This window comes from Lethenteron reissneri, chromosome 21 (genome assembly GCF_015708825.2).
Source record: "Lethenteron reissneri isolate LAM-NWPU_2019-01 chromosome 21, ASM1570882v1, whole genome shotgun sequence".
NCBI lineage: Eukaryota > Metazoa > Chordata > Hyperoartia > Petromyzontiformes > Petromyzontidae > Lethenteron > Lethenteron reissneri.
Window position 1 is genome coordinate 14048579 of NC_083799.1, and position 130794 is coordinate 14179372.

Sequence of the window (130794 nt, forward strand, 5' to 3'; positions counted from 1 at the left end):
TGTTTTGAAAATGAACAAAATAAACAACTTGACACATTCGTCAATAACAAAGAGAGGGCCAGAGGTATCGATCTCAGGCCTCCCTATGTGCTCTAAGAAAGGGTTATTGCCCGAAACGTCACCTAATGTATTATATATTTTTTTTCTTTTTAAGGCCACGGTGTCATTGAGAAATGTGCTGAATTTTTTTGTTGCCGTGTGTGCACCACCGCCGACGCAGCTGCGTCAACAAAAAACCTAGCGAAACGACATTTGAAGAACCCGCCGTTGGAGAAGAACTTTCCACGTTGTTGCCGTGATGCTGCCCAGCCTTAAACAGCGGCCACTGCAAGTCAGAGGTCGCAACCGGGTACCCAATACCCGTACCATACCCGATACCCGGCTACCCGTACCCGGCCAGGTACGGGTACCCGTTTGCGACCCTGGTGCGGCCGGGTACGGGTACAGGTAAGGAATCAAAACCCGTTTGCGACCTCTGCTGCAAGTGACAACCGCGCAAGTCTCGGTAGGACATACTTAACCCACACTTGTCTTTAGCCTCCCCCCCCCCCGCCCCACAAGCTACACTTAAATGCGTTCAAAAGTCTATCCTTGTCCAGACAAGCACCGTATGCAGGTGATGGCCTTTAATCGTCGACGCCAGCTGAATATTGGCGGCCAGCGCCCGGCTGTGGGGTTCGTTTGGCCGCGCGCTGTGAAATGACTCGCCTGGTGGTGTCCCAATCCATCTGATGTCGTTCCACGCGGTGCCCCTCCACCCCAATCCGCCCACAGCTGCTGGGCGAGGCAGCAGCAGCAGCAGCAGGAGGATCAGGAGCGACATTCCCCCAGCTCCCCGACTCTCCCCCGAGGCAGCGGTGGCGAGCGTACGGACGGCGTAACGAGATTTTCAGGCATTTGTTTTCGCCCGACCTGAAGGTGTTTTCTCGCACAGTGCTCGTCACAAGGTCTCCTTATCTGTGCGCCGCTCCGAACAGTTTGCTGCGTTTGGAACTTCGAGTGTCGATGCGCTGTAATGCTGCACCACTACGCGATGCAGTCCCTTATTCATTTGCTCGGTAGGGGTGTGCATCGTTATATTCTTAGGTTATTTGGCAAACGGCTTTGTCAAAATTACTTAATACGGTAGAATGTTGTTTTACGGCTTTTTGCTGGTCAGTGTTGTGTGTAATTACCATGTGTGTGTGTGTGTGTTATTATTAGCATACAGTTACTTCAATGTATTCTACCCTAGCTACGTACGATATGTGAGCAAAGTGGGCGAGCGATGTTATTGGACTTTTAAATAAGGGTTTATACCATGCAATTTGTTTAACAGCAATATGTACACGTGTTATTATGCCGATCCGTGATGAAACACCCATGTTTCTGATGCGTAGGGTAAGTAGGGTTTTTTTCTCTCTCCAAACTCCAATCCTCGCGACCCACCATCAAGCGCTACCAGTACTCGTGCGTGTGTGCCTGTTTACCTCCCCTTCCCATCCAACTACAAATTAACTCGTTCCACATTGCACGTGTCCGATGTGATTCGCCCATGGGGCCATTCCTCCAGTAAGCCTGCAAATTCCGCCGCTTTGCGGACCACTCAGGCTGATGATTAATGAACCCTTTTCAGGTGTGCATATTAACATTAACATGTTGTCTTCTTCTTCTTATTCGTGTTAATGTGATTTTTTAGGAGGCAACATAACTCCATAAATGTGACGAAGACGTTTAATATAATTTAAGAGCGGCCATACGTATTTCATGAAAGAAAGGGGGGGGGGGGAAACCCGCCTTCGTCGTTAAAAAAAATAAAAATCGTTCGCGACGTTTCGGGCGATTGCCCTTCCCACACAGCAGGGAAGTCATTTCCTTCAGAGCAATCCACCGGTGGACGGGATTGCCGATGTCGTGCAGTGCTAGGCGCTGACGCGGCGGTGCCTGACAGGCTCCTCTGTTGTGCGTGCGTGGCGAGGTCGCGACACGAACGTGGGCCAGTGATGTTTGTCGGTGTGGGGGTTGTTAGGTGGATTATGACCACGATGCGAATGTGAGCTGTTGCGTGAAGTCGCCTGATCGACACGGCGACACGTTAACGTTCTTCTGCGAAACAAATAATAAAAAATGCCATAATAGGGGTTTTTTGGGGGGGTTAGATCGCGTAAATATATAACTGTTAAACCCATCACCAACCGACACAGTCCACTAGTAAGAGTAAATGTTGTGGCTTGGCTCTCCAACACACCGGTGTTGCTGTACTAGTGACGAATTGGACACGTTCTGTTTACGTGACGAACCTTACCAGTTGGCTGTGTCGGGTGGTGGCGGATTTAACGACACATTTATATTTACGCGATCTAACCCCCCCCCAAAAAACACCTCTATTATGGATGATATTGGTTGCGAAAACCTACTAAGTGTTAAACCAATTTTTATTTTAAACCCTTCGGAGATGCGTTGGAGTCACAGCGGTGCCCAAGAAGCTTCGGCTTGGGAGTCTGGTGGGGCCAGCCCATCGTGCCGTTTTGCGGGGCCAGCCCCATGCATTCATGCAGCCCCATGCATTCATGCAGCCCCATGCATTCATGGGGATGCGTGAGCGGCACTCCAACATTACCTGGGGCGTCACGTCTGCCCACCGCATTCATGTTGACGCAAGCCAGTTACTTACCTTCTCGTGATTGGCAATGTAATTGCCCTGCGGAGAAACGAGAAATACACGGACGCAGTGCCCCTCAAATAAACGTGCAATTTTGTCGAATGCTTATGGCAGGAGGCAAACAAACAAAAAAGCACATGGGCAATTTTTTTTTCGTTTTATCTGCGGGTGCGCGCGTCTTGCGCAAACGCCGAATTCGGGTTGTGCCGGAATCACAATCGGGGTACCACTGCGTGATTTGCCGCGAGTAATTGGCACCAAGGCCGTAATTATAATCTATATATTGAGGAGGACACATCCCACCCAATATTCAAATATTATCAAAATGCCCCCCCCCCAATATATTGCTATAAAATAGATTTCTGTTGATATGATTGTGGTTAAACAAGAAAAGGTAAAAAAGAAAAAAACAGAGCAATGTAATACAATACACTATTAGACATAGTTGTAAAACATTAATAAAAAGTCCATCCCATGTGTTAGTGAATTGTTTTATATTTTAGGCAGGAAATGGCAGGAAATTATTTTCAAATTTAGAATTTTTTTCTGGGGGGGGGGGGACCCCCAGACCCCCTGGAAGATTTGGTCCCCCCCAATGTTGACTCCATGGCTACGGCCTTGATTTGCACGATTCAAAGCGAAGCCCCGCAACATGAAAACAACGCCGTTGGATGATCGCAAACCGACAACGCTTCTTCCCAACTCGCCCGCCACAATCGCGCAGAAACTCTACGGCGGCTTTCCGCTTGCGCGACGGCGGCGCTCACGGGTTTCGCGGCGTCCTCTTCCCCCGTCTCCGGAGAGCGAGGGGCTGTTCGGGGGTTGAAGAGGTTTAATGAGTAAAAGATGGGAGATCGAGGGGGGGGGGGTGATGGCACTTTTCATTTCCAACACCGGCCGAGCTTTAATGTCAACCCGCCTCGCCGCGAAATGAACTCGCAGACTTTCATTAGACGCGCACCGGCTCGGTGTGATTAACGTGTGCTCTCGCCGGATCGCCGATCCCAAGGTAAATTCCAGGGATGCGGTGGGGAAAAAAAATCGCACGCGCGCACGCGCGAGAGAGCCACGCAGACAAAATGGCATTTTAATTCGATTAGCGCATCGCACCGCGCCACGGTCTTGCTCGCCACGACATATGCGAAAAGCCGGCCGCTAAACGATTTGTAATTGCACCGGGTGGCGTCGGCATGGAAATGTATTTATTCTGAATATATATCTCCCGGCCGTTATCGAAGACGTGTTTTTTTTCCTTTTTAATGGTAAATGGCAACGGATTATTCCGTCCGAATCCGAGCGCGTGTGGCGGTGCTTGCAGCATGCAATCTTCGTTGGAATGCAATAATGGACGCAGAGGTGTCATTTGTCCACCTTTATAACGTCTGTACATCGTGTACACCATCATACATGTTCGTTCAAAAAAGCCAACCACAATTGTGTAAGTGCTCGGTTTCAATGACACTTTTCATCCCAAATCCGACATCAAACGAGCGATTTATATTTGAAGCACGTAATTTTTTTTTTCCGTTTGGGGATATTTGCACGCTGACTTTGCCGGCTCAAAATCTCGTTCGTACTCAATTTTTTATTTAGTGGGGGGGGGGGGGGGGGTCGTTTTGCCTGCTTGCGTTATTTTCTCCGGCAAAAAAGTTAAGTGGTGGGGACCGCTCGTGCAGCGGTGTAACGGTTGCGGGCGTTGTAATCTACCCTAACTTGTGCCCGGATCATATCGGGGGACGAGTAGGTGAGTGCCAGCGCTGCCCATGTTAAATCGAATGTATTTGACGGTGGTGGCAGATGTATTTCTTTGTGTCGAAAAAGCTGTGGCTAGAAAGCGTCCCACAGCCTCATCTTTGATCGTAAAAACCCATTCCGCAATATTTACTCTTCAGCTGCAAAACTCTTAATGGAAAGCATAATATCATCACAAAGTGCACGGACGGGTATAATGTTACTGCCGCTGAATAATGGAATCCACATTTTAGCCGCGGCACAGATATTCAGACAACTTCACACGGGAGAAACATAATAAGCGGACATCAATCAAAGGGTCCGTACATCTGCCGTGCGGTCAACAATCGCAAGCTCTTCGTTACGATGTTAAAAACGGCCGCGTCTTCGTGGCGACGTCTCAATCAGCGGCGATGTCGAAAATGAAGGCTGCTTTCGGTGCGAGTGGAAGAGGCATCGACACCACTGCACGTGGTAGAAGCACGTGGTAGGGGCACGTGGTAGAGGCACGTGATAGAAGCACGTGGTAGGGGCACGTGATAGGGGCACGTGGTAGACGCACGTGATAGATGCACGTGGTAGATGCACGTGATAGGGGCACGTGGTAGAGACACGTGGTAGAAGCAAGTGCCTGTCGCCCAGCGCCTGGGCTGTGCTTCGAGGACTGCGGTTCGCACTCAGGAGGCGTTGCGATTGCCGGCGAGGGGCTCCCTTTGTCTGTGGCCGTGACGGCAATCAAAACACATTGAGTTTCAATTCGCTCACTCGACGCCAGTGTTTGGTACGTATGTATGTTGAACTTCTTCTTGGTTCTTTCGGTAAAGTCACGTAGAAGGGAAGTAATAAAATAATAAAGATAAAACATAATAAAATAATTCTCACGACGTTTCGGCCACAACGCAAGCAGCCGTCCTCAGGTGAAGACCAGGTCTGTCGGGGAGACGCTGTCTTCCCGACACAATGATTTTATTATGTTTTATTTTAATTTTATTACTTTCCTTCTACGTGACTTTACCGAAAGAACCAAGAAGATGAATCCCTGCAGTCACGAAAGCTTTAAATCAAAATTTATGTTGAACTTCTTTCACACCGTACGTCGCCAATTCCGCTAATCGGAGGTGCGGGGGGAAGGACAACAAACTAAACATTTAAAGCGGTTCCAAAGAAGATCCGTTTTCAATCTCGATTTCAAAGCGCTCCAGTCGCTTCCTAATAATTGTCTTTCTCAAAGACGTCAACGATCGTTGCCTTCTGCCATTTACCTCTGTCCATGATATTGCTCAAGGACATTGTGTTAGATACTCTTCCCAGATGAATCCTGTCGCTCAAATTACTTGTGCGCGTAATTAACTCTCTTCCCCCCGCTTATTTTACCTGCAGTTTAGTTTAAAATTGCAATTATGTTATACAAGTGCCATTTATTTGAATTCAAGTTATTTGGTAATATCGATAGGACATACTAAAGCTCTATGTCCTTTCTGAAATATGTATACTACTTTCGGACAACGTAGTAATGTGATTCACAACTCGTTTCTTTGGGGTTATATCTGTAGGTACGATGCAAAAATGTGTGTAATGAACAATAACCCTCCACCACCCGACAAAACCAAACGAATCAAGTTGTCACGTGGGCAAACGTGGCAATTAGTTTTTTTTCTTCATCACAAAAACAGGAGGAATGTTGAAAAGCAAGCACAATGTTGGCAATGTTCGACGTCGAAGATAATATCCCACATCGTCCGGGGTGAACAGAATCTCAGCTGTCGTGCGAAACGCCGTGGTGTGTAATCTCCAGCGAAACGTAGTTCAAACTAAATTGTAAAAAAAAAAATGTGGCTTGCTTTTCAACGCTCGTCCGATTTTCGCTGACAAAACCAAATTCAATAGGCGTACTTGCCAATGACGTGACACCTTGATTTGATTGGCTCTGTCGGGTGGTGGAGGGTTATTGTAAAATAAAATACAATTTTTTTAATAAAAATTACGCTTTCCCTCCACGACGACCTTTAACCAAAAGAAACTCCATCGTGAATCATAACCTTTGGTCGTGAAAGTCGACACGTAAACATACGGCAACCACGTATGCATCCTTAATATGTTCTTGGATAAATATATTTAGCATGCTGCGAATAAGTCGAAACTGGCGACACGTGTTGTATTTTGTGCAACTGCGGACAGTTATAATTGGAATGTTATTATGAAAAACAATGAATTAGTCGCAAGTTAGCGATGCCAGGCATGACTGTGTAAGGGAAACAATGTCACGCTTGACAATGGCGAGTTGCTCCGCTTATTCGGACAAACACAAGGGCACGTCTTTCTTTATTGGAATAAGTCAATTACGCTACTGCTTGTATGTATGTTGCACTTCTTTCGCACCGTACGTAGCCAACCATGCTCATCGGAGATGCTTAAGGGGAACGTGGGGGGACAAACGGTTGATGTATTAACGACTTGCAAGAAAGTAACTCTCTTGTTTTTTTTGCAAAGGAGACGCGATGGTGCGACAACATGAACACCGTTTAGGGAGGGCATCGGTTGTGCTCGTGGCAGAGTGATGCATTGCAAACGTAAATTAAACGCAAATTAAATTCGCTCAAATACTAATGGCTATTTTGGTAAATACTTAATTGCATATTTACGTCTTAGAAAATATCATACTACATTTAATTGTATCCATTTATTTCTTCCAGAGCACTGTTTAGTATGTAGCTGTGCCACAATGATTTCTGACCCGGTTCGCTTTATTTTGCCACTAACTGTGCTCGCTTGGGTCATCGCCAGGTGGCTCAGCGGTAGGAGCGAGCGGCTCACAAGCGAAAGGTCGAGAGTTCAAATCTCGGTTGGGCGTTGACTCGGCCCATCATCCCTTCAGGGTCAATAAAATGAGGACCACTTTGGCGAGGAAATCGACACTGCTTGTTCTGTCGATAGACCAGGGGTCGGCAACCAAATATAACAAGAATTCGGTAAAACAAAAACAAAAAACGCACTATTTCAAGAGCCGCAATGCACTGTGAACACGAGACGGTGGTCCTTAATAAATAACGTCACGAAACAGTCCTTAAGGAGCCGCATGCGGCTCCGGAGTGGCAGGTTGCTGAGCTCTGCCCGTGGTGAACTGGACTTCCATGGTGAACTGGACTTCCACGGTGAACTGGACTTACTTCCATGGTGAACTGGACTTCCACGGTGAACTGGACTTCCACGGTGAACTGGACTTACTTCCATGGTGAACTGGACTTCCTTGGTGAACTGGACTTCCACGGTGAACTGGACTTCCACGGTGAACTGGACTTACTTCCACGGTGAACTGGACTTCCATGGTGAACTGGACTTCCACGGTGAACTGGACTTCCATGGTAAACTGGACTTCCATGGTGAACTGGACTTCCATGATGAACTGGACTTCACTGGTCAGGGGGGTCGGCAACCAAAATAACAAGAAGAGACCAATTCTTCTTTTCGAAATTCAAGAGCCACTCTGTGCAGTCCTTAAAAAAGCGACCGCACGCTGCCCGGCAGCCGCAGGTTGCTGGCCCTTGTGATGTGCTCGTCCCACCGTGGGAATGTTAAACTTCCACCTCCGGCTCAGGGCTGCACGGCGGGAAGACGAGGGCCACGTCGGTGCTCATTTGAGCTGCAGGAAATCGCGTTCACTTTGACTTGGGTCATCGCCAGACCAGGGCCACTCGTGCCAGGAGGAGACAGCTGTTACCCGAGGAGTGCACGTTCGAGTCTGGGTGGGCATTCCTTTTACCCATTGGCCCACACATCAGGAATACTGAGCAGGGCCAAAGCTATTATGAAGTTCTGCAGGGTTTATAATTGCAAGTTAGAAACCTGCTGGCTCCGTACCCTAACCGAGATTAATAAAAGAATGTTGATGTTATTCTTATTTTGCTCTTTGGCGACGCAATTGAAGGAGCGCTGCCTCTTTTGTTTACATTCATCTTCGGTAATTTATTACAATTACAATTTATATTCATTGCAAAAAAACGAAGGAATGTTTTTGTTCAGCGGGTGGGTGGTTGGGGGCTGCTTTTGATTGAAACGCGGTGTCTAGTTGCTCCCGACAGCACTTCTCTAAATGTCGGCGCGCTTAGGACGGAATAGCGTGCCAGTGGCAGGAGTCGGTTGTACAGTAACAGCGTAGGACTCGGGAAGGGTGGAATATGGCCCTGAAGATTTGTGGAAATGTGTTGAGATCTGCTCTGCGCTTGTCCCCCCTCCCTCCACCTGATGATCGTTCGTCTGCTGCGACAGATCTGCAAGGTCGGGTACGTTGTAGGCACCTTGCCGTGAATCTCGGATCGGAAGCCACTCTCGCCATACGCTGCCTTTGACTTAAGGGTTCTCGTACGTGTGTCGGCTTTCCCGAGCAATGTCACGATTTCGTAAGTACACTATGGGGACCTCATTTGCCAGTAAAAATATGATAATTGGTTCTTTACCCTTCTGCGGTCTATGCAAACATGACTCCTTGCAAAAAGGTGTCAGTTTTGTTGCCAGATAGAAGGGTAAAGAACCAATTATCAGATTTCGTAAGTAGTTCATCTTTTTCGGCATCAGATCGTGTACAGTTTAATAATAATAATAATGCCAATTAGAGCTGAAGACCAGGTCCACTCGCCCGAGCCGGAAGTGTTGGATTGATTTTGTCCCATTTTATAAATATATAAAAAATTGTACATTTTTGATTCCTTGACAATTTTGTCAATTTACTGGAACAAAGTTGTCAACGTTTTGTTTGCTTTTCAGCTTAACTGGTTGGTTGAAAGAAAAAAAGCAAAGCCCAATTGCGACATCTTCCCACGTGATAGCTTTGATTTGTTTGGCTTTGTCGGGTTTTTTGACGATTGCCGCTCTAATTGACACGATACCCACACACCCTTGACCCACAGAGAAACCAATTACCTTGACTCAATCAAAACTCCTACGTAATTACTACAACTAGATGAGAAACCTAGGAACTGTTTCAACCTGATAGACCACTTTTACAAAGTAACCTTAACTCTATGTATAGCACGCGTTAAGGATTTTTATTCCCCGTTCTATATGGTGGATGTAGTTTAATGAAATGCTTACCGCTTTAATATTTCTATATATATAACCCTGCAACGACTGTAAAATGTTTTAGAAGTACTGCGGTTATTAAATAAAATAATGAGAAACATAAATAGGAAAGTATTACATTTTCCTAGCCTAGACGTTGAAAATGAATCGGAGCTTTTGGGTTATGTGTGTGTGTGTGGGGCTGGGTTTTTTTAACGTACGAAATGAAAATGAAACTGCAGCCAATACCCCGAGTTTTTCTGCAGAATTTTTTGACGAGACTCTTCCCAGATGCATGTGACTGACTACAGCTTCATTAATGTGGTTACGATTTACAGATGTTACATTGCATTCGTTTGGAGGTGGTTTTACAACCGATCCCAGTATGAGCGTGCATGCGTGTGTGTGTGTGTGTGCATTCTCTACCATAAAAAACCTTAGTTTTTTGGTAGTCTGCTCGAGACGGCTCTTGATGCAATGAGATGCCAGGTGAATGTGATTCTGACGGTGGTGGGGGAGTGATTCACGTGGTGAAGTATATATTCTACCGAATCTCGTTCTTTTGTATCCTCCGTATCATGATTCACTGACGTAGTTTGCAATTGTAAAACAACGTATTTGGTGGTGGTGATGCTGCTGCTCCTGCTGAGTTGCTAGTGATGCAACTAACAAAGACATACTCAACACATTTGTCAATTACGCTGTGTGGCATCCAAAGGAAAAATATATCATAGGCGACGTTTCAAGCAATTGCCCTTTTTTCATGGGCTGCAGTCGTTTTTCAACAATAAAACTAAGTCCATAAATCGATAACAAACAGAAGAAAGCATTAAAAATTGCAGATGAGTAGATTATTACGAGTAAAAAAATATTATTGAAAGTAAATCAATGATCATGAATAAACCAAAATGTGCTGATGGTAAAATATGTATACATTTTACATTCCGTTAATCCCCGAATAGTGTTGTAAAACACGCGGATTGTCATACAGAGATCAGACGCACAGCAGTTGGATGGGAAGATGAAAACTTCATGAGCAAAAAATGGCAAACCCTCCCTTCCTGACAGTACAATTTAGTTTTTTTTTTCCACGAGCAATACCAGAATGTTTGTTCTGCATAGTTTCATATTCGTATGATTTACTCAAGTTCAATATGTGTGTTTTATATAATAACACAATAATAGTAAATCTACACCAGAATATTACATTTCAAGTCGTTTGTTTCTTAAAAGGCAGGCAAGACATAAAGAGAGAGAGAGAGCAGTGTTTGTGCTTTTACGTTGAACCTCTTTCACACCGTACGTAGCCAACCCTGCTAATCGGAAGGTGCTGGGGAAGGACAGCAAACTAAACACAAAGAACAGTTCTAAAGAAATGAGTTTTCAACCTAGCTTTAACAGTGCTCAGCTCCAGTGGCTTCCTAACATTGGAAGGAAAGAGTGTCGCAGACGGGACACAGAAGCGCATTCGTGAGCGCGCGATGGTTTCGCCAAAAGCCGCCGCCGCCGCTGCTGCTTCTGCTGCGAGGATCACCGGAGTTTGCATGACCCCGCACACCGTAATCCGCTGAGATCGATGTCCATGGACGCAGCCTGCCGAGTGATTGGATGCGACTTCACGAAATGTAATTGTCTCAAGTATAACAATAACGATGATGATAATTTAAACTTGTAAGGGATGCGCGGCACAGTATTCGCTCGCTGTCGTAGAAGGAGGACGGGACTCAGGGGGGGGGGGGGGGGCGAGGAAGCACCACAGACAGCAGGCACGCGATAAACCGGTCCCCACAATTGTCCAAGCTCTGCAGTCCTCGATATATTCAGGTGTTACCGCCCGATTAATGAGCGTTTAATTCATAACATGTAGCCTCAGTCCTGAGAGGATCAAAGCCATTGCAGTGCGTCGATGAAGGGCAGAGCTCCGGCGCTCAACAATAATAAAATAATAAAAATAAAATATAATAAAATTATTATGTTTTATTTTAATATAATAAAATTATTACGTTGTATTTTAATATAATAAAATAATAAAATCATAAAAATAAAACAATAATTTTATTATATTTAATTTTTATTATTTTATTATTTCCCTTCTACGTGACTTTACCGAAAGAACCAAGAAGATGAATCCCTGCAGTCACGAAAGCTTTAAATCGAAATAGCACACCTCGCCACCAAACAGATCCTGCAGCGGAGTCAAGCGCTCAACTTTGTGTACACTCTACCGTGAATGTATATGCACATATACAATGTACGCTGAGCATCATTGATCATCGTAATGATCGCATGATGGTGGTTTTCGGGGCAATGCGCTGTCAGTTTTTTTTCACGCGCTTTTATTAACTCACTTTGTCTGTTGTTGTCATATCCTCAAATCTTGTAACTCAATTTTAATCCACTTCCCAATGTGGTATCGACTGCAAACTTCGTGTGCTTATGTCTTACCGATGACAATATTATATTCTATCATAAAAAAAATAAAGAATATATTTTAAACAATCTTTTTACACGCTTTCTATTAACTCACTCTGTTGTTGTCATATCCTCAAATCTTGCAACTCAATTTAACCCACTTCCCAATATGGTATCAACTGCAAACTTGGTATACTTATGTCATACTCATGACAATACTATATTCTGTCATTAAAAATAAAATATATATTTTTAAACCATCGTTTTTATATGTTATGTTTCGCCTTGGCTCTAATTGTCCATGCTCAACTAACGTTGGCTGTAAATGACCACGGTCCATTACGTTATGGCAAGCCTCGGGGCCGCTTCCTAGAGTCGTGGAGTTTTGCCATTACGAGTACGGTACATTTAATTAAAGCGCGTTTTTAAAAAAGTCTTTTTAAATATTACTTATTTTGCTTGCGTTCAGTTTGCCTGCCCAGTGCCGCTCGCAGGCCGAGCTCAGGGACGAATTCCTTTACGGCTGGATGGAATTAGCAGCAAAACGTCGAACTACTCAAATTGTAAATGTTGTGGATTTACTCTCCAACACACCGGTGGGCTGTAGTAATAACTACTTGGCGTTTTGTTTACGTGACAAATCCCCTTATTAATTGTCTGTGTCGGTTGGTGGAGGGTTACGACGCATTTATACTTACTCGATCTAATAGAAAAAAAAACTTTATTATGGACGAATACCTAAACGGCGTCGTTATTTTAACAAACACAAATCGTGTTGATCGGGTGATTCATGGGAAACGTTTGCGTGGCCGACATCGTAACGCGCTTACCTTGATTAGAACTGAGACCGAACTCGCCTTGCACGCACACTCTGGCCAGCGAACGCGCTTGTATTATACCCTCAAGGGAAAAAAATCAACCTTCCAAACTACGAGGAGCGGCAGGCTGCCGAACATCTGGGGGGGGGGGGGTGGAGTGGGGGGCACCGCTGCATCCAGCATCAGGCCACCACGGGGGCATCACTTCGAGACCCCCCCCCCCCCACGTCTCCGTGTCGAAGTGGATCGCCGCCCAAAAAAAGAAAGTCAAAAGGAAACGAACCCCGACACTGCGGATTTCAACTTCCATCCGGGACCCGCGGCGTGCCCTCAACGCCCAAAAGAGGATTGGACTCTATTTAAAGCTTTCGTGACTGCAGGGATTCATCTTCTTGGTTCTTTCGGTAAAGTCACGTAGAATGGAAATAATAAAATAATGAAAATAAAACATAATAAAATAATTCTCACGACGTTTCGGCCACAACGCAAGCAGCCGTCCTCAGGTGAAGAACAGGTCTGTCAGACGCTGTCTTTCTGACAGACCTGTTCTTCCCTGAGGACGGCTGCTTGCGTTGTGACCGAAACGTCGTGGGAATTATTTTATTATGTTTTATTTTCATTATTTTATTATTTCCATTTTTAGTGACTTTACCGAAAGAACCAAGAAGAGGATTGGACTCCTTCGGCCACATCAAGAGTCGCCACTAGAACCTGATGGGCGTCATCCTTGAACCACCCCGAGGGACTGCGACGATGACGACGGAGATATCATTCTCCTCCGTTCATCATGGATGCATGTCGCAGGCTCGCTTGCATGGGCAATCTTCAAGGCACGGACCTAATTGGTGGTAAATTGTTGGGAGGTTTTTGTGTGTGTGAATAAGCAGGGCATTGAAGGGGTTTTTGTTTTTGTACGTGATGTACTCGTAAGGGCATTGTCCATTGCAGCAGCAAATAGACATGCCGCCGGTGCGGAACAGGAGGAGAGGGAGACGGGGGGAGAAGTGGGGGGAAGGGAGGGAGACGGGGGAGAGGTGGGAGCAGGGGAGGGAGACGAGGGGAGAGGTGGGGGGAGGGGAGGGAGACGCAGTTATGAGCTACCCGTCGGAGGCCGTTGGACTGCGAGAAGGGCTGCGTGCAGAACGAGAGTGAGCGAGAGAGTGAGCGTGAGCGAGAGGGGGGTTTACATAAAGCAAAGTAAAAAAAAATACGAAATGATGAACGAAGCAAAATGCCGACTACACCGAGCATCTTCTTGTTTCCACTGATCGTAAAAAAAAGACGGAGGGAGAGGTGGTAGGACGAGGGCATCGGACGTGACGAGAGAAGAGGCACAGCAAACTAAAACTATGAAGTTATGTTTTCATTTTAGCAGGTAAGGCCTTCTTCTGTAGCTGCTATATAACAACTTTTTTTCAAGAGCGACCTGTCCACAAATGATATCTCAACGAAGTGGCTTATCACGTGGACATTTTAAATAAAGATTCTGATTCTGATTTTAGCACCCACCTACTTAAAACGCGTGGTGTTGATTCTAAACGTGAAGTGAAAAACCGGAGGACCCGGAGAAAAATCCACGCGACCACGAGGAGAGAGAGAGAGAAAGCGACACTCGGACTCCAAATACAGGGTGTTTGAAATAATAGACCCAATTTCAAAGCAGTATATTTCACGATGGCAACATGTTACAATGACACAAAACGTTACAAACGGTTTAATGAGTTATCAAGTTTTACTAACCATTTTATAAATGCTCTACGTGCCCTCCACCTGCGATACGGACAGCATCGAGACGATAGTTGAATTCGTCCCAAACGCCTCTCTTCTCACGTTGTCCTCTGAGGTGCGTGGTCGCCCTGTGCTCTTCCCCTTACATAAACAGCCTGTTTCCTCAAATTATCAACTGGTATCAACGACGAACGCTCTTTGACATTGGCGGATCAATGCCAAAACGCCGTTGAAACGCACGCTGCACCGCGATTACGGATTCAGTCTTGCTGAACTGCAGGACGCAAAGCGCCTTGTGTTGTGGGCTAACCGTCTTGCGAATAACTGAGGCTAGGGGCTGTTTGTGCGCTGGGAAAGGCATCTCGCGGTAATCATTTGAAACTCTATTGCCCGACCTTTCAAATGGTAAGAGTTTCCTTCATGGGCGGTTCGTGGTTGCAGAGATATAGCAATTTCAAATCGGGTCCATCTGTTTTAAACACCCAGCAGCAGGCATCGGTCTGTGTCTTGGGAACGAACTCACGCACCTCGTGCATACCAGACCGAGGGAGTTGACATCTGGCAGCGATGGGGCTTGTGCCCTTCGAACACGCCCGCCGTGGCACCGGTTGCAATGAGAAGGTTTCAGAGGAACGACGGATCACTTGGCACAGGAACTTGGGGGGCACGTGGGTGACAAGCGAGAGCCACCTCTGCTGGTGGATATGCAAGATACTTGTAAATGTTTTACATCTCCCAAAGGAATCAGCAAATATGAATCGCTGAAACAAAAATGAAGTGCTAACTTGCTCGCGTCTGTGGTGAGTGGTGCTTGTCCGAACACGTGAACTCATACAAATTGCTTCGTCGTTTTTCTTCTTTTTAAACAATTAATTTGATCTCACCAAGGTGTGGCGGTTCCAGGATTTTTTGTCGTCGGAACGTCGCATTCGACTGGGCATGTCAAAGAGTGTCCCTGCCTGAAGTTGTGCATGAAACATACGGCGAAATAACACCAAGTTCTTCGTCGAGAGGTCTCCGTGTTGACACCGATAATCTGTCGGCGTATATCCGCAGTGTTCGTCAATTTTTTGCGACAACAGATCTCCGATATTTTCGCGCGTGACTCACCTGTTGACCTTTGCGGGGCATTGCGTTTCAATGCGCGGAGCGCACCCATAGATGGTGCTGGATTGCATTGCAACAACAATTGATTACTTTATCTGGAAACGCATTACCCCGTGAGTGGATAATTCAGCTACCTGAAATGGGCACGTGGAACGAAACGTCGGACACGAAGCGGAGAGGTGTACAGCAATAACGGCGAACCCTCACGCGGGGAGTGCGGCAACGATTTTTTTTTATTTTCGATGCACACTCGCGAAACGAAACATTGCAGTTTTAAAACGCTTTTCCAAACGACGCATGTTTTCGTGCGACGCGTTTTACAAATGACACCCGACTTTCTTGAATTATGGGGGAAGTTGAAATACACTTTACGTCCTTAAAAGTTCAAAATCCTGAAAAAAGTGCCGCGTGGAAACATGTGCCGAAGGCAGGTTAAAAAAAAGCGTGGAGATGCCGGGGATTGAACCCGGGGCCTCATACATGCAAAGCATGCGCTCTACCACTGAGCTACATCCCCTTGTGGGTACCGAGGGCGAGCGTTGCCCCACTTGAAGTACACTCACGCCCGAGTGTCTGTCGCAATACTGTTGGGTTAGGGCACATGGTGGTGGTGGTAGTTTATTATTTCGATTTAAAGCTTTCGTGACTGCAGGGATTCATCTTCTTGGTTCATTCGGTAAAGTCACGTAGAAGGGGAAAAATAAAATAAAATAATAAAAAAGAATTATTAAACATAACAAAATTAAAAAAAGTTGTATATTGTTTGATTGCTCGCCGTTGTAACGTTCTGACCCCGGTGACTCTACTGGACGCCTGTGCAAAAAGAGCTTTATAGCTAATGCGATTCCTCCAGAATAAATAAATATTCTGAATATTCATTAACATCTTCACAATTAAAGGCCCGTCCTTAAGTGACGTCACGCACCTGGGGGGGGGGGGGTGTCAGACATTTGTGACGATGTGTGACGAGGGGGGGGGGTGAGAAATGTGACGTCACATCAAAATGCGCAACTTTAAATAAATATAGACAACACGTTCTACCTAATTAAATTGACTTTTTAATAGATGTTTTCTCATACAACATCAGAGTGCAGCGCTACATTAAATACGCACTACAATGACAATCGTTGAAAGCGATTTGAAGCATGTTTCTTTTGGGGGGGGGGGCAGAGCTTTGTGACGTCATATTTGAGGGGGGGGGTCTGACTTTTGTGACGCCGTGTGACGATGGGGGGGGGGGTAAAAAATCGTCCAAAATCGTGTGACGTCATTTATGGACGGCCCCTAATCCTCTACCAGCCGACAAGACTTGTCACGTTTACAAAGACATAATTTGCCCGTGGCCAATGTACCGATCAAATTCTGACCCATCATGCCTCCTCCACCAGCGACTTAACTCCGTTCACGACTGAATTAAACATCAACGTACGACAGTGCTTCTACTCAAACGGCTGTGAGCTTCATCAAGTCACGAATTCGCAAATTTGCGTGAAAAGCATCCACCTTGACATCAGCGACCTCACAAAGCACGGCTCATTTCCGTGTGTTTGTATTAGCATTGCCATCGTGTGTTTTTTTTTTACGCTAATGCGCGTCTCACATATACACGCGCACTTCAATGCGCGATGCCGAACAAAGACGTTGCATTCATTCTTTGGTTCTTTCGGTAAAGTCACGTATAAAGATAAAATAATGAATTAAATTAAATACTAGCATACGACGTTTCGATTGCAACACAAGCAATCATCATCAGGTATAAATTAAATAGAAACACAAATCTAGTATACTTAGAAATGTAATGTAATACAACAGAGAGTCGGATAGCATAACAGTCAACACCCTATCTGGTTGATTACGTTCTTCCTGAGAATGCTAAATTTGAGAGAGAGATTAAACACAGAACCAGAAACATAGACAGACATATAAGCAGACAGATATCACAGAGATACATAGAGAGAGACAAACATAGGCACAAAGAGAAACTACGCCTCTGTGTCGAGGCCTTAAATAGAGAAAGGGGGGGCGGGGGCGGGGAGAGAGGGAGGGGTTAGAGAAATTAGCATGTGAATTCAGATGGACATTCCAGCCTCCGTTCGTGAACAATGCCATTACACGCGAAAATAGTGATGCAGTGTATTAATAGGGAAAATGTATTACGGAACAGAAATTATACGGAAAAACTCCATCCGTTTTCACATAAACTTTTCAACCAAAAACATTATAACAAACAGAAGGAGCTGATGTTGTCTGTGTAGAAAATATTATTAGCGAAAACCAAAAGTGTAAATACTAAACGACAGCGAATTTTGAGTCCTCTTGTTATTTGCACATTATAATAGAGGTGTTTTAGGTTAGATCGCGTAAATAAATAAATGTGTCGTTAAAACCCACCACCACCCGACACAGCCAACTAGTAAGGGTTGTCACGTAAACAGAACGTGGCCAATTCGTCACTGGTACAGCACACGTGTATAGTGTAGTGTATAGTAGTGTATAGTAGTGTATAGTGTAGTGTATAGTAGTGTATAGTGTAGTGTATAGTAGTGTATAGTGTAGTGTATAATGTCGTGTATAGTGTAGTGTATAGTATCGTGTATAGTGTCGTGTATAGTGTAGTGTATAGTGTAGTGTATAGTAGTGTATAGTGTAGTGTATAGTAGTGTATAGTGTCGTGTATAGTGTAGTGTATAGTGTAGTGTATAGTGTAGTGTATAGTGTAGTATACTAGTACAGCACGCCGGTGTGTTGGAGAGCCAAGCCACAACATTTACAATCTGAGTACGACGTTTCGCCAGTAATTACAACTAGCTTCATCAGGTGACAACCAGATTTGTGGAGAAGTCCATCTGTTTCGTTCCTTATGTAGAGGCGTAGATGTGGTGACCACGCTTCTGCGCTCTTGCGCAAATTGTGGGGGGGGGGGGGGGGGGTCGAACCCAAAAAACCTCTTATGGATGATATTGATCGCGAAAGCCTACGTGTTAAAAAAAAAACCCCATACCGTACTCCACACATTGTTAGAAGTTGACAGGTTCAGACGCTGACGAATGAGATGGGACGAACGCTGAAAACATCTTGGGTTTAAAAATTCCCTTTGTGAACTCTTAAGTTATACCACTCGACTTAAAACTTACTCGGATACTAAAGACAGAATAGACTTTTTCAAAGCGTTATGTATCCGTGCGTATAATTCGCTAAGCAATAATAAATTAGTCTCATTAATAATGACGGGTTTTTTTCCGTACAACTGTGAACTGGGAATTATACGCCAATAATAGTCAAATATCAAATGTACTGCCCATTCTCAATCCACTGCTGGATGAGAGCCTCTTCACACTCTGCTGGTCATTGGGGGAGGGTTCGTTTAGCCGTACTTCACCAGGAATGTATCAGACAGTATGTACTCTATATGGGGTGGAATGGTGGCACGGTGGTTAGCGCTCTGTTGCGCTGTGAGCCTGGCCACATGGGTTTGATTCCTGGCCACGGCAACCATCAGTGAGTGGGGGAGTAATATCTGAACCGGACTTTAGCTCTCTCCCACCACTGTACCTACATTTTATTACGATGATCAAATGATGCACAGTGTACATTGTATGCGCATATACATTTACAGTACAGTGTACACACAGCTGAGCGGTTAACTATGTTACAGAATCTGTTTAGTAGCGAGGTGTGGTATTGTTGAGTGCCTTTCATCTACATACGGCAATGGCTTTGATTCCCCCAGGACTGAGGCTACAGGTTCTTAATTAAACGCTCATTAATCAGGCGGTAACACCTCAATATATCGAGGACCGCAGAGCTTGGACTATTGTGGGCACCGGTTTTTCGCGTGGCTGCTCTATGTGGTTCTTCCTCGCCCCTCCTCTGCGTCCCGTCCTCCTTCTACGACAGCGAGCGAATACTGTGCCGCGCGCAGATGCAAGTTGAAATTATGATCATCATTATTGTTATACTTGAGACAATTACATTTCGTGAAGTCGCATCCAATCACTCGGCAGGCTGCGTCCATGAACATCGATCTCAGTAGATTACGGTGTGCAGGGTCACGCAAACTCCGCTCATCCTCGCAGCAGCAGCTGCTTTTGGCTGGCCATCGAACAAAGACGGTCACCGCATCGCACGCTCTCAGATGCGCTTCTGCGGCCGTCTGGAACGCTCTTCGTTCCGATATTAGGAAGCCGTTGGGGAACTGTGTACTTTTAAATCCAGACTAGCAACAAAATGTCCCGTAGATAGAATGATTGCTATATTTAATAAATATAAATGTTACTTATAACCAGGCGTACGCTGCTTGAGATTACATTTGTATCGCCCTTATCGAGAAGAGCCTCACTTCATCTCGAGGTTGTCTGTCAGGAGGTTCCTGCCACATTGGGATGTTTGGTCCAATGCCATTTAGAATTGGGCTCCCTTGTCGGAGGAGAACCCCCACCATGCATACCACAGAGGACAACACTCAAAGCTCCGCACGGATATAATCAAAGCAAACACCGTCTCTACCGCCATCTCTCAACTACCTCGCAGCCTCAAGCATACAACTCCCCCGTATTCCCAGACAATCTCCCATCCGAGTACTCTCCAACGCTGCGTATATTTGCGACTAGCTGTACTACCCGGCTTCGCCCGGGACTTGTATCCACCACGGCCGGCCGCCTTTGTCTCCCCAGTGGCGATGTTAATATGCTACAGCAGTTACTCGTTTGAGGCAGAGTCGACCTAGGGGAGGTTCAAATAATCGTCACCGGTGGTGGTCGTGAGCGGGAATGGAACTGGGTTCGCCGGGTTGGTAGCGCAGCGTAGCGTTAAGCACTACACCCACCGCTCCTCACACACCACACACGCACAGACACACACACAGACACACACACAGACACACGCAGACACACACAGACAGAGACACACACAGACACACAGACAGCACGCTAACCACTACACTACCGCTCCCCACACACCACACACGCACACACACAGACACACACACAGACACACACACACAGACACAGGCAGCACGCTAAGCACTACACTACCGCTCCCCACACACCACACACACAGACACACACAGACACACACACAGACACACACACACAGACACACAGACACAGGCAGCACGCTAAGCACAACACTACCGTTCCCCCTACACAACACACGCGCGCGCGTCCATAGGTACACATACACGCGCTTGCTGCAGACACACACGACTTTCAGGGTGCGTACGGCAGTAAACGACTGAAATAATAAAGCGGCAATGCTGCGCAAGGAACTCCTTAGACCTGCAACACATTTGTGTAATGCGAGCGTAAACACACAAACACATACAAACACATACACAATACACACACACATACATGCAAACACACAGACAGACACATAACACACATACATACACACACATACATACACAGAAACACATACACACACATACATAGACACACACATACATACACACAAACACATGCACACACGTACATACATACATACAGACACGCAGACATACACATAAAGACATAGAAAAAAACCCACATACATGCACACACACACACAAACACACACATACATACACACATACATACAGACACACAGGCATACACATAAACACATACACCTGACCCGGCTTCGCCCGGGACTTGGATCCACGATGCCCGGCCGCCTTTGTCTCCCCAGTGACGATGTTCACACACGACAGCAGTTACGCGTTTGAGGCTGAGTGGACCTAGGGGAGGGCCAGGTCCGTTTCAAATAATCGTCAGCGGTGGTGGGCGTGAGTTGGAATGGAACTGGGGTCGCTCAACCAGCTTAATGACTATTTGTACAAAGAACATATAAAGAATCGATTATAATAACCAGGCTACAGTCCACATTATAGACTGCCAGTACACGCAGTCAGCTTCATAAGCAGGCTAGAGTGTACATGATAGAGTGGCAGTACGCTCACCGAGCTTAATAAGCAGGCTACAGTCTACATGATAGACTGGCAGTACGCTGACCCAGCTTAATGACTATTTGTACAGTGAACATTTAAGTAATCGATGTTTGGCGCGTTGGGTTTAAAAGTAATATAAATAGCACACATTGTGGTGGGGGTGGAGTGAAGAGTAGGAAAAACTTTGATGAATTTACCTCAGAGTGGTGTGGTGGGTGTCGAGGCCTAGTAGCGTGCAGAGCCTCCGGCCTGGCCTAAATTGCCCACCCGGCAGAGGCAGGGTACGGGTGGCGTGCCTTCCCCCCCCCCCCCTAGCGCGCCAACAATACTGTGTAATGGCTGTTATTTAATTATTTACGGAGCCTATGAAAGTGGTGAAGGCGTGGCTAGCCGTTGGCAGGGGCAACCGCCGTCCAATGAAACTGCAGCCCTTGGCGAAGGCGTGGCTAGCCGTTGCCAAGTCCAATGAAAGCGGCGAAGGCGTCGCTATCCGTTGCCAGGGGCAACCGCCGTCCAATGAAAGTGCGTATGGTCCGAAATCCACACACACACACACAGACGGACAGACAGACATGCACGATTTTATATATATAGATAAAAAACTAATTTCTTTAGAACCGGTTTTTTTTGTTTAGTTTGTCGTCCTTGCCCCGCACCTCCGATTAGCGCGGTTGGTCACGTACGGTGCGAATGAAGTTCAACATACAGACACATGATGATGGTGGTGGTGAAGGTGACAGGGGCAGGCAGGCAGGTGGACGGGCGGGTGCTACGGCGTGGGTATCCACGAATGGTACCAGCCCCCCCCCCGCGTGACATCCCGAGGGCTTAAGCCCCGCGCTCGCTGCTGGCCTTTTTGCGCGCACGCACAACCCCGTCGTCTCGCCGAGGCTCCACGTACGGAACGCGCCTCCGATCAGCACGCTTTGGCCACGTGCGGTACGAAAGAAGTTCAAGGCACGTGCGCGCGTGCGTGCGTGCGCGCGTGCGACGCGCTGCGCCTCTCTCGCAGCCCCGTGGCTGCGCCGCCCAATTTTTATTTTTAGAAAATAAAAAATATTTTTTTTTAAATAAAATCCGCGACGACATCCGCGCCTACCGGTTGCCGCTACTGCTGCTGCTACTGCTGCTGCTACTGCTGCTGCTACTTCTACTGCTGCTACTGTTGTTACTGCTGCTTCTACTGCTGCTGCTGCTACTGCTGTTACTGCTGCTGCTACTGCTGCTACTGCTGCCCCTTCTGCTGCTGCCTTCGTGACGTGCGGCGAGGAGGCAAGATGCGCACCCGAGGCAGATTTCTCAGTGATTGCCTCACGCGTCTCACAGAGAGAGAGGAGGGGGACGGGAGAGCCGTCGCTCAGGTTAAACCTGAAATGTGCGCGCGTCCGTGGACGCACGCGCGCCCATACACACACACGTGCTGGTGATCATGGTGCTGTTGTTGTGTGTCTGTGTACGTGTTGTGGGTGTGTATTTATAGAATTTCGGCGCCGTGCAATTATTGCTTGAGTGCGTATACCTAGCCACGCCTGGTTTTTTTGTTTTGCTTTGTAAGGAACATGCTGGAAGTTAAAATGTAGCTCTTAATACTTAGGATTAGTGCTCGTGGTGCTATATGTTGCATTTCTTTAATGAGTTTTAATTCGTCTACAGTTACCGTAATGTATACGAGACGAATCTAAACTCTCAAATAATAAGTTGAGGTTGCCTTTCGCGAGGATATATAAATGCACGCTGTTTTCTGTACCCAAACTATTTCAGCAGCATTTGTTGAATGCTATAAGCATTTTTTTTTTAACATAAATAGACATTTACATTACGGTATGCACCAACAAAAGTGTAAAAGGAAGGCGAATTCATGATTCCTTCGACGTGTTCAGCCCTGACTCACTGCAGATCATGACATGAAAACATCATCGCTATATTGTTGGGTTTATTTTTTTTTACAGAAACCACTTAAAGAGAGTCTGGCATTGACAAAGAGCTCATTGTGCAGATTGTATCGGGGGCAACTACAGCGAGGCGACAACCATCTCACGGTCTCGTCGCCAGCGGTTCAGGGGGCTTCTTTTACCTCCACAGGTACATTCATTACGCCGGCATTCAAGGTAGCAGCAGTTGCAGCAGTAGCAGCAGCGGCAGCAGCAGCGGCGGCGTGGAAATGCCAAGGACGTTCCTTTTTGCATTTTGAGCCACGGGGCCGAGACGCTTTGTCCGGTTGTTACGTGCAGCGCGCGGTCAATGAAGCCGCTCCAATCGAGATGATGATGGTGGTGGTGGAAGTGCGTGTGGTGGAGGATGAACGTGGACACCGCATTGCACGACGGAGCCCCCGTGGAGTGATGGGGGCGGGGGGACAAAGACACAGAGGTAGAACGGCGCCAATGCCATCGGGCAAACATCGATTACCGTAAGAGCAAGCTCCCACCGCCCCCGCATTTTAATCATAATTATCCCGGCTCCACGCCCCTAGCGCAGAGACCCCCTTCTAACGAGCACTGATCGTGTGAGTGTGTGGGCGGGGAGGGGGTCTTGTGGTTAGCGCACCGTGTTACGAACCCCGGGGTGAACCGAGTTAAATTTCTGCTCACGGCCAACATAGGTGACGATTATCTGAATCGGTCCCGGGCGTGACCACCCTCCCCTCCCCTCCTAGGAGCGACTCAGCCTGAATTGAGTACCTGGTATGATGTGTATAAATAAACATCGCTACTGGGGGAGACAAAGGCGGCCGGCAGGTCGTGGTTTTAGCCACCAGAGGCACGTCCCATCCGTGTGCCGCGTTGGCCTTCATAGGTGCTCGCTTTAACTGCAGCACTTGCCCCAACAGTCCGCTAAAGGCTATACGGGGGCTCTTTATCCTTGTGGGTAGGGAACGAGGGGAGTCGTGGAGGGGTTGGCTGGGGTGCGGGCTATTCCGCCTCCCCTCCTGCCCCCCCCCCTCCCCACCCTTAACATATCAATGCATCTCTAATGTTTGCGCGGACATCGAGGTAACGAGGGTTCCCCCATCGCGGGCCACCGGGCATTGGGTAGCGCGCACGCCGCGTCGGCACGGGTGGCGGCGGAGGTGGTGCCGACCGATTGGGCCGGCCCCCAGTGGACGAGTGGGTGGATGGGATGGGTCGTGGGTGGGTGGTGGTGGGGTATTGTTGTGGGCGTGCATGTGCGCAGGGGGGGGGGCCGCGTGACGCCCGTGGCCCACGGGAACGCGGCTCGTTCATTGGCAGCGACGGAACGACGCTCCCGGTATATCAGCGGTGATCGCGCGCGGCAGGTACGGGCTCATTATTTACGATGTGTCGCGCGCGGGGATTCCGCGCCGTGGGATTTGGCGGCCGCGCGTGAAGGGAGGGACCCTTCCCTGTCGAAGTGTCTTTAAAGATCCGCGCTCGTAGCGAAGGTACGTTGGGTGACGCTGCGGTGTGGGCAGGAGGTGATAGATACCGCGCCTGGTTTTACGCAGGAGCGCGTGGGTTCGATCCCCGGACGCTGACCGATGCCTGTTTGTGAATGTGTGGAGTCTTTGGCGTGTTCTTTCTCGCCCCGTGCTTTGCGTGGATTGAACTCGGGGTTGCCTCCCTGTTTTTTTTCCTCCACGTTTAGAAACACGTGTTTAGATTATCTCTGCTTGCTGCTATAAAGCCCTCACGCGTGATGACATCTGTCATGTACATGATCTAACATCGCCTCTGAAAAAAGAGCTCATAGCTTCAGTGGGCTTTACCTAGCGAATTCAACAGTATTAGTTGTATACCTCTAAGGAAAACATATTTCAGCCTCATCAAGTATTCTTCTGACGTAGTTGCCGAGAGACAGATGTGACGTTCGGTCGAGGTTGGTCGATGATTGCGTCAGGAGGAGCCCTGTGTGACGATTCCTCCTCATTGCGTGGAATTACTTGTGCACGTTAACTTGTTGAAAGAATAAAATAAAACATTCAATTAAATAACAACGCTCTTCTAATTTTAAGAAAAGGTTATACCGCATTGTAGTAATATATTATTTCATGTTACGGAAGGGGTAGCCATCAAGCGTCCAATAGTTAAATCTTGACTTGAAGCTTTCGTGACTGCAGTACGTCATATTCTTTGGGTCTTTCGGTAAAGTCACGTAGATGGGTTCAAATAAAATAACAACAAACTACGACGTTTCAATCGCAACACAAGCGGTCGTCTGCAGGAAAAGGAGGGTTAGCTTCCAAAGGCAAACTATAATTGTTCAGCACAGATCCAAGTTTGTATATACGTGTATATATATTGATAGAGGCGAAACTTCTGAAATGCCTTTAATTGTAATCACCTTTGATTTTTTTATTTAAACGGTCACCAAGTTTCAAGCCGTGATGTGTTGGTTGATGCACGACTGGGTCCCATCCTCTCGGTGCGCAGCGATTTGGCCTGTGCATGGCCACGCTGTCACCTAAAACAGTGTCACACACAAAGACACAGATCCCCCGTATAGTCTTCACGGACTGTAGGGGCAGGTGCTGTTAGCGAGCAGCAACTACGAAGGCCGACACGGCACACGAAGGGGTGGGTAGCCAGCACCACGCCCGGCCGCCTTTGTCTCCCTGGTGGCGATGGTTACGACACACCGCGCCAGGTACCAATTTAAGGATGAGTCGACCTAGGGGAGGCCCAGGAACCGGTACAGGTTAATCGACCGAACTCGTAGCGCACAACGATTCGGCCTTCACGTCAAAACCTTACCTCCAACTGTTTAGATATCGGAAGTACCCATCGGAACCCCGGGACAACCCTCTGTGCGCAAGCAAGCGAGCACTGCCTGTGTGCACGCGAGGCAGGCTTACGCCGAGATTATACACATCATTAAGAATTGTTATTGTACTCGGGGAAACATCAGCAGGGCATTCGAAGCTGTGTAGAAGCAGAGGGAATCCACGCTGCCACGTGATTGCGCTTACGTGCATGACTGCTGCGTGGCTTGCCCTTGTAAGAGTTATCATTGATAAATCTTAGTCGTAGTATAAAACAAATTAACCCGTAAAAACAAAGTTTTTCACTATAAATCCTTTATATGCGTGGCATCGGTTTTATTTTATTATTAATTTTTGTTTTTCTTGAGTAGGAGTTTCATTTTTATCACATTGGTATTTTAAATTACATATGAAACATTTTTTTTCCTAAAAAGTGGAAAGTTTGGGCATTTTTTTTTCACGAAAATAAATTGTCACGCACAACGAGGTCTGTGTGCAAAATGTCAGCTCGATTGGATCACGGGATGTGGGTTAAAAAACGACCGAAAGATTTGCACGGTCGTAAGCGTGCAAGCAAGCAAGCAAATGAACTTGATATAAAGGATTTTAAAAAATACCAGCACTCTAGAGCCTTTGATTTAGCTGAAAGGGTTTTTTTGTTGTTGCAAGGTGTTGGATTGCCGGAACAATGCGGTGTTAACTTGTAATATTTTTTTTTAAGACGTGACCGTTATTGACCAACTCACGTGCCCTATATACGAACCCTCTGACAACACGAGATGTTGTTGATAAATCAATAACACCGTCGCCAGCATTGTGTGCGTGTCTCTCCGTCACTCACCCTCGGCCGTGTCGTTTTCTCAAAGAGCATCGGCGATCGCGGTATTCCTCCCGCAATGTGACTCTGTCCACGAAATATTCACTTACGAACGTCGCATCGGACGCTCCTCATCCTCCTCCTCCTCCCAGTTGGGTGCGATTCTTCAAAATCGCCGTGAAGTGCATTCGAAGCGCTGTCTCCGCCTAACTTCGTGCACCTCGCAGCAGCAGCAGGAGATTTTGGCCGTGGCCATCGAACAAAGGCGGCGGCCACCGCGTCGCACGGCGCTTGAAAACGCACTTTCGCGGCCGTCTGGAACGCTCTCCCTTCCGATATTAGGACGCCATTGGAGCTATGCACTTTCAAATGTAGATTGAAAACTCATTTCTTTACAACTGTGTTTTAGTGCTTAGTTTGTTGTCGTTTCCCCGCACCTCCGATTAGTACAGTTGGCTACGTACGGTGCGAAAGAAGTTCAACATACATGCGTATTATCCCCAGGCACAACATCCCATTCCGTCTCTTGTCTTTCTCATTACATCAGAGGTGTATACCGCATTTAAATGACGTGAATTCATTTAGATGCTATGTCTAGGTTAACATGATGTCGAAAGTATGCAAGTATATACAATATAAATTTGCTTAATTAGAACAAGAAAAACGCATCACCATAGTCAATTTAAACACTCTTTCATTACAATTATGCCGGTTATATTACAAATCCAAGCCGTCACTTCAAATTCATCTTACAAGCTAGATTACACGATGGATTTACATAAAGGAATATGCCAACAGCTATATCATTATAGACGTGTGGAATAAGTAATTATTATTTTTTTAAAGTTAGAGTATGAAAATACATTCATTAAAGTTACACAATTGCCACTAAATGTGTTTCGCAAATTGCAACCACAAATGCTCGTGATGCATCGTATTGGCTTTGGTGACACTGGGCTGTGCACTCAGCTAGGCCAGTATGTACGTTGAACTTCTATTGCATCGTACGTAGCCAACCGTGCTAGTCGAAGGTGCACAGAATACGCGTGCCCTCCGTACTCTCTACGTGACCACTAGACACCCGTGATTGGCCTCTATCTCAAACCTGTCCTTCGCCATATCTGCTCAGTTCAAGTCATTCTCCTTCAACAGTCAACATCTCTGGTAACATTTAGTCCTCTACGCCAAGGTGCAAAATCATACATCTGAAAGAAGTAATTTTTTTTGCAGTTAACACGAATATTCTACACGCATCGCCAAACACGTACGCGTGGGCTCGCGTGCGTGTGCGGCATTTGTGGTTGCGGCTTGCAAACGGCGAAACGCAGACCTTGTGCTGCTCCTTAGTCAATGCGTGCGAGTTACAGCCCCGCAAAGTCTTCTTGGTTCTTTCGGTAAAGTCACGTAGAATTTAAATAATAAAATAACGTGACTTTACCGAAATAACCAAGAAGATGTATCCCTGCAGTGAGAATTATTTTATTATGTTTTATTTTTATTATTTTATTATTTCCATTCTACGTGACTTTACCGAAAGAACCAAGAAGATGAATCCCTGCAGTGAGAATTATTTTATTATGTTTTATTTTTATTATTTTATTATTTCCATTCTACGTGACTTTACCGAAAGAACCAAGAAGATGAATCCCTGCAGTGAGAATTATTTTATTATGTTTTATTTTTCTTATTTTATTATTTCCATTCTACGTGACTTTACCGAAAGAACCAAGAAGATGAATCCCTGCAGTCACGAAAGCTTTAAATCGAAAAATAGCCCCGCGAAGCTCTGCTTGCTGTCACAAGCATCGCGCCGGGCTTATGAACCCTGGGATCGGAGTTCAACTCCCTGGTCCGCAGCTCACTTCCCCAACGCCCTTTTACCAACCAGCGCTCGCCAGCAGTGATGAAGTATGGCCTAGACATCTCTCACGACCGACGCAGCACAAGGGAGGCCTTCATCTAGCATTTACTTGACACTGTCTTTTGGTTGTTATTATTATCGACGATGATGATGATAATGAAATTAAATAACAAAAAATTGACGTATGCATTTTTCAACGAAACTTAACAAAAAACACGCAGATATTGCCGTAGAGAAGCGAGTCCAGATGACATCAGAAATACCAGCATCTCACGAGTTACATGCACGTGACACTAGTGCTGAAATCTGAGGTTCTTGCGGCTGCGCTGACTGGCTCTCCAAAGTGGATTCGGCTGAGACTGCGTTACGACCCCAACACCGCGTTGGGAAGCTGTGCAATTGTAATATCGTTTTAAAGCTTAAATACAGACCCACCTGACACAAAGATTCCCCCCGTGTAGCCTTAACAGACTGTAGGGGCAAGTGCTGTTAGCGAGCACCTATGAAGGCCGAAACGGTACACGAGGGAGTGGGTGGCCAGCACCACGCCCGACCGCTTTTGTCTCCCTATAGACGATGTTTACACACCGCACCAGGTACTCATTTGAGGCTGAGTCGACCTAGGGGAGGCCCAGGACCGGTTCAGATAATCGTCACTGGTGTTGGCCGTGCGCGGGAATCGAACCCTGGTCACCAGGTTCATAGTGCAGCGCGCTAACTGCTACACCACCACTCCCCACCGACACACACACACAGATGCAGGAATGTCGAAAAAACTGGGATGGAAGTGTCACCACAACCTTGTATGTTGAACTTCTTTCTTACCGTACGTAGCCAAACGTGCTAATCGGAGGTGCGTGGTTAAGGACAACAACACTAAACACAACACAAAAGCAGAGAATATGGTTGTTTCTTTATTAGATCGACTCGGCTTCTGCGTGCCAGTGAGTTTGAATGGATAATTATATGTTTACTATAATTACAGTGCATACTCAAACTAAATATAAATACATACTACATTGGCTTCAATATCGTGTCATAGTGTATTAAATATAGTGCCAAATATAGTTTGCTTCACGACATTGGCTCGACAAGAGTTTTTTCATATATATAAAAACAAAAACACATTATTTTGCACGTAAATTCTGTTTCGTTATTTTGTGGGGTTTTTTTTTAGTAAATTTTCACAAGGTATGGAAATTAGTCTGGGGACAGCCGTGGTGTTTAGTCTGAAAACTCCACTCAAACATTTCCGTTCGGAATCCTCGCAAAGGCTCTCAACGGACGAAATTTAAACGTCACAGGATGCAACCGGCTCCTGCAGAGTTATATTTAATAATTCACAGCAATTGGTTTTAATTTGAATATTGATCGCAAGTTACATTTATAATTAACGTATCCCCTGCATTGCATTGCAGAGTACAATTTGAAATGTGCGGTGTTTTTTTAACACGTACATTTTAGTTGTACGCAAATAATTTTTCCAAATTACTTTCGTAATTGGAACTTACTTAAAACAGACGTTCATTCATGTTCAATGAAACGAAGTGAAACAGATGATGAACACCCGTGTAAATTGTAGATTTGTATTTATTTAGAGCTAGAGGTTCAATGTCGTTTCGATCAAACCATCTTGATGCCTACTGATGTAGCATTCAGCTCCCACCACCGACGTAACAGATCGAGCGAAGATGGCAAACTACTTGCTGTGTTTTTCCATCTCTTAGCACGAAAAAACTAACCATCGTTATGGAAAGTATCAGCGGCAACAACAAACAAAAACGCAGACAATAATATTCCACCTTCCCATATCTGTCTCATCACGTACATTGTTTTTATGTTTTATTATTTTACGCATCCCATGCGCCACGTGGCTTTCGTTTCCCCAGCACCATTGGTCTTAATGCAAGCGAACTCTGGACTGGTTTCGGACATTAAGTGTCTCATCGGCCGGAATCTCGCTCGCTTGACGCCAATCCTGGTGAACCGCCAGATATTCATAGGCAAGGGATCCCTCTCTGTTAGACACGGGTCCTAGATCGACGCAGAACCACGTGTTGAATTGGAGATGTGGTGCGCCACTATTCCCGGGAGAATGCGAATCGCTAAAAAAAGCCACATTAATAGCGATTGAACAAAGCAATCAAATGTTTATGAAATAAATATTAGGCTACAGCGTTCGAATTGTCAGTCAACAACTTTTCATAGTGTGGAACCGTATAAAAAAAAAAACTCTTATATATACATATAATTTATTACAATGTTATATTAATTATATTGCTATATCATATGCTCTATGTATGCACATACATACTTTATGTGGAACGTCTTTCGCACCGTACGTATCCAACCGTGCTAATCGGAGGTGCGGGGGAATGGACAACAAACTAAACCACAAAACGCAAGGAGTAACTTCTTTAAAATGAGTTTTCGATCTAGATTTCAAAGTGCACAGCGCCAGAGTCTTGCTAGTATCTGAAGGAAGAGCATTCCCGACGGCCGCAGGAGCGCACTTGAAAGCTCCGCGCGATGCGCTGACCCTTTTTGTTTGACTGGCAAGCTTTAAATCGAAATTTAAGCTAAAAGCCGTTGCTGCGAAGATGACCGGAGTTCACGTGATGATTTACGGTCTTTGACGAGACTAGATAAAGTGCATCCGCAGCGTGTTTGAACGAGGAGACAAAGTGCGCGTCGGAATGTTTCTCGTGGGTCTGGAGCCATCTCGGTGATGGCGAGATGTTAATTACCTCGCCTGGTATGCAGGAGGTCGTGGGTTCAATTCAGACCCTGACGCCTGCTGCTGTATATTTGGAGAGTAGGCATGCTCTCCCCGTGATCGCGTGGATTTTTCTTTTCTTTTCCGGCTCCTCCCGGTTTTTGCCTCCACATTTAAAATCAACATCATGCGTTTAGAGTATTTGGCTGCTATAAATTGCCCCGCGATGATGAGTCACTTCGTTGAGCTGTCATTTGTGATGTCCAGCCCGCTTATGAAAAAGAGCTCTCTATAGCTCAGTGGGGCTTTACCTGCTAATTAAAAAAAAAATTGTCGCAATAAAAAATAGTTTTTTTTATTTAAACGACGCCCGGCGAAAGCTGTCCCGGGTACCAGAGCCCTCGAAATAGTGTCGCGTGGACACCCTCGGCTCTCTGTGGCCGGCTGCCAAGGTGACGCAGCGTGTTTGGCTCCGTAAACAATTGACCGAGAGCCTCGAGGAAAAAGGTGTACCGCCCAGGTGACGTCCGCGCGCGATATTAAAACACGGGCTCGTGGGGCAACCGACGCAAAAAAAAAACTTTGAAAAAATAACATTTGCCGCGCTCGAAGCTATTTTATTCTCGCGAACAATTTACGAATAGAGAGATCGGCCGGTTGGACCGTTGGTGACGGGGCCTGCGCGCTCTCCGAACGCGTCGCCGTTTCGTAGATAATGGTTTAAACGATCGGCAGTAAAGGTGCGTGCTTGCCTGTGCGTACCTGTGCGTTCATGTTGGGGGGGGGATAAGCACAGCCCATCAAGCAAACCACGCATCGTCGGCTCTTCCAGTTGGCGCTCATGCACCTACGGGGGCCGTTATGTAATCGTGATAAAGAATTTAGATCGGATATAAATCTAGAAATGGGATGTTACAACAGCAGTAATTGTCATATAAAGACCGCGATTGCCACCCCCCCCCCCCCCCCCAATGCATAGGAATGTGGAATTTCAATCACTGGCTCAGCACCACCAAAGTGCAAATTTACAAGCGAGCCATTCTTTGCTCAACGCTTGCTTGAGCGTCAGATTGAATACAAATTTCTTCAGAACTACTTTTTTTTGTTGCGTTTAGTTTGGTGTCCTTCCATCCGCACCTCCGATTAGCGCGGTTGGCTACGTACGGTGCGAAAAAAAAAGTTCAGCGCACACACGCGCGTGCGCGCGCGAGCAGGCACGCGCACGCTTCTCACGCTCCCGTGCGCCGTTCTCTCTTCTCTCCCCCCTTGCACAGACCTCCGAAGCACCGACCGACAAATGAGCGCAGCGGCGGCGGACGTGCTCAGATCGCCGAGCGGACGAGAGCCGAGCGCCGGACCGCTTCGCGACCCCCGGCCGCTGGACCTGAGTCCCCGACTCATGGACACTCCCGAGTTTGTGAGGCTCAACATGGAGCTGACGAACGCCGACGCGCCCGCGGGGGTCGTCCACTACGACGGCAAGGCGGGCGACTTCGCGTACCACCCCTACCACGGCGTGAAGGAGGAGCGGCCGATGGTGCACGGCTTCCTCACCCGCGACCTGAGCCCCATCGACTTCTACAAGCAGTCCCCTCCCTCCACGCCCGAGTCCATTGACTCGCTGCAGCCGTCGCTGTGGGACGAGCAGGGCGGCTCGCACGTCCAGTACAGCCTCACCAACCTCGCCAGCGTGGAGAGGAAGCCGGCGCCGCACACGATGGGCTTCAAGCAGCTGCCCGTGCCGTGCACCATCCCCTCCCCGCCGGGCATGAAGATCTACCTGCCACCCCATCCCGGCGACTCGGAATCGTTTTACAGGCAAGGGATGCCGGGGTACGGCTTCGCGAGGCCCATCGCGGCCGAAAGGCGCCCCCACTTCTTGACGAAATTCCCCATGCCGCCGGACTCTGACCACGGCCCGCCCCAGGCCGCCGGCCCCCTGCAAGACCCGGAGGCATCGCCCCCGGTCAAGAGGCGACTTCACCCCGGCATGGACGCCCTGCCGGTGGGACGGGCCATGCCGGGGTACCCGATGGCCCTGTCGCACTTGGAGCACACCCTCGGCAGGATGCGGCCACTCGCCGAATGTCCCTCCGCCGTGAAAATGGCAGGCTTCCACCCGAGCCCGGCTTCGCAGCGCCACTACGAGCCGGCCCACTACGCCGGGCCGTTCCACGACGGCGGAGACTTTGGTATCGAGCGGCAGCACCTGCTGCAGCAGCAGCAGCAGCATCAGCATCAGCATTTGCCAGATTCCTGCACTCCAGACTTTGGCAGAGGAGTCCCCCGGCTCGGCTCCTCTCGGTCGGCCATGCCGACGATGATGCCTCCGGTTGGCGAATCTCCGCCGGCGGCCGAGGGCATGTGCGCCGTGTGTGGAGACAACGCGGCGTGCCAGCACTACGGCGTGCGCACCTGCGAAGGCTGCAAGGGCTTCTTCAAGGTGAGCAGGCAACCTCCTCCTCCTACCACCCCGAGTTGGCACGACGAGGGCTGCAACAGCCGCGAGTGTCTCCTCCCCTAGCTGGGGTTGAGCCGCTCATCCTACGCGTCGCCAGCTGGTTGTGGAAATTTCGCATTCCGGGGGGAAGGGGGCAGGCTCTGTGCAGGACAGCCGTTGTTGATTTCCCATAAAGTGGCACGTATTTTTATCATTCCCCCAAGGGGTGAATGGCTGAGTTGACTCTGACCCGGTCTTCATGGTTGTAACAATTAACACAACCCCCCCACCCCTCCACCGCTCGTGAATTGATCAATTGTCACAATTCATGGTTCGTGATTGACTTCAAGAATCGATTCTCTTTTTGCCATTCCTGGTGAATGTAACGGCCTCCAGTGGCTACATGGGTCACGTGAACACATTACATACATCATATATTCCAATCGAGATATATTTAATAAAACACACAAATTGCAAAACGTGTAATTCGATTTATGTTATCGTAACCTGAAGCATGTAATGCGCCATTACACCCCTGATGGGATATGAACCCTTAATCTTGTGGTCGTTCGGCGAATTCTGTGACCACGGTGGCATCCAGCGTGACGGCTAGAGAGGGATTGTCACGAGATACAAATGCACCATCACTCTTTATAAATACAAACTGCAACCGCGATGCAGTCCTGCAAATGCCATCGGTGAATGTGGTGGTGGCTGTGGCGATGCGGCAGGCCGTTGGAACGTGTATCATTCGGTGCGTTCATTCTTTATTTCGAGTAGCATTTTAAGTGTAATCACTCGTTAGTGGAATTTGTCCAATATCCCAAATGTAGCACCAAGAAGGAGCATGGGCAGTTGTTGGTAGAGCCGGTTCCGGCTGTCTCCCCGCTCGTCTGTGATTTAGCGTGCCTTTGAAACGTGCGGCGCGTTATAGATTTGTAACTTTAACGTTGACGGCGGGATAAGGGTAAGCAACTTGAAATTTGGGAGAGAGAAAAAAATACGCGGCATTAAATAATTGGAGGCATTAAGAACAGGAGCTTTGCGATGAGTGGTGTGTATTTGCAGCGTGACAAGTAATCCACAACGTATTGGAGTGGCAAACATAGCTTATCGTTTCTAAGCCACGATGGCGAGATGTTAACTACCTCGCTTGGTATATACATATATATTTGGAGTTTGCGTGATTCTCTCCCCATGGTCGCGTGGATTTTTCTCCGGGTCCTGCGGTTGTTCCCTCTGCATTTAGAAACCTGCTGATTATTTGGCTGCTAATGACTCCTTGTAAAAGGGTGTCAGTTTTGTTGCCAGATAAAAGGGTAAAAACCAATTATCATATTTTGCTACTGGCAAATGAGGTTCCAATGGTGTATTTGGCTGCTGCTATACATTTCCACGTGATAATCCACTTCATTGGGCCATCATTTGCGATCACCAGGTCACTTCTTGAAAACGAGCCAGAGAGCTCAGTGGGCCTTACCTGGTGGTGGGTAGTAAAAAAAAATCAGCGGAAGGTTGGGACTCGTGCCAGATGAGTGGGACTCTATTGTCACAGACGGTGGTGGTCGGCTGTCCGTGCGCCTTGCGGCGGCGTCGGTCCGCAGTGGGCCACGGTGACCTCTCGACCCTTCCCCTCTTGCGTGCGCGATGTTGTGACTGCTCACAGAGGACGGTGCAGAAGGACGCCAAGTACGTGTGCCTGGCCAACAGGAACTGCCCCGTGGACAAGCGTCGGCGCAACCGCTGCCAGTACTGCCGCTACCAGAAGTGCCTCACCGTGGGCATGATCAAAGAAGGTGAGGGGGGAGGGACGCGGGCGGGGGCATCTGTTGCACTCCTGCGGCCGTCTGGAACGCTCTTCCTTACCATACTAGGAAGCCACCGGAGCTATGCACTTTTAAATGAAGATAGAAAACTGATTTCTTTAGAACTGCTCTGTGTTGCGTTTAGTTTGTTGTCATTGTCCCCCACCGCCGATTGGCAGAGTTGGCTACGTACGGTGCGAAAACAGTTCAACATACGTACTACACTACTATACACTACTCTATACACTAAACTATACATTATTAAACACTACACTACTATACACTACTCTATACACTCCACTATACATTACTATTCACTACACTACTATAAACTACACTATACACTACACTATACACTACACTGTACACTACACCACTTCTCGGTGGCCATTCGAAGGTAAATATCGATAGGGATCGGGCCGATGCCCAGGCGTTGGCCATTCTGCAGGGCCCATCGTCAGAGTCACGAATCTATTTTATATATTTATGAGAAATCAGCGTTGATGACAACGACAGGGAGGGAGTTGTACTCCTCCGCTGCACGTACACCGCTGCCAATGCAGCCCCGCAGGTTTATATTTTTCAGTTTAAATAGAAAAATATTATTGACGCGCGTTGAGCAGAGGTTGCCTCTCTCCGCGGATATTTAGATGTGACGTGAACTTTCTGCGCTGTTATTGTCGCTGTCGCTGTTGTCGTTGTTGTTGTGCGAATAACAATCGGGAGGCCCACCTGTGTGGGGATGCAGTGGTGCGCACGGACAACCTGAAGGGCAGGAGGGGCCGACTGCCCTCCAAGCCGAAGGGCCCGGCGCCGACGGCAGAGAAGGGCGCGCCGCGGCAGCCCCCCTACGACAGCTACCTGCAGGAGCTGGTGCAAGCGCACGTCGAGGTCTGGCCGGCCACTTCTCAGCTCGACTTCTCACAGGTGTGCGACTCGCCTTGCTGCTCCGTTTGTTTGTTTTCTCTCTTTCTCTTATCCCCCTCCTGTCCGCTTGCCTCCGCCCTCGCCCCGTTGCCGAACGTGCCCGCTCTCCTGTGCAGGCGTCTTAATGCTCAGAATAGAAGTTCAACAAATGCCGGCCAGAGAGTCGAGTTGTCGCGTGAACAAGCGTGCCGATTTATTCCTGCCTCGGAAACATCGCCGTGTTGGAGAGCGGTCTACAACATTTTAACCGTTTGGTGAGACGACTATCCGTTGTTATATATTCGTTCTCATTGTATAAAAAATAGTTTTTTTTATGTTCATATAAGTATTCATGTAATGGCACTTCTCAGTGGAATATTTGTGCCAGAGAAGCGCGCCACGTGTTGAAGCAAAAATAAAATTGACTTGGCTTCAGATGTACGTGCGTACAGTATGTTGAACCTCTTTCGCGCCGTACGCAGCCGGCCGTGCAAATCGGAGGTGCGGGGGAAGGCCAACAAACAAAAAGCACGAAAATCAGTTCGAGATGAATTGGTTTTCAAACTCGATTTAAAAGTACACGGCTCCAGTAGCTTCCTAATATCGAAAGTAAAATTGTGCGTGTGGATATCTCTCCAACACCACACGCGCCGGTGCTGCCAAAGCAGTCGTAAAAATTTGCCACGTTTGTTCGTCACGTGACAGCTCTGTTCATTGACCGTGTCGGGTGGAGGAGGGTGGACGACACACATTTCACTCTACACGATCTGACCCAGAAGTTAATCATGGATTGTAATGGTGGTTGTGAAATGCTGTGTGTTTACAATACCTTCCCCTGTTTTTAAAATATTTCTGTGTTGGAACACTCTCTTGAGATATGATGTGTTTGTGGATGGCTTTTACTCAGTGTAAGGTCACCCTGTGGCGTGATTAAACAAGGTTCACCCAGCTATTGATATTCTGTGAACTTGAAGTCGGTACCCGTGTTTGCATCCCTTGAACAAATGCTAACAGAAATGTATTTATCCATAAGGACCATTGTTTACCGCATTACATACTATCGCAGTTCAACGATCTCATCAATCCTGTTACCCACTTAATTTTGTTTGTTGCACCGGGATACCACTGCTTTATATAAATACAAAAATAGCTGTCTTGTACAATTCCTTCGCCGTGACTTGTGCTCGTGCAGAGGCTGCCCACGTTGCTCAACTTTGTGTTCTTCGCAAAGCTTTGGGGGCAGGCACATCGTGATCGGGCATCCGAGACGCAGACTGCACGGCACGTGCCGTGTCCTTGCCCTTACGTCAACGTTTGCGTAGAATGGTGGGAAGTGCCCTGGCGGTTTAGAAGCGCACGCACGTCTAAGGTTTCTGAGCCATTGTCTCCGCGATGTGTTTTTTTGTTGTTGTTCCAGGCCCGGGTCAATCTTACTAAATTAAAATGTTCACGTGCGCGGGCGGATCTCAATTGTCTCGGCTCGGTGATTGTTGTTTTTTTTTAAAGAGAAACATTCTGGGAATCGATCCCCGTGCTCGATTCAGATGTACCTGGCCCCGAAGAGCAGCAGCAAGAGAGCCGGGCTTTCTCGCAGTCGCTGACTTACGCAGACTGGACCGGCACTGGCAGAACCACCTTAAGAGGCTTCTCACTTCCCTGCCAAGGCTGTCGCTGCTCGTGGCAAAACATTGGCATAAATAAAAGATAAAGTATTCTTAGGTTTTTTCGGTAAAGTCACGTAGGTAAAAAAATTAAAATGAATAAAAGTAAAATAAAATAAAAATCACGACGTTTCGGAGGCAACACAAGCTTCCGTCTTCAGGTGGAACCGTCACAGCCACGACAGCCGTATCAAGTAAATGAGAGATTACAAGAGCTACCACTCCGTATATATAATGGTTGAAGAGGGGAAGGGCCAAGTATGGCACACTTTTTATTAATATGGTAAGGTGAGGCTTAAGAATAGACTTTACCGAAAAAACCTAAGAATATGAATCCTTGCAGTCACGAAAGCTTCAAATCTAAAAGATAAATTGTTAAATGGAAGCACGGATACATTTAGTCCAATTGAACCTTCAGAGCCTCGATTTTCTATCTGCATGAAACATTTGAGTAAATATCAAATCAAAAGAGCCGTGTGCTTTTTCTTTTGCACAGCACATGTGTTTTCCATTGAGGGTGTGAGAGTAAACAGGCTTGGTTCATGCGCTGGTGAAGCATGGCAGTTCACAAGAATATTTGCTCAGTAACTACCACAATTTAGCGATATTAGAAGCGCATTTCGCAATTTTTATGAAGCTGGCTGCGTGCTGCACCTTTTACGTATTGAAGAAGAGTCCAAGTGGATGCCGCATGAATGCACCCGTTGTGCAGTGTTCAATTCTCGTGAGAGCGAATCTGAGCGAAATGCTGAGGTCCTGGTCTCGCAGTACGACCAGTTTTGACTTGCTATCAACGGCCAACTGAATGACGAGCCAAGATTTAAATGCATGCCTTCCACCAACATAACTCCAAACGACTGCATTGGAAAGCCACGTAACAGTTTCAACATGGCCCGGTGCTCAATTCAACTTGTACCTCACAGGGACAGCTGCCACCGGGGGGGGGGTCCCTGGGGGGGGGGTCCCTGGGGGGGGGGCGTCACTTGCTGCAGTGCACATTGGGATGTGCTGCGTGGGAGGAGCGGTATGAACATTGAGTGGTGGTGGTGGTGATGATGGCGAGGAGAGCACGCCACTTCAGCTTGTTGTCCTTTCCCCCGCACCGCCGATGAGCACGGTTGGCTACGTACGGTGCGAAAGAAGTTCAACGTACACACATATACGTCGGGACTGGGGCACAGATACATGTCAGGCACATTGCATGGGCGACTCAACTTTTAGATAAAAGAGTGGGGGGGGGGGCGGAGGGGTGGGGTTACTAAATGAGTTTGCGTAGCGGCAACAGGATTAGTACACTATCCACAACCACTTAGTAAACATGCTGCATTAAGCAGTGATGGCGAGGGGAGCACACAATTTCAGCTTGACGATCAGCACGGTTGACCACGTGCTGTGCGAAAGGAGTTCGGCATCCAGCGTACAAACATCCAGGGGACTGCCTCTACACCAACACCTTGGGGGGGAGGTGCAGCACACAGGCCGCGTTGGACGAGGCCCTCCGCACGCCGCACAAGCACGGCAGTCGCGGGGTGGTGCCGCGGCGCTGATTTAACATCGCACGCCCGCGTTGGCGCGCCTCGGCTTGACGTGACCCCCCGCCCCCCCTCTCGCCCCGCAGATGAACCCGATGAGCGAGCGCTCCAAGGTGCCCCTGGACTCGGAGCACGTCCACCACTTCTACGAGCTGCTCTCGGGCTCCGTGCAGATTTCGCGAGACTGGGCCGCCCGCCTGCCCAGCTTCCAGGAGCTGCCCGGCTGCGACCGCGAGCTGCTGCTCAGCTCCTCCTACCTGGAGCTCTTCCTGCTCAGGCTCGCCTACAGGTAGGTCATCTCTGGCCTGCGCACCTGATGGCTCACTCACGGGCGAGACGACATCGCATTTCATCCATCTATTTAAGGCCGAAACGGGAGGAGGATTTCGCCACAACTCTGGCTGTCGCCTGATGATGCCGGTTGAAATTGCTGGCGAAACTTCGTACTCGAATTGTAAATGTTGTGGGTTTACTCTCCTACACACCGGTGTGCTGTACTGGTAACGAATTGGCATGTTTTGTTTACGTGACAAACCTCACTAATTGGCTATATTGGGTGGTGGCGGGTTTAGCGACACATTTATATTCATGCAATCTAACCCAAAAACCTCGATTAAGGTAGGTTATCGCCACGTGAAGGGAGGTCATCTCCACGCGCTGCACCTTACAGTTTATTTGTACGTGTGTTGATCTTCTCCCACCGTACGTAGCCAACAGTGCTAATCTCAAGTGCGGTGCTCTGTTTTCCCCCATTTTTTCCAAACTATCATCGCTAGATGTGGCCAAACATTCCAATGTATGACCCCTTCTAAGAAATAGTCTCAAGACTCAGCGAGGCCTTCTTGGATAAATAAATGCCACTACTATTAATATTACGTCGCCTCAGTATGATTTCCAGATGGCATTTGAACTCACTGTCTTCCGACTGTGAGTTGAGTGCACAACATATATCTACGTAATCAATATCCCGTACATGTTGACCCGTGGTACAAGGACTTCAGTGGCATCTATTACACGCAGCGCCAGGTCAGAGCAGCACTGATGGGGATTGCTCACCCAACTTAGTCCGTGAGCCCAGGCCAGACATTTCACTTGGCGGTACCACCTGCGGTGATGTCATTCAAGCGGGTTCCAATTTCTCTATTGTTGTCACCTCTGATTAGCGCGGTTGGCAACGTGCAGTGTGAAAGAAGTTCAACGTGCACACGTACAACAAGAGCGAATTACGCGATGACCATTTGAAATGAGTTGGCCATCAATGAATTGACTTGTATTGGCCGTGTAAATACATCAGTGCCGTTACAGTTTCGCTACCTTTTACTGCCACCATTCCTGCTCTGGCACCGCGGACTAATTAATGGTGGCTTCCCTTGGGGGTGGTTCGCGCAGGTCAAACCCGAAGGAGGAGCGCCTGGTGTTCTGCACGGGGTTGGCGCTGCACCTCAGCCAGTGCGTGCGCGTGTTTGGCGAGTGGCTCTACAGCATCCTGAGCTTCTCCGACACGCTGCAGGCGCTCGAGCCGGACATCGCCACCGTGGCCTGCCTGTCCGCGGCCGTCCTCTTCGGCGGTACGGTCTCTGAACGTCGCGCGGATGCCTCTGAAAAGGCGCGAACGGCACCGGCGGTGCGCTGGGCGTAATTCGGCCTAGTGTGTTGGTTTGTTTTTGTTTTTTTTGTGTTACCACCTCTACCGTACGCCTGTTTGCACGATACAGTGCTCCCGCCCTGGTGTTTGTTGTCCAAACCGGCACGCTTTGAATGCCGCCGCCACCCGTGTCACAACAATTCGCTGCGCGTGCGCGTGTGTAAAAATAATAATGCTAAATAATAATTTAAAAAACACAAACTCAAAATCCATTATTTGGATTTGTAAAGTTTAAAACGTCGCTCGTGTTTAATAGTAGCAATAGGACTCGAAATGCAATTGGGATTTACGACGTTTAAAACATCGCTCATGTGTAGCAAGAATAATATTAATAATAGGACTGTTAACCACAATATAAATGTGCATAGGGTCTGAATGTGACCATAGTGGGCTGTGGGTGGATGTATTTTGTAGGGAGAGAGGCAGCAATGCCACACCCTCGTGTGTGTACTACAGCTTGTCGCTGTGTAACACTTATACAATGAAGCCTGGTGATTGACAGGCGCATTAAACGCTATTGAGTGAAGGTTGGCCAAATGTTTCAACATAGGATTACAGAGCTTGGGCAATTGCTGCTGCTGCTGCTGGTTGCTGGCCGCCTTCCCGCATCGCCGCGGTCTCGCTCGGGATTTGTTTGTTGCAGGTGGTAGCGCGATGCTCGTCGGAAAGTCCTCGGCGATGCCGCTGCACGCAAATCAAACAATTCTTCTTCTTTCGATTTAAAGCTTTCGTGACTGCAGGGATTCATCTTTTTGGTTCTTTCGGTAAAGTCACGTAGAAGGGAAGTAATAAAATAAAACATAATAAAATAATTCTCACGACGTTTCGGCCACAACGCAAGCAGCCGTCCTCAGGTGAAGAGGACGGCTGCTTGCGTTGTGGCCGAAACGTCGTGAGAATTTTTTTTTATTTTTATTACTTCCCTTCTACGTGACTTTACCGAAAGAACCAAGAAGATGAATTCTTCTTCTTGTTGTAATTAATTGGCGAGGATGAAAGCACTCTAGACGTGAGCGGGTACCGCCCTTACAAAAATAATGAACACGCGACGAATTTGACGGCGTGTCTTTCCGGGACGAGGTTTAACAAGTTGCGGTGATGCTCGTGCGTGCAGAGCGACGTGGCCTGCGGCATCCCAAGCGGGTGGAGGAGCTGAGAAACAAGGTGCAGCGCATCCTGCGCGAGCACCTGGACTCGCTGGGAGCGAGGCCGGCCAAGGTGAGGCAACTCTTGAGTCAGCCCGGCCTCCTGCACTCGCTCAGCATGATGGGCCTGCAGCGCATCTTCTACCTCAAGATGGAAGACCTCGTGCAGACGCCCGACTTTGTGGATAACTTATTCAAGGATTCGCTACCTTTCTGAGTGTGCGTGCGTGCGTGCGTGCCTTAGCGCACGAATGTTTGTATTTTGTGTGTAGTGTGCCGGGTGTTTGTGCTTGGTGTGGAGTATGTGTGTGTGTTTGTTTGTTGAACTTCTTTTGCACCGTACGTGCTCATTGGAGGTGCGGGGGAAGGACAACAAACTAAACACAAAATTCAGTTCTAAAGAAATTAGTTTCCAGTCTAGATTCAAAAGTTGCTTAACTCCAGTGGCTTCGTAATATTGGAAGAGCGTTCCAGACGGCAGTTGCTGATTCAGTAGGTAAACGTGAGAATAAATGAACCTGTAGAGACAACTAACTAAAAAGTAGTACAATGTAGAAATGCCCCCTTTGCTCGTTTTTGTTGCATTAAATTTTGACTTTGGCTCCACGATGGAGGACTTTGGAACCACAATGAAGCGTGCGCAGCATATGTTTGTTTGGCTGTAAAAAAAATACATATATAAAATAAAATCCTGACACTGCGCTTGTGCCAGGGTCACAACCGTATTGGAAGAAAATCTCCCCGTTGCTGAATTACCAGATGGCTCCTTTGTGAAATCTTACGAGGATTAGGATCTCCCTGTTGCCGAGATGATGATGATGATGATCCTTATGGTGGGAAACAGCCGTGAGGCAATGCATGGCGCAAGAATGAATATGTCTGTAAATTATGGGTAGGTTGATATTATTATTATTGTTGTTGTTATTTTAAAAATATTTTTTTACGGAGCAGCACTTATAAATGCACTGGCGTCATCGCTGCAGCAGTGGGAAAATAGCCCCGGCATCAAAGCGTCCTCTTCCCAAAGGGATCGCCTGGCCACACTACAGTCCGCACGTGCTGCCAATGGCTCAGCGGACATTGAGTTGCACTGCAGGTTCGGACCTCTGCTCGCTCGCCTCATCCAAGCGCAGCGTGCACAACGCACAGCACTGCAATACCACTGCGACTGCGAGTCGAACGACGCTTTTTAATACCATTTGCGCCGTGTATTGAAAAGGCGTTGCTGAGGACAGACACGGCTCCGCTGTGCTCCTGTTCAAACGAGGATTCAGTAACGCGAGGGCGACGTATTTTGGTATCTCTCGCCGAACGAACCTTGGCTCGATTCAGAATCGGAAATCTGTATTTAGCCCGGAGGAATCCGATGAGCTATGAATCTCTTTTTCACACAGATGTCCAGTACCGGGGCGGCTCAGTAAGTTATAACCGCAAACAATTTTTAAAAAACACGATAGGAGTGCTAAAAGAGAAAAATTCCCACACCCGTTCACCACGCTCGGTGTAGCGTATTACTTTACGATGCCTTTCGTTACGCCTCAACAATTTAGTTTTGGTGAATTCGGTTTTTTTTGTTGCGCCAGTAAAGAACGTGTCTTATTTACTCGTTAATTTATGAATGTGATACTTATTTTTAAGAAGCAATTGTATGCCGTTTTTTTTTTATTGAATATGGCAGTTTTGGGGAAAGGTTGTGTGTAAATCTTCACGCGATGCAAACATATCTGGGTAGTCGACACAGAAGAAAGCCAGTCGTGTTGGAGTCATGTTGGGGGTAAATATTCACAAACAGCTGATCCCCCCCCCCCCCCCCCCCCCACCGTTCAGAAAATTATCTTCACGGACATTCGCAATGCGCAGTGTTCGTTCCTGTGTGGCAGCGCGTGCCGACATTGTGTACGAGTCGAGACGACCGGTGTTAATGGATATATATATGAGCCGCCTTTGTTTTGGAGAGACCTATCAGGAGAGGCAGGGATGTACGTACGTGCATTGAACTTCTTTCGCCCCGTCCGTGCGTTGAACTTTTTTCGGACCGTGCGTAGCCAACCGTGTGTAGAGTCCACACGTAAATCCCCGACTACTCGTTTTTATTTAGTTTTTGTTTTGTCGAGTAGAGTAAAACATCGTAAGCTGCCCGTACCCTCTGTACATTTGAGCGTGGATCGTGGATTTGAACGTGCGTTTGCTTTAAAGGTCATGGCCCCTCGCGGTTCGGCGTCTCTTGGTGTATCGTGTAACGTAGGGGGCTCGTGCATGCAAGGGACTTATTTTCGTAGTGCCTTATTGTAAAGAAAATAATTACAATATATCGTAAAACGTTTCTGGTGTTGAGGGTTTGTTGTGCGTTCACGTGACTGTACATAAATATGTAAATTAATGTCGTAAGAAAAATGTGGAATAAAAGTCAAGGATTTTAATAAAGATGTATCGGTGTACAGCGAATGAAACTAAAGAGTTCCTTCCAGGGGATGAATTGACTTAAGATGAATTTACCTAAAATGAATGCCATGTGAAAACATTCGGGTTAAATCACCTTGGCTCTGTTTCTCGTAGAACACAACACTATTTAGTTCCATGTCTGTAATGTATATGCATAAACGTTATTAATATTAAAATATACCGAATACGGAGAATGCCCATTACAGCCTCTATTTCTTATGCTGGAGTCTGTACGATTGAGTTATCGGGACATAAAGCAGACGCAAGACGAAGGAAATCACTTAAATGTGACCACCTACAGTACAGCGTTACGAATGCAACGTGACGCATCCAACTTGCGGGTTATCCAAACACAAAAAATATTCCACTGTTTGTGAACTGAATCCAGAAGTTTCAGAACACGAACGTATTTATTTGGTTGTTGTTTTTTAAGTGAACCCCGATTAATTAATGGATTGTGTTTCATAATTTTCAGCCCGTTTATTAATGCATAAGCGCAGGCTAATGGATTACATTCCGGTTTTATCTGCGATCGTCTAAGTCTGCCAAGATGCATTGGTTATCCTCTGGTGCTGTGTTGAGAAGGGGCCTGGTAAACAATAGTCAAGTCTAGCAGCAGCACAAACGCAGGAAATATAAAGTCACAAGTTGCGTGCTTTTTGAAGGGGAGAGACTTGCAGGTATCATATTGCCAAAGCATACTGACAATTTTCGCTTTGAATGTAATCATTACATTATTATTAGTGTTACTCTTCAAACGGTTTTGGAGTTAAACAAGCCTCGTGACGAACAGGACGTAAGGAGGCCCTTCATCCAGCATCGGATTTGTGTACATCAAGGGTCGACCACTGTGAGCGTTCCTTTCTACGTTTCAAAACCGCCACATCATCTTGCACCTCTTCCCGTTGCGTTCTCTCTGCCGATAATTTGGAGCTACCAATATCACATTTGAACGTCCCGTTAATTTGTTTCAACGTTTTCAAGCGGGGGGGCCTCTGTTTTTTTGGCACTCCAGCTTGAGAAGCAATTTTCGAGACCCAATTTTGTAATGGACATTTTACAAAACTGAACATTTCTCGTAAATGAGAATTGAAACATTTGCACGCATTTTTTTGTCGTCGGCAAAACGTTTTTTTTTTCATTGCCTTTCTAATACCATATTCCATATCTGTTTACCCAACGGCCACGCAACAATGGGAGACATCGGTGGCTGCACTAAAAACCATTCTGGTAAAACGTGCATGCGACCAGGGCGTCAATGCCGGCTGGCATGTAAACAAACAGGAGGCGAACACAAAGGGGAGGCTCGCTCTGCTCAGGCGGAGCCCCGTGATGGAAGAAGCTCCCACCCCACCCCTCCCCCGTTGTCGACACGGGGGAGCAGCTTACGGAGTCAAGATCCCTGGTGGCAGAGCGAAGGGGGAGCGATCAACAAGGACGCACGCAAGTAAAGCGGGCTGCGTTGTCGGCGAGAGACGAAACGTCCGCACCTGGGCGCAGGTCGCGTGTGCTGCCGGCATCCCGGGGCCGTCTCCTACTCCGCCCTACTGCTTCCTCCTCCCCTTCCTTTTGCTTGCCGCGTGCCATGCGAGCTTCGTGCATCGCGGTTATAAGAAAATTAATCTGGCACGCCATGCCGCGCGTCACATCTGTTCTTCATGAAACTACACACGCTGCCACCGACAATACTTTAGAAAATGAGCCTTGCTTTTATTTTCTTCCATTTTAATAAACCTTTGAGGTTTGCAATCGTTATGGTATTATTTGGACCACACTCATGCGAAGTTTGGGAAACTTTGGTTCCTAAAACTTGAGCGGTGGGCTCATGGTTAGTTACTCAGCCTTTGGACCAGGTTCAGGAATCGTTTTCTCAAATGGTTTCACATAAATGCATATTAAAGTTTTCCCTTCCGCCATATTGCGCGCACAAGACGCATGCATTTGCTGCACTATGATTTTCTGGCGTCTCTTTTTTTAATTTTCTCTTCCAGGAAATGTGGAATTTGTGTGTCAAATAAAGTAACATTACGACGTGCTTGAATGGGGTAATACTTAAGTGAAAATAATAATTAGTGCAACCTTGCGTGACTAATTTCGTGAATAACTCTGGAAAGCTTCTTAGATATATTATACGGCAACTGTATCCTAAAACGAGTTCGATGGTGCGATTGAATTATTGTCAACATTTCAGGACAACATAATTAAACGACTGTAGATCACTTTGAGCCTGAACATATAAATACTGTTTGCATAATGCTTGCAAGATACTTTGTAAGAAAGAGCACATTTTACGGGATAATTTCCAGTTTGGAAAATGTATGGATTACACAGTGCAACACAATGTCTGTTCTTGGGTAGTAAGTGTTATTTCGTAATTGCGTGTGCCGAAATTTTTTTGATAATTGCTATTATTCCCCACAAACTTTACTTTTGTGACCAGGACAGTGATATTTTCAAATGTACCTGTTTTCAATGAGAAAACTGGCAAATGTGTGTCTTTTCGTTCACATAAAGTCAGAAAAAACAACATATGAATCAAAATTCACATGTATTTATACTAAAGTAATACAAAAATTACTACAAAAGATTTAGAAGTGAGTAGTTGTTCGAGATTTAAGATTGTACTGTAAATCACTTTCACGAATCAGCCCCCAAATGTAGTCTCCCATCATGTTCTCGTTATACTGTCATTGGTAGCGGCGTTCAAAGTCCAGTATATCGTGGTGGAAGCGCTCGCCTTGCTCCTCCAAGTACGCTCCCATGTTCTCCTTGAATTTATCAAGGTGAGCATCAAAGATATGGACTTTGAGGGACATCCTACAGCCCATTGTGCCGTAGTTCTTCACCAGTCTCAACAGCGGCTTGGAATGCTGTTCCAAGCCGCTTTCTCCTTACTCGTGAGCTTCTTGGGGAATTCATTGCACTCCAGGATCTTCTTTATCTGTGGTGTGACGAAGACACCGGCTTTGACCTTTGCCTCAAACAGCTTAGGGAAGAAGTCTTCAAGGTACTTGAAGGCTGCCAACTCCTTATCTACAGCTCTGACAAATAGTTTCTTAAGGTCCAATTTGATGTGCAGTGGTGGCATTGGCACCTTCCGGGGGTCCACCAGTGGCTCCTACTTGAAGTTGTTCCTCCCCACAGAGAACTCGGTCCGCATTGTCCACTCCTGCCTGTGGTAGTGCGCCTTGGTGTCCCTGCTGTCCCAAAGGCAAAGATAGCAGGGAAACTTGGTAAAAACCGCCTTGGAGACCCATCAGGAATGCCACCATTTTGAAGTCTCTGATGACCTCCCAGCCGTACTCATCATACTTCAAGGCATCCAGCAAGATCTTGATGCTGTTGTAATCCTTTTTGAGGTGTACCGAGTGAGCCAGGGGAAGAGACGGGTACTTGTTATCATGATGAAGCAGCACGGCTTTGAGTCTCCTGGATGAGCTGTCAATGAAGAGGCGCCACTCATTCTGGTTACAGGCGATTCTGATTGCCTCGAACAGACTGGCCACATTGTGGCAGAAGCAGAGTCCATCTTGACGGGTGTAGAAGCTGCAAAAAGGTTGGTGACGCTTCCTCTGATCTGTGGCTTGCACACTTTTATACAACAAGTTCCACTGCTTGAGCCTAGACGTCAAAAGCTCGGCATTGGACTTGGTGAGACCAAGATCTCTGATCAAGTCGTTGAGGTCTTTTTGGTTGGGGTTGTATGGGTGTCTCTCCTCAGCTCCTCCTCTGAAATTGTCATCTCGATCTACAATGTCTTCCTCGCTCTCTGACTTGCTGCTCTCTTCTAAAGACGGCTGCTCTCTCTCCGGAGGAGTGGGTACGGGGAGCTCATGGAAGTGTGGCACCGGGGCGATGGGTGAAGGAAGGTCTGGATACGTGATAGCAGGTGCATTCTTGCCAAACCCACGTTTGGAAGGGTCCACCATGCAGAAGTAGCAGTTGCTTGAGTGGTCAGTGGGTTCCCACCAAATTCTTGGGATAGCGAACTTCATGGCTCTCTTTTCCCCTCTGTGCCATCTTACAAAAATAAATGACTAATGTGTAAGAGATTCTCGCAACATTTTTCATATATGATATATATTTTTCCAATAACATTGGAAATTGTAACACATTTTTTTATTAAAAACTTTACAATTTTTTTAATTTTTACAAATTTTGTAATATAAAATACCGAGCAACAATTATCAATCTTACCTTCCAGATTTTTTTGCATTACTCGCAGGTGAAATGAGGTGCCCAGGGTTTGTCTTGATCCCCGACAGGAATGCCGAAATATGCCTATTAGGCCTCACACATCTTAGCAGATGCTTCCACAGAGTGCTTTTTCGCTCTTGTCTTGATTAATTGGCCGCAGATATAGCCAAATGCGTCTGTCGGATGCTTGCAGCCTCTTGATGCCATCTCAGAAAACTGCATATATGTATCCACTTAGGCAGCTGGAACTAAACTGAACTGGTGGGCTTAAGTATTTATACTACTATTTATATTACTGGAAAGTTCGAGAATGTTCTATAAGCTACTCCAAGTTTACTCAGCACTGAATCTATCTGGAATGTTCTGGAAAATATGTACATTTCTAAATATCACTGTCCTGGTCACAAAAGCAAAGTTTGTGGGGAATAATAGCCATTTTCTGTACTTTTGAGGCATAAGCAATTAGGAAATAACACTACTCAGGAACAAAAAAAAATAAATAAAAATGTGTTACACAGTATTATGACACACTAGCTGGAGTTTACTTGGGCTATAATCGATTTGCTTCTCCTCGAAATTCACGACCCAAAGTGGCCATTCGACTATAGCAGTGGTTCTGAACCTGGGATACGCGAAATGCCCTGTCTGGGGGTCCGAGAAATGGCCAGATTTTTTTTTTAGAAGGTAATCCATCGAAACACAAATTAAGCACGGGCACGCAAGTACAACTCATTTGTTTCACCAAACCCCTATGTATTTATTAGCATTGTGAAAAAAAATACGATTAAGAAGACAAGGGGTGCAAGGCTGCAGTAAAGATTAAAAACAACTGGATTCCAGGATTTCAATTTAGTTTAACATTACATTTTGGTCAGTGGTAGCGGCCTCTAGTGGCTAAAGGAACCAGGTAAAACGCATGAGTGCACCTACACGGCGCAGTGGGTGACGCACATGCATGCACTGCTGCATGTTGAACTTCTTTCGCGCCATACATAGCCAACCGTGCTCATCGCAGGTGCGGGAATCACATCCAGTAGTTAATCCCGCGCTGTGGATTAGGCGAACGTTGGTCGATCACACATATGTTGTGAAACGCCCTTTCGCGTTGGTGTCCAGGAGGTGCCATACCCTGGCTTGCAAGGAGAAAGCAGCACCGCAAGCGGACTAACTTACTTAGTCTTAAGCCTCACCTTACCATATTAATAAAAAGTGTGCCGTTCCTGGCCCTGCCCCCCTCAACCATTATATATACGGAGTGGTATCTCCTGTAATCCCTCATTTTACTTGATACAGCTGTCGGGCTGTGACGGTTCCACCTGAAGACGGAAGCTTGTGTTGCCTCCGAAACGTCGTGAATTTTATTTTTATTTTACTTTTATTAATTTTATTTTTTTTACCCACGTGACTTTACCAAAAAAACCTAAGAATATGAATAACTTACATCTGTTGCCATCTGTAAAGGGACAGAGTGTTTCCTCCTTGCACGGCTCGAGTTTTTTTTCGAGTGCTCTGCTTTCCTCCCGCTTGTGTAATAAACACTCATCTTCAATTTGATGAAGACATCTTAAAATTACAACCGCAATGCAGTAAAACCCTCGTAAAAATGAAGTCCTCCAACTTAGCGTGCCTTTCCTGGATAAATGAGTAATTAGTATGACGATAGTTGTATGAGTAAAACATGATTTGTTCGTACACACGTGACGCCTCTGACGCGAGCTTAATAATTCAATTTTACTTGATGAATCCACGTATCATTACACTGTTGAGTGTTTAATTATGAATACTGAGGTCTGTCGCATGAAGCGCAGGTTACAACACTTGCTCTTTATACGCAACATTGCACCTCAAATCGTTGGTTAATGGGTACGATTTCAATTTAAAATCGTTATTTTTTGCGTCAAGATAATTGTCTTTCCCACATAGTCTTTTACTCTCATTTGTTGAGATTTGACATCAAAATTGTTCATGTATTCTTTTCTTCGTTAGGCTACTGTAGATTATATCCCTGCAAATCACACACACACACGCGCGCACGCCCTTGGCAAATGTTATCGGTTGCCATGTATCGTATGTTTAAATGTTTGTGGTTATCAGCACGTGAATGTGCTGTTTAAATCGTTCGATGTACATGTACGACATTAGGTGTGGCTTGGCAGGCGCGCACGTGTTTCGTCTCCGCGACGCTGTGAGTCAACACAACATTGTGCTCTTACGTTTGAGTCACTTAATGTTGGCAGTTGCACAATAAAAAAAAATAAGACACCACACCTGCTAAGGAGTATCACCACCACCGTGGATTTTTATTTTATTTCATTTCCTCCCGAGAGCATTTCTCAGTGACCTTAAACCACGTGGCACTCTGTGACCTCCGCGATGTATTTATGTTCATGAATCAACACGCATCGCTGGATGAGGCTTAGCAGTGCCCTCGCGGTTAGTAATGGCCTCCACAGACATCGGGCACCACAGAGTCTTGAAGCCGAACCATCCGATTATGTAAATATTTATTTTGTGATGTTATTTTATAACCCCCGGCCGAAGACACGACAATGCATCTCTCTCTCTGCTCATTTGAGTGTCCAATGGTGCTGATTTGTACTGCCGTCTCGGGGGTAACCCTGTCTCTTCACAGGGCAACCACTGTTGATTTCTTTGTTTTTTTCGGTAAAGTCACGTAGGTTAAAAAAGAAAACAAATAAATTAAATCACGACGTTTCGGAGGCAACACAAGCTTCCGTCTTCAGGTGATACAGTACTGTAGTTTTGCTGTATCAAGTAAGTTTGCTGTGACGGTTCCACCTGAAGACGGAAGCTTGTGTTGCCTCCGAAACGTCGTGATTTAATTTATTTGTTTTTTTTTAACCTACGTGACTTTACCCCAAAAAACCAAAGAGCATGGATCCTTGCAGCCACGAAAACTTCAAATCTAGAATCACTGTTGATTTCCCAAAAAGTGGTCCCCATTTTATTGACCTCACATGGACGATGGGCTCTGAGTGGACCCACAACCAGGATTTGATGGGTTAAGCTCTCAAACCACACCCATCATACAGCCATATATATATATTTCTTCCAGCAGGTTTGTAAATAGATCATTCTCATTATATATATCACTTTTGTTTGAAATACCAAATGTCAACTGATAGTATCGGAGAAAAATGTTTTTTCAATATTGTGCTCTATAAACGTATTAGTGTGTTACATCATACCCTGATAAGAAAGCAATAGTATCACATGTTATAAGGGTCCCCGCACCTCCCATTAGAACGGTTGGCTACATACGGTGCGAAAGAAGTTCAATATGCATACACACGTACGACCAGCATGGTGAAGTTTGGTCGAACACAACCCTCGTGCTTCTTCTTCTTCTTGGTTCATTCGGTAAAGTCACGTAGAAGGGGAAGTAATAAAAATAAAACATAATAAAATAAAATAATTTTCACAACGTTTCGGCCACAACGCAAGCAGCCGTCCTCAGGTGAAGACGGCTGCTTGCGTTGTGGCCGAAACGTCGTGAGAATTATTTTATTTTATTATGTTTTATTTGTATTACTTCCCCTTCTACGTGACTTTACCGAAAGAACCAAGAAGATGAATCCCTGCAGTCACGAAAGCTTTAAATCGAAACCCTCGTGCTCTTAGGTTTTTTCGGTACTACGTGACTTTAGCAAAAAAACCTAAGAGTATGAATCCTTGCAGTCACGAAAGCTTCAAATCTAGAACAACCCTCGTGAGCAATGAGGTCGCTTTTAATTTTAAGCATAGTTTTGCACGCACGACAGTTTTGAGCTCAATAACTGCCCCGAGCACTGAAGCCAAATAAGTTGAGCGGCAGTTCTCCTATAAATACATTCTGGTACGTGCGAAATGTCACGGGCCCAGAGTATTTAGAACTAAAGCAGAGTTGAAATTAAGTGTACGGCAGAATCATTATCCATGTATGATAATGACGGTTGTGATATTGTATATATGTCTGTATGTTCAACTTATTTTGCACCGAAGGGGAATATGGGTTTATCACGAGCCTCCGTTTTCAGAAATCCTTCTGATACCTTTGCAAGTGTTTCACACTGGGTTAATCTCGCGCTGGACATCGAAGTTCTACGCAGTATTTATCATAATCCAGGAGAATACAGCGGCACTCCACAGTACGTAGCGCTGTTGGCTACGTACGGCACAAAAGAAGTTCAACATACAGCTGGATTACAGCTCAGCAGCAAGAGCTGAACTGTAGAGCAACAATGAGACCCGAGCAAAAAAGGTGAGGTGAGGTGAGCAATGAGTCAGTTTATATATTAAGTTTTCGTGACTGCAATGTTCCATACTCTTTACTTATTTCGGTAAAGTTACATAGGTATAAAATAAAATAATAATAAAATAATGATACATAAATTAAATCGCGACGTTTCGGAAGCAACACAAGCTCCCGTGGTTGTTGTTATAAGAATTCTGTATTTATTTAAAGTTGCGCATTTTGATGTGACGTCACATTTCTCAAACCCTCGTCACACATCGTCACAAATGTCTGACCCCCCCCCCCCCTAGGTGCGTGACGTCATTTATGGACGGCCCCTTAGTGTTTCTGCAGGTGTATAATATTGTCTTTTTGACTATAATCACGCGTTAAATAGTACTGTATGTTGCTGACCGCTTGGCTTTAGCCACATACTCAGCTACCGTGATAACAATTTTCTTTTAAATCACTTTGTGGCAACTTTCTGACTTAGCTCTGCCATCCATGGCGCCGTTACATCAAACACACACAAAATAACACAGCAAAAAATAATCTAAAAAAAAGTACAATTTTTTTTTTATCTTATTAAAAAGCACAAACACGATTCTTTAAATATCAATAATAAGTAGTAGATGTGATTGTGAGTTCATTGTTATAAGTGAGTGCACAGAGATGTGGTTGTATGTTTTTTGTATTTGGCAGGAGTCATTTTGAAGCCAGTTCAGTGCTAATCGACACTGCAGAGTTCTGGACTCACCATCGGAATCAAGTCGATTGGGAAAACTCAAGGCATCAACCCTCGCGGTAATGACGATATAAATACCACGTATAAAGATAAAATAATAAATTAAATTAAATACTTTATACGTGACTTTACCGAAAAAAACAAAGAATAATTCCTGCAGTCACGAAAGCTCAAATTAAGTTTGATATAAATACCACTTTTGGTGGGAAGTCAACACTCATTGTCCGATGACTGACGCGTTGCCACTATAGGAATCTGCAATATCCACTGCTGAATCGGTGCCACCGGTGTAAGTGATGACTGCCCAAAGATTCGTATGAGTCGGGGAACGCGCTTCGAGTGTTGAAACGCGTACGTTTCAGCCGCTGTACATTGATCAACTCACAAAGGGATTTCTATACAACCCCAGTGCCCTCGTTCCGCCGCAAATTGTCGATACGACTGAACATGAAGCAGATTGACGACGCTCCCGATTTCTTTACCGCACGACGACACGGCTCGGCTTCGCGTGACCTCGACGTCTCTTGTGAGATCCTTTTCAAGAGGAGATTCTTCCGAAAATGAAGCCCCGAGATCCATTTTTAAATGCCACCCACCGCCTCCCCTGCTCCGACTGCCCGGGACGAGTAGATGAGTGCGAGCCATGCATTGTGGGGCTTTTCCAACGCTTAATTGGCCATCTGGGAGGCACCTGATAAGGGCTTTGTTTGTCTCTGTTGACGCTGTCTTTGCGTCCCCCTGCCTTGGCCTTGCATTGTGCTGCTGCGTGCTGCATGTGTGACGCTGCCTCTAGGTAATTATCGAGTGGCGCTGTAATGAGGGTGATTTGATTGCTGCACGCTTGAGGTCAATAAATCATTGTGACATTTCGTGAAGGGGCAGCATCTTCTAAAATAAAACCACTCAGATTTGTCCATGTATTGCATATTGTCGAAGGTGGATGCAATTATAATTCACGGCCACATTTGTCAATCCACTGCTGGATGAAGGCGTCACAGTGCTGGCTGGTGAACGGGGAGGGCACATGACCGGTTCAGATATCGCACTTACACCATGGCCGGGAATCGAACTCAGCTCGCCGGCTTCACGAACCACGTTCCCACAGCTACACCACAAACCAAGTTCTAGATTTGAAGCTTTCGTGACTGCAAGGATTCATATTCTTAGGTTTTTTCGGTAAAGTCACGTAAGTAAAAAAATTAAATTAAAATTAATAAAAATATAATAAAAAATAAAAATAAAATAAAAATAAAAATCACGACGTTTCGGAAGCAACACAAGCTTCCGTCTTCAGGTGATACAGCTGTCGTGCTGTGACGGTTCCACCTGAAGACGGAAGCTTGTGTTGCCTCCGAAACGTCGTGATTTTTATTTTATTTTTATTTTTTATTTTACTTTTATTAATTTTAATTTTCATTTTTTACCTCCGTGACTTTACCGAAAAAACCTAAGAATACGCAAACCAAGTGTGCTGCGTTGCAAGGCCCGTGAGCCACTGGCTGGCTGGTTGCTCCTGGTCGCCTTTAGTGCGGCCCCCTGACGTGCAGCTCCCCCAACAATACACAGACACGTGACAACAACCCCATCGTGCTGCTGTCAAACCCTCAATGGTTTCAATTGGTGTGGCGGCCCTCACACTGATGATGTCTTATCGGCGACAGTGACCCCCCCTCCCTCTGAAATTTAGGAAAGAACACTGCCGTAAACGGTGGTAAATAATTCTTACAATGTGAGTAATGCTCTCGACAGCTGTTCTCTGCCGATGGAAATGAAAGTGGTGTTTTGTTGCACTCACCCCGTATTGAGAAACGCGTTTTTTGATGTCGCAGAGTTCGCTTGCGTTGAAGTCTTAAGACCAATTCCGTTTTGGACATCGTGTTGTTGTTGGTGATGAACGCAGCTATTGAAAGCAACGTGGCTTGGTGATTATTCCATGAACACCGCCAGGAAAGCTGACATCACAATTTCCCTCTTGTAATAACGCTTCAAGGGAACAACTCTGGGTGGCTCTGGGAGGCAAGAGTGCCGTCACATACCCCACACTCAGGATTCGAAGGTAAATGTAGTGTCAGAGTAGAATTACTGAGATCCTTATCTGTCCTTGCAGCGATACATTGATTCTCATTGCGATTTCAAGGTCTCTGTTACCCATGTCGGTGTGGCGTTTAAATGTCTAAATACTTTAGGTGTCTCTAGATTTACCGCACGGGGTTTGATGCACTAACAAAACAGATAATGACGGTGATGATGATGATATATTTCTACAGCACGAATCAGTGTCTTCTGTGGATATTTTGTTTCGATATTAGAAGGTTCTAAATGCGGGTAAATATGAAGGAAATACTATGAAGGCTGTGGGACCCGACTCGTATGTTTCAGAGTATTCCGTTGGTGGAAAATTTTCCCAACGTCCTCTTTACGAACAATGCGTAAACTCGCGCGGTTATGGGAGGAGGTGTCAGCCAACACGTGGCCAAGGTGTGTATGCCGGTGTGCATTTTACCGCACATCTGTGGAAAAAAGAGCTTTCCAACACGTGGCAAGGTGTGTATGCCGGTGTTTATTTTACTGCACATCTGTGGAAAAAAGAGCTTTCCAACACGTGGCAAGGTGTGTATGCCGGTGTGCATTTTACCGCACATCTGTGGAAAAAAGAGCTTTCCAACACGTGGCAAGGTGTGTATGCCGGTGTGCATTTTACCGCACATCTGTGGAAAAAAGAGCTGTATAGCTCATCTGATTCCTCCAGTATGAATGAAATAAATATTCTGATTATGTATGTATGTTGAACTTCTTTCGCACCGTACGTAGCGCCAACCTCGCTAATCGGAGGTGCGGAGAAAGGATAACAAACTGAACACAAAAAGCAGTTCTAAAGAAATTCGTTTTCAACATGAATGTGAGTGTACGCTCACATACATTTTGAAATGAATGTTAGTGTATACTCTCATAATGTAACTTCCATTTCATATGCACCGTGAGAATATTGATCAGTATACGGCGAGGTAACTGGATGGTACTATTCACGCAGCATGTGTGCGTTTGTATATAAGCCACTTTATTCATTGCACATCTGTTTTCGTACCACTTTACTTCATATCATCCGTTCGAGAGATTGACTTTAAGATGTGGAAACTAACCTCATTTGTCATCAAGAAAGGGAATCGAAATGAAGTTGGGTAGACTATTTTTTCAGCAACTGGAGATAAAACACTCAACGAGCCAATTGCACAGTTTTTTATATCTATATATTATTTTCTTCACATAAAATACTCTCACCCATCCCCACCCTTACTCTCGCCTCTCCGGATCCAGGCAAGCGCAAGCAGATCACGTGATCCGCGTGAACAACCGTGACTCCCCGTGACTCGTGCCTCTGCCCTCTCATCCTATTTCAATTATTTGTAAAGCTCTCAATACCGCGGTTATCCCACCCACGTTCTCGCTCCTGTAGGGAACACACACGCCAAGCACTGCTTTTATGACCTTTTCTGGATTTAACAAAAAAATTCAATCACAAAGTAGTGATCTTTTTTTTTTAATGCACAGCATAACTTCTGCCAGGGCCCCTTAGTTTTAAAGGGCTCGCTGTAACACAAAATCCATCAGAATTAAGTGAACTGAAATGGTTCGTATGGTTTTTGGGATCTAAAAACATATGTATGCACATTTTCTCTGGAGACAAATTCAAGTTCTGCACATACATCCCTTTCTGGTTTGCAGCCCACACCAATATCGTTGCAATGTACATCTCCACTTTGATATTGCCCATTTGAGATATTCAACACGTGTTGCATTTGCCCTGCATGTCTGTCTTGTCTGTGCACATCCAAATAACGTCCAAAAGTTATTCGAAGTTAACTTCAAATAAATGCTGCTGTAATATTGGTCGGGAAAGCCGAAAATAGGCCGATAGAATCGAACACATTTGTATTCATTCATTCATGGAGACAAATAATGGATTTTTGCTTGTACGTGCATATATGCATAATGATCCCCAATAAGAAATGATGAGTGAGTTAAATGTATAGTTGAGATATGTTTTGTGAGACATTGTGGCGTTAATGATTAAAAAAGCAACATTTCAGGCAATGACCCCTCTTCATTGGTATCAATGATGCATAAGTAGTTAAATGTTGACTTGAAGCTTTCGTGAGTGCAGGAATTAATATTCTTTGGGTCTTTCGGTAAAGTCACGTGGATAGGTTCAAAGAAAATAACAAAAAAATTACGACGTTTCGATCGCAACACAAGCGGTCTTCATCAGGCGGAGAGAAAAGATGAAGACCGTCGTGGGTTTTTTGCTTTTATTATTTTCAATGTTTATTGTATTTTATTTTCTATCTACGTGACTTTACCGAAAGAACCAAGAATATGAATTCCTGCAGTCACGAAAGTTTGAAGTCAAAATTTTTAGTTTCATTTTTTGCAGTCTGTTGACATCCCAAGTTGTGGTGCCCTGGCTCTGGGCGTAATTCCTTCTGTTTAAGTAAAGAGACGTTGATGCGCTTCCATAATTTCCCTCTTTCATCGTAAACCTTCCTAACATTTGGTCTTCGTGGTCTAGCTTTTGCCAACGTTATTTCTTTTATATTTGTACCGCTGCCATGTTCCCTCTGTTTCTTAACAACGAATGTGATAACGACAATATCCAGCGCTGTCCGACTTGACTTTTAAACAACTTTTATTGCGATTCCGATATGAAATACACAGTCACCAGCAAACAAATGATCGCTATAAATCCACGCGCTGTGCCGCTAAATGGCAGCGCGCACAACACGAAATAGAAGCCACGTGGTGGTGGTGGTGGTCATCGCGCACGCCACGGTGACGAGCGAGCGCTTCAGAAGGTGAACACGAGGGTGCCGTCCACGCTGGTACAGAGAGGGGCTTTTCCGGCCGTTTGGGCTGTTGGCGAAAACAGTTTTGTGCATTGTGATCATTGCAATAATCGCATGTCAAGTCACGGTGTCCTTTGAAATAAAAAAAATATAAAAGGAAACAAACCCTTTGAATGTTTCTGCTTTAAAGGAAACATTGGGGATTGAAGTGAAGTTATTTCGTCGACTGCCACTTGCATGCGAGTGACACTGTTGGTATTCGCATTAGCCGCTGATTGTCTTCAAACTTCAAAAAGAAAAACTTAAAAAGAGAAATTACAGCGACACTTGTGGGTGGGAGGCGGTGGCAATGTGGTAGTAGTCACCACCCACAGGGGATCGACCTCTCGCTCTGCATCGTCCGCGCTGTTCTGCACAATAGCAGGTGACAAGCGAGTGCGTCGTGCCGTGCATGGTGGCGTTCGTATTGCGCAGGTCACCGATTGCGATTGTCGAAGCAGCGAACAAAGTTGGAGCCCCTTTTCCCGTGGGGGCTACATGACCAAGTCACGTTTCGTGACGCTGTGTAGACCAGGGGGGGCGGGGGGGGGTTGGGGGGTCCGCAACCTGCGTCTCTTTAAAGAACTGTTTCGTGTCGTTACTCATTTAAGGCGCCCATATTCGGGGGGGGGGGGGGGTACCGAATTTGGTACCGAATTTGAAAAAAAAGTACTCTCCTTTATTACATTGGTGGCCGGCCTCTGCTGTATCAGACCGATGTTACAGATGTGATGTGACTAGTGAAATACTCCTGACTATACAAAACCACTTGACCGCCCCTACGACGCGAGTAAGAAGCGAATTTCTCAACTCACCTGTGATTTCTTATTTTAAGAATGTCTATTTCAATTAAGCCGGGGCGAAGCCCTTCTTCGTGTTAGAGCCCCCCCCCTCCTCCCCACTGATTATATTGCACGCTCCATCATCACGACAGCTTGGGGTTTGAGGCTCTGCCTCGGTCAGGGTTTCAGCGTGCTGCGTCAGTTCTCACCGGCGTGACTTCGACTCTCCAACCCATCCGCATCGCTCCCACCCGTCGACAGCTCTCCCCGCCCACTGCGCTCTCGAGTGTGAGCTGCCGTGCGTGCCCGTAGGGGAGGGGGCGGCCAGGCCTGTCATTACTCTGTTTGCCATAATTGTTTTGGTTTCCAGGGGGACTGGTTTCGTCTGCTTTGACCGAGTAAAATGATTTAGCTAGCAAGCTAGAATTGGCGTGACCTTAGCAGATATAATGTTGCCCTAATTCCAGAGTCGTGGCCGGGATTGTTTACCTAATCATAACTTTATATGAGACCACCGAACATATACACACACACACTACGCTATAAATATACATATATCTTTAAGCCTAAAAAGTAGTGTTAGCATTGCAAAAAAGCGTATACAGAGTCGTCTCTGATCTTTCTTTCGACCAACAGGTCCTTTGCTGTGTAGGTGCTCGCGATTGTGTTGCACGGTCCTCGGACCAGCACGTGGAACGAAACGTCGGACATCAATGCGAACAATACGTGGTACTACCTGACAACACAGAGGAGCGCTAAAAAGTTTTCATTTCGTAGAGAATTGGACGAGTTTGTGCACACGAGATGCGATCCTTCACTGAATACCGTACTTGATATAATGAAAATTCATCTTCTTGGTTCTTTCGGTAAAGTCACGTAGAAGGGAAAAAATAAAATAAAAAATAATAATATTATTTCCCTCCTACGTGACTTTACCGAAAGAACCAAGACGATGAATCCCTGCAGTCACGAAAGCTTTAAATAGAAATATAATAAAAATTCTTCCTGGCATTTTTCAAAGCCAACGTTTGGTACGCAGAATGATACCACCTACAAATGTTTAACTCCATCCCAGTAGACATGGAAAGTTTAATCTAGATTCGAAGCTTTCGTGACTGCAGGAATCCATACTCTTTGGTTCTTTCAGTAAAGTCACGTAGGTAGAAAATAAAATAATCCAACGCTTACAGCCGCATGCCAATGTTGGCCCAAAGTTGGCGTATTTGCTGAGATTTCTTCTTGCATAAACTCTATACGATAATCTGGTTGGATTTTTTTGTTTTTATTTGGCATTGACAAATATGCACATCATCTTGAGATATAGTCACGTTTAGACACCCTCTGTGTATCTCTACATTATTTTGGCACGTGAGGTACAAGGTAACATTTTATCACGTGTGTTTGTAATTACTTCCTGCAACGTTGCGAGTCAGTCCTACGTCCAATTGCTTGAATTTGAAAAATAACCAATATTGTAACTGCAGCGATGACTTTCCGAATAAAATAACACACACACAGCACACAAGGCTCAGAGTAATGTGCTCTACCCTATATATAGAAAACCGCGGTTTGGCACGGAGCAAAAAACAACTCCTTCGACGTTTTCATTCATTCCGTTTAATGCGCCGTTTCGTATTCATGCCAATCTTGTCGACAGGATGGAACACAGACGAAACTAATTGAATGTGGCTTGTTTTTTTGTTGACAACGGGGCGTTTGAAGTTTGTGGATGCCACTGTGGCTCACGTAACACACTGGGCTCACCCAGTGTGACTTCACTCTTCTCTCTAGGTCCTGTCAGCCGTGATGGGAACGAGCAGCCCGTCCCCTTTGAGAGCAGCCCCTCCGTAGCCGAGCCGTGTTTTGTGATGCCGTTCACAAGCTGGAGAGATTAAAGACAACTTAGATTGATAACGGCACGAAAACAAAAAGCACGCAAACTTTGACCAAGGAATCATTTTCTCACCCCACCTCCTCCTCTCCCCCGCCATAACGAACACGACAGATGCACGTAAGACATAAATGCAAGTTGTATCGTCGTCGTCGTCAGCCACGATCAATCCACTGCTGGATGAAAGTCATCCCCAAGCTGTTGCCATCTCTCACGATCCCGCGATGAAACAATCCACCTTGCACCTGCGCACAAAACTGATTTATTCGTTCCATCTCCCCGCTGAACGTCCTCTTGGATGCGTACCAATGCTTGGCTGCCACTTTGTCATGATCACAACATATTTTGATATTTGAGTTCATAATCGTAAAAACGGACGTATTTTGGAATGCGACGTTGTGCATGTTTTGACAGATTACGAACATGGCTCGTATTTCATCGACACGCTGGCTCATTCACATGGCTCGTATTTCATCGACACGCTGGCTCATTCACATGGATCGTATTTCATCGACACGCTGGCTCATTCACATTGCTCGTATTTCATCGACACGCTGGCTCATTCACATGGCTCGGAAAAGGTCACACGTGTTGCTCGAAGTGAAGACACTACGCACATCTCATTAGTGGCATGTTTTGTTGGCAAAAAAAATTCATATATATATCAAATATTTAAGATATATTTTGGTATGATCGGTTGCTTAAAATTTTCTGGGGGAAATCGCTGTTGTTAGTTCTGTATTTGCACAAACAAGCACATTGTGTATAAGCCCATGACAGAAAAAAACACGCGTATTCCATACACTGATACTACATCAGCATCAGCCATGATCAATCCACTGCTGAATGAAGGCCCTCTCCAAACCATCGCCATCTCTCTCTCTTTCAACCGCTGCGACGTAGCAGCAGCAGTACCCATTGTATGCTAGGATATTTATTTAAATCGCGTAGCCTCGGACGGCGTTAAATTAAATTGTGCAGATTTTTGGTAGCGCTGTTCACTTAAACCCACCACCATTTGATGAAACTAGAAGCTGGGAAGTTTAAGTCAAAGACACAGTCCACAGGAAATGTATTAGAGCTGAGCCTGAGAGCCCTGGGGCTTGAGGGTTGGACGTAGGGCTCGGCAGAGTTGTGTCAAAGCGATTGCATACCAGGGCGTGGTCTTCAGAGCCACACGCCCGCACGCCAAAAAAAGGAGTTAAATTAATAACCTACAATGACGTTCAACTTGTTGTTAAGTTGCCGGAGGTATATTTTACCCCGCTGCTTGTTCTATTCGTGCTTTCCATTGACGCACTTGAGCTGCTGCTGCGGGTGGGTTGTTTTAAAAAAAATGACTCGCAGCTTCTATGAAAATAGCGACCGTCTCCGCACGCTGTGGATATGATATACCAACGCTGTTGTGTTGCCTGGAAACACGAGTGGACATATCCATACGACAGCAACATTTTGACACGCTCAAACAATCAATTGTGCAAAATGAATCATATCACAGTAAGTGGCAAATCACAGTTTGCGTTCACTTTTGTACGATGAGAGCATAAAGATTATGCGAGCATATCTTATTATGCTGCTTATGACTTCCACATTATCATCAACGTCATCACTGAATTCCAAAAAATTGACGTTAATATTTTACCATTCAAAATTACAATTTTATATATTTGATAGGTTTTTTTAATATTTCCACAGTATTATGCTAACTTCACTGTTAACATCAGGGTTAATTGGGGTTAGCTGCACCTGTGGCCTGCCACAGGTTGAGTTTCGGAGGTTATTAATCATGCTATTTTGGTAAAGCATTGGAGTGTGCCAAGTCAAGTCCGATACAAAGCCGATGGCAGTGCACACTGGCTGCTACATTGCTATTCGTGTGTGCCTTCAGCCGGGCTTAATGACCATTCTGCCGTATTCAAGTCTGCATCTTCACGTTGCGACAACATAATATTGTTGTAGACAATGTGTGTTGTGTGTGCTGTGTCTTTGAAAGTGAACATCGTCGGAGGCAATACTTCAGACAAGTCATTAACAAATATCGCTGTGGAAGGGAAATGTCAAGTAGCAGCCGTAACAAAAACAGTCCTAAAGAACACACATCGTTCCACTTTCAGCTTTGCAATACAATATAGAAATGCAAGTGAGTATAATGTATGTATGTATCTCATCACGAGGCCTCCTTTGCCAGTACCAAAATATACTAATAGGGTTTTTTCCCCTTTTACTGGCGACAAAACTGAAACCTTTTGCAATGAGTCATGTTAACATTAACCACAATACTTGTAGTCAGAATGCAAACAAAAAACAATACTCTGATCATTTATGCATTGTCCTTGAAACTGATTGTATGTTGAACTTATTTTGCACCGTGTGTAGCCAATCGTGCTCATCGGGGTATAAGACAAACATTTAATGTGGAATAAAAATGCAAAAACAACCGGGAATGATGCACACTGGACTTGCAATCCAATTGGTTGCTGATTCTATCGTGCAAGTATCTTAAACCCCACACCCTCCACCCTGCCTCTGCCCATCCATCAGTTTAAACGTCTCCGCCGCAGTCGATGAAGGCCCACAAGTGGTGGGGTAAAGTGTGGGTACTCTCACCACTTCCAAAGACGTCTGGCCAACGTGGAAGAGTAGGCCAAGACACCCTCGCGCGAAACTCTTTACAGCTACCTCCGGTAGACATTCTTTCGCCAGAAGCAACTGATGGGTGTGTGTGTCAAAGAATATTTAAATGAACCACAGGTGCCAGGTGTTGGGGTTACGGCAGGCAGAGTAACATCGGTTTACAAATATGTAATTAAGGCACTGCCTTAGGCGCCGATGTTTACACAAAATAATAGTACTGTAAGTATATATTAAACTTAATTATCACCGTACGTAGCCAACCCTTCCAATCGGAGGTGCGGGGGAAGGACAACACACTGAACACAAAAAAGCAGTTCTAAAGAAATGAGTAAAATAGTAATCTAACATATCACGTGTACGTGTTTTATACTGTTCGGCAGGTTCGTATGATGGGACATGTTCTGCCTTATGGTGTGTCGAAAGAAAACGTGTATGCTATGACATGGGAAAATACTGGTGAGCTATTCTGTAACAATGCCCCTCTGTTTAATATTGTTATTCATACGTGTATCGTTGTACGTAGTCTGATAGTCTAAAGCATGTTACCACTCTTGTGTTCAGAGACCAGTTTTGTTTCAGTAAACATTCAAGATAACGTCCGTGTTTGTTGGCATTTCCATGGTTTCAGAGTTGACTATTTTCTCGTATAATTTCCAACGGTTTCAGTAAAGCACAACATTACAAATGATAATATTTCAGTGTCTTATCACCATGAAGCATTTTTTTCTGAAAGATCTTGTATGGCATTCAAAACCACTGATAAGTGTATGGTGTAATGCTTTCCTGTATCACCATGCAATGCAATTGATCTTTATCAGAAAGGTGACTTTCATCATTACACGTAATTTGTTACAACATTTCTTTGTCAATGAAAAGAATTACTTGAACATAAAAAACTCCACTTCCGATGAACCTGATTGCTCTATTTACTGATGTGTTTTGATTGTATCGATATCACCATGGCTGCCAGCAGTGGGAAGTGAGTTGGAGGAACTGGATTTGAAACAAGTTTTATCTTTTACTCTTGGGGTTTCATTACTTATGAAATTGTTCAATTCCATCACCTTACTAGCAACGTAAATTGCATCTTAATGGTATTCGCATGTTATCATAAAAATACCTTCTTTTCTGAAATCTCGTATTAATCGTGAGAGCTGAGAGTAAAACACTGAAAGTGCTGATGGGAATATTCTACAACGTGTGTTCTCGCTTGGACACCAGATTGCCAGTACAGCGTTCGAAAATAGAAAATAAAATTTGAAAAATGCTAAAATTACTGAACATCTACAATAATATTCACGACACTTTTTGTTTGTTTTTATCGCACCTACTAAAATAACGTTTAATTAAAATAGTTTATATTAATGTACAATACTAATTAAAAAATAAAGCCGATGACACCTTCGAGGGGCACTTTACAAATGTAGCATTCTTTTTTTTATCTTGAACATTCTTACCGCACTGGAATAAACAAATGAAAACAAATTATACTGCCATCATGAAGTTCAATTTAGTTCTGAGCCATTAAGGCATTGTACGGTTGGAGCAGTATGCTTCTGCCCTCTGATGGCCAAAACTGAAACCTTCCTGTAAATGCGCATCGCAGCTGATAGCAAAACTACACGGGCACGTTGTATGTAATTCCAGTGCTAAATGGAGCCATCATTCTCATCGAAAGGCGTTTCGGGGACTTTGTGGGCACTGCCCAATTTTACATGCCATAGGTGGAGCTCTATTTGAGGATAACAGAAGGATTCCCGAAGAAAGACAGACCCTTCACCGCAGCTCTCTTATCGCAGCCGTGCATGCCATGCTGCCTGACCTCTCTCATCTCATCCCACACTCCCCCCGCGCACTCTTCACTTCGGCAACCAAGACTTTCTGTCGAAGCCCCCAGGCAACTTTTCATGCGTTGGGGGGGGGGATCACTCAGTTTCCTCTGCTGGCTCCCCCCACCACTGATTTTGAACTCCCTTCCCCAGCCATCTGTGCTGTTAACTGCCTGCCACTATTCATTCCCAGACTCGAGACGTTTATTTTACGTTTATTTTGTTGATCCGCCTCTGATGGTCTGCCTCTCTCTATAAAATAAACAGGACAATTGTTTCTCAACAGCGTTTTGAGATGCGGTTGGATTTGGATGTTGTATTAATCCATGACCTCCAAGAACCTGCATCAGATGTAAGAAAATGTGAACCTGTCCCTGTATCCATTCAGCAATGTTTCTCAAATTGCAGCTCTCCACCCCCTAATCCCACTGTAATACGTATGTTGAACTTATTTCGAACCGTACGTAGCCAACCTCGCTAATTGGAGGTGCCGGGGAAGGACAACAACACTAAACACAGAACGCAGTTGTAAAGAAATGAGTTTTCAATCTTGACTTTAAAGTGCATTGCTCCAGTGGCATCTGAGAGCGCGCGATGCAGTGACCATCTTTGTTCCATGGGGAGCCAAAAGCCGTTGCGAGAATGACCAGAGTTCGCGTGATGGTTTATGTCCAGCCTGTCTACCTAATGGCTAGTGTTACCAATCATTCTTAAATTGGAACGTGTACACTTGCATTCATGTATTGATGGATAAAGTTGCAGAGCAGTATCGTGGGAGAGGCACCGGGGCTGACATTGTGAGAAACGGCGCTAACACATTCCTGCGGAGGGCGCTGGTAGGAACGTTGGGTTGCTCGGTCAATGGCCAGGGTCAACAGCGGCGTGGTGTATTCCGCAAATATGCCCGACTGTGAGGGCGGGCACAAGCCGTCGTGAGTAGGTTATGAGTTGTATCAGGGCACCACGGGGTGACCAGCCCCTCCCACCCAGCCCCACCCCTCCCACCCCCTCCCCTCCCCGCCCAGCCCCTCCCTCCCCACCCAGCCCCTCCCTGCACGACGAACGGACACAATAATCCCCTGCGGGCTGGTGGAACCAGTGGGTTCCTACCAGTATTAAAGAAGCACTGACGACTGATTATCACAATGTGCTAATGTTATGCTCACTGCATGTTAAATGGCCACTTAGCATAGATTGCAAAGAATGCAATTCGTGCGTAATTAAGGCTAGGGTTTGACACATCCCTAACATTACCATATTACAATAGTACTATATATGTCTAATTACAAAACCAGTGTGCGCATTTGGTTGACGTGTACATTTTTGTAACCTTTGCTGAACCTTACAAACTGTGTTTCTAGGTTTACCTGTGATGATTTTTCAACGTGCTGTTTGCAGAATATTTATTAAATTTGATAATGACTATGTGCACCTTGCAAATTGTGCATGTTTCTAGATCAAGTTAAAGTGTCTCCCTTCTCAAACACGTGAGACAGACCTGACTTACTGGTAAAAACTCTACATTCATAAAATATTGTGTGCCTCTCGTAAATAGTTATTTCCTATGTACATCTTATTGGGCACAGGTCATGCTGTATGCACACACAAAATAATTATATTTTAAAAAAATGTGTACCCTACTCATGTGCATGATTAAATATGTCCTTTGCATTCAAATAGATGCTGGGATTGGTTAGATGTGAAGATGGATAACTGCACATGTTTTGCTCCATCCGATTCCAGACAGCTATAATCATAAAGCTGCTGTGAAATGAACGAATACATCACCAAACATGGATAACAGTCGGCTTTAATTGCCCACTGCATCAATTAAAGGACAACAACTGTCTTTTGTAAAATGAGAAGTTGCTCAACTTTTACAAACACAATCGAGTACGGTCATTGAATAAGTTGATTTATTTATATTCTACTTCGTGATGGAAATTCAGTGAGAGTTTTGTTTAATATGCGTTAAAGAAACGTCGAAGAGCCTTTTTCACCACGTAAAAATAAAATTAGAGTACATTTATGGCCCAACAGTCTATGGACCTTCTCGTCCAGTTGACACATTCTATCAGCATTTGTGTAAAGCAAAGTGAACCCTCGACTTATTTGAATTCCTGACGTGCATCATCAACAAAGGCGGCTTCCTGGATTTAAATCGCAATGTTAGTCTTGGAGCACTAAAAACAGATGTCAAGTTATTAATGTAAAGCCATCTCCTCCATGTGCAGTTGTTGTGCGCTGTCTCGTAGTTGTTTTTACACTTCACCTTACACAGACGTTTTCCTGATTGTCATGTTTTATCAGAGGTAAGCGTCATAGATACGCATCGAATACCGCCATCGAATGCAGCAGGTGGTCTCGCTGTGCGCCTCAAAGAAGCTTTCCCATCTTCTTGGTTCTTTCGGTAAAGTCACGTAGAAGGGAAGTAATAAAATAATAAAAATAAAACATAATAAAAATAATTCTCACGACGTTTCGGCCATAACACAAGCAGCCGTCCTCAGGTGAAGACCAGGTCTGTCGAGGCGACAGCGTCTGAAGCTTTCCCAGTTAAATGCACCCAGTTGTTTTGCCTCGTGAAAATACTTATCTACTTTTGCACGAAGGTAAGTACAGTTTTTCAACCCACGAAAGTAAATAGTTCAACTCAGTTGAGCCGGTTTGGCTGAATTGTTCAAACAAAATTTGGCCAAACTATTCGTCAAAATGTCGTAAAAATATAAACTTTGGTCCAAATACGGTGCGTTACACAAAGATCTTGTAACAACACGCATGTAGGCTAGTCCCTTTAAGGTGATACCTCCAAATTGACGGTATAAAGAAACGTGCATGGACAAAGACAAAGATCCCCCCTATAGCCTGAACAGACTGTGGGAGCAAGTGCTTTAAAGGCACATAAGAGGGTGGGTGGCCAACACCACGCCCGACCACCTTTGTCTCACCGCACCAAGTACTAATCTAAAGCTGTGAGTGGGAATCGAACTCGGGTCGACAAGTTTGTTGGCCAGCACGCTAACCACTGCGCCACCGCTCCTCACACGCACAAACGCATATGCAAGCGGATGTACACATTACGATTGTGTTCACACCCATGCACACACACACATACACTAATAAAGCTGGTACATAGATTAACGTGATTAAAACATATACCAAACTTGCTCTAAATGTATATAGATCTGGAAATTGGTATTGGAAATCTGTGGAGTAATTTTTGTTTAGATTGTTTTCGAGGTTTTGTCGTTTTCATGCAACCATGTGAAGTGTTCTCAGAAGGAGAGACGAACAGACAATATATTCTGGACATATAAATGCAATAAAAAGCCTATTAAACCGACAGCCCAGATTTAATCTATAATGCAGCGCAGTACATTAACAGCAAATATAATCAGAACTCCATTCTGTCTCCACATTTAAAATACAAATGTTTGCAGACATCGGCATCACAGTATTGGTCTTCAAGACAATTATTATTATCAAGCGGCATTTGTCAAAGCATTAAAACTCTGGACCGGTTTCATCCTTATGGGTCTCATCGGGCGGTTGTTGAACAAAGGTTTAAAAAAAAGCATTTGAGCCTAATGCACAAAACCAAATGCCGTAGAATTTACCAGATTGTTTTATTACACGCTTTTATTTAACTCACTCTGTCTGTTGTTGTTGTCGTCGTTGTTGTATCCTCAAATCTTGTAACTCAATTTTAACCCACTTCCCAATGTGGTATCGACTGCAAACTTGGTATACTAATGTCATACTGATGACAATACTATATTCTATCATAAAAAATAAAACATAAATATTTTAAAACAATCTTTTGTATATGTTATGTTTCGGCTTGGCTCTAATTGTCCACGGTCAACTCACGTTGGCTGTAATTGCCCACGGCCCCTGCAATATTTTGCTGTCTTTTCTTGGATTTTCTGTTTGCACTTAGTCACATATTCACTTTAAGATGTTTTTTTGTTCATGTTTTTGTTTTTTGTTTGTTGCGGTTGCACCCGATTCAAAAGCCGAATGGCTCACAGGGCTATACCTAATAAATTTACTTGAACTTGAACGTTGTGGCAAGCTTCGGAGCCACTTACTGGAGTCGTGGAGTTTTTCCATTACTAGCACGGTACATTCCATAAAAGCGTCTTTTAAAAAAAATTGTTTAAAAATTTCACTTATGTTGTGTGTGTCTGTGTTGGGCGACGAGACTCCAACAGTACCAACAAGCAAGACGGACGATGTGTTGTTCCCCGGGCCTGCAGGGGGCGCCGTGACGCCGTCTCTGCCGTCTCCCTGTCACTCTTCCCGGCAGGGAGCGAGGGGGCCGGGCAGGGGCTGGGGGGCTGGGGGGGGCTGGGGGTGTCTGGGGGGGCTGGGGTGGGGGCTGGGGTGGGCTGGAGGGGGCTGGAGGGGGCTGGAGGGGCTGGGGGGGTGAGGGCTGGGGGGGGCTGGGGGGGCTGGGGTGGGCTGGGGAGGGCTGGGGAGGGCTGGGGGTGGGCTGGGGGGGGGGCTGGGGGGGCTGGGGGTGGGCTGGGGTGGGCTGGGGAGGGCTGGGGGGGGCTGGGGGTGGGCTGGGGGGGGGGCTGGGGTTGCTGGGGGTGGGGGCTGAGGGGGGCTGAGGAGCTGGGGGGGGGGCTTGGGGAGGCTGAGGGGGGCTGGGGTGGGGGCTGGGGGTGGGGGCTGGGGGGGGTTGGGGTGGGGGCTAGGGGGGGGGCTGGAGGGGGCAGGGGGGGGCTGGGGGGGCGGGGGCAGGGGGGGGGCTGGGGGGGCGGGGGCTGGGCCCGGCCGAGGGTTCCTCCGCTCGGTCTAGACGGGGGTAGATCACGGGTCGGGGCTGTGCGGAGGTAGAAACAGCAGCGGCGGCGGCGGCGGCGGCGGTAGCTGCGGCATCGTCATCATCATCATCAACAGCAGCAGCAGCAGGAGGAGGAGACGAACAAGAAGAAGAAGGAGGAGGAGGAAGAGGAGCAGCGGAGAGACTCCAGGACTGGACACGCCGAAGCACCGCTCGGCGGTGCCGCTGCACGGCAGGGAGGTGAGCCCCTCCGCGTTCCGCTCGTCGCGGGGACCACGACAGCCGCGACGGTCAATGAATGTTTGAGTTAATTGCGACTTGCTCGGCACCCCTCCTCATCTTCCACGGCCTTTGGGATGGCGAGGGTAGACGTCGCGCGCCTCAAAGCCCCATGTCCACTCTTCCCACTAGGCCCGATCTCTCGAGCGAAGCCTCGGTCTGGCCTAGACGCTTGGCCGAGATGGGGAAGCCTCTCGCCGGCCGAGCACCCTTGCCCCCCCCCTCCCACCTCTGTGTCTGTTCACTCTACGCGCTCACTCATTGCTCGGTGATTGATTAAAACGGAACAGCGGGAGCGTATTTTTGTATAAACGTATTCAGGTTGTGCGTCACAAGCTGTCCAAGGCGTCGTTCACGTTAAAGGAGGAGTTTTAAAGTTGCTTGTCAGACTCGCCGCTCGAGGGCTGCAGTGATTCCCATGCATTGGCGCATTGAAACGTGTAAATATTTACAGGGTAGACATCGGTAAAGTGCTGTGCCGACATTTGAATGCAAATGCATAGCAAATTGTTTTTTTAAATATAATTAACGAAGCTGCAAACGCGTGTTGGACAGCTAGACGTGTTATTTCCCATCGTTATGTTGCATTGCCAAACTATACTAAAATAAATATACTCATGTTCAAGATAGACGCTTGGTCACTGCAACTGCCCTTAAATTGGAGCCATTCTCGGAATATAAACAGCACTGATGGGCGGGGGGAGTGTGATCGCTGGGAGAGAGAGATGCCTTTGGTGCCTTGCCCTGTTTGTGTAGTACTTTGTGCAATTTAATTATCATACGGTTCTGCGTATTTCCATTCGGAGTTCCTTTCCCAGCAGGGATTCATTCCACTCGAACGGAGCCCTTCCCTACGTCTTGGCTGTAATATTTTGTCCACGTTGACAGGCAACGTTGTCACTGCCCTTGCAGCAGTCCATCAAAAAGAAAACACCTTTCTCAAAATCCCGCTTCCAATGAGTGGATTTTCTTTGAAAGGGACTGTGCGAAAGGCATCGTGTGTTGCTGCTATTATATTACGACTGCGTCATTATTATTTCGCTGGAAAACATTAAGTTCTGTCTTACGTAAAGGTGTATTGGTTCACGTAAAATGCTCTCTTTGGTTGTCATAGGAATTACTGCGTTAATAAGAATTTCTGTGAAATTCTATTTAAACGTATACCCAGCAATATTTCATCAAGTTATACGTTTTAAGGGATTGAGTCCTATTCTAAAAGTGTTTTATGTCTGCCAGTGGGAAATGTTTGCATCTGCCTTGGTATACTGTACTTTGTTTTCTAGTGAATGTCTGGTTAACACGTGCAATAATAAATCATGCCAGTAAGCAATAACAGTGACTTAGCGTGTGTCAGAGATTCCACCTCTGCCCAGATTTCTTTGCCTGTTTTATTAGTATAAGGGAGTATTGGTTGCCACACATTTGTAGCGAGCACCAAACAAGTCATTGCTCATTGCTGCCAACCTCTGAACATAAGCGAATCATTGTTTCTTGGAAAATCCCACTTACAAAATTGTTAACTTGGCACTCAAACATTTACATTTTGCAATCTACATCTGTACAAGTGGCTCAATTCTCTGGTTACTTTGTGACCATTAACCTTTTGCATAATGTAATGTTGTCAATTCTGCAAAATTGAGAGTTTTTTTTTGTAAAATCAGCATTTAAACTACCGTTCATCTCAGTTTTTTTTTATTATAGTGATGTCTGCATCTTTTTACTCGCAAAATGTGAATTATGAAGCTGCATTATTGAACTATTTGAATAAAAAATGATGACGTGATACTTATAAAAAATACTTTGCACCCAACTGCTGCAGTTGGTTTGGTCACGTGCTCATCCTTGCAGACCCAAGCTGATCTTGAGCCATTCCCACCGCGCCTCATTTGCAAAAAACATTTCATTGTGATAGGAGCTCGTAATGAAGGATCGACTATAGATAGCACTTATTTCTGGTGAGCAGAATGTGCACGGACCATACCGACTTTGCCAGCAAATTTTAGAACGACTCGTGTGATAGTACAATCGTCCCTTTTATTCTTTAACCAGTATAAATGAAATTGCTTATAGTAACACAATAAAGTTACTTCAATTGATGATTTAAATAAATGTAAGTATAAGAGATTCAATGTGTAGTAATGTCATAGGGCTTTTTAAGACCGTTCATGAAGACATTGATTATTCTTAAGTCGGTATTGGATGATTAGGCAGCAGTTTAACGATTGGATAGTGCACACATTGCAGCCTTTCATTGGAGCAGCGACCACATTTTCCATTAAACTTTGCTTTCATTTGCAATTTTGTTCTTCCGAAGTTCCTAGAATATGGACTCTCATTTGTACTTCCAGCAGGTGTCATTTCCACACCTATTATTTTCTCAGCATGTATATAATGTGTCAAAAACTTCAGAAATAAGTGTAACTTGAAAGCCCCTTTTACACATTTTTACTTGTATCAAAAACATGCTTGTTCCATATTCACAACATCTTAATTGGCTTGCATTGTGCAGAACATATTGTTTTTTTATAACTTCCCTCATTGTATCTCTCATTGAAGATAGTTTGCTCTGTTGGCACGGAGTGTCTCGTGTATAGACAGCCTTTGCACATTAACTTGCTTTCTTTTAAACCGACTGGTACAAATGTTGTGATGTTAAGAGCCATGGACACAAAAAGTATATTGTTACAGCTTGTCTGCTTTTTTGGCAAAACATGCGATCAGTATTTCAATATCATTGCCCTATTTTAAAAAAAGTGCTTACTATGCATTTTAGGTTATTTTTTTAAAATGCAGTTGCCATCTGAACAGAGTGACACGTGTTTTAGACTGCCTGCATCACTGCACCAAGACCTGCTTGGATCATATGGTTGGGTTTCAAAGGCAAATTAAAGGGACAATTGAAGGCTCATACCAGAAGCATGCTGTCATGTCCTTACCACAGGCGTATTGTGTCTGAACGAGCACCACAGTGATTTTTTTTCCACCACCCCCCCAGTGTATTACTTTAAGGGATTTGGTCATCATAATTTCACAACTCTTACAGTGCTTATTAAACCCAGCAGGAGGTTTGTAGAATTGGATAAAAAAAATTGTAAATGTTTTTCACTCTTAGATAAAAAAAAATTATCCTTATTTATGCACATGCATAGTTCTGTTAATGACTTCTGAATTAAAGTGTTAACCTCATTTGATTTGTAATTATAGTGTGAGTCCTTTATCCATATACCTATGTTCTTCATATTATCCACATCTCCGATTTAAGTTTTATAAAATCCTATGAGTTGTTTTTATCTAGTTAGCTTTTGCACAGATGAGGAATTAACAAATACATTTTATTCAAACTCTTCCTTGGATAAAAGTCAATGGGAAGTGGTCACTTGCATATACGACTTTCTTCCTGTGATGTGAGCTTTCGCACTGAATGAGAATAGTCAATCGGAACTAGTTTAAAATTCATCCTATTTAGCTGTGTTTAGCTGCACTTTACTCCTCAGATATGGAGAAAAATGCATTGGGGGAAAAAAACTGATAATAGGATCGGCCCTTAACACCCACTACATCAAATCAGATAAAAAAAAATTGTCACTGTAGTGGTAGAAGCAACCTAACCGTTAAAAAAGTTGATATTTAATAGTTCACTTATTGATTGTAATGTGATATACTTAACCAAATCCGATTTGATAATTGCATAAATGTCATTGATAATAAATGTCTAGCAGTGTGATCGAGTAAATTGCAGTGCATGCAGGTTTCCTGTCCCGCAGATTATTTGTAGCCTACCATGTGCCATATGGTCTGCATTTTATGCCACAGTAGGGAATGTATGTCTGAAAATCATGTTAGGCGATGCCCTACTTTGCAAAGCACTACTAGCAGCTGTGTTGTGCGCATGGTTAGCCTTTACTTGCACTCTATTAATTTAAAATGGTCAGAAACACAAAAGGTTTAGGTCATTATTAAATTAAATTATAGTTTTATGAAACACGTAAATCTGATTAAATGCTTTCTCTGCGGTATGGAGTGGTCTTTTTCTAAACGTACAAATGGCATGTTTATAATGTTTGTTAATTGTGGCTTTTACTAGATGTGCTGAAGCTGCCTCTAAATAATGTTGTTTTTATCGTGTGCAGGAATACCAACCATGCTTATGAACCAACGATTATAAAACATGCTTTGTATTTTAATTTCAATTGAACATTACCCAATAAACGGAGCACAATTGCTATCTAATGGTGAAATTCGAAAGAGTGATTTCCGGGTACTCATGTGAAATTCTGTGTAAGGCTTGGCACACTAAACACAAAGTAGTGCTGGTGAGAGACCTCTTTACTCTTCATAGTTAAGCGAGCAGAGGGCTTTCCATAGTCTCATGCGCTGGCAATTACTCGTGATGTATTACCGATGTTTAAAATTTCATTATCATGCCGCCTTAAGTGCTGCATTTTCCAAATGGTGTCAATGACCATACTGCGACCAACATAGGTTGTACATTATTACCGTGTTGTGATTGCATTGGCCAGGCACAGTTTTTTTTGTAAACTTACCATTGCTTGGTTATTAATTATTAGGCTTCTTAATTCACACGCAATACGGCGATTGTGGAAAGGGAACACCGTTTGGATGTACAAATGCAAACCGTGGTCATTTTTTAAATGCAAACTCACTCAGCTCCTAGTACTAAGTTATGGATGTTACTATATAGAATACAGATGTTTCTTGACGTAATTACAATGGGAATTAAGCCAAGGGGGATGAAGTAGTGGAGTGTTTTCTATTAAATGGCTGCTCCCTCTCAAAAATGTACAATTATTGCCAGTTTTTTATTGCTCACATTTGTTGCGTTGTAAAACGACATTTTATTGGCTGTTGCATCTTCTATATTTCCCTTCATGTAGAAACGCAAATGATGTACACCGTGATGTGGTCTTTAAATAGGTATTTACATCAGTTCCCCACCGATGATACAATTCACCTCTTTAGCTATTGTTAATGCACGCTCAAAGTCTCATGTCATTGAAATTGAATATGATGCAACTATACATCATTTGCCTGATTATGGTCTGTCTGTTAAAGCCCTATGCATTAGGTTGTCAGAGTAAGAGGACTGATTCTGTTTTAAAACGATAGAAACGTTGGTTGTTTCCAGCTAGATGGTTTTAAAAGCATATATAATAGGTGTTCTCTTGACCCCAACAGAGACAAAAACAGAAACGTGTAGCCAAATGAGGCTCGGTATTGCATGCCTGGCTTTATAATGACCAAGGGTTAGGGTCAATTGCAGAGAAGCATGATCTACTTTTGTCTGCATCCACTTGAGCATAGCTGCTCATGTCAAGCACGTTCTGTTTAATGCAATGAATGCATATTACATACCCAAACATTGCAATACACCTCTGGATTGTGTTTAATGGAAGGGTGGGCATAACTTGGACGGCTTTGGCATATATTTACAGCAGGACATTTGCAATGTATAGATATGCCTCATGGCCTGTGTTTATTTTTCTGGGAGGACAATACACAAATACATTTGCAATGTATAGATATGCCTCATGGCCTGTGTTTATTTTTCTGGGAGGACATTTTTTTTGAGCATGCGATTCAACCAAACGTCAGAACTTTTGTTCAACAGATGAAAGAGTAATCCTGCTTTTCTATGGCTTTGATGTGGCCTCGTACTGTTTCCATCAGACCACATTTGTTGTTTCTGGATGGCAAAAGCTGGTGTGATTTTTAAGATTTATGCCCAGCCGAGCCCTCTCGGTAGTCCAGGCATGTCCTGCCTTCTGTGCAAAATGTGGTTATGAAGCCTCGATGACATCCGTTGGTTCCGTTGCTTGTTTTTTCGCCGTGGTGATTGCAGACAAACGCTGCAGTTGTTTCGATAGCAATATGTGCAAGTTTCTAAGTATAGTATTCACGTAAAAAATACTGATTAGGAATGTTTAAATGCCGTGTGATTTTTACCTTTTACGTGTCGTTTCTGTGAAATAAGAGGGGTGTGAATTATGTTACCGAATGTGAACATCTGCATAAAATTGGCACGGTTTTGCCATTGTAGGACAAACACTTTGCATCAACGTTTATATTTAGTATTCCTTTATTGACGACGGTACATTGTATTTGTGTATTGGGTTTTCTTTCTGTCGTTAAACACAGCGCTTTAGGCGGCGTGATTATATTGCTGTACTAATAAGAAAACATTCAAAAAAATTAAATAACCCAGTTATATTTTTGTCGCAGCTGCTCAAACCTTCCTTCCTTCATGTCTGTGCTGCTGGGGTGGGGGATATCACGTCTTGGAAGTTTGCCAAAACTTTAAAGAGTGGAGAAGTGTGGAGGAGGGGGGGGGTGATGCAGTCATAGGGATAAGGGAAGGGGAGAATATGGGCAAAGGAAGAAGAAGCAGTGCCTCAAGGGAGATGGAGCGGAGTTTTGTTGGCTTTTGTTTTCATGGCTCTGCAATGGTGGCTTGCTTCCAAGGAGTGCTGCAATAAGCCAGCCAAGCCCTACTGCGGCTTGGCTGACCAAATGAACACACATCACATCTGTCAGTTTATGCACGGAGCTCTCACGCCATCTCTCCGCCCCCCCCCATCCACCCTCTTCGATCTACTTTGTTTCTGTTGCCCGAGTCCATTATTTGCCCAGGGCTGGAAAGCGTTGTTTGTAAGTTTATTACTGAAGTCAACTGTTAAATGCTTTGTTTACATTTCTATTTCGGTATGTGTTATTTTTATTGGCTGCAGCCGTTTAGAACGGTTGCAGAGAATGAACAGAAATGCTCCAGTAGAGTGATTGTGTTCAATAAATGTATGATATTATGTCATTTAAAATATACTTTTTTATGATATTGGCTATTGCTACCCTGAATGAAACAGTTTTTGTAAAGAGCTTTGTTTGAGGAATTGGTGGATGCACAAGATTTCTGTCACCCTTTTGTCATGTATATATACAGCATTGAGCGCCTTCAAATGTTGAGTAAAAATAACATTCGTTCAACAATTTGTGAAATAATTTCACTGAGTAGCAACATCTGAAAAGGCAAATTCCTAGTTTTCCCATCCAATCACACCTGCATCAGACAAACGTAGGAGGCATGTTACAATCCGTCTTTGAGGACAGTTAATTTATGCCTTATGGTGATGCAGTGCTGTGTCAAAACCACATTTAACAAAACTCAATTTTAAATCCGCATCATCCTAATCTGCCAACTTGCAGAGTAAAAAAAATTATACGCTCTTGCCTGGCGATACATTTCACATTGTTTAAAAAAATTGTGCTACGTCTGAACGAAAATTTAAGCAAAAATAGTTTGAAGGCAGTGCAATATAATTCAAAAAGTCAAAGATGTGAAATGTTTTATTGCATTCGTTTTAAACTTTTTGCATTGACATAAAAACCACGTGGTTATATATTGGAATTCTGTAACATTTTTACGTATGTACGTTTAACTTTTTTCACACCTTATTCTTATACTGTACAGTACTTAGGAAATAACTTTTGACCTGCTTTAACATATAGATCGGACACAGACACTGATGGTGAAAATGTAACACATTCATTCATATATATAAAGGGTACATTTGTGAATGTGTGTGTATGTTCGAAATGTTTAGCATACTTCCCAACATGCAACAAACTTGAAATTTGAAATGTGGGTAGCTTCCAGACTGTACACAATGCAAAACGTATAAAAATAGACTTTGTATTTTTTTTGGGAGTGGGGGGGCGCAATAATGGATATATTTTGCACGGCAAGTGAGCGGTGACGTCACATCTGTGATGTCACCCGCATGCGGCAGCGTCACACAGTGTGCCTGCTGACGTCACGCATCCCCCGCCAACCCTCCGCGTAGGCCGTGTGTTAATCCAAGACAAGAATCCAAGTCTCGGGCAATGCCGGGTAGTAAAGCTCGTATTTATATAAAGAAGCTTCAAGATATGCACGCTGGGAATTACACTGACAAGCAATAAGTGGAAACAGCACTCCATCAGCATGAGACATAAATGAACACATTGGTGAGCAAAAGCAAATCAGACACATCGCATATCAACTTTACAAAAAGGCAAGTTGGACTTGGGTGGCACGCATTGCTAGCCGGGCTGCTGGCTGACATACAAGGCTGATGACTGAGTGGCCAAACAGGGGAGCCATCGGATTGTTGAGATCGGCCTATGCAGAGATGAAGCGATGAGATTGGCTCGTGTGGGAGCAAGATGATGGATATAAGCATGAGGAATGGCCATGGTGTGGAAGAGGCCTTTGTCCGGCAGTGGATAGAACTTGTGGTTGATGACTGCATAGTAATATTTTCCTATAGAATATTCAGGAAATATACTGTAACATGAATGTGAATACCCTTGGGAAGGGTGCAAACTCCATGCCTCTGCCTCCTCTTATAATTTGATTTTTGTCACTTCAATCAGTTTCAGTGTAGCTGCTTCATCATTCTAGATTATGTCGATGCTTTTTGTATTTTATTTTATTATGCCATTATTATGTAGTAATAGTAAAATGATGAAACATAAAGCATTTTGCATATTTTATTCTGAGTGTGTACACTTAAAGGCGAATTTTATATTTTTGAACGTTTACCATTGTATACCAAATATGAACACACTTCACTGTGGCTTTTTCAGAATATGTATGCATGTGCAGTGGAATTATAAAATGTGTCATGAAGGTTTGTAGATATTTCTTGTCATCTCTGAGTCTCTAGATATAGAAAATTGAGTTGTTGATGGCTTAGGCGCATTCATGTCAGTCTTGCAAATTCAGGCATGCTTGGCTTTCAATGACACCCTTGCGCTCGAAATTGCTGATAGAATTCACACACTGCTCACACATTATTAGTAGTCGTGAAGAGTGTTGAAAGTTTTCTGGGGCTCATTATATAAGCTACGGTAATTTTTAGCTGTTTTTTTTGTTGAGAATTTAGGATAACGTGATGCTTAAAATATGTTTAATTGGGTTCGCCTTCTGACATTGGCATTGATTTTGGAATCTATAATTGTGTAACTTTCACGAAGCGAGTCATTCACATGAATGATTAAACACCGCTAGGTTTCAGCCAATGTTTCCTTCAGTGTTTATATTGGTGCCAATTTTAGTTTGAATGTAAAGGACAAAGTTACATTGTTTTATTTCATTTACCTTTTACGTTGGGGACAACAGCCCCCCCCCCCCTCAGTTTTGCTGTTTTTCTTGATTTTACAGACCAAGCCTCCTAACTGGATATGAGTCTAGAATGGGACCATTGTGCAGACGTTATCTGGACGTCTGGTATTTTTATGAGCTACTCCAGAATAGAGTTTTTTCGGCACAGAAACGTCTTGCGGCAGTTCGGACCGTACACGCCAATGTCAAACTATGACGCTTCATTTCTTTTGAAGTTCAAAGTTGCGTCTTGGGCTGTAAAATAAATTTACGGTTCTGCAATTGTATTCGTACTGTTTACGTTTTGTCTTGTATGTTAAAGTAACCAATCTCCCAGTGTGTTTCGTGCACGGCATTGATTGCTATTTCAATTGTATCTTTTGTTTCGTCTCATGGCATTGTTGGGTTTATGTCTGGGACAGTCGAGACCAAAACTATAATAGCCATTGCAGGGAAACTATGCTCAAACCTCATCTTTTTCCATTGATCATATTATCCACTCCATGCTGATATGGATTCGTTTTTGTCTGAATGCTTAATAACAGGGAACAGCACGGGTAGTATTATCGCACTTTCTCTTTGAGGCAGTAGTAGTTCGAGCCACTTCGCTCTGGGTGCATATTGGTACATTTCATACCGCCGATTTTATTTTACAAGACAGACGGTCATCATTTTAACATTCTTGAAATTTAAAATACAACAAACTTTTCAACTATAGTTACGAGTAAAACTGCAGTACATTATTTAATGTAAGTAAAGCTAGCATTGAGATTATTCAAATTAATAACATTCTGAGGTTTATTGAGATGTGGGAATATAAAATATACGTCTGTAAAATAAAATGATTTGCTCAAACGTGTCCACTAAAGCCATGAATATGGAATTTACAGTATGAAAGCCATGAATTGGCCTAAGGTAATCTACATTTGTGACATTTAGAATATGCAGATGTAAATTTGACTTAGCCTGGACTTTGCCCAAGGCATTGCAGTTTTTTGCCAGTTTTCTACTTCGTTTCCATTATTACTTGATCCGCCCATACTGGACGTCTGTGAAAAAAGAGCTTCATAGCTCATCGGATTCCTCCAGTCTAAATAAAGATTCCGATTCTCACTTGGAACAGCAGTAGCAGAGCTTGGCCATCGGCCCTGACACTCGATGAGGCTTGGTGCTTATGGCTCCATCCGCCCTGCCCTTGATTTGCCCCTTACCCTTGACGTCGGTGGAGGGGTGGTCAGATAGTGATCTAAAAAGTTGTTACAGCTTTCGTGAAAATAAAATAATAATCGTGATTTTTATTATTATTTTATTTTATTAATTTTAATTTCATTTTTTACCTACGTGACTTTACCGAAAAAATACTAAGAGTGTTACAGACCAAGTTGAACTTGCGCCTGGATTTACGGTAGGCTATGTGACGTCTGATCTATTTTTTAAATCCTTTATATTAAGTTCACTTGCTTTGCTGGCTTGCGCGCTTACGACTGTGCAAATCTTTCGGTCGTTTTTTAACCCACTTCCCGTGATCCAGTCAAGCTGACATTTTCCACACAGACTCGTTGTGCGTGACAATTAATTTTCGTGAAAAAAAATTCCAAAATTTTACACTTTTTAGGAATAAAAAATTATATTTAATTACCAATTGCTTAATGGTGGCAGGCAATCATCTGACCCATAGGTGGCAGCCTTCTCAAGCCAGAGGACGAGAGGACTCTAGCCGCCACGCATATAAAGGATTTATAGTGAAAAACTTTGTTTTTACGGGTTAATTTTTTATGATTTTGTTGGCCACGTGCCTCTTGTGCTTCGAAGAAAGCTTGGGCACAGGCGCCTCGTTCCCATATTGACCCTGCGACTTCGACATCGGCACTCGGGGTGTTCCAGCTCAAGTGGGTTACACGATTATAAATGGGAGCCGGGCAGCTTGCTGCAGGAACTGTTATTATTGAGCCGTACTTCCGGAGCGAGTTGCTGTGAGGGACGGACAAGGCCTCCCTCTTAGGTACTGATTCTGGGCCTTAAGGTGAGCTCTGCTAACATTAAATAATTGCTGTTATCAATGGTAATATGGGAGATGAATATATATCTGGGGGACCAATATATATCAATATCAATACAACAATATCCTATTATATGTAGGTTATTTGCGATTTGATTAGCTGCACAGGAAAATAAATCGCAGAAAACCTCTGCGGGATAGTAGGATGAATTTACCTCTCGGCGACTCTTATCCGTGAAATAATCATAGCAGTAATGACTTGCTGGCGATTATCTGCGGGCGGATAACCTGCTGGTAACGGGGTGAATTTGCCGTGCAAGTCTTTATTAGTGCAGCAGGCTCTTTGAAGCACAGCGTGTTTGCACCCGGCGCTGTGCTTCAAAGACACGCATCTTGTCTCTCTGTATGTCCACGTGAGCAACAGACGCGCCAGAGATACAGAGAAGCAAACGCACGCAAGCACGGAGACACACGCGAGACACACGCGAGACACAGAGATACACAGACATGGAAATATACAAAGATGGAGACACACAAAGGACTCGTGATGTGTCCTGCCCAAGCCCACTTACAGAAAATGATAAGTGTTTCCCTGGCTTCATGTGTCTGTCTTTTTTGTCTGTATTTCCTTGTCTACGGTGGTGAGATGTTAACTACCTTGCTTGGTATGCAGGAGGTTTTGGGTTTGATCCCGACCTTGACGCCTGCATATTTGGAGATTGCATGTTATCCCTGTGGTCGCATGGATTTTTTTCTCCTGGTCCTGCGGATTTTCTCTCCACATTTAGAAACATACATTTAGTGTATTTGCCTGCTATAAATTTCCACATGATAAGCCACTTCGTTGAGATATTATTTGTGGCCAGGTTGCTTCTGAAAAAGAGCTATATAGCTCAGTGGGCATTACCTGGTAAAAAAAAATATGTGTGTGTCTCTGCTCCGTGTGTGGATAAACATGGGTGTTCGGAATAAATTACCACGTGGTTATTTATCTGTGAAAAGATTGTATCAGGAAGCTGCTTTACAATGCATTTTGGGAAAATTCCAGTTAATAGGAAGAAATAGGGCCAAAGATAATTAGATTGACAAAATATTACATGTCCAGCATGTGCTAAACTATTTTAATACTTTTAATAATGTATTTGCATGCCAATTTAAATGTAATTGACTCGTTTTATTTCTATAGTTTCTAAGTAACCGATGTTGAAACATACGTACTATATTGTATTTTAACATGATGGCAATGTTTACTGGTCTTTGGTAAACCAGCAAAATATTGTTCATAATTTCTCCACGTATACAGTTTCAATAATTTCCTCTCAACCGAGCTATTTTGGTCCGAATGTAGTCACTGGTTTTCTCATTTTACAATCAATAATAGCTGACCCCAATAGTCATGCGAAAGGGTATAGGGTTCCATGTGATTTACCCTATTGATTAATACAACCTTGGTCAATGTAAATCTTGAAAATAACATTGATTGAATGTACTTTAACTAGCCTGGCCGTGTGGCAACTTCTATCCGTACCTTGCAGCCGAGTTTGATTAATTGAAACCGCGACACATCGTATTAGGGGAACTATTGTTCGTTATCATTTGCCCCCTTTGTGTGTTCCGTCTTGCCCTTTCTGTATTATACCCCAGCGGGCTGCCTATGCAGACGAGGTGAGACCTTGACTGTAAAGGTGCAAGACTGCTTTAAAGGTGGCTGTGTTTCACGTGGGCTTGTCTGGCTTCCTTGCACGCACCGTTGGTTTGGCAGCTGCTGCTGCTTGGAAATTCCCAAGAGGAAGATGAGGCTGTAAAGCTGATATGAGTTTGTATGATTTATAAGGCCCATTGTGTCTGTGTGTGTCGTTTTCTTTGTGCGCGCGCGTGTAAATGTTTGTGTGTGTGTGTGTGTGCGCGAGCGTGCCTGTAAGCCACTGTTGTACAATTTAAACAACTTTTGTTTCTGTTGATCCAACACGTAGAGGACAATCGGAGTTATTGTAGTCTACTCCAATGGTTTTGAAGACGGTTGCACTTACACGTAATAGGCCTGTTGTCCGCGTGGAATGCTTTGAGGGATTGCTACCGTTAACTAAACTGTGAATAATTGCAAGTGTTTGCTGCTCCACTTCGAATTTACCTGGTTTTTTTTCAAATTCCATCTGACCTTCCAGATAAGACGACTGCATTTTCCCTGAAGGAGATTGAATTGTGTTTGTTTCAAGAGCTGTGCGGTTGTGCAACGCTGTGTTGTGGGCTTGTCTGTAATCGTGTTCGAGTGGTGTATTGTCCTTTGGTGCAATAACAGGCTACTAGTAGTAGTCGGGGCACAGTGAATCATCTGTCGCACTATAATTACACAGGGAGGGATGGGGGACAGCCTGTGTAATCTTCTTTTCTAGTCATTCCTGTGAATCGGTGATAATAAACAATTTGGCCAACTTTGATGCTTGTTGTTAAGCCGTGTCGCAACTCCTTCCCCGTTGGCCATTCATTCCACTCTGGTGTTATTCCGAAGCCTTAATTGGTAGCCGTACTCGTATCAAGCATTAAAAAAATCACGATGCTGTATGTATAAGTAATATTTTTTTAAAAACTTTAAAAAAACACGCTTTTATGAAATGTACTAGGAATGGAAGAACTCCACGACTCCAGGAAGTGGCCCAGAAGCTTGCCATAATGTAAGTGACCGTGGCCAATTACAGCCAACGTCAGTTGAGCGTGGACAATTAGACCCAAGCCGAAACCTAACCTTTAAAAAAGATTGTTTAAAAATATATATTTCGATTTAAAGCTTTCGTGACTGCAGGGATTCATCTTCTTGGTTTTTTCGGTTAAGTCACATAGAAGGGAAAGACAGACCTGTTCTTCACCTGAGGACGGCTGCTTGCGTTGTGGCGGAAACGTCGTGAGAATTATTTTATTATGTTTTATTTTTATTATTTTATTATTTCCCTTCTACGTGACTTTACCGAAAGAACCAAGAAGATATATATATTTTTTATGATAGAATATATTATTGTCATCAGTATGACATACGTATACCAAGTTTGCTGTCGATACCACATTGGGAAGTGGGTTAAAATTGAGTTACAAGATTTGAGGGTACAACAACAACAAACAGACAGAGTGAGTTAAATGAAAGCGTGTAAATAGCGACCGTCCGGGAACGATTGAGCGACGTGGCAGGCGCGACTTGGTGGTGCAGCAGGTGGGTTGGAACAAAGCCTTTCTCAGCTTGGTAAATGTAACGCTGGTCCCGTGCACGAGTGGGGGGCCCTTTGGTTACAGATTCAGTCACAGACGCAAATTGTGTTGGCTGCTCAACGCGAGCCGAAATCGCACGCGTGTGTTTGGCTTCGGTGGTCATTTATTTAACGTTTAGAGAATCCTGCGAGGGCTACTTTACAACCAAATGTTTAATTCTGCATGATGGAGCTAGGACTGGTTTCTTTTTTAATGAACTCTTTATAATGTATAATCATTACCGTTACTTATGTTGTAAACCTTTTTGGCTAATTTTCATCAGCAGTAGATTATTTGAAAGGTTGTCGTGTTATAAATATGATACGTTTGTTGGAAAATAGCCAAGTTTGTGGTGAGTAAAAAAAATATTTGAATGATACTAAATTTGGTTTATCCAGTATATTATTTGTCAGTATTCATGCTCCACATTTATGTGCTGTGTTGTAAATGTTATTCGAGCAACACTCGTTCACCTCATTCTATTTCACATTTGTCTGCGTCATTTCCCCCATTACAGGTGTAGAATGTTATTTTGCATGAAATTGGAACGTGCAATATAACAGAAAATTGAGTTACGTATACCACTGCATTTGCATATTGCATATTGTTCATTTTTTGCGAAATGAAATAAAATACACGACCCATTGCCGTTGCATTAAACTCTTCGCTTTTAATCACCTCCTGTGCACCGCTGCTAAGGATTAGTCGGTTTAGAAAGTTATTTCTTTCATACGCTTTGTAGATAAAAATTTTGTTTTAGACTTTATGTTTTGGAAGTCCTCCAAATTCTTGCTTGCTCATAAAGCGATTATCTGGAAAGGTTATATAAAGCGGAACAACAAAGGAATTACAATTTCAAAATACCCTCGATGTTGTTTTGCTAAATTTGCCATGAGCTGAACTTGACGAAAAAGAAAACTGATTAATCTTGAGTCTGTGCGGGTGGGCTGGTGGATGGTGAGCTGGGAAAATGTTATTCTGGGTTGATTCTCATGTGGAGCACACGGTCTGGAGGCGCTCGTTTGCTGCCAAGCCTGAATCTACCCCCCACCCCCACGCATCTTGCAAAGTAATTTTCCTTGGCATGTGCAGCGCTGCCTTGGATGCGCTCCTGTTGCGAGGCAAAGTGCTGGGAAGCGCCGCAACAAAACTGGCTCCCAATGAGCGAAGGGGGGGTGTGTGTGTGTGGGTGTGTGGGGGGGTGAACAAGCAGAGCTTTTAGTCGGGTTGTTAAACGACTACCGGTGGACCGTTCCTATTATCCATTAACAGTTACAAAAGTCGGGAACCGTCGACTATTTATTTCGCGTGGAATCTTGGCAATGAGTGCGCCGATTGGCACGGTGAGCGCGTGCGACTCCGCTTGGTCGGTGGGAGCCCCCTCGCGTGAACGCGTGTGTGTATTAATTCTAGATTTGAATTTCGTGACAGCAAGGATTCATATTCTTAGGTTTTTTTTCGGTAAAGTCACGTAGGTAAAAAATTCAAATTAATGAAAGTAAAATAAAATAAAAATCACGACGTTTCGGAGGCAACATAAGCTTCCGTCTTCAGGTTGAACCGTCACAGCATGATAGCTGTATCAAGTGAGAGAAATTCCAAGAACACAGTATTTGTATATATACTGGTTGAGGGTGGGAGGAGCCAAGGTAGGCCCTGAATACTATTTTTGTGAGGTTCGGTGCGGCTGAAGCACGCTGTTAGGAATGAGCCTTTGTTGTGTAAGCTAGGTGCGGATGATGTAAAGGTGCGTGTGTATGTTGAGCCTCTTTCGCAGCGCACGCAGCCAACCGTGCTAATCGGTGGTTCGTCTCCTACACCTTCGTTTAGTTTGTTGTTGTTCCCCCACCACCACCGCGCACTTCCGATTAGCGCGGTTGGCTACGTGCGGTGCGAAAGAAGTTCGACATACGTACATAGCTACGGTAGGTCCATATTCTTGGTTCTTTCGGTAAAGTCACGTAGAAGGGAAATAATAAAATAATACAAATATAAAACAATAAAAATTCTCACGACGTTTTTTCAAATTTTCTTGCTGTGGATTTCACACCTGATGATGATTGCTAGTGTTGCAGTCGAAACGTCGTGAGAATTTTTATTGTTTTATATTTGTATTATTTTATTATTTCCCTTCTACGTGACTTTACCGAAAAAACCAAGAATATGAATCCCTGCAGTCACGAAAGTTTTAAATCAAAATTTTTACAGTAGGTCCAGTTAATCCCCCGTGTGGTACGTCTGGTTCTCTGTTTAGGTAGAAGGTGGAAATGTGCAACCCTGCCTGCTTTTGAAGCACTTGGGTGGTGGCAGGGCCTCTTATGGGAGGACATCTCAAGGGTGCGTCTCTTCTGCTCCTCTTCCATGCTGACCCAGACGTGTTGGAAGAGGCGGGGACGTACCCACACGTTACCCCACCGCCGCACACAATCTGACAGTCAATACAACAAAAAGTGCACATTCAACTGCTGGGGTGGACAGAGGCAGGGAAATTGAATCAACCCTTCCTTCCCCACTGTTTCACACACCCTGCCGGGAGCTGGAGTCGAACCGGCGGCGTCAGGGTTGCAAGGCAAGCGTGATGAACATTACGTCTTTGCTTCTCAGTTGAAGAGGGAAAGCATTAGTGTTTTTTGCCGAAACGTTGCTATGTGTGCGGCAAACCGGTGACCATTTTTCACCGTCGTTTTCATTCGGTTACAGATAAAATCGCAAACATTATATATATTTTAAAAAATCCACTTTTGAGTACCAGTCCTGTAGGCTTTTGTATGTAGAGTTTGGACCGGACTAAAATAAATTAAATAAATTGAAACGGTATTAATGTAATAATAGGCCTGTTGCCGAAAGCCACAGCTGCGTTTTCTGCATGGGCCATGTTTGCTTCTAAAATTACTCCACACACTATATGTATGTACAATATTAGGAAACACGTCGTGGATGTTATTGAATCGAAGTAAATCTTGAGCGCAAGGCAGGCCAGTTTTTTTGAGCCACATAATGCTTCACTAAGGGGCTTTTGCATTGCATAGCGTTCTTTTTATTCTTGCACTGTATGTACATCTGTTTCTTGGCTAAACCACCGTAAAAAAATGCCATTTTTTCTCTTCCGGCATTGCTAACGAGCCCCTGTCCTCTCGCACGCGTACGTGTCACGGCAAGTCTTTCAGAAATGAAGATAAATAATAGTTAAGTCTTAAAATGTATTAGAAAAAAATTGCGCGCACACATCACACAGTTGCGAACACCTTGTACACACCACCTTGCGTTGCTGCTAATGAGTGTTACTGGTATGAGTGCCAATATTGCGTGCTTTTTTTGGGGGGGTGGTGTGGTGTTTTCAGTGCGCCGTGTGGAATTCGCCACCATAATCGGGGCATTGCGACCATCTGCATCGCTGTGATGTGTTGCGCCGCGCAAGGGAGAGCGCTTTGTCAATTAATTGTGCAGCTTACATGTGTTTGGTTAGTTGATCATACATGCATTGGACACATAACGGTAACAAAAAATCCACAAAGGTAGCGGGGGCAGTCCAGCAGCAGTCAGTTGCTCAAGCCAAGTGCCTGCAATTCAGAGCGAACTCGCGTTGGAAGGATATTTGGTCGAATAATCCACGTCTTATCGGACACGTTGGACTTCCGTTTGCTTGGTAGTTGACGATACATTGACCACATACGGTAACACAAAAACCCCACGAAGGTAAAGGAGCAGTCCACCGATTAGTTTCTCATGCCAATGCTGGCAGAAGTGCCTCCGACTTAGAGCGAACTCGTGTTTGTAAGTGTATCTGGTCTAATCATCCACGTCTTATCGGACCTGTTGGAGGAGATGGGCGACAGAATTGTGGTGTGCCCGTTGACAGGATTACAGTATGTGTCATAAAAAAAACTGGCTTTGAAAATGCCAGCAAACATTTCACGACCACAACAAACTTTATTACAGTAATGCATTTCCATAAGCTTTTTCAGACTGTCGGACATTTATAGGAAATGCGTTCGATCCACACAAGCCTTCTTACTCGACGGTGCCGTTCATATCTATTTCGATTAACATAGCAGGCGAGCCATCGGTTCTAGCAAACAAAAATGACAATTGCTTGCATTACTCTTCATATGAACAAATGCGCCGACATTCGGACACGACTGGTGGCTCGGAGAGGCGCTCAGTACCATGAGTATAAACTAATAAATGTTTAATGTGCGTACAGTTACCATGATCGTTGGCGCCAAGCTATGGAGCAGTATGCCGTGTCATTACTGTACGTCTGGTCGCTTAGAATCGTTTGCCAGGGTCTCAATTTCAGCGGGCAGGCATGGCGTGGCGTTGTTCGTGTGGGGGGGAAGGTAAGCAAGCGGATTGAGAGGAAGACCTCACGGAGAATGGCTTCATGACGACATCAAGAGATTGGTGCCAGAGAGATGGGGCACCACCTGAGCGTATTGGCACCAGAGAGGTGGAAGTGGTAACAAATTACGAAATGTGCCGTGGACACCCACGGGGCTATCTTCCCATGGATCACGACGACGACGACGACGACGCTGATGATAATGAGTGGTCCGCTCCACGTTTTGTTATTTTCACGGGAGCATCTCAGCCGGGGGGGTTGGAGGGGGTTGATAGATTCCGGTGCACTTCACTCGTGACGGACGAGCATGTGTAACAGCAGCGCTTGCGTGTGGAGTGAATCCAACTTCTGCCCTTCTTGGCAGTGGCTTTTGTTTTCCAGCATTAATGCAGCCAAGCAAACGTATCTGAAAAGCGTCCCCTCATTTGTAATCGCTGTAATTTGTGCCTGTTATAACAGTGCGTACAAATTTCGTGCGTTTCAAGCTGAGCATTTTTTTTATTTTTAAATGGCCCACTTCGATGCATATCAAAACACTGTCTTTATATGTGATGGGGCGTTTTAAACTATGAATGCATTTTTTTTTATTTTAGCAGGTAAGGCCTACTGAGCTATGTAGCTCTTTTTTATCAGCGACCTGACCCCAAATGACAGCTCAACAAACAAAGTGACTTATCACGTGGACATTTACAGCAGCCGAATACTCTGCACGCACGTTTCTAAACGTGGAGGGGAGAACCAGAGGACACGGAGAGAAATACTCGTGGCCACAGGGTAGAGCACCCACCAGGCTTGCGATCGAACCCACAACCTCTTGTATACCAGGCGAGGCAGTTAACATCTCGCCACCGCGGCCGGCACCCCCTTATCCGTTGACATTGTACGAGTGGTTCCCAACCTGTGTTCTGCGGAACTGTTGCCAATGCAATTTGTTTTCTTTTGAATCGCAAAACGCCGTCGAGGTCGTCCCCTCGAACACCACCTCTTGGTTGACGGTGATCCCGCGGGTCGGGCTCGAGTTGAGAACCGCTGTAGCGTAACATTGATTTAAACGACGTGTTTAATACTGGTAGGAACCTCCTGGTTACACCAGCCCACAGGGGATTATTGTGTCCGTCCGTCCGTTGTGCAGGGAGGGGCTGGGTGGGGTGGGGCTGGGTGGGGAGGGTGGGGAGGGGCTGGGTGGGTGGGGCTGGGTGGGGAGGGGCTGGTCACCCCGTGATGCCCTTATAAAACTCAACGTTTAACCTACTCACGCCGGCTTGTGCCGGCCCTCACAGTCCGGCATTTTTGCGGATACACCACGCCGCCGTTGACCCTGGCCATTGACCGAGCAACCCAACGTTCCTACCAGCTCCCTCCGCAGGAATGTGTTATTCGGCACGTTTTACACATGAAGGTGGAGCAGTCTACGCCACACTCGATATTCCTCTTTCCGACCGCTCTCTGTCTCCGTGATGGTCGGAGGTGCAGGGGAAGGACAAACAAGCTATGGGTCTCTATGCGAGTGTATGGGTCTCTGCGTGATTCTATGTACGTTGAACTTCTTTCGCACCGCACGTAGCCAACCGCGCTCATCGCTCATCGGAGGTGCGGGGGAAGGACAACAAAGTCAACACGAAAAGCAGTTAGCAAGAAACGAGATTTCAATTTATATTTAAAAGTGCATAGCTCCGGTGGCTTCCTAATCATACCGTTATTTTAGCACATACTTGTGTGTTTTGGAGAAGTTAATGTATTTTGTAAACATTGGTATTTTTCCCCCTATGTATTATAAAAAATGATTGTGTGTGTGTGTTTGTGAGCAATTGAAGCTGTGGGGAATTCACTCGTGAGATAACGGACACGCGAGCCCGTCTAGGTGACGAGTGCACATGCCTTGCCGATCAATGCGAGATTTAAACATCCCGCTCACGATTTTGTGACGCGTTTAAAGATCTTCTCGGCTGTTCGTGACTAAACGTCGCATACACTGCACATTTTTTAAGTGCAACGTAATGTTATTAGTTGTATTGTTATTTTTGGTTCACGTGGATTTCACACCTGATGACGATTGCTTATGTTGCAGTCGAAACGTCGTGAGAATTTTTATTGTTTTATAATTGTATTATTTATTATTTCCCTTCTACGTGACTTTACCGAAAGAACCAAGAATATGAATCCCTGCAGTCACGAAAGCTTTAAATCAAAATTCTATTGTTATTAATTCTGCTTGTAAAAGAAATACCAGAGCCGTTCGAAAGGCATCGGACCTTTTTATCTTTTCGTTGGGTGATGGGTGACGTGATAACCAGGCTGGCGCCACCGACGACAGTTTATCAGCTGCTGATGTTGAAGATGATGAATCTACCCCCAGTGCCCAATTCCTGTGGCTTCCAGCATGATTGAGCACATCCCACTGAGCAGCTGCAGTCGGACTAGGATTTTTTTTAAGGAAAGAAACACTACGTCTTAAAGTAAGACGCTTACAATGCGTCGGAGCTGTTTATACGTTAGTTGTTTTGTTTAGGTTTAAAAAAAAAACCCAAATAGCTTCACGTGACAAAAGAAACTGGTTGAGTCACTTCTTTCCCCGCGCACAGCTGTGCTGGGAGTGACGCTGCTTTATGAGGGACAACTTGCTCAGTTGACTTTAGATTATTTTAGGGCGTGCTAACTACCTCAAGTTCATTCAAGTTCATTTATTAGGTATAGCCCTGTGAGCCTTGAATCGGGTGCAACCGCAACAAACAAAAAACAAAAACATGAACAAGAAAACATCTCAAAGTGAATGTGACTGAGTGCAAACAGAAAATCCAAGAAAAGACAGCAAAATATTTCAGAAAATAACACCGTACACCAACTCTGTGTGCAAAAATCCCAGTGGGATGCAAGTCAAACAACAACAACAACAACCACAAGACAACTTAGATTAAGGCCATCAGTCTTACTCCGTACTACAACAAACAAACGTGGCCAAACCAGTAAACTTTTCGAAATCACCAAAATAAAGCAATGAAACAGTGATCATAGGAACTGTGACGGAATGTTCACAATAAACGACAAACAACATGTACTACCTCACCTGGTATACAGGAGGTCGTGGGTTCCGATCCCTACCCCTGACTCCTCTCTCTCCGTGGCCGCGTGGATTTTTCTCCGGGTCCTCCTGTATTTATATCTACATTTAGAATCAACATGCGTGGAGAGTATTTGGCTGCAATAATTTTTCACGTGATGATAAGCCACTTCGTTGAGCTATCATTTGTCCACCCCGTAGCTCGCCCAACTGCATTGGCTGCCGGTTGCTGAACTAATACATTTTTAAACGCACTCATTACACACACAAAGTGCTTGCCACAAATGAACCACAAGACCTTGCTGATCTGGTCAAGGAGCATAAACCATCATCAAGCGAACTCTCACGGTCATCCTCGCAGCGGCTTTTGGCTGACCATCGACCAAAGACGGTGACTGCGTCGCGCGCTTTCAGATGCGCTTCTGCGGCCGTCTGAAATGATCTTCCTTGTGATATTAGGAAGCCACTGGTTTGTTGTCCGTCCGTCGCAACTCCCAAATAGCACGGTTGGCTATGTACGGTGCGAAAAAAGTTCAGCATACACAAATACAAACATGGACGTGTCTGAACACTCCTACAACGTATTTATGCATGCAACTTTACACATACCAAAATTAATATGAATACACGTACACAAAACTCGCAAACACGTGTGCGCACACACGCGTATAGGATCGTGAGAGATCGGAAGAGATACGCAAGGACAGAAACATGAGTAGAGGCGAGGGAGAGAGACGAGAGGAAAGACGGGAAGTGAAATACAATGAGATTGAGAACAGTGGGAGAAATATCAGCGATTTACAAGAGGGCATTATATAAGAAGATGGAGAGAAAGAAAAGGAATAGACACAGTGGAGACATGCAGAGAGAGACAAGAGAGAGAGACGGGGAAAGAGGTTTCGTTTTTTTGATTTGTTACACGCCGGTCCGGTTTAGCCAGTAGCCTGGCTATGTATCTCCCGTGGTGCGTGAGCGCAGCAGCAGCAACAACAACAAAATAAAGACCAACAAACAAACGAGTAAGTACAGCGGGGTCCTGAAGGGCTATTGCACGGCTAACAAGAAGGGCATTTAACGGTCGTAAACGAAACGCGCGCGGGGAGTAAGAGGCTCCAAAAGAAAAAAATGAGGTCCAGGTGCAAGCATGCTCGGTGTGTTTGGTCGACAGTTACGGGCAAATAAAGAGGGGGAGTGATGGGAGGGAACCAAGCTGCAGTTGAGCGGCAATGGGATTCCAAAAACGTGGAACAGCAACTTGGAATGGCTTTAGTTTTTTTTAAACCAAAGTTTTGGGATATACACACGCACAAGCGGAAAAACACATGCAATAGAGAGACACGCGTAGGTGAAAGAGACGTGGTGCATGTACGTATGTTGAACTTCTTTCGCACCGTACGTAGCCAACAGTGCTAATCGGAGGTATTGAGATGAAGACGGGAAGAGAGACACACAAGGAGAGATTGGGAGAGACTGAGAGCGAGAGAGAGAGAGATGCGGAGAAAGACAAGATGGAATAAATACAGGGAGAGAAGACGCCCAGCAAGGGATTGGTCGAGAGAGAGCCAAAGGTAGAGGAGAGACTTCCCCCCCCCCCCCTTGATTACAGGAGGTCATGACCCCCCATTTGAGAAGCACTGATTTAAGCAAACAGAGCCCACCATGTGGACGATTAGTTGGCGTCACCGAGACATTATTATTACAGGGACTCTTCTACTTACGAACGGGTTGGGTTCCAGAGGTCTGTTCATAAGTCGATTTGTTCCTAAGTCAAATTTTTCTCCTGTCGATTCCAAACGTTGTTGTACGGCGTGTACACTCAACACGGGGAATGGATTTAAAAGTTGTATAATCTGGAGATGTAGATGCCACCACCGCCATCTATTGTACTGCAGTTGAACTTAAGACTCTCGGTCCCAACAGGCAACTGGACATACGGACAGGTTTTGTTCGTATCTCTGAAAGTTCATGAGTCGAATGTTCGTAAGTAGAGGAGTCCCTGTACATACATCTCCATTTCTGCAGTAATGATTGGTACTTCACATCAATAAAAGCACGTTTTGTGTTATTCATGTTTGCATAATTGTATTTAGCCAGGTGAGAGCCAATTTAAATTCATACTTCCCTTTCCAAGTAAACCCGGAGAGAGACCATTGCTGTGTGGACTATTATTTGTTAAGTGGGCAGTTTTCACATTCATTACTGCAATACAATTTGTGTGCTGTGTCAGTGGCACGCAGTAGCTTTCTAGAGCGAATGTTGATGTTTCACTTCGCAGCAAATGGGGTAGTTTGATCATTCCTGTAGAGATTATACTAACCATTTACAAATTTTATTTTAGCAGGTAAGGCCCACTGAGCTATATACCTCTTCTTAAGAAGCGATTTGGCCACGAATGATAGCTCAATGAAGTGGCTTATCACGTGGAAATTTATAGCAGAAAAAATACTCTGTATGCATGTTTCTAAATATGAACCTTATGGCGGTACCCCCGGGTACCATAGTACCCCGGCTCTCGCATAATGTCCCTGATGCAGTCATTTTTAGTCTGTTGATGGTTGGCGATGCGGCAGTCGACTCATCTCGACGAGCTGTACACAATGCACCACTACGGTGCGTACCGCGAGCGTTCAGGGTTTCAGCGCAATCGTCCTCGCTGCGTTTCGACATCGCGGATAGCACTGATTTCGGATTGATTTGGTACCCCAGTCGCGGAGTTAAGTACACCCCTGGAAAATATAGTGCCACAGAAATAAAATATTTAATTGCCTCGCCAATTTAGTATTATTTGGTACCCCGGGGTACGGCCATAAGGATCATTTGGAGGGTAAAACCGGAGGGAGGACCCTCAGAAAAATCCAAGCGACCAACGGGGAGAACATGCAAACTCCCAAATATACAGCAGGCGTCAGGGTCGAGATCGAACCCACGACATTCCTGTATATCAGGTGAGGGGAGATAACGTCTCCTAGCCACCGCCGGCTGTAGAAATTGATCCACCGATGCCGTACAAATTACGAACCTGTTGACCTCTGGGCTTTCCAGCCATGTAAAAAAACGAAGCAGAGTTGCGTGCAGTCGCTTTGGCTACGTAGTCTGGCAGCTTTATGGCAGACTTCATGTCAGCTGCCTATATTGATCGTCATGGCACTGTTTGAGTCTGTGGATTAATGTCTTTCGGTTATTGCGGAAGAGAACCGGGATTGCAAGAGGCAACTTTGTAGACATGTAGCTAAACCAAGATCATTTAAACAAAGTCTGCCATAAACAGAAGCCCTCTGTGTTTACATTGAGGGTTTTCTTTTCAGGACTTCAAGATTGCTGAGGCTGCTCGTATCTGCACTGCCAAATTGCGGAAACGTTTTGTAAACATTCACATATTGAACGTTAACATTGTTTCGTGGGCCCAGATATATCCAGGATTTTGTATGCGTGGCAGATGCTGTACACTGCATTGCAGTAGTGCATTGAAAGATGTGTATTTGTGCTAATCAAACGCATGCCTTTGGCAATTAATGATGCCATCACAGCCTAATGAGCACTGCAGTGCACAGTGCTTTGTCAGCCAAACTGCTTAACTGAATTGGCCATGAAAGTTGTCTGCAGGGCAAACCTTTTCCATTGCTGTATTTGAGACGCAATTGTATTTGGATGAATAAGCGCATTGTAAGTCCAAATTATATCGTAATTGTATTTCCCAATATAGGCAGTGCGAACTCTTTATAGCACTTGATAATGAAAACGGCTTATTTCAATTTAGCGTTTCATCTTGACGTATCGAATAATGGAGCATTGTGCTAGTTACTAATGTTCCCATCAAAGGCAAGTTGCAGTGCTTTTTTGCTCAAATAAGCATTTGGCGAGAACTCATCTCTTTTGCCAGCACTCATCCAGCGGTGTAAATTTCGAAATGTCTATGGTGGGGAGCAGTTTATCCATGGGACAGCCGGAAGAAGTCAGACATCGACAGCCCATTGTGAAAATCCCACAAAGTGTTGTTCAAATTTGTGATCAACTCTGGTGACATTTGGGGCAGCGGTTGTGATGCACGTAAATGGCTCTTTGCTGACCTATCGTGGAGAGGGAGAAGGAGAAAATGGGGCTGCTAAAGAGAACAGAGGGTGATAGTGAGTAGGTTGAGTGAACAGAAGGAGCAGATGGATGGGGTGAAGTTCACGACTGCCGTATATTGCACCGTATCTAGCACTCGCCTTCCGATGGCATCATTTTAAATAAATAAAAATGTGTGTCTGGTGTGCCATTGTGGTTCGGGTCAGAGTGAATACCACTTTTCGAGTTCATTGGCTCTGTACTTATTCTCACAGGAGTTCAATTGTCAAGCAAAAACCAACGACGCTATTATGTCGAAAACATTCCGTGGAAATACGCCTGTAATGACGGTTATCTCGGAATACTAGGCTTTTAAAGATACTGGACTGATTATGAATTGAAATAAGGACATGTGCCTTGTTCGAGCATCTTAACTTGCAAGAGTGGCACAGTTGCTGTCAGCAAATTGAGGGCAAGTCGTCTGCAGAACTTGGAAACGTGAAACCGTCGGACTTCTTGGCTTGCGCTCAACTATTTTTCTGTTTTTCCCTCTTTGTTTTCGTTCCGTACCCGAGTGCAGCTGTGCCTCGTGTGCTTCTGTGAGTGATGAAACTACACTGGGAAAGAAAGAAAATCATCATCAAAGAGCATTTTCAACGGTGGCTTAAACACACTCATTTGTGTGACTTTCTTTTTTTTTAAGAACAAGGTAGTCGGCAGAGCGTGGTATTTAGCTGAACCTGTCAGCATATGTTCATATTTGTCACAACAAACAATGTTGGTATGGACTTGATAGTGTACTAACATTACATTGGCCACTGTCCAAAACAAAATAAACCATACCGCAGCTAATTATTTCCTATATTAACTCTGCACGTACGGAAGAAGTATATGCTTCGAGGCCAACCAAAAAAATGTAGAGCCAAATCAGCCGACCTGGATTTGAAGGCTTACAAACCCCTCAGGTGTTCATCGTCGCCATTAATTGAATAGTTATTATTTTTTTCTGTGCAAGCTCTTCATTGATGGCCGCTTTGGCCAGACACCTCTGCTGCTGTTGGCAGATTCTGCAGAAGCCACCAGGAACTGGGCTCATTGCCTAATGGGAGTGGTGTTGCACTGGAACGCAGACTGCCTCAGTCATTGCGGCCTTCCGATTCATTCCACTGTACACTTTAGTATGCAAGTGCATTGCCGTGTTTTTTGTTTACCAGTCTCGTCTGTGACCGTCATTATCACTGAGCGATATTTATTCGTTTGCGAAACCAGCGAACTGTCTCTCCCTCCCTCTTGCTCACTCGCAACGTGGAAGTTTAATGCCAATGCCGCTCACTTTGGGTGTGATCACAGGAAACACGTGTGGTGGTGGTGGTGGCGGCGGTGGCAGAGGCCCTCAAAGTAGTGGGCCGCAGTGCCACGGCTTGCCGCCGGCGTATGTCAGACAGAGGGAACGTTCTACTTGAGGGGGTCTTACAGCGGCCCATTGTGGTGCGGGGTTTGCGCAGAATAAAAATTGGGGCAGGCGAAAAGAGAGTCGAAAAGAAAGTAACCTCCGAGCTCGTGGCTTGTTGTATTGTCACAACATCTCAAGGACGACAATGTATGGTGGGGCTTCTGTAAACATGTCAGAGTGTGGTGTGCTTTGTCTGCTTTGGTTCTGTGTCATATCCTTCAACCAATACAATGTATTTACATGCATAATGTACGTACATACCGTATGTTTGCACTGTCGAATGTATACATGCGGATGGGAACAGTGTGGCTGTCTGGCAAGTTGCAGACACAAATGAATGACTAAAACCGCAAAAATTCAGCAATTGTTTAAGCTCTTAAGTGGGGCAAATTTCAGCCAACTCCGGCAATTTTCTTATACTTTAGAGCTTAACCCGCATACTTACAAAACGTGTGTTGGAAGTTAATTATTCAACTCTTATGCCTTGGGCAATGAGTAATATTTCTTTAACTCATGTGACAATTAATGCTAAACGGTATCGCTTCAAGTGTGCGGTGACATTACGTTTTGGGGGTTCACATGCAAAGTCTGTGAGAGCAATATTTTACATGTAGCTTCTTTAAATCTTGCGCACTTTACATTTTACTGAATTACATGGTACAACCTGCATAACATTCGCTCAGTTCCATATATATAAAATAATAATTTACATTTGTTATGTGCATTTTATCCGTAGATCCCAATGGACACAATGCTCCAGCTACTTGTTCCATGGATTTTCTTTTGCATGAAATAGTGCCACGATAATTGTTTTAACAATTGTAATTATGCATTTGATATTTTTTTTTAATTGTAATAGAATTACCTGGCTGAGGAGATAACACTTTAAATCACATTGTCATCTCGTGTTGTTTACATTTGTAGTTATCTTAATCCGTAGCGTAGCATTATCGACATGTAATCCATGAGTACACAATCTATGTACGGTACATGCCAATGTAGCACACAAATCCTCTTTTTTCACTTTAAAAAAATATGACCGGGTGTACGGTGTAAAAAACACGTGGCAGTCTAGGTGTTCACTTTCTTGCGGGGAGCGGCAGCGTAGCGGTTAGTACGCTGCGCTACGGACCCGGCGACCCAGGTTCAATAGCCACTTGGGGTCATCGCCAGTGACGATGATCTGAACTGGTCCTGGGTCTCCCCTAGGTCGACTCAGCCTCAAATTGAGTACTTAGTGCAGTGTGCAAACATCGCCACTAGTGAGACAAAGGTGGCCGGGTGTGGTGCTGGCCTTCATAGGTGCTTGTTATCAGCACTTACCCTAACAGTCCGTTAGGGTAAGTGTTGGGGTTGTGAAATGAGTACCAACAGTCGTTAACCTTTGCAAAATTGGATATACCAGCCTCTGCCACTGGAATGTGGAATTTCCACCACAGACTCAGGGCCACCAGCAGAGATGAGCTCCGCTCTCCATTGTGATTTTAGCAAAGAGACACTTTCGAGTCCGCTTTTCTTTGACACTTGTGAAGGAAAGTCTGCCTCGGGCTGACTTTGCAGAAAAGTTCTGTGCCCACAGTTTTCACCTCCAAAACGCGAATAATGTCCCAAGAACAATGAATAGTTGCTGCTTCAGTATTCTATTTTAGTAGTGACTCCTGAGTGGTAAACATTACCGGTTTCCTTGCCATGTGTATTGACCATTCTTCCGATCTCATTTTCCCTGCCAAAATTTCTCACCCGTGACACAGATAAAGTGCCAGCGTAGGCCATTTGTGGTCTACCATGCACAGCGTATCGCTGTTTTGTGCCAGAATGATATTGCCTTTAGTTGTGCAGGACATGACGGAATTCCTGTCCGCTAACTTATCTTGACACGCACGGCGCGGTTGTAGTCTACGCCGCAGAGGCCACGTTTTTCGCGGAGAAGTCTGCGATCGCGGACGTTTCTGAGACGTATTTTTCAAAAGTGAATTAGTTTTTTTGTGTGCGTGTGTGCGCGCGCATGCGGGCATTTGTCTTGCAGCCACAGCGTACGCGGCTGCCATGGGGGTGTGGGTGGTGAGCATCGCTACGCTGACCTACTTCTGTGTGTCATCATTCGCAGCCAAAGGTAACAGCTGCACGCAGGAAGGATCTGTGAAGGCATGCGGCATGTGGCTACGCCGTTTACATTCTCCACCGGACTTCAAATAACGCCACCGTTTGTGTGCCAAGTTTACTTATGTATCCAGGAAAAAATCCACGCCGAGACGTTAGGACTGTTTTTTTTTAAGAAGGGGGGGTCCTGCTGCTGCTACATTGGTTTTTTGTTGTTTTAAGATGTTTTCAGCTAATTCATCACGAGTGTTTATTATACACGTGGGAGTAAAACCGGAGCACCTCGAGAGGGTCACACTCTCATCATCCTCTTCTTCCATTTCATAGTTTAAAAAAATTCAGTAGAAATGCCAGACATTTAACATGCTGAATACTGATAATTAAAGTAATTTATTGGAGTGAGTTTTTTTGCAATATATTTTTTTATATGCGGCATTGGGTAAGAGCCTTTGTTCGTCATGGCCTGGATGGTTTAACACTAACTAGTTCCTGTATGCAGGCTTTTCGTTATTCAAGTTTGCCCTCTTGTGGCAAAATTTTATATTTTTTTATTTGCGCTATATTAAATAACAGCTGAACGAATTAAAAGAAATCGGTTTCTGTATGTTTACCTAAGAATGTGCGAAAATATTTCAGTTTTTTTTCTCCATAATTTTTGCCTTTACAAGTACCATTCAAGTATGAAATGCGGTTTGGTAAATAATTCTGAATAACCCCAGTTTCTTTAATCTGTTACCACCGTGGTCCTTAAAACTGCCGTACATGAAGAAGGTCCATTAACCAAAACATCATAACAGCAGGGTCAAGGTGTGATCATTCTGCACATGATACACTGCTGCCAATGCACTCTTTGAAGTCTTAGTTGGCATTAACAGAGTGGATTAATATTGTTTGTCCCTATATTTGAATGGACCCACTACAGGTGATAATGTATGTGTTGTTGATGTTTCAAATAAAAATTTAGCAATACCAAGTTCTATATTAAATAGATCTTGACATTCTACTCGCAAAAAGTGCTCGCCACAAATGGCCTACAATACCTTGTAGATCTCGTTAAGGAGCATAAACCATCATCACGCGAACTCCGGTCATCCTTGCAGCGGCTTTTGGCTAACCGTCGTACAAAGACGGTCACTACATTTGCGCGCTTTCCGATGTGCTTTTGCGGCCACCTGGAATGCTGTACCTTTCGATATTAGGAAGCCAAATGGAACTATGCACTTTGAAATAATCTAGATTGAAAACTCAAAATCTTTATAACTGCTTTTTGTGTTGTCCTTACCCCGCACCTCCGATTAGCACGGTTGGCTACATACGCTGCGAAAGAAGTTCAACGTGCACACTGTAGAAAGTCACTAGTGCTCATTCTTTGGACATTGCAGAGTGATGTCGGTGTCCTGCCTACAGAGATGGGAGATAGCTGCCCATTGCTCATTTGAGCAGGAAGACACGATAAGAAAGAATACTTTTTTGTTAAGTCACTCTCCAAAATAACCTATTGAAACGATTCTGTACCAACAAACTAACGACCACCCATGAACTCGCCGCGTGTGTATTAACACGTGTACTCTCCGTGCCTCCCCGTGTACGAGATGTGGGCTTGGAGAGCCCGCCGTTTGTCTGCGCGTGCGAAGGCATCTGCGGCGAAGAGTCTCAGTGCAACGGGCAGCGCTGCTACTCCGCCCTAGAGCTGACCAATGGGCGCTACGTGGAACTGAAAGGCTGCCTTCCCAATGCCGAGCAAGTACGGCTGACTTGCAGCACCCCCGCCTCGACCAGCCAGGTGGTGATCGAGTGCTGCACAGGAGACTGGTGTAACTCCAACCTCACCGCCACACCGCCCCCTGATGGTAATAAACTATCAACTATTTCAACCGTAAACTATATTTTTTTATTTTGCCAGGTTAAGGCCCACTGACCTACGTAGCTCTTTTTCAGAAGCGACCTGGCCGCAAATGATAGCGCAACGAAGTGGCTTGTCAGCACTTGGGAAATTTATAGCAGCCAAATGCTCTTGAGCGCACGTTGATTCTAAATGTAGAGGGAAAAAAACCGACGAAAAATCCACGCGACCACGGGGATAGAGACATGCAAACTCCGAATATACAGGCGTCGGGGTGTTGGGATCGAACCCACGGCCTCCTTTATACCAGCCGAGTGAGATAACATCTCGCCACTGTGGCCGTCCCTGGTAAGCACTGCACAGCCATGTGCAGTGCTGCACGCTTAGATACGTAACCGCTCAGACAGCTACAGGCTTTGTGCGGCCTGGAAGCGTATTAATAAATAATACATATTACAATTCCTTATAGGGGAAACAAATACTAATTAACTGATTACTAACGTAGCATATAATTACAATAACACACATTACAACGGATTACTAATCTACAACTCACATCGTAACAACTGCCTGATTACTAATCTCGTATATAATTACAATAACCCCCCCCCCTCCGCCTCAAATCGTTGCACCTGATGATTTAAATGATGACGTCACCTGCTGCTGCTCTATTTAAGACCGGGAGCAAGAGCAGAGCCTCACCATCCTGGCGAATTGCCCGATGATGCTGGATGCAATTACCAGCGAAACGTCGTACTAAAAATTTTTAAATGTTGTGGTTTCGCGCTTCAACACACCGGTGGGCTAAAGCAGTGAACTATTTGTCTTTTGTCAACGTGACACTTTTTTGCTGATTGGCCATGTCGGGTGGTGGAGGGTTACGACACATTTATAAATAACACGATCTAAACCCAACAACGTTGATTATGAATATGTAGAGGCAGTCTGTGCGCCACGCAGGGCCTTGCCGAGCTTGTTGGATCTTGTATTCAGGCTGTATATTTTTTATCTTAAAATTAATGTATTTGGTCAGTTCAACGGTAATGTATTTATCGTAACGGACGTAGAATGTAATAATCATGTGAGCACATCACCTGGAATGCACCCATATCATCATATCTTTATTTTTTGTTTCTTTTATTTTTCCCATGTAAGCCACACTGAGTCATATGACTATTTTTCATTGGGTTTTTATTTTAAGATATTTATTCCAACCAAATGTTCTACTCTTGCATATAACGATGGCAGTGTGGTTCCTTAGCTAAATGCCATTGTCGAGGTCTGCTAGCCACGAGGCGGCTTCGGGAGAGAGTTTCGTGCAGTTTTGCTATTCGTTCGTTCAAGGAGCGCAGACTACAGTGGTTCACTAAGTATGTGGTCCACAGTTTTGGTTGCATAGCCGCAGTCGCTCTGTGGAGCGTGTCTTTAGCTTCACGTTAATGAAGGAGATGTACGGCGTCGACCCATTAATGCCCTTATGCGGTTGATGGTACATTAGTGCCTATGAGGAATGTCAAAACCAGGAGGAGGTACAATGCCTGGGGCTTGCAAGAGGTGTCTATTCTGGACGTCCGCGTGATTAATGAGTTTTTTATACAATCGGGAGGAAACTGGAGATCTCGGAGAAACCGCACACGTGCGTGGGGACAACTCTCCATTCCCGTACAGATGGAAACACATGGCGATTAGTCCACTTACTCTACTGCCTTCTCCTGGCGAGCCAGGGTTATGGCACCTCGACACCCACGAAAATGGAGTTTCACGACGTTTTATGCGGTCCACTAACCCTCGTCTTCACAGTGCTGGATTACAGGCCACGGGCATAGCCACCACCGTCAGTATTAAGCCGAGCAGTTGGATGGTATTTAGCTGGGTGACCTCTGTGCACGAATAGGCTTGCAGGACTACATGGTGGCCAGCAGAGGGCAGTGCAGCAACGTCCGTTGCTGTGTTCAATGCATAACTCCCTGTGTCCGTGAAGCCTGCATTCACCAACCCGCATCGAGCAGCATGGTGAGGTGTGGTAAAGTAACGTCCGCGACCGGTGCGGTGCGGTGAGGCCTTCGTCCAGCAGTGGATTGATGAACGGCTGAATTTGAACACGTAGAATCACAAATGTCACCATCGGTCCTGTTTGTTTTGTCAAGAATACAATGTGAGTAGACGGCAGGTATTATAGCATGACACATTAAAGAGTGTACAATGTGTCTGTTAGGCCTGTGATGTCATATGTACATCCTTTTTTTTATTGTGGAATTGACCGTTTATAAATGCTATAGTAGGCCCCTGCATCCCTCCTCCCTGGCTCCCCCCCCTCTCACCCTATATAATCGCTTGTCACTAACAGCTCTCTTTGCCCACTACAGTAATTTTGCTGTGGTTGTCCCACCTGATGACGGACGCTTGTGTTGCTTCCGAAACGTCGTGATTTAATTTAGTACAAATTTTTTATTTGTATTCTTATTTTTTTTCACCCACGTGACTTTACCGAAAGAACCAAAGAGTATGGATCCTTGCAGTCACGAAAACTTCAAATCTAGAATTAGGCCTATGTTCTACATATTTCTGGGGTGTCTTGGGGAAATTTCAGTGAACAGGAACGAACCGCATTAATGCAAAAATCTTATTTTCAAATCGCACAGATAATTCATTCAGGCATAGTGCACTTGAAAGTGCATAATGAATAGGCACATGTAAAGACCAAGCTAATGGTGCACCTTTAAAATCACCCCCACGCTTGCACAAACATGTTTTCATTTTAAAGTGACGTAAAATTCCCATATGTTCAGCAGGTCTATCTATTCTCGAGGCTGTGTTTTAAAAACATGAACTATAGTTTCTGGTTTTCAATCAGAAATGTCTGTAGAGGGCATCCGTGCAAAAGTTATTGTGCTTCTTCTAATAATATAGTAGAGGATAAGTGAAAGTAATTTCTGCCAAAATTGCACAACAGATGTTCTGCATTTTAGAGTGACATGGAAAATTAGGCAGATGGGTAGTATATTGATGAGAGTGCTTGTCACTGAACTAGCTTACATGGGGTCAAAAGGTCAATTTCTTCAAGCATGCTCATTGTAGACATAGGCCCTGTGGCACGGTAGGAAAGAGTCGGCTATCTGTTGCTAATCTCATGGTCAAAAAACAACAACTGATAACTCAACAGAATAGTTAACCAGAAACATAACTATTATATCTCAATGGGTGTACGTCAGCCTTGGTAAATATGTGAACAATGTCATCTGCGTGAAATATTGCTGCACACGCATTGTATAAGAACTGGCATTTTAGTCGTGTAGAATGTACACAATTCTGTTATTAAAGAGGTATGGGTGGGAATATCACATGGCTACGGTGACTGTGTAAAGTCTCGTGACTATTTGTTTGATCTGCAATTTGGATGCCAGTGCTTGTCGGCAGACAGAAGTGGTTTCACGGTAAAGTTGACAAAATGTAGAAAATCACGGCGGAGCTTCAATGGGCACACCGCCTTATCGATGTATAAACTCTTTATAGTTGAGGCATGTGACGTCGAAACACAAGCCGGCACAATACAAAAATATCTACGCAGTGGCCACAGCCAACAGCAAAGCTTTGACAGGACACCGAAGGTTGAAATGGTACAGGACAGTGCAATTGGCCTCTCTATCATTAATATAATTTGTGTCCGTTGGGTACGTTGGAGAGGTCATGGGGTGTGTGAGCCATGATTTTTTCCCTTCCAGTGTTCTCACGCGAGAGTCGAACACCTATGATACAGAACACCTATGATCAGAAGGATTTCTGTGAAGAGTATTCCAATGAAATTAGACGTTGAGGTTTATTGCCTGCTGCTGAGTTTCTATTGAGAGGATTTGTTTACTGCATTCATTAGCGAAGAGGCAAACCTTGTTGCACATGAATAGTTAATGTTAATGCTCCTCAACAAAAGCGCAAACATTACACCATCATATTAAAACAAATTTTTTCCATAAGTCTGCTTTTAAACCCTGTGTTCAATCATTACTCATTGAAACTGAATATTGAAGTGCTGCTATTCATGGAAACTGGTATCAGCGTCAATAGTGTGTCTGTTTGAGAAATGTACATAACGGTTATTCGTGTTGTCCGCAAAAATTACAACTGAAGTCCCATTAATAAATGTGCTTTTAAATGAGACTTGAAGGGATTTGAGTTTCAATATGGTGCACGTATAATACTACGATGGCTATCTTCTCTAGAATATTGACGTAGTTTGGCAGATTATGTGAAAAACTGAAGCCGCAGTAATCAATGATTAATACATTTTGAATAGTAGTTCATGCTAATGGCGCTGCGGACAAACATAATTTAAATAACTAATTTCTGTCACATGAAAGGTACAATCCGCTGCCAACCCTGCAATATATGAATATTTTCACTCGGTCTACCTGTTTGAATAAAACATAATTCAGGGCTTGGGACTTTACGCTAGATTTGTCTGCACATGCATAAAAAATATACACGCATTTGCTATATTCATAAATTGTAGCGTCATGCTCGAGACGGAAAGGTAACGTGTGTTTTTCATTCACAAACTATGCTTTCACGGAATGCTCATTGGCATGGAAGACCATTTAATGTACACACACCTAATTAGGTAGCGGAAAACCTTTTTGTGGAAAGCTATGAAATGTTTACTGTCCCAAGTGGGTGAAACAGGATAATCCTTTATGGGTCCTGCCAATGAGGGAGCATTTTAGTGCCGAAATATACCGTGGTGTATCTTGCGGCAGAATGTAGATTATCATTCAGTAGCCAACACACTACTAAAATTACCGTTCGGTAATTACATTGCAAAACAGAAACTTTATTGACGAATCATTCAACCATCATTCGTTTAATAATATCTTTAAATTTTTCTTCTTGTGCTAATCATTTTTCTTTTCATAAATGCATGTTTAGCGTTACCATCATTAGACCTCCTTTGCCAGTACCAAAATATAATAATAGCCTTACCAGTTTATGCAGCAGCTCAAACATGAAACATATATGACACTGACTTTTAGTAAAGGATTTTCCTTTTTAATATTAATAACATTGATAAAGCTGCTTCCTGGTATAGCGATTTAGTTGCAAACCTAAAGTGCCCCGCTTGTAATAACCAAACTCTCCCCACGGCTATTATTAGCCAGCAAACATGTTGGAAACGTGGATCAATCCCAGGGTTTAAATTTGGGACCATACATTCTGTAACGTTTATAGACCTGTCTTCAAGCTATAGAACGAGCGCGCTTTAATCTGCCGTTTCATAGCGGAATGATGAGCAGGCTCCGTCTGGAGAATAGGTCTTTCCATTTAGCCATTGAATTAGGCGCCGTAGCACAGCAGCGCTATACATTATTCACGTTTAAATGACTCTCGTACGTAGTAGAACCGGATTACTTAACGTATTTCTCATTCGGTGTATCTGGATTTCTGGACCACACCATGAAGCAATGTGTGCTGTGACTTGCAACATGACCTATTGTGTAATTAACAAAAAAACATGAACAAATTCTTCAATAACACTGCCTTAACATGGGGAAAATATATATTCTAGCTGACCTTTTGAGAATGGGTCCTTCTTCGTGGCACACGCATGCATGTATGTTAAACTTCTTGTGCACCGTAAATACCCAAACGTGCTAATCGGAGGTGCCGGTGGGGAAGGACAACGTACATATGCAATTAACACCAGGGTTTCTACTGCACGCGCTGCGTGCATGCGTGATACACACGTGCCTCTCGTTGCTTTGCAGACGAGATCGAGGTGCTTCCGTACAGCCCGGGCACCCTGGCAGTGGTCATCGCCGGCCCTCTCGTAGTCCTCGTGGCCCTGCTGACGGCCGCGGCGCTGCTGTGTCAATCGCTGCACAAGCAGCGCGCCCGCCACCTGCACGCTCGCGACGCGGAGCGCGGTGCTGCCGACGGGCTCATCACGTCCAACGTGGGCGACAGCACCCTCGCCGTGAGTGCTCGTCCCCCCCCCCCCCCCAACCGCCGTCGCTCGTTTGCTCGCTCGTACGCTCGCTGCATGGACGTGACTCGAGCCAGGCGGTGGTGGCCGTGCTGCACGTGGCCTGTAATCCTTCACCACGAAAGGCAGCCAGGGTCGGTGGATCGCCGCACAAATATTGCTTGTATGTATGTATGTTGAACTTCTTTCGCGGCGTACGTAGCCAACAGCGCTTATCGGAGGTGCCGGGGAAATACGACAAACTAAACACAAAAATCTGTTGAAAATAAATGAGTTTTTCAATCGAGATAATTTAAAAGTGCATCGCTCCAGTGGCTTCCTAATATCGGAAGGAAGAGCGTTCCAGACCGTAAAAAAAGTGCATTTAAAAGCACGCGATGCTTCCTTCGTGTTGCGGTTAGCGCACTACGAACCTCGCGACCCGAGTTTGATTCCCGCTCACGGCCAGCACCAGTGACGATTATTTGAACTGGTCCTGGGCCTTCCCTAGGTTGACTCGGCCTCAAATGAGTACTTGGTGCAGTGTGTAATCCTCGCCACTAGGGAGACGAGCGACCGGGCGTGGTGCTGGCCGCCGACTCCCACGTGTGCTGTTCCGGCCTTCATAGGTGCTCACTAATAGAATGTTCCCCAACAGTCTGTTGAGGCTATACGGGGGATCTTTGTACCCTGGCTTGCCAGGAGAAGGCGACACAGCAAAATGTGGACTCCACCTGTTCTGTCTGTATGGGATAGTGTTTCCTCCCTCGCACGTGTGGGTTTGCTCTGGGTGCTCTGGTTTCCTCCCACACATGAACACTCATTAATTGGCCGATGACACCTTAATATATAGAGGACTTCAGAGTTCGGGCAATTGTTGGCACCGGCTCATTGTGTGACAAGCCTTCCCGTTTGTCAGGATCAGATAATTATTTATTGATACTGGAGGAATCCGATGACCTAAAGCTCTTTTTCATAGATGTCCCATAGGGGCGGGTAAGAACGTTACAACAACAAACAGTACAAAAACACGATAGTAGTACAAAGTACAAGAAAGGTGAACACAATGGCGGAGCCAGGATTTTCAGGTAGGGGGGGCAACCCCTCCAGCAATGAAAAATGATAGAGGAGTTGTTAGTAAGGACGTGTCCCTTGCTTTTTATTTGACGCGTTTGCGGCGATGGCGCAGCCATCGATCGAGGGTCGAATTCGAACCGCGTGGTCTGATCGGCATCGCGCTCGCTGAAGGTGAATGCCTTCAGGGAAGTCGTGTGCTGTATACGCAACTGCGCACAATACTGTGAGTCACTTATAACTGCTTTGTCGTTACTTATTGCCAATTATGGACTCAGACTATTGTCCTATCATCTCATAGTCCCTCGAACGTAATAATATGCTACACAGTGGCAGTGGGGGTCGCAAATGCCGAATTATTACTAATAAACCCCAATGATCCGATCGAAATTAGGGATTTTGATCGGATCATTGGGGGGGGCACGTGCCCCCACTGGCACTGCCAGTGGGTAAACAAATCACCCAAACACAAACAAATAAACTAAACCATCCCCATCCTACCAGGCAAAGCCCACTGAGGCATTAACTTATTTTTCAGAAGTGACCTGGCCACCAATGATAGCTCAACAAAGTGGCACCACCATTTGGACTTTTATAGCACTGAAATAATAAAAACTATCTAAATGCATATTCCTAAACATTGAGGGAAAAACCGGAGGACCTGGAAAAAAGAATCCACGTGACCACGGGGAAAGCACGCCAAGTATACAGGCGTCAGGGTCGGGCTCGAACCCCCGACCCCCTGCATACCAGGCGAAGAAGGTGACGTCTCATCACCGCACCTCTGATTTGTTCTCTCTCGACGACAGTCGGCAAATACTGTGCACGTTGCACGTTGAAGTTATAATTATTCAATCCAAATTCGGTCGGGCTCTCTAATGTGTTTTCGGGTTGTGATCCGCGGTATTATTCAGCATAGTGTGCGATGATGTTTCTCTCCAATCGTGCGAGAGCTTCATCGACCCTTGAAATGTTGGGTGGTCCTCTTCTTTTTTCATTAGCAGCTCTGAAGCGGGATTGTAAACATTTCCGATTTCCAAGGCGTGGGGGGGGTCAGTAACTCCGTTTGAGTTCGACGCTGGCCAATCCGCTAAGGTGTAGCTCTCTCTGGCAGGTTTCAAATTTTGTTTCCAAGGGCTGTCGACAAAATAAATCAACTCGACCCATCGTCACGATACAAAATTAAGCGCCACTTTCCGTGACGTCTACATTGTCTTATGGTTGTTATTGTTTGACTTGCATCCCCCTGGGATTTTTGCACACAGCGTTGAAATGCGGTGTTTTTTCTGGAAGACTTTGCTGTTTTTTCCAGAATTTTTTCTGTTGCGTGTAGTCAGTTTAAGATGTTTCTTGTTCACGTTTTTGTTTTGTTGCGGTTGCACCCGAGTCAAGAGCCGCATGGCTCGGAGGGTCATACCTAATAAATTAAACTGAAAAAAAAAACTGGGGGATGTTGAGCACCATCTGAAGAAGTGGGAAATGTCAACCACTGCCTGTGAGCTGCCGCTGAAGATCTTGCGTGGTGACGGTTATTGATTGGTTATCGTTTTTACGGGCAAAGCTGAAAAATCAATATGAGAAATAATATGCTTTAATGTTGAAGGTCAAACATTGTTTTTGCATTGTAAACAAGTGTTAATATATTTCGAGCATATTGTTTTTTTCATGTCACGGTATTAAATGTCATCGTAGGTTTTTTGTTACCAAAGGGTAAACTTTGCAGTTATATTTGTTACAAGGTTATCCATTATATGAGTAGTCATGTTGCTGTTGTGTTGCTTGTACTTTGGACTGATAAATAGTTGGGTCATGCAGATTAAATGTCACGAAGTAGCATGTTACATAATTGAAGCCAATGGAACAGTTTGTGATTGGGCAGTTGGAGGTTCATGGCTTTGGCATCCTAGCCACACTCGTGCTGTTTATGTGTTTGTGTGGCGTTTATCACACCACTGGCATATCAGGACAGGTCATCAGTACTTTGTAACATGACTCTTATGGTTGATTAACCACTATACTGTAGAGCTGTTTGATTGCTATAATTTGCTTTTGGAACACGAGAGTGAAATAATCATCATCTTTATCAACCGTGATCAATCCACTTCTCGATTGTTAAATCCTCGTGATACAACAATTCACCTAGCACCTGCCCACTCGCTGATCCCATCGCTCCACCTCTGCGCATCTTGTTTGGATGCCATCGCGTAGTTATCTCGCCCAGCGACCGTCATCCCTTCTAGCGATGTGTCCTGCCGAAGGCCGTTTGCCTTTCTAAACCGGCCAAACTCATGCCTGGAACCGGCCGTACTTTCTCTTATCCTTGTTGTTCCCTTTCTCTGCGTAATCCCAAGCGCATATCTCTCCACACTTTGTGCATTTTTGAGCTTTTGTTCAATCCTCCCCATCTCTGTTCATGTTTCAAATCCAAATGTCAGAGCGGGAGAAATATGCACTGACTCAAATCTTTCTTTTTTAGAGGCATTGGTATATTGGGTTTTGTTGTCAAGTTCAGCTTTCAAATGTTGCTCCACCCGCCCTTATTTATAACTGCATTTCGTAATTTTGATCTCGATCTGCCTTCAATGATTGTCCCGTGGAGTTGAGTACTGGACAAAATAGTACTTGACTCATTTTTACTCTCAAGCAGTATACTTTACATCAGTGTATCGTCTGAAATAATAATTATTCTAATTTCAGCGATATATATAGACATTGGCTTGGATGTCACGAGTGAATAACCAAATACATCAGATATTTAGTTTCACACCTAAAACACCAGTCTGGGTTTAAACACAATAGCTGTAGTTTATACATGCTGTCCGATGTTTGTCCTCAATGAAGTTAACTCCTTTCACCGATAATGGGAAACATATGTACAGTGTTTGCACATACTAACGCGTTAATGCAAGAGGGGAATTGGTCATAAATTGGATGTCGTGCTTTTGCCTAAGGGGCTAACACGTTCACAACTCACAGTTAGACTGATATGGGCTTGTGACGACTGTAACTCCAACAACATATGCAGGTTGCCATTTAGCCCCACATTTAGTCGCCCACTTAGCCTTTCTTGCCCGATAAATATATGTATTTATGTACGTTGAAATTCAATCGCACCGGCTATGTACGATGCGCATCAAGTTCAACATACACGCATTCAACATGAATCACCCGCGGTATGTTTAAGTGCGCCGTTGACAACAAAATTTATTTGCTTTTTGTTTCCCCAATGGCAGGACTTGTTGGACCATTCCTGTACATCGGGCAGTGGCTCAGGCCTCCCTTTCCTTGTACAGCGGACAGTGGCTCGTCAAATCACGCTTATTGAATGCGTCGGTAAGGTGGCAGATGTTGACGCTTGACTCGCCGGTGCTGAACGATTCGCATCCAGACGCACGGAGTTTTTTGTGCGGTGCCTTGAACATTTGTGTTGAGTGAATTCTGGGAAATGTTTACCTCTTGAGCATTTGGGTAGTTATTTTTTTTGGTTACACAAAATCGAATAAATGTATCGGTTAATGGAGATGAAGATATTTGATACATTTACCGTAGACCAGAGGTGGCCAACTGGCGTCTCCCAAGCAGCAAGGGCATAACGTAGAACGCACTATCATAGTTGAGAAGAATAATGAATGTTACCCGTGTTGTGCCAAAAATTGTCAATATATATACACTTATATTTACTTTGCAGAACTCATGGGTACTTTTACATTACAGGTTGGCCACCCCTACCATTGACAAATGTAGCAACCCCGCCAGCCTTACCGAGGACAGGTAGTCCCCGACTTACGATGGAGATGCGTTACGACGACCCCATCGTAAGTCGAAAATATCGTAAATCCGAAGATGGCCTAGCCTACCCAGGAGTCTTAAAGAATGGTGATAATTTAGCAAAACAGAGCAATTTACAGTACCGTATTGTATAAACTATATACTGTATGTATTTATTAATTACAATACTGTATTGCACAGTAAAATGTAAAGTAAAAAGAAAGGTAAATTCTTAGCCTACATATATGAACTGCAATTTAACAAAGTCTTTTCAGGAAACAATCCTGGCAGCGTCCCAACGTATAGTATTGTAGCTCGTACGCTGCTGCATTTGCCTGCCTCGCAAAATTTTTAATATTTTACAATTTTGTCGTATTGCAATCGCCATCGTAAGATCGAAATATCGTAAGTCGGACCATCGTAACTCGGGGACTATCTGTATGTGCAGCCGTGCGTTTTTAAACGCAAGTTGATGTGTGCATTGTCGCGTTTCCTCGACCAGGCAAGGGGCGGTACGGCGAGGTGTGGCGCGGACAGTGGCAGGGTGAAAACGTCGCTGTGAAAATCTTCTCATCGAGAGACGAGAAGTCTTGGTGCCGCGAGACGGAAATCTACAACACGGTGCTGCTCCGGCACGAGAACATTCTCGGTGCGAGAGTCTCAACACAACACAATGCCCGATTGTGATGCACTTGCTACTGTCTTACAAAATAGCGTTGGTTGTGCGTCCGCTGTTCCGCCACACTCTTAACATTTGTCTTGGCAGCGTTTTTTTACATGTATATGAATCGTGCAGCATACATATCTCGCTATCAATTTCGAATTGAGATTAATTCGCGTAATAAAAAAAGGCTGATAATTGTTTTTTTACCCTTTTATCTGGCAACAAAACTGACACCTTTTTTTACAAGGAGTCATGTTTGCATAGACCACAATACCTGCAGTCGTAATGCAAACAAAAAACATAACTCTGATAATGTATGCACTGTCCTTGAAGTTGATTGGTCCACAGCCGAGACAGCTTTCCTTAGAGCCTAGTCTCACATGGTGTTGGACCAGATGCCAAAAGGCGCACATCTCAAAGACAATGCACCATCAGAGTATGAGAGCTCGGGGTAAGCATTTACACCATTGGAACCTCATTTGCCAGAAGAAAAAAAGGTGTCAGTTTTATTGCCAGATAAAAGGGTAAAAAAACAATTATCATATTTTTTCTTCTGGCAAATGAGGTTCCAATGGAAGAAATGGGCTGTTTGATAAATCACAATCGCTCGTTGCCCCATTTCAGGATTCATTGCGTCGGACATGACGTCGCGCAACTCGAGTACTCAGCTGTGGCTCATCACACACTACCACGAGTGTGGCTCGCTCTACGACTGGCTGCAGCGCTGGCCCCTGGAGGCGTCCTCCTGCCTGCGCCTCGCCCTGTCCGTGGCCGCCGGCCTTTCTCACCTCCACGGGGAGATCTTTGGCACGCACGGGAAGCCTGCCATCGCGCATCGTGACCTCAAGAGCAAGAACATCTTGGTGAAGAGCAATGGCCAGTGCTGCATTGCCGATCTTGGTGCGTGAAGAAAGGACTCCCCCCAATTCGTTTGCAAAGATTTAGTAAATAAGATTGGTTTTTTATGTTTCAAATGGTTTTGGAGAGGGTTATGACTTTGTAATGTTGGCTGTCACCTCTCTCCGCTTTTGCCTGTCCTTTGCAGTATTTTATGTTGTGTTGACTTATCATTCCATGTCATAACAGAAGCAAATATTTCATTTCTTGCATTTGATTCTTCAAGAACATGGACTGCAAAGGACAGGGTAAAGTGCAGAGAGTTGACAGCCGAGGCATCGGTGGCACCCCCACCACGACCCTTTAAGGAATAGACGGTGACAAAATCGCGCGCAAGTCGGGCGTTGATGCGACGACGTATGTCACGTGCTTTCGCCCGCAGGCCTCGCTGTGATGCATTCGCAGGAGTGGAGCCGGCTGGACATTGGGCAAAACCCACGTGTGGGCACGGTGCGATTCATGGCGCCAGAGGTGTTGGACGAGACGCTACAGACAGATTGCTTTGATGCGTACAAGCGTGCCGATATCTGGGCTTTGGGGCTTGTTCTCTGGGAGATCGCGCGCCGTACTCTCAGTAATGGTGCGGATCACACACACACGTGCACGATCAAGCAATCACTTTGCTTCTTCCCTTCAGATTTTATGAGACTAATTGGCTTAAAATTGTTTACTTTTTGTGTGCCCTCTATTGGGAAAGTCGTTGGCTTTTAAACATGTTTGTACTCTACCTACATTTTGAATCTACTCAAAAGCGCTACGTTTAGTATATCTTAATTATGCTACTCAATTAAGAGTTTGTTTTTTGTTTAATACTTTCACTAGGCATTGCGGAAGAATACCGCGTGCCCTTCCATGACGCAGTGCCCAGCGATCCGAGCTTCGATGAGATGAAGAAGGTGGTTTGTGTGGAGCAGCAACGTCCGAACATCCCCAACCGCTGGTTCTCTGACCCGGTAAACCCACACATTTGGTAGATACAAGTTGAAGTTGCACAACAAGGAATTAAATTTCGATTTAAAGCTTTCGTGACTGCAAGGATTCAATCACCTGAGGACGGCTGCTTGCGTTGTGGCCGACACGTCGTGAGAACTATTTTATTATGTTTTATTTTTATTATTTTATTACTTCCCTTCTACGTGACTTTACCGAAAGAACCAAGAAGAACAAGGAATTAGTTTCCTTTTCTGGTCATCCGTGTGTTATATTGCAGTAACCTGTTCAATATTCAGAAGTCAAAGCATCCCCCAACTCAAATGAGTGTGGGGATGATGTCCATTTCTACTGGGATTCGTGAATCGTTCCTGTGGTGCGGCCACACATAGGTCAAATGGTGTTGACTTCCCACATGACGACCCTTGAGGGATGATGGGCTGTGTTGATCCCTGATTAGGATTGAAACACGTAACATTAATACTCTGGTAATGTAAAGTATGTTATGTAAAACCACCATAATTTGATTTGAAGCTTTCGTGACTACAGGAATTACTCTTTGGTTCTTTCGGTAACGTCACGTAGAAAGAAAATTAATTAAATAATAGAGTACGACGTTTCGATTGCAACACAAACAACCGTCATCAGGTAGAACTACATTTGAGAGAGAGACAAAACACAGACACGGAGACACACAGACAGACACACAAGCAGAGAGAGACAACACAGACAAACAGAGAGAGACACACAACAAAACGTCATACTCTATTATTGAATTAATTTTCTTTCTACGTGACTTTACCGAAAGAACCAAAGAGTACCGCCATAATTGTAAACATAAGTATACAGTAAAACCTTGGATTGCGAGTAACTTGGTCTGCGAGTGTTTTGCAAGACGAGCAATTTTTTTAAATAAATATTAATTTGATTAACGAGCGAGGTCTTGCAATACGAGTAGTACGTGTATACGCTTTGTCTGCCGAGCGTCACGTGATTACAACTGATATACGAGTGCTTTGATCCACGAGTGCTTTGGATTACAAACACTTTTCCGGAACGAATTATGCTCGCAATCCAAGGTTTTACTGTAATTGACAGACATTATCTCATATCAAACGTGTGAATTTTATTGTTCTTTTAAAATAATTTTCATCCCGGATCATTCGGTTTGTGTAAACTGCTTTGTATCGAGCTGTTTCATTCTGACGTTCTCTGCGTGCATGCATGTGTGCGAGTCTGCATGTGTTTGTGTGTGTGTGTGTGCGCGCGTATATACCATTCATTCCCTTCTTCTCCTACCGTAGAGCCTGACAGCGCTGGCCAAACTGATGAAGGAATGTTGGTACCAAAATCCATCGGCCCGCCTGACTGCCCTCCGCATCAAGAAAACCCTGGCCAAAATCTCTGGATGTCTTGACAAAAGCAAGGCTGACTGTTGAACATTAGAACAACGAAAACTTCAAAAACATACAGCCAAACGTGGCTTTGCATTTTATTCCACAATAATGAGCTTTTTGTATCTCCCAGGGATTCGAAAGTCTTGGAAGTGTTTAAATTGCATTTTCCGTCAACCCTGTGCCAGAATGCAGTTCATGTTACTTTAAAGAAATGCAAGTTTTTTTTTTCTCGAACAGAAATTATATGCTTCCCTGATTTCTCCCCAAGTATCGAAGTTCAACCTTGGATTGTTGTCTCTTGAGAAGTTTGCATAGGAATGAAGAGAATGCAAGTAACGAAAGGGGGAGGAGGCCGAACTTTATAGCAAAAAAATGTGTACGGTTTATGATGTGTTGCGTTGTAGAGTTTGTAACAGATGTCATGCACCACTTGAATAGCTACACAAGGCTGTATAAAAAATATTTTTTTCGTCCAAAAAATTTTCCTGAGAAGGAATCCTGTCATATGTGCTTTCAGTACCTATAACCTGTATACTTGAAAGGTGGCAAAGCAAGGTCCTTTTAAACATTGCGAAGGTGTGTATTTTTGAGTAAAGTCAATGTATATGATTTTGTTTGTAATTAGTAGATTAGGATAATGAAATGCATTGTGATAGTGGATTTAATACCGTGCAGCACACAACCCCAGGGTGTTGAATCCAAATTAGCGTTAAACATATTCTCCTATTCAAAGCTTTTGTTTCACCTGTGGAATAACCTCTCGCTTTGTAATTGCAATTCACCTGTGGACTACACGTAATTGCCTAGTTTAAAAGTCAGTTATGTGGTTTTTGGTCACTGGAAGATCAAAATAAGTGGATGTCTCATGAATAATGCAACTTACATTTAAAAAATATAGCGTTCTCAATTAACCCGTGTTAATTGCTAACGATGCTTGGTGTGAGAGAGAGAAAAAAAGAGGTTAATCAAAGACGAATGCAAAAACAAAACAGATATAATTGGTATTCTTGGATCTTTCGGTAAAGTCACGTAGAAGGACGCTGTCTTTCCGTCAGCTCTGTTCTTCACCTGAGGACGGCTGCTTGTGTTGTGGCCAAAACGTCGTGAGAATTGTATTGTTGTATTATTTCCTTTCTACGTGACTTTACTGAAAGATCCAAGAATATGAATCCCTGCAGTCACGAAAGCTTTAAATCGAAAGATATAATTGGTTCAAGAGGGATTGGACGGAGTGGCTGGAGAAGAGAGTCGGGGGGGGGGGCAGTTGAGAGAAAGACGGCGGCGGATTCGGAGGAGACATCGTTGAAGGGTGTGTGTGTGGAGGGGGCTGGCCTCAAGGTGCACATGGCCTGGCACAAGCGTCGTGGTGACGTCACCGCCACTTAGTGGCGAATGGTGGTTGTTGGAGGGGGCTGGAACAGGGTTTAATCAGGACAGAAGTCGGGACCAGGCCAGACTTGAGTGTGGAGAGCACGTGGGGGGGTGGCGGAGGGAGCGGGCCAAACGAAGTACGCATTCGAGAAGGGACAGACCCCACGGCGCCAAGTGGGAAATGCACACGGGACTGAGCTGGAGAGCGTGACGGGGTGGGCCACCACGCAACGAGATTGTGGGAGATTGGTCAGGGATCATTTCTCAAGATTGTGAGGGCGCCCTGCACCCGCAGATTAAAAATAACTAAATAACGAGCACGTGTGGAGGGTGCGCGTGCTGCTTGACTTGGAAGTGCGCTTAAATTAAAGAGCTAATGTATTTGGATGGTCGTGAAGGGAAGGGATGATGCAAAGAGTCGGTGATGACGATGCACTTAAGTCATGTCCATTCATAACAGTGATATTCTATTAAAATCTTGAAATGCAGATTTATGTTTTAGAATGCAAGACACAACCCAGACATTAATCTAAATTTCGAGTTTTATAACAAACAAAAAACATTTATTTTATTTGTCTGCTGAATGAAGCAGTCCTTGTTTGGATTGGATACAAAGTGTGTGTCGATTACATGGGCTGACTTCTCTTTAAGAAACCTCTTTGTTCTGAGATGTTCATCTCTCCAGCAAGCTTGCAGACCAGTTCCAAGAACTACATGTTGCATTTTATGAAATGCAAATATTCAAAGGGACTGAGTATAGGTACTGTAGATCTAACTGCAAAAATAATTGCTGTGTTTCCATTACATTGGTAATCTTTGTTCACGAATGGACTTGTTATTTAATTGAGAACTCGATGTTCATAGATGGTATATAGTCAATCTTTAATATCTTGGGTTTGTGGTGGTATTTATTTAGGTTTTTGGACCTTTATCCAACTGCATAAACGGCATTAACATTTTAAGTCGTTGCAAGTGGTTGTAATTGTTTTATTACCAATTTGTACTTGTAAAACAATATAGTAGTACCAGCATCATTGCCTAGATAATTATTTGGAAAGGGTTGCTGGGAGAGCAAATGTCTCATTTAAAGAATGACAGAGCCTCTTGAATAACGGGATGTTGTAGTTGGTCGGGTACCGTTCGTTATCGTGAGGGGCTTGTGCAAAACTTAGAAGTACCATTGTATCTTTTATTCTGGGTCGTTACACATTGAGGCACTGTGTCAATGCAGATATTAATCACTGCACCCAACACATTTTTATTGTAAAGCGCAGTAAATCCACGAGAAATGGTCACCGAGCAGTGTAGCTTTAAGCAATCCAAGTAAGAGAATAGGCTGGCAATGCTTACGAATGCTTCGATTTAGCAGTGGCAGCGCCGAATCAATACACACATGGACACCCCGTTGAGCAGGAAACATAGTGATGTTGTTTTATGTTTGCTTTCCTATGTGCTGTACACTGATTTTGTTTAAAAGAATAACAACGGATTGTTGACAAACTGAATCCTTTTGTGAACAATGCATTGACTTGAATTCTATCTGTTCGTGTATATTAAAACAAACTTTTAATACATAGAATCTGATTTTCAGATATTTTCAGATTTCATAGTAAATATAAATAGAGATCATATGCCCCATTGTGTGTGTGTGTATTCACAAAAACGGTTATTTCATTCATTTAGGACGTTTAAGAGTACATGACATTAAAAGGTTGTTTAATGAACACGACACTTATGTACATAATGTACTGTTTCAAGTATCGAATATTACACTAATTGGGAAACTTATCATTGATCCCATCAATTCATTTTAATCGTACATAATACCGCTAGAATCCCATGTCTTAGTTGTTTGAAGTGTCTTTAAACGCATTCTACATAATAACGTACAGTATCTTGTTTTATGGCAAGTCTTTCCAGCAAACATCTTTTTATATTACCTCTCCCGTATGTAGTTCAATTTTTTTCAGATATTGTTAAGTGTAGCATCTATCATAGACTAGTTAATCAACCCCGTATCTATTACTATATTTAACGTATCACGGATTTGAGCTGACTCGGTATTGTTAGCATGCTGTTACGCATAAATCCCCAGCTTAATCATTACTGGCTTTCGTTATTGAGTGTGCATACAGTCGAGTTCATTTGGTGGCATTGAATTTCGCAGTTGCGTGCATTATTGTTTGTGGCTGACTTCCGCGAGATTGTGAACACTTTACGTTTAGGCTTGCCAACAATTGTACAATAGCGTTACAATTTTGTACATTCTGCATGCACCTGCAGCGTCCAAGACAACTGACTCGATACATGCCAAGCTGCTAGAGAGAATGATAATAATTGTTCGATAGTTACCGCAACGAAAAATTGCTCAGTATCGGTACCCAAAAACTATGGATATGTTATCTCTTCAATATTGCTAATGCTTATAAGTAAAGTAAATAAATGAATAAGTATAAACAAAAAGAATAAAACTGTACAAACAGTTTGTGCATTAAAAAAAAGTTTTTGTAAACATCTGCTAACTTGAATGTATTAAACTTAACACAAAGTTGCATGGTGTATTTTTTTTGGGGTTGTCCTGAGCTGTTATTGATGTCTCTTCACCTCTGTGTCAACGCACTCTCGCTTGTTTTTGCAAAATATGCCCATGTGTCGTAGTTTAAGTATGAACTTTTGTGACCCGTGTTAAAGAGTTTTAGATTTAACTCTTGCAATGATCAGCTGTGTGGACATTTGGCATAAAAACAAGATCGTATTACTTGTACTGGCAGTGCTCATATCTCTCATGATCAATATCAGAGTGTGCTCCGTCATATAGATGACACACATACAGGAGTGCTTATGTGTTTATATACTGTATTGTGTGCAGGTGTTTATGTATAAGGAGCCCAGGGGTATGACAGGGGCACGAGCTGTGTGGGAAGCCTTTTGGAACCAAACTCACTTAAGATGTTGACATTTTCAAAAGCTGTGCTGCGTAAGTTGTAAGGGTCACTAATGCAGTGGGCCCCGACATGCGATGAGCGGTATTCCGCCAAATCCATGGGTTTCCGTGGCTCTGCCTGTGCGCCAGACATTTTTGTAATGCAGGGAAGAATATGAAATGCTGCATTTTGTCGGCATGCAATGGGTTCCCAGAGAGCATAGTGGGTAGGATTGGCTGTGGTCATCACTTTGTCAGACACAAATCCTCATAACGAACGCAACTTGCTCTACATAACGGCAATGCATACAGCATGCACTCGTTAAGTCGCAAGCCAAAGTGCATCCATCTTTTTAATACTCTGCCGTGTAATCTAATCAATGTAATGAGCGCTGGATAGTGCTGTTATTCATTGTTGGTCGTCGTCCAGTAGTTGAAATTTCATGTGCTGTGTGGTGCCCCGGCCCCCGCACTAAACACACACCCGCACACAGCGCACTCACGTAGTGTCCTGACAGGGGGTGCCTGGCACATCGGGTTTTAATCCGAAGGGCCCCTAGAGGGAGAGTCCCGCGGTTTCCCGGTGCCAGGAGATTGGCCGACCCTCGCAGGACAGGTTACATTGTGGTGCCCCTAATATTGGTTTAAAATTGTATGGGCGCACAGAAACTCACCGGGCTAACCGCAATGAGAACGCTCACAGCACGGGGGGAGGGGCCAGGGGGGAAATAGCAGACGGGGAGAGAGGGAAAGCCCTGGACCCCCCGCGGAGATGTACTCCACGGGACGGCAACACCGACCAAAACGGCCGGAAGGGGGAGGGCGGGCGCGTAGACAATGGGTCGAGGCGTAACGGAAAATAACGCTCCAGGTCAGGGCAGGGCATCGGTTTAACATCGAAAGGTAAGGCACATGATTGGCTGCGTGGCGCGACGTCTCCCTGGGCCTGTGAAGTTTAGAGAATAAAGGTGGGAGCCCCGGGACAATTAGCTCTCTTGTCTTCAACCTCCGGGCGGTCAAGACCCCTCTCCCTGCTGTCCTGCTTCTTCGAGCCGCTCACAGCATCCGTGTGATACCAGCGAGTGCTGCTGCGTGACAGTGATCGGTCAAGTCTTCTCTCGTCCTCCCTCCGACTCTCAGCATCTGTGGGACGCCGTGAGTCCAGCTCCGAGGTACGTGGTAGGCCGTATGGGCAACTGGGTTCGTAGGCAGAGTTAGGCTAAGTTCTTCCCGTGAAATTTACCCCCCTCGCCGGTGCAGTGTCATTTCTGTATGTGGGGGGAACCTCGGCGTGGTGCTGGTAATTTGAGCGTGTGTGTGAGCCACGCGTGTATTAAAACATACACGGCTGCCGACACTGGCGCGCGTTTACGCGTGCGTGTGTGAAAGCACGTCGCGCCCCACGTGCTCGCAGGGAGCGGGGAGGCGGGCGTCGGCCCCCACAATTTAGTGTAAGAGGTGGTACGACCCCCCACGCCTCCAAGGGAGAGAGGCGCCACACACCAAGCGAAGGTACGATACGTATTCACCGGACAAGTGATTCCGTCATGGAAATAGTTTGCCCGGAACCTCACGTGCGCTAAAGATATTAACAGCTGGACGGAAGCGCAAGCGTTACAACAGCTGAAAATGCATTTGGATGGACGGGCAGCCGACTTTGTAGAAGCGCTCCCCGCAAGCGGACCTGGCGGCGATGGAGGTGGCCCTGCGGGAGGAAAAAGTCGCCATACAGGGACCCTGGAGTGGTTTGTACGCCCGGTTGTGTGTAAAGAACGGGGTCGTGCGGGAACTAACCGAAGCCGGGCAGCCGGGGTGCATCTGTGTTCCCGCCTAGGTGTGGCCCCAGCTGCTATGGCTGGTGCACGACCACCCGCTCGGGGGCCATGATGGGGAACGACGCACTCGACAAACCCTGCGTCGCCAGTATCTCTGGCCCAAATTGGCACATGACGTGGCCGCCTGGGTACAGGGCTGCCGCGCTTGTCAACAGTGTGGGCAGAAACCGGCGCGGTATCAGGTGCCCCTGAGGCCGTTCCGCGTCAGCCGGGCGAACCAGATAGTTGGGGTCGACCTACAGGGGCCATTCCTGCGATCCCACTGAGGCAACCGGTATATTCTCGTAGCGGTAGAGTATTTCACGCTTTCATGCGCTGTCCAATGGCAGTGGTCATCCCCGATAAAACAGCACTTGTGGTCGCCCGGGCATTTGTGGAGCATTACGTGCTTAAACATGGGATCCCCGAACGAGTCATTACTGACCAGGGTAGTGAGTTCGAGGCAGAGCTATTTCAGGCGCTGTGCCTAGAGTTCGAAATCCAGAAGGACCGAACCACGGTATACCACCCCCAGGAAAATGGTATGGTGGAGCGCATGAACCAGACCTTAGCCGGGAAGCTCAAACGTATGGCGGCCGCCATTCCGGATTGGGACGAACACCTCCCCTACGCTCTGTTCATCTACACCACCATGGTGCACACCTCCACTGGGCAGACCCCCTTCCGAATGATGTTTGGTCGGAAGTCTCGCCTACCGGCAGATCTGTTGTTCGGCATGCCCCCACCACAACCGAAGGAAGGGAGCCAGCCCGTGGAGCACCTGTTGGGGACCCTGTGGGGGGCACGTGGTCGGGCCTACCAACAGGGGGAGGCCGCACATCAGTGGCAAGAGCGGGGCGCCCGCCCCCGGCCCCCGCACTAAACACACACCCGCACACAGCGCACCCACGTAGTGTCCTGACGGGGGGTGCCTGGCACATCGGATTTTAATCCAAAGGGCCCCTAGAGGGAAAGTCCCGCGGTTTCCCGGTGCCAGGAGATTGGCCGACCCTCGCAGGCAGGTTACATTGCGGTGCCCCTAAATTGGCTTAAAATTGTATGGGCGCACAGAAACTCACCGGGCTAACCACAATGAGAACGCTCACAGCACAGGGGGAGGGGCCAGGGCAGAAATAGCATGCGGGCGGCGCAGACGGGGAGGAAGGGAAAACCCCGGATCCAGCAACACTGACCAAACCGGCTGAATCCGGAAGGGGGATGGCGGGCGCGTAGACAATGGGTCGAGGCGTAATGGAAAATAACGCTCCAGGTAAGGCGGGGCATCAGTTTAATATCGAAAGGTAGGGGCATGATTAGTTGCGCAGGCGCGATGTCCCTCTGGACCTTTGAAGTTTAGAGAATAAAGGTGGGAGCCCTGGGACGATTATCTCTCTTTTCTTCAACCTCCGGGCAGTCAAGACCCTCTTCCTGCCATCCTGACTCTTCGAGCCGCTCACAGCATCCGTGTGATACCAGCGAGTGCTGCTTCGAGACAGTGATAGATCAAGTCTTCTCTCGTCCTCCTCCCTCCGACTCAGCGTCCGTGGGACGCCGTGAGTCCAGCTTCGACTTACGTGGTAAGACGTTTGAGCAACTGGGTTCGAAGGCAGAGTTAGCTCTTCCCACGAAATATCACCACCCGCCCCCAGGTAAAATGTATTTGTGCCGGTAATAAACTTTAGTTCAGAGGATCGGTGCAGTGTGATTTCTGTGTGTGGGAGGGGGAACGTCTGCACGGTGCTGGTAATTTGAGCGTGTTTACGTGCGCGCGTGTGTGAAACACGAGCGCCTGCAGTGTGCCGCTCGAGTAATTAGGGCAGGGGCGGGGTGCGATAAACCCGCTCGCCGGCGTTTACACAGCGTGCTTACACACCGACAATAGCATTAACGGCTACGCGTGCGTACAAATTCATACAGCCCTTTAGCATTAGCCTTAGTGTGCTGCGAATTAGGGCTTAGCCACCCGGAGGGGTGCGCGTGCATATTAATACCGCCGTTTTTCTTTAGCGCTAACCTTTGCGCAGAATAAGCGCCCGTAGGGGAGGCGCGTGGTTACGCGCGTGTGTGCGAAATACGCGCCTGCAGGGGTGCGCGCGTGCACACCTCCGCGTTCGCTTGTGTGGTGGTGTACGTGGGCGTGTGCGAGGTAACCCCGGGCGGTGGTGAGCCAGCCAGGTAGCCATGTCCCTCAGACAGCTGGCGCGCGCGGGGCGGGGGGGGGGCGATCACCCGATGGGCGGGGGGGGGGGCGATCACCCGATGGGCGGGGGGCCCGGCGAGAGCTGCCGACGAGGAGGAGGGGGTGGACGTCGTGCCCTGCCCGCTCACAGGGTGCGGGGAGGGGGGCGTCGGCCCCCACAGCTGTGATGGAACCCGGTCTCTGCTTATGACTACTCGTCTTATCTGTTCACTGTGGTGCCCACCAAGGCCGTAATTATAATATTCAAATATGCTCAAAATGTCTCCCCCCCCCCCCCCATATATTGCTATAAAAATATAAAAAGTAATGATAATTGCTTTGATATGTAAATAAGAACAACAATTTGCTAAACCTTGGCCACAATATCTGGACTTGTCTTCATATAAATCAATGCATAGATTTCTGTTTATATGATTGTGGTTATGGTTGTACTTGTATTAACCCCTAATCTCAAACATTACACACAATGAAACAAGAAATGGTAAAAAAGTAAAAACAAACCAATGTAAGTGAATTTTTTAATATTTTAGGTAAGAAATGGCAGGACAATGAGTTTTCAAATTTAGATATTTTTCTGACCTGGGACCTCCAGACCCCCAGGAAGATTTGGTCCCCCCCAATGTTGACTCCATGGCTACGGCCTTGGTGCCCACCGAATAAGGAGATACATACGTTCTGCGTGATATAACAATACGTTTTGTAAAGTTTGAGCGATCCGAATACAACAAGGTACGGTACCGAGCACTTGTTTGTATTGTGCAACGCAATGGGCAGCGGCAGCGCAATTTGTGTCGTCCCATAATGCATCTCCATCTACTATAGTAGTTTGCGAATCGGGAGTGGTGGCATGCGTCAGAGCGTTCTCTCTGTAATCTGTAGATAATTTTGCAATTAAGCCATTTCAACTGAGTGCCACGTGTGACCTAGAGAACTGCACTTTAGCAACCCAATCTGAACACACTTCACCCCCATACTGGGCTGTCGAATGTGATTAGGATGCATCCCACGTTATTCAAATGACTCCATGTCCATGTCATTATCCCACATGACTGTTGCGAGCCACCAGTTGCATGTAAATATGTATCAATTTTAGAATCATCATCATATTTATACTGGAAGAATCCGACGGGCTATGAATCTCTTTTGTCAGAGATGTCTAGTAGGGGCGGGTAAGAACGTGACAACAACACACAGGACAAAAACATGACCGTAGTGCAAAGAACAAGAAAGGTAAACAAGTCGCCCAAACACAAACAAATAAAACTAAATCATCCCCATCCTCAACTTATTTTTCAGAAGCGACCTGGCCACCAATGAAAGCTCAACAAAAGCGGCCCATAATTTTGACATTCATAGCGCCGAAATAATCTAAATAATCTCCATGCGTGTTTCTAAATTTGACTAATCGGTTATAATAATAATTTAAAAAAACATACATTATTAAATCTCAGTTCAAATTTGCAAACATTTTTAAAAAACATACCAACAAATTACGATCAAAGTTATAATTGCTCCTCCCTCCTTGGCAGACTAATGATGTCCATCGCTAAGCTAGGAGCCGCACGGTTACAGCTGCCAATGGTGAGGATTTGCGCCCTAAGACTTTAAACTGTGTCGTCGGAAGTTAATTAATTTACTTTGTAGCGATAAGACACGGCGAAGGATGGTGTTGTTGAGATTTTGTATGGATTTGTTGTTTTGACCATCGCTCGCCTTTAATGGCAGGCGATATCCGTCTGTGAAATAGCGCCTTCGTTTTATCCCTGGGCCATATGAATGGTGCGAATATCAAATGTACGAAGAGGCTTTTCTGACTGAGAGGCTGATCTTCAAGCCCATAGCACTCGCCTCTCCATAATCCATGGCTTTATGCAGTGTAGTGAACTGCAGTGTAATACGCAATAATATAGTGCAGACTATTTGCGTTTACAAACATCTACATCCAGCACATGCAACAATGACACAAATATGTTTAAACACTGGGATAAGGATAGCGCAAAATCCGCAGTATTGTATAGTACTGTATACACATGCATTTGTACGGTAATTCCACGACTGGACAAAGGCCTCCCCCACACGGTGTTGATTATGATGGTTGTGTGATCATACTTCTCCACTCTAGCACTGCAACAAATATGGGCAGATTCGTTTCATATGCTTTCGCCAAAGTTTTTTTTTATGAAGTCATACTACACTTGTGGCCATCATGGCTCGAGCACTGTTCATCACATCCAATCCCATTTACCCTTACTTTTTGGTTCTTTCGGTAAAGTCACGTAGAAAGAGAATAAATGAAATAACAGAATGCGACGTTTCGATTGCAACACAAGCAATCATCATCAGGTACAAATGGATGAGAAAAAAAACCTAGTAAACTTCGAAATATAATGCAATACAACACAGAGAGTCGGCTAACATAACAGTCAACACCCTGCCTGGTTGATTACGTTTTTCCAAAGAGTGCTAAATTTGAGAGAGAGACAAAACACAGACACGGAGACACATAGACAGACTCATAAGCAGAGAGAGATAACACAGAGACACACAGAGAGAGACACACACATCGGCACACAGAGAAACAACGCCTCTGTGTCGAGACCTTAAATAGAGAGAGGGAGGCAGAGAGAGAGGGGGGGAGGGTAGAGAAATTAACATGTCAATGAGAGATTTTGAGCTTTCGTGACTGCAGGAAATACTAGAGATACAAAACAGAGACACAGAGAGAGAGAAAATCAACTTAATTAAACAAACTTAGTAAAAATGGGAAAGTAATGCAATGCAACACAGATAGTCGGTCAACACACAATTAACGCATAGCCTGGTTGATTACGTTTTTTTTCCACTTACCCAGTTCACCTACCTACACCAAATTGCATGCTAGCGATCTTGCACCATAGCCACAGACTGATTTAGATGGTTTACAATTTACCTTCTATGGTGACACCATCACCGCCACATGCAATGTAAAGTCATACAACAGTCGCCATTCGCCGCGAAGTGGCAATGTCACCACGGCGCCCGTGCCAGGCCAGGTGCACGTTGAGGTCACGTGAAGCTTCCAGTGCTCTGTGGCAAGGCTACGGGTCAGACCCAGGTCCCGAGTGTTACGGGTTTGGCCGAGATGACTCGCATTATGCGTCTCAAAACGAAAATCCACTCAACGGTCGGTCAAATAAAGCAAAGTGCGCGTGGGGTGAAAGGGGCTTTTGAGGGTATCATGGACCTAACAACATCGGGCAAGATAGGCATCTCGTGGGTTTTACAGAGAACCGCCGTTTTGTCCGCATTAAAAAGAGCGAGGTTGTTGAGACGACAAGAGCTGGCCATTGAGATTAGAGGGTGCGACATCCTGTTGTGCAAGTCTGTCTTCGGTGGTCACAATGGGGAGACAAACACGAGGGGGTGGGTGGGTGGGGGGTTAGTTCGGGATCTTCTAGACACCTCGCCAGCTCCGTGGAAGAGAGAAAAAGCCCTCCCTGGGCGCGGGCATTGATAGTGATGAGGGGGCTTCAGGGAGGGGAGGGGATGGGAGGCATGGTTTGTTTGGTCAAGAGGAGGAGATGGATGGTTGGAGGAGGAGGAGGGGGGTGATTGTGTGGGTTTGTTTGATGAGCACGAGATTAGGGGCGTATTTATTCTTTTACTAATCACACAACAACAGGCACGCTTCAACGTCGGGATCAGAATGCGTATGCTGGTGGAATCCGATGAGCTTTGAAGCTATTTTTTTCACAGACGTCCAGCAATGCAACTACGTGTTCATGAAACGTCGCTCACGTGAATGATTTCGCAATCGCCGCATTCTCGCGGATTAGAAGACGCTCCGGAAATTAAGACGCACCCCCATCACCAACACGTGTGTGTCCCGGTGCCGAGAACACCATATAAAACAAAAGACAAAGATCCCCCGTATAGCCTTAACAGACTGTACGAGCAAGTGCTGTTAGCGAGCACCTATCAAGGCCGGCACGGCACACGAGGGGGTGGGTGGCCAGCAACCACGCCCGGCCGCCTTTGTCTCCCCCAGTGGCGATGGGGGAGGAGGCCCAGATTTCGATTTAAAGCTTTCGTGACTGCAGGGATTCATCTTCTTGGTTCTTTCGGTAAAGTCACGTAGAAGGGAAATAATAAAATAAAAAAAAATAAAACATAATAAAATACAATTCTCACGACGTTTCAGCCACAACGCAAGCAGCCGTCCTCAGGTGAAGAACAGGCCCAGATTGTTGTTGGACCGTGATCGGGAGTCGAACCCGGGTGGCCAGGTTCGTAGCGCGGCGCGCTAACCACTACACCACCGCTCCCCCTTACGCCATATAAACGCACACACCCACACCCAACACACCTACCGGATAGCAAGACACACTCCCAACGTTTGCTTTGAAAAACACAGGGGGGAGGCATCAAGGACTATTGTAATCCGGTGGCGTTGTCTGTTTGCGCGCGCGTGTGACCACATTGCCTCGCGACACCGCGACGCGGCCTCAAAGTGCACCTAGCCTGGCACGGGGCACCGCTTTTGCTGGTTAGTGGCGACCAGATTCGTGTCACTTGGCAGCGTATCACTCTCTTTCTCTCTCTCATCCCCGAGAGTAACGGCGTCTGCTGAAGACCCCCGCTTTGGATTTCAAACAAAGTTTGGGAAATCTTGACTTAAAGCTTTTGTGGCTGCAGGAATTCATATTCTTAGTTGTTTTCGGTAAAGTCACGTAGATAGGTTTAAATTAATAAAAATCTATAATTAACAAAAAACCACGACGTTTCGTTCACGACACAAGCGATCGTCCTGATGACGATGGCTTGTGTAGTGGTTTTTTGTTTATTTTATTTTTAATTAATTTGAACCTATCTCCGTGACTTTACCGAATGACCCAAATAATCTCAATCTTGATTTTGAAGCTTTCGTGACTGCAGGAATCCATACTCTTTGGTTCTTTCGGTAAAGTGATGTAGGTAGAAATTAAATAGAAATTTTAAAAAATTATTTTATTTTTTATTTACTTTATTTCTTTCGGTAAAGTCACGTAGGTAGAAATAAAATAATAAAATTATTTTATATATTTTTTTATAAAATAAAAAAATAATTTTATTTATTTTATTTAATTTCTACCTACGTAGGAATAAAATAAGAAATGTATTTTATTTCTTATTTATTTGATTTCTTTCGGTAAAGTCACGTAGGTAGAAAATAAAATA

The 130794-nt window shown here is 45.1% G+C and overlaps 3 protein-coding genes and 1 non-coding gene across 5 annotated transcripts; 2 read left to right on the forward strand and 2 right to left on the reverse strand.

Moving 5' to 3' along the window:
- Positions 1-15937: 15937 nt before the first annotated feature.
- On the reverse strand, positions 15938-16009 carry TRNAA-UGC (transfer RNA alanine (anticodon UGC)). The gene has a single exon. It is a non-coding gene; the product is annotated as a tRNA-Ala (tRNA).
- Positions 16010-24698: 8689 nt separating this feature from the next.
- On the forward strand, positions 24699-45563 carry LOC133345273 (nuclear receptor subfamily 4 group A member 2-like). The gene is made up of 7 exons (XM_061555888.1): positions 24699-24821; positions 32807-33975; positions 35639-35768; positions 36526-36704; positions 39963-40165; positions 41266-41444; positions 42636-45563. The coding sequence occupies exons 2-7, from the start codon at positions 32830-32832 to the stop codon at positions 42881-42883; spliced, it is 2085 nt and encodes a 694-aa protein (XP_061411872.1). The 5' UTR covers positions 24699-24821; positions 32807-32829; the 3' UTR covers positions 42884-45563.
- Positions 45564-47598: 2035 nt separating this feature from the next.
- Positions 47599-49501, reverse strand: LOC133344987 (uncharacterized). The gene is made up of 2 exons (XM_061555321.1): positions 49306-49501; positions 47599-49128 (listed from the first exon to the last, which is right to left on the reverse strand). Exon 2 carries the CDS (start codon positions 49101-49103, stop codon positions 48165-48167), a length of 939 nt encoding a protein of 312 aa, XP_061411305.1. The 5' UTR covers positions 49104-49128; positions 49306-49501; the 3' UTR covers positions 47599-48164.
- A 21593-nt stretch (positions 49502-71094) lies between these two features.
- On the forward strand, positions 71095-121425 carry LOC133345275 (activin receptor type-1-like). Of its 2 annotated transcripts, XM_061555891.1 has the most exons (12): positions 71095-71332; positions 88019-88101; positions 97792-97870; positions 100691-100777; positions 102357-102614; positions 108364-108572; positions 112868-112967; positions 113905-114051; positions 114691-114966; positions 115346-115543; positions 115786-115916; positions 117198-121425. In XM_061555891.1, the coding sequence occupies exons 4-12, from the start codon at positions 100711-100713 to the stop codon at positions 117330-117332; spliced, it is 1521 nt and encodes a 506-aa protein (XP_061411875.1). In that variant the 5' UTR covers positions 71095-71332; positions 88019-88101; positions 97792-97870; positions 100691-100710; the 3' UTR covers positions 117333-121425. The 2 variants fall into 2 exon arrangements, with proteins under 2 accessions (XP_061411875.1, XP_061411874.1); XM_061555890.1 differs by lacking the exons at positions 88019-88101; positions 97792-97870 and having other exon boundaries at positions 71096-71332.
- Positions 121426-130794: the final 9369 nt, after the last annotated feature.

Bases quoted from the DNA above. Each gene is read 5' to 3' on its own strand.
- LOC133345273 (XM_061555888.1), top strand. From the start codon at position 32,830: ATGAGCGCAGCGGCGGCGGACGTGCTCAGATCGCCGAGCGGACGAGAG. The intron at 35,769-36,525 runs GTGAGGGGGGAG...GTGGGGATGCAG, and splicing joins CGTGGGCATGATCAAAGAAG to TGGTGCGCACGGACAACCTG. The intron at 36,705-39,962 runs GTGTGCGACTCG...CTCGCCCCGCAG, and splicing joins CTCAGCTCGACTTCTCACAG to ATGAACCCGATGAGCGAGCG.
- LOC133344987 (XM_061555321.1), bottom strand. From the start codon at position 49,103: ATGAAGTTCGCTATCCCAAGAATTTGGTGGGAACCCACTGACCACTCA.
- LOC133345275 (XM_061555891.1), top strand. From the start codon at position 100,711: ATGGGGGTGTGGGTGGTGAGCATCGCTACGCTGACCTACTTCTGTGTG. The intron at 108,573-112,867 runs GTGAGTGCTCGT...CCCCAATGGCAG, and splicing joins TGGGCGACAGCACCCTCGCC to GACTTGTTGGACCATTCCTG. The intron at 112,968-113,904 runs GTAAGGTGGCAG...TTCCTCGACCAG, and splicing joins CACGCTTATTGAATGCGTCG to GCAAGGGGCGGTACGGCGAG.